This window comes from Trichosurus vulpecula, chromosome 1, assembly GCF_011100635.1.
Source record: "Trichosurus vulpecula isolate mTriVul1 chromosome 1, mTriVul1.pri, whole genome shotgun sequence".
In the NCBI taxonomy this organism is placed as follows: Eukaryota; Metazoa; Chordata; class Mammalia; order Diprotodontia; family Phalangeridae; genus Trichosurus; species Trichosurus vulpecula.
The window spans coordinates 51,797,854-51,919,749 of record NC_050573.1 but is presented as its reverse complement, the minus strand read 5'-3'; the positions used below and the strand labels follow the sequence as shown (position 1 = coordinate 51,919,749).

The window sequence follows — 121,896 nt, the reverse complement described above, 5'->3', positions numbered from 1 at the left end:
ATCTATATAAGGATCATATCAGCTGAGTATGCTTTTTGGCCTGCTCTTGAGGACTGGGCTTATGGGCCAGTCTACCATTACATTTATTTATTTATTTTTTTGGGTTCTGGTCTGACTTTATTAGAAGGAGCTTAAGAACTGGGTGAGGCTGTAATGGCAGAAGTAGGCTGGAGAAGGTTTAAATGGGGCTAACTAAGGTGGAGGGGGTTCCTTCAAAGCTAAGGCAGGGGAGGAGAGGAATAGGGGGAAAATGGGGAGGAGAGGCAGGATGGGGTCTGGACTCAAAGTGGGCCACAAAGCAGAAAAGCTAGCAGGAGAGGGCTCAGAAAGGAGCTTCCTGGGAAGTGCGAGCGGCCATTAGGGCCCCTTTCAGTTGCTCATAGGTGACAAACTTTGCTACATTCCAGCAGCCTCCAAGTGGAGGAAGGAAGGCATTAACTTTGTAGAAGGCTTGGGGTCCCTTCTTCCTAAGCATAGTGAGGGTGCAGTGGCCAGCACTGGCATACTGGCCCATGGCAGAGTTCATGTATCTCGTCTTGACCACATCCACGGGGGAAGCAATGATGGTGGTGCAGAATCCAGCCCCAAAGGCTGATGTGAAGTGGCATGGAAGGCCATCAGTCATGAGATGGGCCTTCAGGAGGGCTTCTTTGATGAGATCATAGGTCACCAGCTCAGCACAGTTGACAATAGCATTGCAGGCAACATTAGGTGAAGTTCCTTTCCATAAGCCCCGAAGGCCCTCCTCTTGGGCAATAGTCTTACAGGCATCCATTGTACCCTGGTATCTCCGGCTGCCACCTGCAGGAGCCTGGGCCTGGAAACATACCTTTACCACATCTGTGAGTTGGGCTACGCTCACTGCCAGTGCCCTTGCAGTGCAGCCTGCCAGGAGGCGGCTCCCAATGCCTGCATGCTCAGATCCCTTGGTGTAGAACTGCTTGACAGAGTCATAGAGGCCAACGCTGACAGAGGCAAAACTCATCTGGTGCTGCAACCCAGCCACTAGCCCATTGTACAGACTGTCAGGGCCCTCAGTCTTCATGATGGTCAGAATGGTGCCCATGATATCCTGATACTGGGCATTGGTAGAGGAAGCTCAGATGGCCACCTGGCTCTCTCCTTGAATCTGCAGCCGGATTTTGGCTGTGTCCAGGGGGAAGGTGATGAGGTCAGCGATGCAGGTGGTGGTGCCAGCCCCGAGGAACTTTACGGTGGCTGTTGGAGGCACATCTGTAGGCTTAAATGCAACCACTATGAATGCTGTCTTTCTGCTACTTCCCAGGAGGCAGACGAGAAATGGAAAGATAACCTCCACTGATTGAGCAAGACCAGATAGAAGAACTCTGCCAGAGTCCTGATCCAGAGGGTCTCACAATGATGGCACCTTGATCAAACTTCTCTGAAGGTGTCCTGCTGTTCAAAGTTGCTCACAGCAACCATGGCCCACTTCCCTTGATTTTCCATAGAAAGTTGTTGGGAAACTGAACACCTAATGATCATACTATGTGCCCAGGACTGTAGAGGAAAACACGAGGGGGGGGCAGGAAACATGAGGTCTGCAGCAGAGTATGGTGTCCGGCAGGCTGGAGGGGCTGCCTAGCTGTCTCTTGGAGGTCTCAGCCTTGGAGGAGGTTGAAGCGTGCACTGAGCTACGATTACATTTAAATAATAATTCTGAAATGATTGTTTGTGCCTAGAGGGTGATTGTATTTTAGGTCACTAGCCAATACAAAGAGAAAATTTTAATCCATATTTCGCTGATAGAAGAAATGATTTCCTAGTTACATTAAAGAGTTTTGTGTTTCTGCTGATAATTCTTGTTTTTCTCATTCAACTGAACTAGGCATTGCTTTATAACAAGTTTATGTTTGTGAGACAATATTTCAAATTTAAGGCCCTTGGATTTATAGATTGACTTTTTTCAATGACTAAAAAACTAAACTCTGTGTGTGTGTGTGTGTGTGTGTGTGTGTGTGTGTACGTGCATGTGGTTGTTGTTGATTTTAGTCAGTTGCACCTGACTCTCCATGACCCCATTTGGGGTTCTCTTGGCAGATACTAGAGTGGTTTGCCATTTCCTTCTGCAGCTCATTTTACAGAGAAGGAAACTGAGGTAAATGGGGTTAAGTGACTTGCCCAGGGTCACACAGTGTCTGAGGCTAGATTTGAACTCAGGTTTTCCTGATTCTAGGCCTGACACACTAGCCACTACATCACCTAGCTGCCACACACACACATGCACAGACACACACAGAGAGATATATGATACATATATGTAATATATATATACACACATATATGTACGTATATATCAAAGGGATTTAATTTGATAAATATATCAAAGGATTTTAGCATATATGTATTATATACACACACGTTTACATACGCTCGCACAGATAGGTAGATAGATAGATAGATAGATAGATAGATAGATAGATAGACAGACAGAAAGATAGGTAGATAGATTGTTGAATCTCATTGTGGTACTTAAGTTCTATAAAGTCTCCATGAAGACTGAATTAGCAAATATCGAACAAATATTCCAAGGGATATACAGGGTTAGGTTTCTTTGAGCCTCTGGTCACAGCAATTAGTTTAGCACTTTCTAGAGCAGCCTCGTATACAGATCAGTGGATTCCCTCTTCCTTTCTCTGGATGGACCATATTCTTAATTCACTAACATCGAACTCATGGCCAAGAGCCCTATCATTCAGGCCTGAATGAAGCTTACCTAATGCATGTGTTTTTTTTGTTTTCCCACAAGGTACGTCACAGCCTCCTGGTGCTTAGGGACTCTGGACAGCACTTCAACTCTATACTTGGTGCCTTTTTAAACAGTGAAATCACCAACAAAAAGCACTGAAACGTAAAAGTTGCTCTAAATAGATTGTGAAGAGCATAGAGCACGTAAACTGAAGCAAGGCAGATGTTACCTTGTTCTGCCTCATCTGGGAATTTGTGCATCAGTAACTCCAATTTTTCACTGCTCTGTAAGTGTCTGCAAATGACAATGGAATCACTACAAGTATTGAATGTGGGGTTATAGATAAATTTCAGCAAGAAGATGAGCTTCCAAATACAGAATCCAGGAATAATAAGTATTGAATATGAATATATATGTAAACATGTATATGCATATATATACACACATACACATATACATACACATATATTTGTTTTTAGAACTTATCAAATAAATTCCCTGAGTCACAGGAGCAAGGGATCATCAGGAAAAATAATCTTTAATCTGATTTTTATTAACACTGGACAATATGACATTGTCACTGTGCTTTCCATCGAAATTTATTTTATTGCATGCTAAAATGGCAGTGTGTGTTTGTCTTCTCAACAGAGAAAGAAAAGCTCTTGTCATTAACAGGAAGGATCAGGCCAGGAATGGGCCTGTGATTTCATTGGCATAGCGAACTCCCCCATGAGGGGGCTCTCTCTACCCAAGCATTTTGCGCCGCCCCCCTTTTCCAACTTACAGTCTTCAAGGCAAGTTAAAGAGTTATATAGAGTAGGGGTGTCAAACATGTGGGCCATGGTGGTGTGGCTCAAACTAGATTAAAATGTGATTAGGAAATATCTAACTAAATAAAAATACTATAAAACACAGATAACATTACATTTTAAAACTAAGGCAGTATGAGGCCTGCAGGGATCCTTACGTATTGATCAGTGGCCCCCATTTCTATCTGAGTTTGACACCCTCGGTCTAGAGCATTGAGAGGCTAAGTGATTTGCAAGGTATGGGAGCCACACAGCAAGTATTTGTTAAAGGTGGGTCTTGAGCCTGGGTCTTCCTGACTCTAGGTCTACCTCGCTATATGAATGATGGATAGGGTGATGAGACATTCTGTATGGAGGTTATATATTCAATTGTTTTTTTTTCTTGTTCAAAGTGCCTGTATTTCAGCCTCAAATAGTTAGCCCCTTTCCTGAAGCTGTGCATAACTGTAGATAATTGTGCAAGCTAATTCATTTTAGATGGACCACAAGAGATAAAGTTGGCTCACTAGAGCTTTGCTCCAGCTTATTTTCATTGTTAGGAGCTTTATTTAGCCATGATAAACCAGCACTTTAAAAATATTGCGCACAAAAATTCAATTACATGACTGTACTTGTTGCCTTGATCAGGGCTGAAATGTATGGATGAAACTGTTATGTAGAAAATATTGAATTCTGATTATCATACCACCAAGTTATCAAAATGTGATTTGTAGTCCACTATGTCATTGAGAAGATAATCCAGCAGGAATCCAATAGGAAAATTGCCCTCTCTAAGTGCATCCACGCAGTGAAACTAAAACCTTTTACTATTATGGTATTGCATTGGTCAGTTGGCATTACATTCTTAGTGGCCTAGAGGTAAAAATCAATTTATATTTATCTCAGTTCTTCTAAAACATAAATTGAGAAAACTCTGATCTATATTAAAATGAATGACACTGTACAATGATATATGATGTACATGCCTTTATTGTTGAGTTATGATGCAACTGTGCTCATGACCTACCCAAAATAATTGGCTTAGGCATATTATCCTGATTTTACAAAGTATATTAGAAAACAGGTAACTTAACTTTATTGAGATGTTGATTTGGATCTTGACTTATTTCTGCCTTAAACTTATTTTATTCCATTTGGGAAGCATAACATCAGAGAAATTACCTACCAGAACTTTTACGGACAGAATCCAAGGCAGAAAGAGGACATTTAAGTTGAGACACTAAGTTCCAGAGATGTGAGTTACTTTAATTACATGAGTTTTTCTCATTCATGTCCTCCCTGACAAATTTTCACAAAGATATGCTCACTTTCCTCCATAGATACTAAATGCATTAGTAGTATGTGACCCAGGTCTGTTTGTGGACTTCACTGTATTTATTATTTCTGAATTTATTTTTACTATATAAGTACTTCTGATGTTATTATTTCTTTTGCCTAAGTAAATGGTTATGTTTAAGATGGGAAAGTGTCATAATTGTGAGTGGCTATTTTGAGTACATGGAAACAAACAGGTGGTGGTTCAAGATGTAGAGAGGTAAGAGGAGTATCTGTCTGTCTGTCTGTCTATCTATCTATCGATCAATCAATCTATCTATCTATATCTCCCCACAATAGGGTTACCCCAAGGACCTTGACAGTTCAAATGTAATCATGGGGAGTAGTCCTTCTTTGGGAGCTAAGCCTTTTGCGAGCTGTGAAAATAGCTCAGAATGATCAAGTCAGCCCAGAGAGTGAGTAGGTGTCCAAAGACACTATGTGGGAGGTGTAGGATGTTACAACATATATGGTAGCTAGCCAAGTATCTATTATATATGTACCTTTAACAGGAGTAACATAAAAGCACCCATTTGGAAATCTTAGATGACGATCTATCAAATCCAATTAGCCCTTTAATTGCTTACATTTGTTGTTGGATTAAGCATATGACCAATGGGAAAGGCATTATAGATTTGGGATTTTACTGAATCTTCATACAATAATTAAACAAACATTTAACACCTTTGTGTATGGTAATTTTTTTAAAAAAAATTTAACTTCTGAAGATATTAGGGTTAAAGACTTTCTCAGGCCTAGAATTTACATTCTAGACCATCAAAGAGTAAGGCTTCCAGAAAGCTTGCTGGAAAAGTCCTCACCAGGTACCCCCAGACCACTAGACCTGGTGTCAAACATCAGGACCATCAACTATGAATCCTCCTGCCTACATTAAAAGATATTTCTTTCCCTATAGAAATTAGGATTAAAATAGAAGGGCAGATCGTCTGTGCAGATAACTTCTTCCCCAAGAGAGAGTCAAGAACAAAGTACCCACAGCCTTGGAAATTGTGCAAATCTTAACTCCTAGAGTGTTATAAAGGTTCACAATGCTACTGACGGTTGCTTTGGAATATATTTTACATGAAAAGTAGCCTGAGGGATATCAGGTGAGGGGTGGGGGAAGGAAAGAGCTGGAAGTCAGAGATTTCTAGAAGATTGTGTGAACTCCAACAAGCTCGAAAGATGGATATTTTATAAATGTCATATTGCTTAAAAGTGTAGAGTTGGCTGGTATTGGTGGTAGCTCTAGGGAAAAGTGGGCCTTAATTGCAAACACTGAAACTTATTGTGTAATGATTCATAGTACATACAGTTAATGAAGATAATGAAGCTATGCTACCCATTCCCAGGCCCATCCCTACCCCCACAAGTGATGGATCCACAATGCATAATGAGAGCGTACATTTTATACACATCCAATGAAGAAATTTGTTTTGCTTGGCTATCTATATTTGTTACAAGGATTTGCTTTTATTTTTAATAAGTTTTTATTGATGCATTTAATTTTATTTAAACATCATCATAGTTTTCTTCAGTATCTCTCTCCCTTCCTCTCCCAGACAACCATCCCATATAACAAATAGTATTTGTTAAGATGAAAAAAGAGGAAAAATTCAACATAACTGATCCATACATTGAAAAAGTCTGAAAATAACATGTAATCCACAATGCTTGTGAATCTCCTGCCTCTGCAGAAAGGCTGGATGGAATGTCTTCTCATATTTCTTTTTCTGAGGCATGCTTACTCTTTGTAATTTTATAGCATTCACTTTTTCTTGTTTCCAGCTGGGGTAGTAACAAGAAGGAGGGGCGGGGGGATAAGGAGTAGAGTTCTGCTCTCAATCTTTTTAAAAAAAAATTCAAAGAGAATAGAAGGAAGGCCAAAAGGAAGGGCAGACTAGCAAGATGGCTTTGAAAGGGTAGCTTTACATGTTGAATTTACTTGAAAAACATACTGCACATGGTAAAGATGAAGAGTTTAATGTAGAATTTCCTTTATTCTTAACAGACAGAAAGGCAATCAGGTGGCTCAGATTGTTGGGTCTGGAGTCAGAAAGACTTGAGCTGTGTGACCCTGGGCAAGTCACTTAACCACTGTCTGCCTTGGTTTCCTCAACTTGTAAAATGGGAATAGTAATAGCACCTACTTCACAGGGTTGCTGTGAATATCAAGTGGTATCTGTAAAGCACTGAGCATGTTCCTGGCACATAGTAGGTACTTAATGAATGCTTATTCTCAATGTCAAGATGTTTGGAGACACCCTTTCTCCCAGTGTTAAGGCCCAGCAAGCAGGCTGTGCCCTGAGCTTGGCATAACAACAATCCTTTGCATTCTGGATGATCTCACTTTCTGGCAAAGTATGTTGCTTTGACTAACACCAGGTGTTCACCACTCCCTGTTTCCTAGGGACCTAAGAGCCACCCAGCACACCTCTTGACATGCTCACAATACCCGTTTCTTGTAACAGCTAAGTGAACCAAACTAGGTACTGCACTCCCGTTCCCACAAAGCTAACTCTGGTTCTGTACCCCGCTGTTATTCAATCAACTTGGAGACCATTCCCGCAGGACCCAGGAACACCTGCATTGTCTATTCATGAGCCTGCTATGAGAATGGCTCAAGACCTAAGAATGATTGTCATGGTGTGGCCCATTTGTGGTTTATTATGTATATAAAGCACTGTCTTGGCCCAGCAAGTTAAGCCCTCCTCCTCAGGAAGACTTCTGCTTGCAAGCATTTCCTCACTCTGAAATTAATTAAGCTTCTGTTTATGCCCTGACTCTCCTACCTCTGGCTTGCTTTCTATGGCTCTGGCCACTCACAGGTTAGAGGCCAGTTCCGGTCCGGTTAACACTTCCCTCCAACTCTATAATGTACATGGAAATGCTCATTGTATTTGGTGTTAAATTCAGGATTAAAATAAAGGAAAACAATTTTTAAAAGAAAAAAAAAACCTTACTGTCTGAGCTGGAGCTTCTTTGAGGATAAATTCAATGTGACTGATTTGATTACCTCAGGGGGATCCAAGCTGCTTCACTGTTAATGTCTCACAGAAGGGCAGATGTTTGTAGGCCCGAGGTGGAATGCTGAGAAAGGAAAGCCTCAGGCCTGTTAGACAATGGGCCTGGCAATCATACTCCTTATGGAAGGTGAAGTTATAAATTGACCTTTAGAAGATAACTTTTTATACTTTTCTTTGGCATCAAATGGAACTGAGAAAATGTTTTAGCATATGTCAGGAGAAGTCAGTTGCAAACTTTATGACCTACCCCCGACTGAAACATAAAGATGTTACAGCTATATCTCACTTCCCTTTTTAGAATAAAACCTTCTGACTGAGGAGTGCCTTATGGTACATTTCACTGTCTTGTATATCCTTGAATCCACAACCATGGAGATACAGGGTTGGAATTTTCTTAGAAGGCTCAGACTCTTAATTTGTTGCGTGTACCAAATTTCAGTTCAAGAAGGCTAAGGTGGGGCATAGAGTCTATTATGGGGAACTGACAGGTGAGCCTTAGTCTGCCAGCTCAAGGAAGGGCTGTGGGAGGGATGTAAAATTTTTTCTCTCCCTCTGTCTCATCTCCTAACTTTTATTACTCTGTGATCTTAGAGTTCACCTCTCTTGCAATTCCATCCACTGGATATGAGGGTATTGTTCTTTTTTTTTAGTTTACAACATTCAGTTCCACAGGTTTTTGGGTTCCAAATTTTCTCTCCCTCACCTTTGTTCTTACATCTGGGAGAAAGGTGTCAAATGCCTTTATTTATTTTTTTTATTTTAAACAAGAAGTTTATTTAAACAACAAGCTGTTTGACTTGAAGGGAAAACTATCTAGGATCAATTTCTTTATAGTAACTTATCCCTACTGAGAGACAGAGATTGCCCTATATGTACCAGCTACATACAAAATGTTATAAAATCATCCTTGGTTTTATATTGATAAAAGACAAACATTGAAATTATCCAGTCAAATGGTATGCAAGGATTTTTTTTTTGGTGGGTTTTTGTTGTTGTTGTTAAATAGTGAGAGTAAAATAACTTACTGGAATATAGAGATGAAAGTTGAATGAGTATGCCATTAATGGAAAAAGGGATATTTTCACAGAACCAGTTTGTTTTTTTCCCCTTCTCATCTCCATTTGATGTTGATCAAAATATACTGTTGGCCATTTAGTTAAAAAAAAATAAGCATTATGCCTGTGCACACACACCAGTTACTTTATGTATAATAAAGGAATGGGGGAAGGGAATCAAAAAAGAGAGAACACTGTACTGCAGTAGTCAGGATGTGGATGATCCAAATCTTGGTTTTCTAATTGTGAATGTATTATTTTCCTTGGGAGCACAGTTCTGGAGTAGAATTGTAGATTCTCTTTTTAGTAAGCGCCTCCGATCTGCTGCTGGAATACATCAATTGTATCTTCATCCTCCATTTCTAACTGTGCAGGTGTGTCTGTTTTATTGATTGGTTTTCCATCAATCGGAATCTGATCTGCCTCATTGACAAAGCCTGTCGCTCACAATAGGCTTTCATTAGTTTACTAAGTGCTGTGTACCTCTTAATTTTAAATTGCACCACCGAACCATCTTGCTCTGCCACCTTCAAATTAACGTGGTTATGGCTTTCAGTCTTGACTCCTTCCTTTGGCTTTTCGTTGGCCTTGGTGAGTCTGGAGGTCTCCTCAGTGGCTGTTTCACAAAAGAGGCACCAGGATGGTCCACTCCAAGGGAACAGGGGAGAAGCAGTAGCAGCAGTGAATGATATTTGTATGTTTGATTAAATTGAGATTGTTAACCCCTTAACATTGCTTTCCTTAGTAAAGCAGATCAAAAGAAACTGTGCTGGCAGTGTTCTTATTGCTGGGCTTGTGTTGGTCTTTCACCCCCACAACAGCTGCTAGCCGAATTGTGGCAACACCATCAGATTCCTCCATCCTTCAGACATGACTGTCTCCCCCCATTCACTCACATATAAAGTTGGATCTCATTGGGGCTGCTGAATTGTCTGATTTTGCCTCAATTGTCTCTCTTGCTCAGTGCCAGTGCCTAGGAATGTAGACCCTGAGGTGACTGCCCGATGGGTCTTTGAAGCCCACCCCTCTATGACTTCACTTAAGCCTATCTGTTTCTCAGTCCATAAGCATTTATTAAACACTGACTGTGTGCCAGGCACTATTCTAAGCACTGGGATACAAAGAAAAGCAAAAGCACGGTCTCTGCCTTCAAGGAGCTCACATTCTGATGAGGAAGGGGACATGTAAATTACTAGGAAAGACCAACTAGGTACATGCAAGGCACACACAGAGAGGTGATCTTGGTGTGGGTGGGGGGCAAAGACTAGGAAAGACATCCTGAATAACGTAAGCCTTGCAGGAATCCAGAGCATCCAGGAACTGGTGGCGAGGGGAGCGTCCTTGACATAGCCCTCTCAGGTCTGGAACCCTATAAATCCACCACTATATTCACTGACAAAAGGAATAAATCCCTCAGCTGAATAGCTGTGAAAATAAACATCAGCAATGAACCAGACATAGGTCTTGTTTGTATCATGACAGTGAGCAAGTACAGAGACTGAGCACGAGGGACCTACAGGTGAGGAACACATGTGGAAGAGCAAAATGTGCTGCCAACATTGCAGGATTGCTGGGTCCCTTCATGCTGTCCGTGAGCCACATGGGGCCTGTTCTCTGCTGGACACACTGCTCCTCTGGCTGACCAAAGTCTGTGCCATCTCTGATTTCAGGCTAAGCTAAAATCTTTGACCAGGAGGTGGCCAGGTTCTTTCAGAAGGAGCCACAGCCCCTGCCTTTGGGCCAATGTAAAGATTCCCTGGCTCCCTTTCCTTGGAATCTCAGCTCTGAGGCCTGTCATCTCCTAAGCAGCAGGATCCCAGCTATAGACACCAAACTTTCTCCTTACTTCCTCCCCAAAATCTTAGGGGTTCTGGAAGCCATGTCCTGGTTCCCCTCTTGGGCTATATACAAATACTCCTGTTATGGCCATGTGTTTCTGCCATGAGACACCATTGTTGAGATGGGGTCCCTCTCTTCCTCTCCCCATTCTGCCTGTTCCTTCTCTTCCAATACTCTTCTCCTCTCCCTTCTCCTCCTTTCCTTTCCCTTACTTTTTCCCCCTCCCCTCCCCTTTCCTCCTCTCCTCTCACCTCCCCTTCCATCTGTTCCCATCCCTCTCTCTTCCCCTCCTCTCTCTTCTCCTCCTCTCCCATCTTCTCCTTTCCTTTCCTTTCCTCTCTTCCCTTTCCCTCTGCTCCCCTTCCCTTTCTTTCTCTCCTCTCCCCTCCCCTTCCTTCGGTTCCACTCTCCTGCCCCTTGCTCACTCCCTAATAGATGCTAGAATATTCTCTCTTGGGGAGCTGAATGTGTCCTCAGGGCACTCTTGGTAACTGCCTTTCTTTTCATCTCTTCAGACTGGACTCCTTCAGAGCTAACTCTTTCCATAGAGCTGACTGATTTTAGAGTCAGTCAAGCTTCCTTTAAGAATGTATTTTAAATTTATTTTTAATTAACAAGCACTTATTTTCTCTCTTCCCCACCCCCCTAATTTAAATGGTTAAAAGAAAAACAGAACCTGAGTGAAAAATATGCCTGGTCAAGCAAAATAAATTCCTGTGTGGTAGGAATATATATTGTCCAAATATGTATGTCTCACTCTGTACCCTGAGCATTTCACCTCTGTCAGGAGATGGGCAGGGTCAGGCTGGTCCCTTCTTCTCTTTCTCTGACCCTTAGTCAGAAGCTGAGGCAGGAGTGGGCCTGATACAGAATCACTGAATCAACCCCACTGAGGCAGAGGAGGTTATTGGCCAGGGGTGGATCTGTTGGTTAATGATTTGGAGTTGTAGAGTTCAGGTCCTGATGGAATACTTAAGCAACACTAAGGGAGCAGGAAAGGATTCCTACAACAAAGGGACTGGTCATTATGGCCTGCAAAGTGTGTCCCAGGGTAGATGACCAAAACAGCCACTACAGTGTTATGTTTTCTGTCTCTCTGTCTCTCTCTGTCTCTTTTTCTCTGTTTCTGTGTCTCTCTCCCCTTATCTATCTCCCTACCTATTTAGACAGAGCACTAACAAAACACTCACAAGCAATTAAAATAAAAAGAGATTTGTTTTCTCATTGTTCAAATCAATAACATTAATTCAGTTGAATATATTTCTAAATTATCTTCATGGAAAAGCAAAATAACTCCATGTACGTGTCTCCCTATGTTGCCACTCCATGTTGACTGCATTAAAAACACAACAAAAACAAAAACAAAAAACAAATCCGAAAAATCAAACCAACATTGAGTAGTCATTAATGACAAAATTACAAAGATATATACAATTATCCATTAATTGCTATACACAACACAAAGCAACTATGCAATGGATAGTAACTGCTTCTAATCAGTCATTCAAACATCATATAAATCAGAGTCGGAGCTGCTCAACTCTCAATGTTGCTCCATGATTTCAGCCGCCTTTTCCGAATCCACGCCAGGAAGCCAGCAACTGTGAAATTGAGATTAAAAGTCATTAGAAATCTCAAGTCTCTCCCACTGCTTGGGAAGGAAGGGAGGGTGTTTTCAGGTATAGTATCCTGTCCCAGGCAGTTTCTAGAATGCAGATGTGCCCCTTTTCACTGATTTAATGAACTTTTCCAATTTGCTCTAGAGTTTCTCATATGTCTTTTATGGGTGGTAGAGGCTGTTCTTCTCTTTATAAGACAGTCACCCTACGTTTGTAACAAGCATTCCTCCGAGGGGAATTTATTGCTCTTGTTATCCCACTAACTGGGAGTGTGTCATATCTCAAGGAGGATGGATGGGAGTGGAAAGAGATTTGAGTCAGGGAGAGGATTTAGAGGGTTATTGTAATGGTCAAGATAAGAGGTGGTGAGGGACTGAACTGCGGTGGTGGGTATGAAAGAGGGAAGGAAGGAAATAAGCACACACACACACACACACATATACATGCCAGGCACTGTGCTAAGCACTGTATAAATATTACCTCATTTGATCCATACAGCAACTCTGTGAAGTAGGTGCTATTATTAGCCTCATCTTGCAGATGAGGAAACTGGGGTACACAGAGGTTAAATGACTTGCCCAGAGCTACAATCTAGTAAATGTCTGAACTCTGATTTGAACTCACTTCTTGAGTCTAGGTACAACACTCTCTCCACAGTCTCTCATTGTATGAAATCAAGGGACAGACTGAAAGATGTTATGGAGACAGACATGTAAAATTGATTGGATATGATGGAATTTTTTCACCTGATTGATGAAGAAAAGTCTCAAGGTTGTATGTAAGAACCTGGGTTAATGAAAGGATTGTGGAGTCCCTGACAGTAATAGGAAAGTTTATCAGAAGGGTGGGCTTGAAGGCAAAAGATAGTACAATAATAGTACGTGCTTGCTCATCCTGAGTTCATTCTTTGGGGGATGTAATCACAGCCACGAAACGATCTGGGGGGCAGGTGGTAGAAAGCAAATGTTCCCAATGGCACCTACCTAGCTGCTGTGGTAGAGGTCCTGTAGTCCTTTGAATTTCCCTGAGGGGCAGACTTCTAGCTCAGAAGGGGAAGAGGTTGGGAAGTTGCACAGATGAGGGATGAGTGATACGGCAGGGTCAGGGGGGTAGTAATGTCGACAAGCCCAAATGATTGGCTGTAATGGGCAAGAGTCAGACGCCATGTATTTTTTCACTTTTTGATTTGTTGATCACATGCCCCTTAGGGCCGATCCACAGTCTTTGTCCTCACTTTGGAAACCATTGGTCTAGACAACTTTCTAAGACCATAGAACTACAAAGAAGATGCTGCTCTACATTGACAGAGAGAGCTCATTGAAGGGTTCCCTACGCCAGCTATCTCTCTGGAAAACTGCCCCAGGTTTGGGTAGAAGTGGTGTTACACTTATATCAATGATATCACAGATCCAGTATTTATGTTTATTCTTCAGCTTTATGTTTACTGGGATTTTCTTTTAGTGGCTAAATCACTTCTATATATTCCTTCTCATTTCCTGAGCTTCAAGTCTACATTGTGCCATGAATTCTCTCTCTCTCTCTCTCTCTATTTCTCTCACTCTCTCTCTCTCATTCTCTCTCTTCTTTCTCCTTTCTTTCTCCTCTCTCTCTCTCTATCTGTCTCTCTGTCTCTTTATCTGTCTGTCTCTCTATCTCTCTGTCTGTCTCTCTATTTTCTCCTTTCTTTCTCTTCTCTGTCTTTCTCTTTGTCTCTCTCTGTCTCTATCTATCTGTCTCTCCATTTCTCTGTCTCTCTGTCTCTGTCTGTCTGTCTCTCTTCCTCTCTCCCTCTGTTTTTTTCTGTCTCTGTTTCTGACATATTGATTATCTTGAAAACCAGACCAATTCAGTTGCAAGTTACTACATCTCCCTTTGTTTTGATGTGATATTTCACTGCTAGGTGGCATGGTGGATCGAGGGCTGGACATGAAGTCAAGAGGGTCTGAGTTCAAATGCTCCTTCAGACACTTATTAGCTGTGTGACCTTGGGCACTTAGTAATTTCTCCTCTGTCTGCCTCAATTTTCTCACCTATAGAATGGGTATCATAATAGTGCCAACTTCCCAGGGTTGTTGTGAGGATAAAATGAGATAATACTTGTAAAGTGCTTTGCACATCATAAGTGCTAAATAATTGTTTGTTTCCTCCCCCCTTTTTGGATTCACCACATGAATTTATTAATCTTATGTTGTGAGAGCTTTCCCCCACATATAGCATGGGGTGTCATTGTGTGGCTCAAAGAGAGGCAGAATAGACATCTCTAACCCCTTCTACCCTTATATTTCTCTTTCTTTAGTTTCCTCCAGGAAGGGAAGCAGGTGGCTGGGACCAGAAGTTAGATACTCTGCTCTCCTTAAAGGGAGGGAATACCAGGTTGTTGTTGTTCATCCTTCGTTTTCAAAGGCCAATGACATCAAGGGTGAAGTCCTGACTTGCGCGTGGATTGGATTTAAGTGAGGCAGAATTGGGCAAAATTGTCAGGCTCACTCTCTTTTCCACAGTCACTGAAATCCAGTGGTAAGACAAATGTCAAGATGACTGTCTATGGCTGGGGATGCAGTGGATGACCTTGGCATCTTTCATGTATGACCAAGCTCTAAGTGTTTGGTAGTACCTGCCTCAGCTGCCTTCATGGGCATTGGAACAGATTGTTCTCACCTGGCCATTCCACCAGGCAATGTCTTTACATGCTTAGGGTAGACATCCTCCTAACTCATCGACAGGTATGAGGCTGGTTTGGCCCATCTGCCAAGACAGTTAATTGGGGTGTGGCTGCTGTGCATGCCACAGCTTCTTGAAGCCACAGGTGAGAGTCGGGTGAATCAGGTGGACACCAAAGGTGGATGGGCAGCCCTGAAAAGGGCTCAGCAGCCCTCCCAGCAGAGGTACTAGTCCTCCCTGAACATCCTATACACCATAGATACCAGGTTAGAATTATGTCAGTCTGCTCCCTTAAATATTATGAGCGTAGGAGATGTGGTTTTCAGGTTTAAGCTAACTTCTGATGACTGTTTCATTAATTGAGGGGCATAAGACCCAAAGCTTTATATGCAAGGCTTAATTCTCTTCCCACCAAATATCAGTGGCACAGTAAACACACATAGCACGTGGCCAAGAAACCCATTTGTCTAAGTCAATAGCCCCTCCTCCCAAAAAAAGGAAATCAGATAAATCAATTTGCATGGGAAAATATCCGCGAAATAGTATTAAGTAAAGGAACCCTTCCATTGGGAGTAAGGTAACTCAGCTCAACCAGGGAAGAGAGGGAGTTCCTGATCCCACTGAAAGCTAAGTTCTCTGAATTCTCTAGCATAGCAAGCTGGGTATAGGGACATGATGGAGAATCCAGACTTCTTTTATGTTAGGGTTTCTTCCCAGAGTCTTTTCCTTCAGCAACTTGAGGTAAGATTGCCATTGTCTATCTTCTCTCTCAAAGATGGAAGCCAGAAGTGCCTGAAACCCAAAAAGACGTAGACTCAAAAGACCTGAAGAGCTCTCCTTTATCTCACTCTTGCCAGCTCTGCCCTGAACCTTACACAGGTACAGGGCATTGATCAATTGACCAATTGATGTGGGATAGAACCCATACCAGTAATCTTTGGGATTTGGTTTACACTTATACTTCTCTGTTTCCAATCATGTTTTGCACGTTCCAGTAGTGATCTAATTTTGGCTCGACATGGCTTCTACTTTTTTGGAAAAGTCTTGAATTCATTACATAACTTTGTGAACAGGTCATCTGAAGGGTAATTGCCAGTTTTACACAGTTTTAAATTTTGGCACATAAGCCATTGGTCCAATTCGATTTCTTTCTTACAAACCTGTAACTATAAGATGCCTTCAAATCTCTCCCCTTTCTTCCTTTCCAGTTCTTTCTAGGTACTCAGATGATTACAATTCAATCTCTATACACATTACACACGTTTAATTAAGTGAACGACTCAGTTCTGCCAAATCGCTCAGATTGGCCGTGTGTTTAGGTAAGTCACACTTATATTGCTAAAAGGTATTGCTCTCCCCGCTAAATATTTTTACAATGGAAGAAACTTTGTCTTGCCTTCCCTTATCCCTTCTCCTTAAACACAGACATCCTTTCCCCAAGGCTAAAAATGTTTCTTCTCCAAGATGAAGAGGAGAGAAGACAAAAAAGCTCACACTCTTAGGGCTGGAATTATCAAGCACAAGATAAAGTTGCAGTGAAAGCAGAGATTCTGGTATTTGGGGAGTCACCAAAAAACTTTCTTTTAAAAATTGACTTTAATTCTGTTAAGACTGAACACTTCCTTAACTGAGCAGACTCCATCACAAATACACATCAAAAGGAAAAGAATGAACATCCATTGCTGGCATCCAGCGAAAAATATTTTAAAGGCTCTATTTTTTTGTCCAGAACAAAGGATCTTTGTTTTGAAAACTGTTTCCCCTGGTAATCTCTAGTCTATCAGTTCCATTTATTTAAGAAAGTGCAAGTTTCATGGCTACAACGGATGTGCATATAAGATGTTGGCCTTATCTGGGACAGAGCTATTCTTATCCTGTGAAACAGATTCTGTTTCACAGATTGGAGACTCCTCACATCTTGTCAGTGAACACTGTGTTCTGAGAGGTAGCTGGTCTTAGTTCTCAGTGATCAGCTGATACCTAGTTCAAACCATACCCACTGGGAGAATCTGTTCTTAGACCTTGATGATTGGCAGAAATCTGGTCTGAGCCACAAAGGGAATAATTTTTGCAACTTTACTGCTGCACAAATAAAGGCAAATAAAGTCAACTAGCATTTATTTAGCATCTACTATGTACTGGGCAAATAAAGTCAACTACATTTATTAAGCACCTACTATGTGCTGTGCTTAGTTCTGGGGATACAAAGAAAAGGAAAAGACAATCTTTGCCCTCAAGGAGCTCACAGTCTAATGAAAGAGACAACATGCAGACGAGTATGTACAAACATGATATATATGTATATACAATACACATATGCATATATTTGTTTGTATATTGTATATATATATTATATATGTGTATATATATACATATGTAATAAATAGGAATGGAGTACTCTCAGAGGGAAAGCACTAAGATTAAGGAGGAATGGGAACAGTTTCTCAAAGAAGGTAGGATTTTAGGTGAGACTTGAAGGAAGCCAGGAGGCTGAATGAGGAGAGAGAATTCTATGCATGGGAGGCGGCAGTCAGTGAAAATGCCTGAAGTTGGGAGATGGAGCATTTTGTTCGAGAAACAGCAAGGAAGCCAATGTCACTGGATTGCAGAGTATAGGGTAGGGAGTAATGAGTTGGTTGGTTGTTGTTCTTCATTCTTTTTTTTCTTTTAAAAAAATTTATTGATATCTTTGGTTTTTGCATCCCGAACTTTTCCCACTATATCTTTCCCCTTGCTCCCTCCCACAGAACCATCCCTTATAATAATGAGTTTCTTTTAAAGAAAACAACCAACATATTGAAAAAATCGATGTTATATTCAGTATTCCATTTCTATGGTCCTCCAACTCAGCAAAGGAGCCAAGAAGGTGTTATCATAATAAGGGAGCATTGGTTACATTTTTTGTTATGGTTGTGGTTGCTCTTTCCATTTACAATGTTATAGTCACTGTGTACATAGTTTCTTCGTGCTGCTTACTTCACTTTGAATCAGTTCATATAAGTTTCTCCATGCTTCTTTTGTATTCATGGTGTTAATTGTTTCTTATAGCATAGTAATATTCCAGACATTCACTTACAAAAATTTGTTTAGTCATTCTCTGATGAGTGGACATCTACTCTATTTCCAGTTTTTTGCTACCACATACAAAAATGTTGCTACGAATTTAGGCATATATAGGGACTTTCTTTTTGTTCCTGATTATCTTACTGTCTATGTCTAGCAGCTATTTTAGTCACTTCAGACAATTCCAAAATGCTTTCCAGAATAATTGGACCAATCAACAGCTCTACAAATAATACATGGTTGTGCCTATTTTTCCACAGCCCATCCATCATTGACGCTTCCCATCTTCTGTCATTTTTCCAGTTTGCTGGGTATGAGGTAAAACTGCAAGGTTGTTTCAGTTTTACGTTTTCTGTTATTAGTAGTGACTTGAAACATCCTTTTTATATGTTAGTATTCACTTCTCCTCTTCCAATCTTATTTGAAATTCTTATTGATAATTCTGTTCATATTCTTTCATCACTTATCTGTAGTGGGGGTGGTTATCCTCCCCACCCCCCTCCACAACCTTAATCAAAATGACATTTTTCAAGAGCAGGCACAGGCCACAGTGTGGAATTTATCTGAATCAGGGATCTGGCAGATGAACAGTTTCGCCTCCATCCTTAAGGACCTTTACAGGAATAAGCCTACATCTTCCAGGGTATGAGGCTTAAGGTCGTTCACAGTGGATAAGCGACCATCATGGTGAAATATACATCCCAAGTGTGGGGGACCTTCCCACTGAGACACATATATGTACCCTATAGCTTCTGTGAGTGTCATGTATTTGTTGATGCCCTTCTTGGAAAGGAATACACCCTCTTCTTTCAAGGGGTTTCTTTTTTTTTTTGCAAACTTTATTTAATTTATTTAATATATTTAGTTTTCAGCATTGATTTTCACAAGAGTTGAATTATGAATTTTCTTCCCGTTTCTACCCTCCCCCCCACTCCAAGATGGCATATATTCTGGTTGCCCCATTTCCCAGTCAGCCTTCCCGTCTGTCCCCCCACTCCCCTCCCATCCCCCTTTCCCTTCTTCTCTTGTAGGACAAGATAAATTTCTATGCCCCACTGCCTGTGTATCTTATTTCCTAGTTGCATGCAAAAGTTGTTTTTTGTTTTTGAATGTCTGTTTTAAAACTTTGAGTTCCAAATTCTCTCCCCTCTTCCCTCCCCACCCACCCTCCCTAAGAAGGCAAGCAATTCAACATAGGCCACATGCGTGTCATTATGTAAAACACTTCCACAATACTCATGTTGTGAAAGATTAACTATGTTTTGCTCCTTCCTAACCTATCCCCCTTTATTGAATTTTCTCCCTTGACCCTGTCCCTTTTAGAAAGTGTTTGTTTTTGATTATTTCCTCCCCATCTGCCCTCCCTTCTATCATCCCCCCTTTTTTATCTTCTTCCTCCTTCTTTCCTGTGGGGTAGGATACCCAATTGAGTGTGTATGGTATTCCCTCCTCAGGTCAAATCCGATGAGAGCAAGATTTACTCATTCCTCCTCACCTGCCCCCTCTTCCCTTCCTAGAGAACTGCTTTTTCTTGCCACTTTTATGCGAGATAATTTACCCCATTCTATCTCTCCCTTTCTCCCTCTCTCAATATATTCCTCCCTTATCCCTTAATTTGATTTTATTTTTTTAGATATCATTCCTTCATATTCAGCTCACCCTGTGCCCTCTGTCCATATATATATGTGTGTGTGTATATATATATATATATACACCTACATATATACATACATAGACACACATATGTATACACACACACATACACACACACATATATATATATGCATATTCCTTTCAGCTACTATGATACTGAGGTCTCATGAATCATACACATCATCTTTCCATGTAGGGATGTAAACAAAACAGTTCAACTTTAGTAAGTCCCTTATGATTTCTCTTTCTTGTTTACCTATTCATGCTTCTCTTGATTGTTGTGTTTGAAAGTCAAATTTTCTATTCAGCTCTGGTCTTTTCACTGAGAAAGCTTGAAAGTCCTCTATTTTATTGAAAATCCATATTTTGCCTTGGAGCATGACACTCAGTTTTGCTGGGTAAGTGATTCTTGATTTTAATCCTAGCTCCATTGACCTCCAGCATATTGTATTCCAAGCCCTTCAATCTCTTAATGTTGAAGCTGCTAGATCTTGGATTATTCTGATTGTGTTCCCACAATACTCAAATTATTTTTTCTGGCTGCTTGCAGTATTTTCTCCTTGACCTGGGAGCTCTGGAATTTGGCCACAATATTCCTAGGAGTTTTCTTTTTGGGATCTTTCTGAGGAGGCAATCAGTGGATTCTTTCAATTTCTATTTTACCCTCTGGCTCTAGAATATCAGGGCAGTTCTCCTTGATAATTTCTTGAAAGATAATGCCTAGGCTCTTTTTTTATCATAGCTTTCAGGTAGTCCAATAATTTTTAAATTATCTCTCCTGGATCTATTTTCCAGGTCAGTGGTTTTTCCAATGAAATATTTCACATTGTCTTCCATTTTTTCATTCCTTTGGTTCTGTTTTATAATATCTTGATTTCTCATAAAGTCACTAGCTTCCACTTGCTCCAATCTAATTTTTAAGGTAGTATTTTCTTCAGTAGTCTGTTGGACCTCCTTTTCTATTTGGTTAATTCTGCCTTTCAGGGCATTCTTCTCCTCATTGGCTTTTTGGAGCTCTTTTGCCATTGGAGTTAGTCTATTTTTAAGGTGTTGTTTTCTTCAGTATTTTTTTGGTTCTCCTTTAGCAAGTCATTGACTTGTTTTTCATGGTTTTCTTGCATCCTTCTCATTTCTCTTCCCAATTTTTCCTCTACTTCTCTAACTTGCATTTACAAATCCTTTTTGAGTTCTTCCATGGCCTGAGACCAGTTCATGTTTTTCTTGGAGGCTTTTGATGTAGGCTCTTTGACTTTGTTGACTTCTTCTTGCTGTATGTTTTGGTCTTCTTTGTCACCAAAGAAAGATTCCAAAGTCTGAATCTGAATCCGAGTGGGTTTTCCTTGCATGGACATGTTCCCAGCCAACTCACTTGACCCTTGAGTTTTTTGTTGGGGTATGATTGCTTGTAGAGCAAAGAGTACTTTGTTCCAAGCTTGAGGGGATGCGCCGTTGATTTCAGAGCTCTTTCTATACAGCCAGGTTTGCCGCCCCAGCACTCCTCCTTCCACAAGAACTGCCAACCTGGACCTGATAGAAATCTTAAGCAGGTTCTGCACTCCTGCTCTTATCCGACACTTAATTCCTCCCACCAGCTGGGCCTGGGGCTGGAAGTAACTGCAGCTGTAGTTCTGTAGCTGCACCACCTCTGCTACCCCTGGGGCGGTGGCTGAACCGCAAACTCTTTTCACTCTGTCTCTCACAGCTTTTCCCACTATCCTTCTCTGTTGTCTTTGGTGTTTGTGGGTTGAGAAGTCTGGTAACTGCCACAGCTCCCTGACTCAGGGAGCCAGTGCTTGTTCCGCCAGACTCCTGTCTGGTTGGTCCTGCCACCGCCCATGCTGAGCTCTGCTCTCCTCTGCTCCCTGCATGATAGACCTCATTCAGCAACCATCCAGGCTGTCCTGGGCTGGATCCCTGCTTCCCTCTCCTATTTTGTGGGTTCTGCAGTTCTAGAATTTGTTCAGAGCCATTTTATAGGTTTTTGGAGGCACCTGGTGGGGAGCTCACATAAGTCTCTGTTTCCCAGCCACCATCTTGGCTCCACAACCCCCCTTGCAAGGGGTTTCTAGCAGGTATGTTACAAGATTTCATTGACATATGGAGATGATCTGTTGGCTTGGAGGCCTGGTCTGGCTCTTTGGATTCAGCAAACTCTTTGTCTTTATTGGAAGGAATTATATTGTCCAGCTAGGCAAGAACACTTTGAGGACTAAGATAATGATTCTCCTCTTCTGTCTCTTGCTGGTTCTCAGGAGCTAAATCACTCATCAGAGGAAATTGGCTGGGTCTTGAAGAATCGCCTTCTATTTGATGCTGCTTAAGGAGAAAGTCATGTTTCCTTTGGGACTTGGGAAAATAATTAAGTATTTTCAATTTCACTAAATGTGATTGACTGAGACCAAATGTTTTCATATCTGAGTGACTGTTTCTTGAAAGCCCTGAGCAAGTCTTGCCCTCTGATGAACTAGGAGAACCAGAAGAATGGCCAAAGTAGGAAACAGGTCTTTTGTCTTCTGAGAAATCTATCTCCTGAACATCATCACAGATTCCTAGAATGATTTGATATATGTTCTGGTTTCCTTTGGAGTCAAGAGGCTGTACAACATTGGCCTCGTTTCTGACATCTTGATTGACAAGATATAGATTCTTTACATTCTGATGGGTGACTTTCAGATCCAGGCAGGATGATGATATGAAGGAGACCCAGTCATCAATTATCCTCCTCCATGAAGGTGCTCAGATTCAATCTGGCCTGCTGGCACTAGTGACACAAATGTCCAGACTCCCCAAGAGTCCAACCAATGCTCAGGCTCCTTAAGAGTCCACCCAACATGGCAAATCTTTGGAATTGAAAAGGACTGACCCATTATATGATTGGGGGCTGGAAGTCACTCCCTCCACAAAGTAGGATTTGGAAGAAAGCCTCGAGAAACAAACAAGAAACCAAAAAAAGTACCTAAAGTTTTCCCAATTCCCTAGTACTGAGAGAACTGAGAGAATTGGGCATATGCTTCCAGATAGGGCATCATTCTTTATCCTCTATGCTTCGGAAGGTGTGCCCAGGTCCATGGCCTTGAACATAACCACTGGACCAAAACCCTGAGAGTGTCAGGCCCAAAAAGCACCTCCAACATGCTTGGAGAGCAACTCCAACTCCAACTGTAGGGTGAGAAGGGGATAGGAAGAGGGGGAGGTTATCATACCTTCCAGTCTTGGCTGGAGAACAACTTGAGATGAGCAGTTTTCCTAGTCCCAGGAAAACAAAATATTGAGGTTTAGGGGTTCTAGGACCCCAAAAGAGCAACATTTCGGTTCCTGCCTGAATGAAATTGATGCAATTCTTCTTTGAGCCAAAGAAACACAAAGTTTATTAAAGATTCACCGAATTGGGTAGACTCCCAAGGAACCCAGACACTGGCCAGACTACTAAGGAATCTGAGTATTTGCATTGCCAATGCCAGCAGGCCAGATTGAATCTAAGCATTGTTCTTCATTCTTGAAGAGGACCAAAATGACATCACTATGTTAGAGTCAAGTTAAAGTGTGTCCAACTAGGGCTGATCAGACCAATATAAGCTTGGAATACTCTACCACAGGTTGGGCACAAATAGTCCATGTGAACACTTGAGGTAGATTCTCTAAATTTGCACATCTCATGTTTCTTTTGCGCTACTTCAATTCTGCTTTGCTCATAGACCACAGCACCTTCTCTAATGAGGGCACGCCATGCAGGGTCATCTTGTGAAAGTGTCTCCCATGTAATGAAATCAATTCCTAAGTTCTTAAGAGAGACCTTGAGAGTGTCCTGTATCATTTTTTTCTGACCACCATGTGAGTGCTTGCCTTGTGCGAGTTCTCTGTAAAATAGTCTTTTAGGCAAGCATATATTTCAACAATGTGGCCCATGCAGAGTGTGATCTCTGTAGTAGAGTTTGAATGCTTGGCAGTTTAGTTCAAGAAAGGACCTTGAAAGGAATAATGAATAAAAAGACTGGAAAGGAAGGAAGGGGACAGGTTATAAAGGATTTTTTCACATTAAAATTGAATATTGTCAACATTTCTTCATCATGGTCTTTTTTAAAATTAAATTTTATTTTCAGTTCTAGATTTTCTCCTTTCCCCTCCCCATTACCCACTAATTTAGAAGGCAAGAAAAACAAAATCCATAGCAAATAGGTACAATCATTCAAAACAAATTCCTGTATCAGCCAAATCTTAAAAAGGGAAAAAAATAAAGAAAAGCATATATGCTTCAATCTGCACTGAGTCCATTATATCTCTATCTGGAGGTGGATAGCATATTTTATCATGAGTCCTTTGGAAGTGTGTTGGGTACACCATCAATCTTGTTAAGTCTTTCAAAGTTGATTATCTTCATAATATTGTTGTTGTATAAATTGTTCTCCTGGTTCTGCTCACTCACTTTGCATCAGTTCATACAAGTTTTCCCAGGTTTCTCTAAAGCCATCCCCTGAACCATTTCTTACAGCACAATACTATTCCGACACATCCATATACCAGAAATTGTTCAGCCCTTCTCCAGCAGATAGGGTGGGCATCCTCTCAGTTTTCAATTCTTTGCTATAGCAAAATGAACTACTATGACTATTTTTGTACATAGAGGTCCTTTTTCTGTTTCTTTGATTTCTTTGGAGTGTAGACCTAATAGTAGTATCACTGGTTTAAAGTGTATGCCTGACTCAATAACTATTGGGCACAGTTCCAGATTTCTTTCCAGAATGGGTGTATCAGGCCACAGTTCTACCACTAGTGCATTAAAATGCCTATTTGCCTATAGCCTCTCTACTATGTATCATTTTTCTTTTTTGTCAATAGCCAATCTGTTGAAAGTTTGGTGTTACCTGAGTTGTTTCTAAACGAAAATATTTTATTTGTTTTAATCAGCCAAGCTCTCCCATTCCAACCCTTCCCCCACACCAATTGAGAACACAAGAAAAATTAAGTCCATTAAAAACTAAGTCCATTCAATAAAAACAAATTTCCACATTGAACGTATCCAAACATTTTTCATTCTGCATTCTAAGTCTCCTACCTCTCTTTCAGGAGGTGTGCAGTATGTTTCGTATTCAGTCTTCTAGTAGGTCATCACATTGATCAGAGTTCAACACAATAATATTCCCTCACATTTATTTACCATCATCCATTCTTCAATTTACCAGTTTGTTTTTGTTGTTCAGTCATTTCAATCATGTTCAACTTTTCATGACCCCATTTGGGATTTTCTTGGCAAAGATACTAGAATAGTTTGCCATTTCCTTCTCCAGCTCATTTTACAGATGAGGAAGCTAAGGCAAAAAGGGTTGGGGCAGCTAGGTGGTGCAGTGAGTAGAGCACCAGCACTGAATTCAAGAGGACCTGAGTTCAAATCCGGCCTCAGACACTTGACATACTTATTAGTGTGACCTTGGGCAAGTCATTTAACCCCAATTGCCCGGCCTTCTCCTCTGCAAAAAAAAGGGTGAAGTGACTTGCCCAGGGTCACAGAGTTAGGAAGCATCTGGGGCCACATTTGAACTCAGGTCTTCCTGACTCCAGGCCCAGCACTGAGGCACCTAGCTGCCCTCAATTTACTGGTACCATTCTTTGTCATCTCCAGAAGATCTATTTGTACTTGCAGTTTATTTTGCTTAGGACTAATCCCTCCCTCATTCTACCCTCCCTCTAATTCATCTCTCACCTCTCTCTCTTTTCTCTCCCATTTCCTTGTTGAGTGAAATATATTTCTGTATACCCCGCAGTGTGTGTATATATTCTTTTTTCTGGACCAGTTCAGATGAGAGTGAGGTTCAAGTGTGAGCTGTCCCCTTTCCCCTCCCCATTGACTGTATAGTCATCTACTTGTGTACTCTGATAATATGAGATGATTGTTCCTAATCTTGCTTTCCTTTCTCTTCCCCCAACCCAATGCAGTCTTCTTCCTCTCTCTTTTCCTCTTTCCATTTCCATTTTCTCATTCCATTGACAAAACAGAACCACTCCCAGGCCCTCTGACTCCCTCTATGAACCTTGATGACAGGTCTCACAAGGGGACATGTGTCATCTCCCTGTATTTGAATATAAGTAGTTGATCCCTATTTAGTCACATTTTTTTCTTTATTCTTGTGTTTGAATTTCAAAGTTTCTCCACAACTCTGATCTTTTCATAAAAATACTTAGAAGTCCTTTACTATGTTAAAGCATTATAATTGGTTTTGCTGAGTAAGTTATTCTTGGCTATAAGCACATATCTGTTACCTTCTGGAATATCATGTTCCAGGTTCTTCTCAACTATATAATGTTGGCTGCTAAATCACATGTGACTCTCACTGTGGTTCTTTAGTATTTAAATTCTTTTCTTTTGGAAGCTTGTAGTGTTTTTTTTTTGACTTGGGAGCTGTGGATTTTAGCTATGATGTTCCTGGTAGTTATTTTTTAATTTTTATTTTCAAAAAATTGACTTGATGGATTCTTTTTTCCCTTGGTTCTAAGAGATGTGAGCAATTTTAAGATTTCTTGAAATATGAGGTCTAAGTTTTTTTGAATTTTTGTCATGGCATTCACATAGTCTAATGATTCTTAAATTTTCTCTCCCAGATGAGTTTTCCAGGTCAGTTGTTATTTTCCTATCAGATACCTTACATTTCCTTTTTTTCCAGCCTTTTGACTTTGTTTGAAAATTTCTTGTTTTCTCATGGAATTATTGGCTTCTATTTGTTCCTTTCTAATTTGGGGGAAGTTTAGTACTCAAGCAAGGTTTTGTACTGCTTGTGCCAAGCAGTTGATTCTATTTCCAATTCTTTTTTTCCATAGCTCTCATTCCTTTTTCAATTTCTTCATCACAATGTGTTTTTTTCTGAGGCTTTGCTTATAGATCTGAACTGTGCATGTTGCTGACTTGGGTTTGTGTCTGAGCAAGTGTACACTGCTGCTGGACTCTGACATTATTAGCTAGCTGAAAAGCTTTGTTAGTTCAGAGTGGCAGAATTCTAGGCTCCCTTTTGGTCTGAGACTCCTGCCTTGATTATTCCTCTGCAGATGGGGCTAGATGTTTGAAGTGACACCCTTCTTTAAGCTTGGGTCTAGGCCACCCTACTGCTCCTTCTGGCTTCTGAATTTGCTCTTTTTTTGGTATGCCACTCATGTCCTCCCTAACCAGAACATCACCCATACACAATTTGCCTTTCCACTCTCACCCTTGATTTGCAAGATTTGCAACCAGGTTCTGGAAAATGGATGACAAAGCTGCCAGTTCTCTTTTCCTGGTCACAGTGCCTTGATATATGGCTGGCAAAGCCCCAATATAATTCTGAAATTTCCTCTTGCTTTGATGCACAGCTTCTTTCTGAGTGCTAGAATGCCTTGCAGCATGCTCCCAGTCAGCTTCCATCACAAGTGTTTGCATACCTATCTGTCTTTTGTTCTTTGCTGAGCTGGACTGGGCAAATGATTCAAGCCATTTTCTGCATTTCCCCATCAGGATTTGGTCTGGTGAATTTTCTCTATCTGATTGGAGGAGTTTCTGGAGGAGGACCCACCATATTGCTTCCTATCATTCCACCATCTTTGCTTCACCTCTGGTAGGAAGAGCTTGAAAATCCAAACACAGAATTTTATATTGGATTCTGTCTAATTGCTTCTATCTTGGCTTAACAACATATTGCCAGTTTCCCCCTAGCCAATCTTACATTCAAGACCAGTCTATATCTGAACACAGAACAAATTGACATGTACTAAGAAAGCCAACAACAAATAGTGTGGGGAGAAAAATACAATCAATGCTGAAAACTAAAAATATTAAATAAATAATTTAAAAAAGGAAAATAATGAAAAAATGTAAAGGAAAGAGGCATAGATGTATAAGATCTCAAACTTTACTACAAAGTAATAATCATGAAAATTATTTGGTTAAAAAGAAAAAGAAGAAAAGATGATCTGTGGGTCAGATTTGAAAGTGAAAACCCAGAAGCAAATGAACATAGTGGGATGGTGTTCGATGAACCCCAAAACCTCAACTACTGGGGCAAAGACTCATGAAAAAACTGCTAGGGAAATAAGAAGAGTCTTGCAGAAATTAGATTAAGACTAAAATCTCATACCAGGAATCACAATAATGATATGACAAAAAAGTCACTAAATAAACAAATTAGAGAAAACTGTCAAACCCCCATTTTGAGGAAAAATGTCCAAGCCAGCCATGCCATTCTGCTCTAGGATGCACCCTTGATTCTCCAGATATCAGCAGCATTCAACCATGTAGCCCTCTCCCCCACTTCTGTTTTTCAGCTCCCTTTTATGAGTCTGGAGGCAGCGAGGTAGCACAATAGGTAGGACCCTGAGTCTGGAGTCAGGAAGACCTAAATTCAAATCCAGCCTCAGATGCTTACTGTCTGTGTGACTCCGGGTAAATCACTTAGCTTTTGTTTGCCTCAATTTCCTGAACTGTAAAACAGGGATAATAAATAACACTTACTTCTCAGGGGTTGTTTTGAGGATGAAATGAGAGAATATTTGTAAAGTGCTTAGCACAGTGCTTGACACATAGTAGGTGCTTAGAAAATGTTTGTTCCCTTCCCTCCCCTATTTTGTCCTCTCCTCTCCTCAAGGGCAAGGACTGCCTTTTCTCTGCTTGTACGTGTTTACACAGTGCTTGGTATATAGTAAGCACTTAATAAATGCTTCTCTTGTTATTGTAAATCTTAGAATCTATGAGAACATTCAGCTGCGCTCTGAGAGAATGGAGCCTGCTATAGAGTAGGAGCTCTGAGGTAGAGAGACAGGATATTTAATATTTCAATATCTTGAGCCATATACCACTTCATGCCCTAGAATCAAACTCAAATGTGACCTATTAAAGGGTTAATCAAAAGTGCTTTTGCATCACTGCTGTTGAGATTGATTTATACATGTAATGCTGGAGAGGTGTTTGGAAACATCACCATCTGGTGGGCAGGTGAGATAAGGCAGTCACTGAGTAATTTACCAGACTTGAATGGGTGGTTGTATAGAGTGCCACCTAATGGTCAACTGATATATTGCACCCAGCTAATTGAAATTCTTTGCAGAATAATTATGACATGCTTTCTGTAATCTTCAGGAAAGAAGCACTTGAGCCACACAACCAAAGGGTTCCGTGAGGGACCAGGGGCACAGAAGCATTCCCAAGTCATGGAATGAGAATTCTGTGATATCTGGTCATGTATGACATTAAATTTGGATCCCTTGAGGTTTTCCATTAGTCTCCTTTGCTTTTCCAGTTTAATACCCTAACAGTGCTCTAGACTTTCATCATCATGTCCCATCTAAGGCTCAGATAATTCCTCCCCAGAATGGTGTGTATAAGAGGGGTTATCAGAAGAGTTACTCCACTCATGCAGAGTATAGATGTGTCTTTTAGTCCTTTGTTGGAAATCTAGGCAATTGTTGTCATGAGTGCCTGTATAGGAGATGAGGACTCTGTTAAAGTCCCCTAGTATGTGGCCCAACTTACAGAGGCAGGGAAAGGTAGTAAGTCAACTACTGTACACGTTAAGAAAGAAAACTTTCATTAAGGAAGGCTCTTAGGCCGGCCGTCTCTTCATTTCCCAGCTGACTGCATTCTTCCAGACTTCTCTATCATGCCCACAAGCTGGGTACCTTCCCTTTGCCTCTCCCCCTTTCAATTTACTTTTGTGTGTTGTCCTACCTGCATTGGATTATAAGCTCCTTGAAGGCAGGAGCTTTCTTTTTCATATTTATTTCCCCAGCTCTTTGCACAATGCTTGGCACATAGTAGGCACTTAATTAATGTTTATTGGCCAACGCAGGGGACAATGACCCAGAGGCTGATAGACATCAATTACCATGACCATCAGAATATATAGGACTGGGTAGCTCCAGGGTATCTTGATCCACAAGTCAGGACTGAGAGTGGTCACACTACCTCGTCCCTTGTAGAGTCCAGGCTCCCACGGAAACAGGCAGAATCTTGTTTCCCCAATGTAGGTCCTTTATCAGGACTTCAATGGGGATTGGGGAAAGATGAGGGGCTGGAAAGAATGTATATTTCTCTATACACCAATTCTATTCCCAGGGGAGAGCAAGAAGGCCACACAGCTCAGACCTTGCATGCCCAGAATGCCACAGGAACAGGCTGGCCAGGGTGAGGGGAAATGCTTCCGGAAGATGTAAATTCTTCTTTGGCCCTCTGGGCTCATCTCATCGTTCCTATTTCTCTCTTCTTCCAAAGAAAAAGAAGCTCCCTTAGGCTATGGCTTCCTCAAGGAGAACTCAAGCATGATGTCAGCAGCAGTCAGTGTAGGAGCATCCATCAACCAGCAAGGACTGAGAGGGCATCCATGCTAACAGCTAGTAGTAGGTTTGGGACTTGAGTGATCCAGTATATAACTTTCTCAGATCTACGGTCCTGCTCCCAACACCCCATTCCCCAAAGCACCTCCTCCCAAAACTTCATTGGATATTTGGGAATAAAGGAAGATACCCACCTTCTGATGGGAAACTGGGGTAGGTCCGGACATGTGGCCACCTGCCCTGATTCTGCCCTGATTCTGCCCCTTTCTCCTTACCTGAGACAACCACCACCCGTGTGAACTTCAGAAATCATGTCCCATCCTTCCATATATGCTCACTCCCTCTAATAAGGGAAGATAGAGATCTACCAGCCATATTTCAGCCAAAAACTCTTGCCTAATTGGTGAACGGGACTGCAAAATGAGTATTGTGACCAATGATGCACTTCCTCCCTTTGGATCTCTGTATCTTTGTGAGGTATCGCCTACAGCTATGGCAGCCATCAAAACTAAGCAGGTAACTCCTGAACTGAACTGAACTGAAATCCACAACTTTGAATCCCTGTTACAAGGAATTAAGCTGAGAATTTCAAAAATAGTGAAGCATAATCAACCATATTGCTCTCAGCAAAAATAGTATAATTTTGGAGGGCTTTTGTATGATTAATATGTACAACACCATTTCATCTTTATCTCAACTCTTTTTAATTTTTATTTTTGTGTAAGATGTATAACATGAAGTTATAGTAGCATATGATTTAGAGATAAAAGCATCTATGTGATTTAGAGATAAATCAGCATGCACATATTATAGGTATGTGATCAAAAATGTTATAGTGATGGAACATGTGATTAGAAAAGTTTGGGGACAGGATAGACTTCAACAATCAGTTCAAGGACATTAGCTCAGAGAAAAGGCTGTTTGAGGGAAAGATCATTAATCCTATGTAGAAATTCCATCTTTCCCCCTCTTCCCTCAAGCCCAATACAGGTAGGGAGAGACAGATAGGGAGAAAAGGGGTGCTGGACCAGCTCTGGTTTTGTCCTATGGAGCTGAACGCTGAATCAGAATCTGGGAGATTTCTCATATTGACTTGATCTCTAGGTGGTCAGAAGACCAGCCATGCAGAATTCATCCTTGATTTGGACCATCTGAGGCTCCTGTGTCGAACCAGGCTATGTTGTTGGAACTGACCGGCGCTTTTTGGTTGAGGACAGCTTTCCTGGCACCCTAGGGCTGGAGAAGGCTGAGAGTGTCTGTAATATCACTGGACTCCTGCTCTTCTGCTGTTCTATCTCTGACTGTTCATCTCCGGTGCACTGCTCTTCTAAATCACTCCTCACATCATCTGGCATCTGAGAACCAGACAACAAAGTTGAGGCAGACACAGAGAGAGAAAGAAGGATAGACAGAGATAGGGAGCGGCAATAAGAGAGAGAGGGAGTGAAATATAGGAACCAGGAGAAATATAAGGGGATAGAAAGGATGAGAAGTAAGAGAGAGAAAGATGGATGGGGGAAAGGATAGATATTGATTAAGTGCCTACCATGTACCAGGCACTAAGCACTTTACAAATATCTCATAAAGAGAGGAAAATGTACAAAGACAGACAAGAAGAGGAGGGAACAAAAAAGAAAGAGGTAGATAGGAGAAAATGAGACAAGGAGGTATCAGGAAGACAAGGAGAAAGAAGAAACAGAGAGGTAGAAAAGAGAAGGCAAAGGGAGGAAAAAGAGATTGGATGAAAGAGTCAGGAGAGGTAGAGAAAGGAAAAAGTGGGAAGTGAGAGGGAAAGAGGAAAGGGCTTTGGGTGAGACCTTCCTCCCTTCCCCATCCCCACCCCCCAGCCAATCCAGGACTGCTTGGTGGCTACTAGCATTAGAATGCCAGGCCCAAATCCTCATTTTCCATCCCCTACTCCTACCTATGGCTTATTCTGGTTGCATAGACCCTTCTTTCTATAATTCCTATTCACTTGTCTTTCAGCTGCTGGAATGACCTCTGAGACAACAGGCCAGCAGGTTTGCCAGGTTACAGAAGAATCAGGGGCCAAAGCCAGAGACAGCCTTTGTACACACCTTGCCTACAATAAAAAGTCTGCAGAGCATGTGAAGGATCAGGAATGACCAGAAGACACTCAGAATCTGAAGAGTCATCAGGAAGGCATTGCTAAAGTAGTATCCAAAGAAGGGTTTATGGTTGGCCATGGAACTATAATAGGTATGGTAGAGGACTCTGTTGAAAAGAGAGAAGACTCAGGTGATGGTAGGGGCCAGGTGACCAGAAACATTGCTGGGCCTGGCCTCTAAATGTCTTGTGTCCCAGGTGAGACCTCTTCTTCCAGAAAGGGGGTAGGACTTAGTAGGAAGCCCTAAGTATGGGGGAACAGTACCTTGAAAAGACCCACAGGCTTCCTAGCCTGACCAGGAACCAATTCTCACTCCCCTTTAAAGGGCAGCTTTTGATAGCAGAAAATCCCAAAAAAGAAAGACTTGAAGTGCCAAGCCCCCCAGGCCCCCCAGGACACACAGTCACTGCCCACAACCTTTCACATCTGGAATCAGGCTTACTTGTATGGGAAGACAATAATCCGGCTAATGAGAAATACCACAGCAAAGATGAAAAATGTTATTTTGCTTGAATTCTTCCACTTTAAATAAATGAGCATCTTGCTTGCCTTGGAGGAGAGGAGAGTAGAAATCTTACAATGACATAAACTGAGAAGAGAGGGACCTTTGAGGGCATCTTGTCCATCCCATACTTTGACTTCTCAACCACTGGTTGGTCATGTAGCCTCTACATGATTACATCCAGCAAAGGAGATCTCATCCCTTCCCAGAGGCAGCCTATTATGCACTCAGACTGTTAAGAAGGTTTTCCTTAGAGTCAGCCCGAACTTGACTCTGCAACTTCACCATTCACCTGGACCCAGTTCCTCCTTCTGCTTTTGGGGCCAGACAGAGCAAATTTAAAGTGTAAACACTTGAAATCAACTCTCATGTCCTACTCTCCCACTGCTGAGTCTTCTCTGAGTCAAGCACCCCCAATGCCACCAATTGATCCATGCTTGGCATGAGCTTCACAGACACCCTCCTCAGGAAGTTCTCCAGCTCCTCGGTGCCCAAGATACCTCTCTGATGGCTCTCTTCCTTCCACAAGTGTTTCCTAAATGTGGGTACTAGAGCTGTACTGAACACTCCAGATGGAGTCGAACCCATATACAGCCCAAAGGGACTGTTACCTGCCTTGTCCTGGATTTTGGGCTTCTGAATGAAGTCCAAGATCTCACTAAATTATGCCACCCTGCAGACTTACAATAAGCTTGTTGTCCATTGAAAGCCCCAGAAGTTTCATAGAAAAGTATTGTCTAACCACAACTCCTCATTGTAGGGTTGTAAGTAGATTTTATTTTATTTTTTTAAATCTCAAGTACAGAACTTGATGTGGCTCATGTCCCTCACTGGGTCAGATCTTTGGGGGTTGTAGTAGATTGATCACTGGATGTGGAGTTGGGAAGACAACTTTGACTCCAGCCCCAGGCACTTACTAGTTGCATGACCCTGGGCAGGTCACTTAACTTCTCCCAGCCTCAGTTTCCTTATCTGTAAAATGGGGATAATAATAGCACCTCCCTTACATTATTCTTGAGAGAGTTAAATGAAATAACCTATGTAAAGTTCTTTGCTAATCTCAAGGCACTACCATCACCATCAGCCTGATTATAGCTTGTTTGTACATATTTATTTGTTTGTTGTCTCCACCTTTAGATTGTGAGCTCCTCAATGGCAGGGACCGTCCTTGCCTCTCTTTGTTTCCTGAGTGCTTGGCAGGGTGCCTGGCCCATAATAGGTACTTGATAAATGCTTATTATCTATCTGATTGGTATCCTGCATGTTGCTTCTCCCTTCATTGTTGGGCCACATTTACTAAGCTGGCAATGCTTCCTTTAACCAAGTTACAGGGTTAGGCCCATCCTGGCTGAGTTCCCCTTCATCCAGTCCCATTTACTCCCTATGTTTAAAGATACTTCCCCTCCCTCAACACACACACCCCATCACCTGCTGTAATATCAATTAAGTTGGGTGTCTCTGATTGAGTCTTATTAGGTGCTAAACCCCAGGCCCCAAACCCTATCTACTAGGTGCTAAGTCTATGTGAGTGTGAAGCCCTCAGGATCCTAAGGGGGCTGCTAAGACCAGAGCCAATAGTAGGAGCTTGAGTTCTGGTCACTCAGATGACATCTGATGATGGCTAAAGAGTATATAAAAAGAGAGAACAGAGCTATTTGCTGGGGGCTCTCACTCTTGGTGGAGCGCTGATGTGGAGACTCTGGGTAGCTATAATTAAGAGCCCCCCAACTTGTAACCCCGGATGTTCGGACATTGTTATCCCTGGTAACTATGCATTGAGATTTGAATCAGACAAGGTCTGTCTGTTGATGTTTGTAATTTGTTTGTATTTGCTCTGAGGTTCAGGGTGCTGGCTTTTTCCCCTGAACTAAGTGAATGACATTCGTATGTTCGATTAAATTGAGATTGTTAACCCCTTAATGTTGCTTTTCTTAGTAAAGCAGATCAAAAGAACCTGTATTGGCAGCTTTCTGTGTGCTGGTTGTTGGTGGGTCTTATACCCCTACAGCAGCTGCTAGCAGATTGTTGCAACACCTGCCAAATCCTGACTTCACATTGTCACAGAATTCAGGGCTAGAAGAAGTCTCAAGACAAAAGTGCAGGCCATAACTACAAGAAGCAAGCCTGATTACCAGACTGCTGTGAGCATAGGAACATCTGGGGTAAGATGATCCCTGCCCTTCTCTGACCCTGCAGCTCCTGTAAAAATGAGGCTCCCAGGGGCTCAGGCTAATCCAGGCTAATCCAACTTCCTGTGAACAGTGGGTTGACTCACTCACCTCCAATAAAATATCAGATGCATCATGGATCAGCATCACCAGGGTCCCAATGCGTATGTAGTTGCCACAATAAGAGAAGTAGATCAAGATGATGACAGAAAAGTGGTGGATGATTTGCTGTTTGAAGTCCTGGGAAGAGGAGGGCAGCCATGTGGCCAAGGCCTTTGGGATTTCCCATGGAATGGAGCTGGTCTTGCCTTTGCTCAGGGTTAGTAGCCCCTGATCCATGCAGAGCAACCCTACACTACGTCACCTTGAACATCCTCTGCAGGAAGGCCAGGGGCTTTCAAGGAGAGGCCAAGGTACTTTAGGTGAGACATATGGAGAAGTGAAATGAGATGAGGTGAGTAGGAGAGATTTGGGGGGTCAGGGGGAAGACAGACAACATGATGGGAGAACTGGACACCTGCTCACTTACAGACCTGAGGAGAAGACCTCCAGGGGGCATGCACTGGTTGTCAAATTGAACTGCCCTGAACTGGCCTCTGGGGTAAAACCTTCCTTGTCTATTCTTCATAACAGCATGTTGACCAGGCCTGCTCTTGCTGCTTCAATGGGACAAATCCCTTTTGATCATACCAGGGATTCCAGGGATAGTCCTACAGAGCCAGGTCTAAGTTCACAATTTTTCTAGGATGGCCTCCCTTTCTTTCCACTTGGGACTTTTCCCAAAGCCTAGGCTCCCACCACACTCACCTTTCTTCTTACATCAAAGGATAAGGTCATCACGAGGGAGAGGTAGAAACCAAACTCCAGAATGTACCACCAGTATATGGCAGGCTTCAGAGGCTGAGGGTCAAAGAAACCATCAGGTCAGATTGTGGTACCAAAAGAGCCAGGGGTCAAGAGGAGACAAACTGTTTGGAGAGAAATTTCCTAGGACCAAAGACTATGCCTTGTATCTTCTCTGCCCATGTATGTTTGGGCCTCTTGATCAAAGGACATCTGGGGCAAGTCCTCCCCAAGTCAGGTAATGTCTGACTTACCACATTATCTTTTCCTGATGGGGTTACTAGTAAACTGTATTGAATACTGAAAAGAGATTTTCACCTGTATTGTAGCCAAGCATTTAATAAAATTTCTCATGCTATTCCTGGAGTAAAAAATAGAGAAATACTGACTAGTTGATAGTATGGTTAAGTAATTCCAGACTTAGTTGAATGGGCCCAATGGGTGGTCATTGTCTCAATGTCAACTTGAAAGGAAGTCCCTAATGAAGTGCCCAAGAGATCAGTGCTCATCCCTGGACATTTTAGTATTTTTATCAATGACTTGTAGAGGGAGAGGAGAGAGAGGGAAGTAAGTTTATCAAATTTGTACATGACACTAAGTTAGGAGATGGGACTATCCAAAAGGCTCTTGACCAGCTAGAGAGAATAGTGAGCTAAATATAACATAGATGGGGGGGGGGGGGTGGAGCCAAGATGGCAGCTGGAAAGCAGGGACTTGCGTGAGCTCCCATCCAGGTCCTTCCAAACACCTGTAAAAAATGTCCCCTGAACAAATTCCAGAACTGCAGAACCCACGAAATAGCAGAGGGAAACAGGGCTCCAGCCTAGGACAGCCTGGATGGTCACGGGGTAAGGTCTATTGCACGGACCGGGGGGCAGAGCAGAGCCCAGCATGGGCCACGCAGACCAACCAGACCAGGAGCCAGGTGGAACAGGCCCTAGTGCCCTGAATCAGTGAGCTGTGGCAGTTACCAGACTTCTCAACCCACAAACACCAAAGACAACAGAGAAGGTTAGTGGGAAAAACTGCAGGGACAGAGTGAAAGGAGTTAATGGTTTCAGCCACCAACCTGGGGGCAGCAGAGGTGGTGCAGCTACAGAACTACAGCTGCAGTTGTTTCTGGCCCCAGGCCCACCTGGAGGGAGGAATTAAGTGGCGGATCAGAGCATGAGTGCAGAGCCTGCTTAGATCTAGTGCAGTCGAGGTTGGTGGTTCTTGGGGAAGGACTAGCACTGGTGTGGCAGAGCTTGCTGTGTAGCCCTGAAAACAGTAGCATAGCCCCTCAAGCTTGGGACAAAATACTCTATACTGTACAAGCAGTCATACCCCGACAAAAACTCAAGGGTCAAGTGAGTTGGCTGGGAACATGGGCAGGCAGCGAAAACGGACTCAGATTCAGACTCAGACTTTGGAATCTTTCTTTGGTGACAAAGAAAACCAAAACATACAGCCAGAAGAAGTCAACAAAGTCAAAGAACCTACATCAAAAGCCTCCAAGAAAAACATGAACTGGTCTCAGGCCATGGAAGAGCTCAAAAAGGATTTGGAAAAGCAAGTTAGAGAAGCAGAGGAAAAATTGGGAAGAGAAATGGGAATGATGTGAGAAAACCATGAAAAACAAGTCAAGGACTGGCTACAGGACACCCAAAAAAGAAGAGCTCAAAAAAAGAGCTCCAAAAAGCCAATGAGGAGAAGAATGCCTCGAAAGGCAGAATTAGCCAAATGGAAAGGGAGGTCCAAAAGACCACTGAAGAAAATAATACCTTAAAAATTAGATTGGAGCAAGTGGAAGCTAGAGACTTTATGATTAATCAAGATATTACCAAACAGAACCAAAGGAATAACAAAATGGAAGACAATGTGAAATATCTCATTGGAAAAGCCACTGACCTGGAAAATAGATCCAGGAGAGAGAATTTAAAAATTATTGGACTACCTGAAAGCCATGATCAAAAAAAGAGCCTAGATATTATCTTTCAAGAAATTATCAAGGAGAACTGCCCTGATATTCTAGAGCCAGAGGTTAAAATAGAAATTGAAAGAATCCACGGATCACCTCCTGACAAAGATCCCAAAAGAAAACTCCTGGGAATATTGTGGCCAAATTCCAGAGCTCCCAGACTATGGAGAAAATACTGCAAGCAGCCAGGAAGAAACAATTTGAATATTGTGGAAACACAATCAGGATAACACAAGATCTCGCAGCTTCTACATTAAGGGATCGAAGGGCTTGGAATATGATATTCCAGAGGTCAATGGAGCTAGGATTAAAACCAAGAATCACCTACCCAGCAAAACTGAGTATCTTGCTCCAAGGCAAAATATGGACTTTCAATAAAATAGAGGACTTTCAAGCTTTCTCAGTGAAAAGACCAGAGCTGAATAAAAAATTTGACTTTCAAACACAAGAATCAAGAGAAGCATGAAAAGGTAAACAACAAAGAGAAATCATAGGGGACTTACTAAAATTGAACTGTTTTGTTTACATTCTTGCATGGAAAGATGATGTGTATAATTCATGAGACCTCAGTATTAGGGTAGCTGAAGGGAATATACATATATAGAGAGACAGAGGGCACAGGGTGAGTCGAATATAAAGGGATGATATCTAAAAAAATAAAATTAAATTAAGGGACGAGACAGGAATATATTGAGAGAGGGAGAAAGGGAGAGATAGAATGGGTAAATTATCTCACATAAAAGTGGCAAGAAAAAAGCAGTTCTGTTGGAAGGGAAGAGGGGGCAGGTGAGGGGGAATGAGTGAATCTTGCTCTCATCGGAATTGACCTGAGGAGGGAATACTATACATACTCAATTGGGTATCCTACCCCACAGGAAAGAAGGAGGAAGGAGATTTAAAAAAAGGGGGGACTATAGGAGGGAGGACAGATAGGGGGAGGAAGTAATCAAAAACAAACACTTTCGAAAAGGGACAGGGTCAAGGGAGAAAACTGAATAAAGGAGGACAGGATAGGAAGGAGCAAAATATAGTTAGTCTTTCACAACATGAGTATTGTGATAGGGTTTTACATAATGATACTCATGTGGCCTGTGTGGAATTGCTTGCCTTCTTAGGGAGGGTGAGTGGGGAGGGAAGAGGGGAGAGAATTTGGAACTCAAAGTTTTAAAAACAGATGTTCAAAAAAAAAGTTTTTGCATGCAATTAGGAAATAAGATATACAGGCAATGGGGCATAGAAATCTGTCTTGCCCCTCAAGAAAGTAAAGGAAAAGGGGTTTGGGGGTAGGGAGTCATGTGACAGAAGGGAGGGCTGCCTGGGGAATGGGGCAACCAGAATATATGCTACCTTGGGAGGGTAGAAATGGGGAGAAAATTTGTAATTCAAACTCTTGTGAAAATCAATGCTGAAAACTAAAAATAATAAATCAACAAAATCCCTTAAAAATAAATATAACATAGATAAATGTAATAAATGTACACTTGGGTTAAAAATTCAGCTTCCTAGATACAAGATAGGGAAGCAGTTGACTAGAGAGCAATTAGTATGAATAACATTTGGTTTTTTTAATGACCTGCAAACTAGCTCCATAGGAGATAGCAGCATGATCTGAAAGCAAACAAACAAACCAACAACAAAAAAGCCCCACAAAGCAAAACAAAATTTAAAAAAATCTCTAATTCAATATTAGGCTGTGTTGTGAGATGAATAGTGTTTTGGATTAGGCAGGAAATATTCCAAAGTGACCATTCTGCATCTGGGGTGATGGATCACCCAGAGCCTGAGGGCTCAAACTTATAACTCATTTAATAAAAATGTGTTCAAATATCTTCCTCCCTTTGCTTATATGTCCCCTTCTCCAAGAAATTCCCAAGATAGCTAAAAAGAAACTAAGGAACATAAAAGCTGATAAAAACCACTCAGAAGGAAGTTTAAAAAAAATTTGCAAGGAGGTTCCCTGGAGTCTTGGGAGCTCTTTGCTTAAAAATTGCTTTTAAATTCTTCTTGCCCAAAGGGGCCACAGCTAGGACTGAGTTCAATCATCTTGGGGGCAAAGTTATCCTCAACCACCTGGCTCTCTGCTTCCTTGCTCACAACAGTCCCTGCTGGGGATGTGGAGTTTAATCCAGGCCTCCTAGTCAGACCTCACTTGAAGCATTATTTTTAGTTCCGGGCATTGTAGGTATTGTGTTGGTAAACTGGAGCAGGCCCAGAAGAGGACAATCAGAATGGCAGAAATCCTTGAAATCATGTCCTGCCATCATCTAACCTGAAAAAAATCATGGAAATATGTACCTTGGAGAGGGGTAGAAGTAGATGGGAGAAGAAAGCCGGTTTCAAGTGTTTGCAAATGTGGAAGAACTTCAGCTTGGCTTCCCAAGGCAAACCAGAGCAAAAGGTAGATTGCCAAAGAGTTAAATTAAGTCTAATGTAGGGAAATACATGCTAATGTTTAGAGCTGTCCCAAAGGAGAACGGGCTGTGCTCAAGGCCTTCCAATAGAGACTTTATGAGCTCTGGTTAGGTTTGCTGTAGAGGGGATTCCTGTTCAGATACAGCCTCTGAAGGTCCCTTCCAACAGTTGGATGCTGGGATTTGGAGTGAACATAGGCTTCAGCAACTAGGATCCACTTTAAAGGGCATCTCTGATACCCACCCTTGTCCTGGAGCTGCTCACCTGTTTAGGGAATTCATTCCAGCATAGCTCAGGCTTCCAGAACCATGGCTCCTGGAAGAAACAAGGGTCAAGTCCCTGGAAACTGCCCTCATCAAGGCCAGCCTCCACAGGCAGTGGCTCTGCCCCATAGCTTGAGTTGGGTATTTCCCCAGGAAATTCCAAACACTCAATAGGAAATATTTTAGCCCCACTTTGTAGAAACATCCATCATTTCCCTGGCTTCCCCTTTCTCTTTCCTTCTCAGGGAAGCAAGTCAGAGACAAAGAAAGGTCAAGGAGAGGTTTGGCCCCAGATTCCTGCTCTGGTCCTTTCCTCTGAATCATCAGCATCTGACCCTTCTCTGTGTTGGCTATGGTATAGCCTGAACTGGGGGTGGGGCTAGGGTGGTTTCTCAAACTGGGCACCAACCCAATAGGACATGACCAAATTGTACTCCCAAATGGGTCACCTACCACTCTAGGCCCATACAAACTAAGCACCTGTCTGCCTATCCCTACATTCTTCCTTTACCCCAGCCTAGATGTATTCTCCCCACAAACCCTGCTTCAATGACCTGATGCCATCATATGCCATTATCACATTTTACTCAAAGTTTCTGATTCATCCTTTCTGTTTCTCAGATGGGCCCATCTAGCTGCAGAACCCCTGGAATGGATATAGTCATGCATTCCTCCCACTGGTAGAGACATTGAGGGAAGGCGTGGAATGAACATGAGGAAAAAGTCAACGAATGAGAGAGCTAAGGAGGGTCAAGGAGAGATAAAGATGATGGAGCTAAAAGAGGAATGCTAAAAAGGCAGAGTGGGGCAAAGAGGAGAGAGATGAAAAGGATGAGGGGATAGAGGGAAGTAGAATGGGAAGGACAGGAGGAGGAGGAGAGGGATGAAAATGAGGATGGAAAGGAATGAAAAGAATGAAGATGGAAAGGACGAGAAGGCCCAAGGGGATGGATGGTGTAAGAAGCGTATGAGGATATAAGGGAATGAAGAGAAGGGAAATGGGTAGGAAAGATGAGAAAGGTAAGAAGAAATGGGACAAACAGTTTAGGAACAGAGAGGAAGAATGAGGACAGACATGAAGAAGGTAAGAGGGTAGAGGGGGAAGGAAGAAGAAGAAGGAAGGGATAGAAAGGGTCAGAGGGTAATGTAACAAGCATAGATGGGATGAAAAGGACAAATGGGGATGGACGGGACATATGGTGAAGATGGGATAGGGCATACTCACATTGTAGATAGTGAGTAAGCCTCCAAAGAAAGAAGAAAAGTAAACTACACCTCTCCAACTGGAAATTAAAAAAACAAATTTAATGAGGAGAGGATGGGGTTAGTGGACAAGGTTACTGCCAGGGTGGGTGGACTGGCAGACACATGAAATGGGCCTCTGCTTCCTTGGCCAGGCCTGGTCTCATAATCCCCTTATCCCAGAATGGACTGTTTGGAGCCGCTCCTTCATCGGGTTCCCTCAGCTCACCAAGCTTCGGAGAATTTCACGCTCAGTAATGGTCTCTCCTGGTTTCTCCGGCGTCGAAACCAGCGTTGAACTTGCCTCAAGGAGAGGCTGCATTGGGTGGCTAGGTGACTCAGCTGAGCCTGGGGACAGCAGGAGGGTAAGGGGTTTGGAGGTCAAGCAGAGAAAGGGAAGACCACAGCCCCAAAGACTATGTGGAAAATGTCCTCTCCCTCAAGTTTGCCCAATCCCCTCTCCCACTCCCCTCAACACCTAGGAACTTCCCACTGCCTGCTCTGCCCCAAGAATTGGAAAGAGTTACAGGGAATGGCAAGGAGAGGGTAGGGTTGCCTCCTCCCTTTCCCACAGAGCCAATGGTATATGTTCCACTATCAAAACATTCATCAAGTCACACCTTGGTCCCTTCCATGGTTTTGTTGCCTGTCGGGAGGAGGGGGAGGAAAAGGCCCATGTTGAAGGAATCTCTGACAATACAGAACATGAGAGGGACCTCAGAATTGAATTCAATTCAGCATCATTTTAAAACACCTATTATGAGCTACGTACTGTATGTACAAAGATAAAAATGAAACATTCCCTGTCCATAAAAGGAAGCAGCCAGGTACTATAGTGGCTGGAATTTTTGGACTTGAAGTCAGGAAGACCTGGGTTCGAATCCTGCCTTGGACTCTTACTAGCTGTGTGACCTTGCTCTTTGCCTCTCAGTTGCCTCATCTGTAAATAAAAGCATCTACCTCACAAGGGTGTTAAAATATCTGATGAGGTAACACACGTGAAGTGCCTTGCTCACTTCTGAGAGCACTAAAAACAGGGAAACACAGAAAGGGGTCTTAGGAGGTGGTGCTTGAACTGTGGATCAATAGGCTGGAGGTAAGGAGGGAAAGCATTCCAGGCATAGGTTACAGCTTGAGCAGAGAGGTTGGAGAGGGAAAGTTGTTCCCCACAAACAAACAGCAAGTCAGCAAGTATAGCTGGAACACAGAAGGCATGACAGGGATTAAATGTGCCATCTGCCTGGAAAATAAGCTTAAGATAGGATGTAAAGGGCTTTAAACAGATGAGTTTGTATTTTAGCCTAGTGGTAATAGGTAGCCACTGAAGCTTCTTCAGTAGGAGAGTAACAATATAGACCTGAATTTTAGAAATGATCTATTTAGCAGCTGTGGGGAGGATGGCATAGAGAAGAAAGATACTGGATGCAAAGGGACCAAGGAGAAGGTTATTGTAATAGTAGGGACGAGAGGGCTAGACTTAGGGTGGTTGTTGGGTGAGTGGAAAGAAGAGGATGTGGGAGAGTGAGAGGGGAGAATTGAAGATGATTCCTAGGTTGCAAACCTTTACCCACAGAACATAGAAAGTGAAATCTGGGAATGACTTAAGAATACATTAGGTTCATTCTCCTCATTTAACAGATGCTTAGAGGTGGGAAATGGCTTGACCAAAGTCACACAGCAAGGCATTAGCAGAGCTGAGGTGAGAACCCAGTTTTTGTGATCTCCTAATCCATGCCGATGCTAGAGCTTGGCAGATCTTGGTGTTCATCACAAGAATTGCTCTTCTGAGGATAGATGGTACCATGGGGAGCCTGTTTGTGAGTCAGTCCCAGGCACACAGCCCACTCTATCTCCCCTGCTTCCTATTCAGAAACTAGTGAATAGCAAGTATTTCCCTGCTGAAGGAGACTGGGGCTTAAACCACTGGGCTCTTTAATATTATCCTAATTAGGCCCCTACTCACCTCTTCTGGATTCTGACTCTGGGTGCGGAAAAAGGACTCCAGGATGGGGTTGTGAGAAGGCTTGATCCTGCGGCCATCACGCACACCCAGGAGCCTGCTCAGGGGCAACCCAACAGTCCTAGGAGAGAAGACAGGAAGAGGTGAAAACCTAGGAGTCCCTTCTATCACTGAAAATCTGAACCTTTGGGAGTTCTCTATGGAGCAAGTGCCATCCCATGGAGCATGCTCAAAAATGTCATTCCTGGTTCTAAGTGGAGAAGCATTGGACGGCCTGCTTTCAGTCCTTGCTGGGTACCATTGTGATATGATGGGATTTCCTTATTGACTATACAGCCAGAAGAGCTGATGACTCATTGTAAGAAAGGAAGACAAAGATGATGACTACTCTCACAGCTTCTTTACTTCTCTAATCTACTGCAGTTTACATGTGCCCAAGTAAGTGAACTGACATATTAACAACTGTTAACTAAACTAGTCTACAAGAGGACAAATGACTTAAAAATATTCTTACAAAGAAGAAACTACAAATTGAAGATAGCATTAATAATGTGTGCTCCATCAGCTATATAATGAGGTAAAAACAATGGTGCTCTAATTAGACCTGAAAAGGAGTTGAAAGTTTGAAATAATCAACTATTTAAAATATTGACTTTTAGCCAATGCTGTTAATAAGAAACCTTGCCCTAAGTCAAGTCAACAAGCATTTATTAGGTGCTTACTATATACAAAGTATTGATCAAAGAACTGGGGAAGTAAAAAGACAATTCCTGTCATCAAGAAACTTACATTCTAATTAGGGAAGACATCAGATAGAATGGAGCTGAAGTGGAGAGGGGAAGGGAAGATACCTGTTTTAGGGGCATCATGACAAAATCTTGAGAATTAAAGATACCTGGTCTGGGACCTTCCTCAAAATGGAGGTTCCTGGAGGAACTTACCAATGGGACAAGTATTTATGGTGTCTTGAGATGTTAGTTAATGATAGTGGAAAGCAATAATTTTAAAAAGATACTTAAAAGCTAAATTTTTGTTGACAAAAATGAAGAATTTCACCCATTCCTGAAATCCTGAAAACTAAAACCTGAAAAGTGCCTGTTCATATCATTTGATCATCTATCAATTGGGGAATGACTTCTTTTCTTATAAATTTGACTCAGTTCTCTAAGGCCTTTATTAGAGACTTTGCTTTAAAAAACTTGCCCCAGTTTTCTGCTTTCCTTCTAATCTTGGTTACATTTGTTTTCTTTGTACAAAAACCTTTTAATTTAATATAATCAAAATAGTCCATTTTATATCTCATAATGCTATCTCTTGTTTGCTCATAAGTTCTTTCATTATCCGTAGATCAGACAGGTAAAATATTCCATAATCCCCTAATTGGCTTATGGTATCACCCTTTATGTCTAAATCATAATACCCATTTTAACCTTATTTTGGTACCTGGTATGAGATGTTGGCCTAAACCTAGTTTCTGCCAAATGGCTTTCTAGTTTCCCAAGCAGTTTTTGTCAAATAGTGAGTTCTTGTCCCAAAAGCTTGGATTTTGGGGTTGATGAAAACACTGGATTACTATGGTCATTAACTACTGTATATTGTGTATTTACTACTGTATATCGTGTATACTGTATTGTAATATGTACCACTGAACTACAAGTCTATCTCTTAGCCAGTACCAGATTGATTTGACGATTACCATTTTATAATACAGTTTGAGATCTAGTGTGGCTAGGCTACCTTTTCTCACATTTTTTCCTCATTAATTCTCATAATATTCTTGACCTCTTCTTCTTCCAGATGAATTTTGTTATTATTTTTTCTAGTTCTATAAAACAAGTTTTTGATAGTTTGCTTGGTATGGCACTGAATAAAATAATTTAAGTAGATTTGTCATTTTAGTTATATTGGCTTGGCTTACCTACGAGCAATTGATACTTTTCAAATTGTTCAGATCTGACTTTATACGAGAAGTATTTTGTTGGAGGTGAAGCCAAGGCAGGGATTCACCTGACTTCTTGCAAATTCCCCTCCAAACAACTTTAAAGTAATGCCACAAAACAAATTCTGGAGCGGCAAAGCCAACGAAAGGATAGGGTGAAACAATATTTCAGCTCAAGATGACTTAGCAGGTTGGCAAGAAAGGTCTATCTTAACGTGGTGAGAGGGGAACACAGTCCAAAGGATGATGTAAGGCACCAAGCCCTGGAACAAACCAGCAATGACAGGGCCTCTGCACAGGGTAGCCAATAGCCATGCTTCAGCAAGCCAGCAGCAGACCTTGGGGGCAACTAAATCTGTGGCAGTGACTTCCAGAGTTCTCAGCCCACAGACAGTAAGGGGGATTGGACAACTGGTGAGGAGATTATAAGGGACCCTTTGCTGGCACTGGGTGCAGGACTCTGTTATATTGCCCACAGCCCGTTCTGGATTGCAGTCCCAGGGCAAGAAGAAACACTAGCACACCAGAGCATGTGGCTGCAAGAGAGTGGGGACCCTGACCATAGTGACTGCCAGACAGAAAACAGCATTTGTGGTCACTCACAGACCAAAGAACAGGGCAGGACAGCAGTGACCACACCTCTCCTTAGATCATACCACCTTAGACAAAGAAAACAACAGGAAAAACCCTGAAGCTTTGGATAGTGCCTTCTCCACCCAGGGAGCAAAGCACAATTTTAACATGAAGTTTAAAAGTGGAGAAATAGGCTGGAAAAACAAGCAACAAAAAAAAGAACCCGACCATAGAAGTCACCTGACCTACGGTGACAGGGAATATCAAAACACAAACTCAGATGAGGACAACAATATTAAAATGGTGACATCCATAGGATTGAAGAAAAATGTGAATTTGTCTCAGGTCCAAAAAGAATTTATGGAAGAGATCAGAATTTTAAAATAAGATTGTTGAAGAAGAGAGGTAGAGGAAAAATTGGGAAAAGAAATGAGTGATGTAAGAAGAAAACAACTCCTTAAAAAGTAGAATTGGCTAAATGGAAAAGAAGATACAAACTCACTGAATAAAATGATTCTTTAAAAATTAGAATTGGACAAGTGGAAACTAATGATTCTATGAGACATCAAGAAATAATAAAACAAAATAAAAAGAATGAAAAAGTAGAAGAAAATGTGAAATATTTCATTGGAACAACAATTGATCTGGAAAATAGATCAAGGAGAGATAATTTAAGAATTGTTGGACTACATGAAAGCTATAGTCCAAAAAAAAGCTTAGACATCATATTTCAAGAAATTATCAAGGAAAACTGCCTTGATATCCTAGAAACAGAGGGCAAAATAACAATCAAAATAATCCACTGATCACCTCCTGAAAGAGATCCCAAAATGAAAACTCCCAGGAATATTATAGCCAAATCCCAGAGCTTCCAGGTCAAGGAAAAAATACTAAAAACAGTCAGAAAGAAGCAATCCAAATATCGTGGAGCACAGTGAGGATAACACAACATTTAGTAGCTTCTACATTAAAGGACTGGAGGACTTGGAATATGATATTTTGGAGGGTAAGAGAGCTAGGATTACAGCCAAGAATCACCTGCCCAGCAAAACAGATAATACTTCAGGGGGGAAAATGACATTTAATGAAGTAGAGGACTTTGAAGTATTCCTGATGAAAAGATCAGAGTTGAATAGAAAAACTGACTTTCAAATATAAGAAGATTCAATAGAAGCATAAGAAGGTAACATGAAAGAGTAATCATAAAGATCTAAAGAAAGTTGAATTGTTTATATTCTTATACAGTAATATGATACATGTAACTTCTAAGAACTTTGTTATTATTAGGGCAATTAAAAGGTCTTTACATAGACAGAGGGCATGAATATAAGTTGATTACATTGAAATGATCTCCAAAAAAATGAAGGAGTGAGAAAGAGGGATACACTAGGAGAAGGGGGAAAGGAGAGGCAGAATGGGGAATGTTTTCTCACATAAAAGAGGTGTGCAAGGAGAATTTTTACGGTGAAGGAAAAAATAGGGAGGGGTAGGCAATACTTGAACCTTACTCTTATTGGAATTGGTTCAAAGAGAGAAGAATATATGTCTGTATGTGTATATACAGATACACACACTCAGTTGTGTAGAGAAATGTAGCTTACCCAATAGGGAAATGGGAGGGGAAGAAGGTAAAAGATTAAGAGAGGCAGTGGTTAGAAACAAAATTAATTGAGTATGAGCATCAATCTTCTCCAAGGCTGAGACCTCTGCTACCCTGTGGAGAGAAAGCTAAGCAGCCCCTCTGGATGTTGGACTCTGCTGTAGGCCTCGTGCCTCCCACCACCTCTTTGTGTTTTCCTCTACAGTCCCGGGTACATAGTATGATCATTAGGTGTTCAGTTTCTCAACAACTTTCTATGGAAAATCAAGGGAAGTGGGCCATGGTTGCTGTGAGCAACTTTGAAGAGCGAGACACCTTTAGAGAAGCTTGATCAAGGTGCCATCATCTTGAGACCCTCCAGATCAGGACTTTGGCTCTTGTCTTGCTCAATCAGTGGAGACTATTTTTCCATTTCTCCTCTGCCTCCTGGGAAGTAGCAGAAAGCCAGCACTCATCATGGTTGGATTTAAGCCTACAGATATGCCTCCAACAGACACTGTAAAATTCTTTGGGGCTAACACCGCTGCCTGCATCTCTGACCTCATCATCTTCCCCCTGGACATAGCCAAAGTCCAGCTGCAGATTCTAGGAGAGAGCCAGGGGGCCATCCGAGGTTCCTTTACCAATGCCCAGTATCAGGGTGTCATGGGCACTATCCTGACCATCGTGAAGACTGAGGGCCCTAACAGTCTGTACAATGGGCTGGTGGCTGGGTTGCAGTACCAGATGAGTTCTGCCTCTGTCAGCATTGGCCTCTATAACTGTCAAGCAGTTCTACACCAAGGGATCTGAGCATGCAGGCATTGGGAGCCACCTCCTGGCAGGCTGCACCACAGGGGCACTGGCAGTGGCACTGGCTCAACCCACAGATGTGGTGAAGGTACGTTTCCAAGCCCAGGCTCATGAAGGTTGCAGCCAGAGATACCAGGGTACAGTGGATGCCTGTAAGACTATTGCTCGAGAGGAAGGCCTTTTGGGCTCATGGAAAGGAACTTCACCCAATGTTGCTCACAATGCTATCATCGACTGTACTGAGCTGATGACCTATGATCTCATCAAAGATGCCCTCCTGAAGGCCTATCCCATGACTGATGACCTTCCATGCCACTTCACATCAGCCTTTGGGGCTGGTTTCTGCACCACCATCATTGCTTTCCCTGTGGATGTGGTCTAGATGAGATACATGAACTCTGCCATGGGCCAGCATGCCAGTGCTGGCCTCTGTGCCCTCACCATGCTTCGGAAGGAAGGACCCCAAGCCTTCTACAAAGGGTTCATACCTTCCTTCCTCTGCTTGGGGGTTCCTGGAATGTAGTGATGTTTGTCACCTACAAGCAACTGAAATGGGCCCTAATGGTCACTTGGACTTCCCAGAAAGCTCCATTCCGAGCCCTCTTCTGCTAGCTTTCTGTCTTATACCCTGTCCCGCTTTGAGTCCAGACCCCATCATGACTGTCCTCGTTTTTTCCCTATTCCTCTCCTCCCCTGCCTTAGCATTGAAGGAACCCTCTCAACTCCCCCCTCTACCTTAGAGTTAGCCCAATTTAAACCTTCTCCAGCCCACTTCTGCCATTGCAGCCTCACCCAGTTCTCAAGTGCCTTACTCCTAATAAAACTGGACCAGAATCCCGCCTCCCCAAAAAAGAAACAAAATTAATTTTTGAAGAGGGGCAAGCTAAAAAGTTAGAAGAAAATAAAATGAAGGGAAATACACAGTTAGTAACTATAACTATGAATGTGAATGGCATGAGCTCACTCATGAAATGAAAGGACATAGCAGGATGGGTTAGAAATCAGAATCCGACAAAACGTTGTTTACAAGAGACACACTTGAAACAGAAAGATATACACAGAGTTAAAATAAAGGTCTGGAACACAATTGAATATGCTTTAGCTGAACTAAAAAATGCAAGGATAGCAATCATAATCTCAGGCAAAGCAAAAGCAAAAATAAACCTTATTAAAAGGGGTAACCATGGAAACTATATTTTGCTAAGAAGTACCATAGACAATGAAATAATATTACAAATTTTTACAGCTAATTTCTATGATAAAGGCCTCGTTTCTCAAACATATGCTGAGTATAGCACTGAGTCAAATTTACAAAAATAAGAGCCATTCCCCAATTAATAAATGGTCAAAGGATGTAAACAGGCAGTTTTAATGAAAAGAAATCAAAGCTATCTATAGCCATATGAAAAAATACTCTAAATCACTAATGATTAGAAAAAGGTGAATTAAAACAACTCATACCTCTCAGAAATGACAAATGCTGGAGGATAAGAGAAAAATAGGTACACTATTGAACTGTAGGTGTATTAATGAATTGTTGGTAGAGTAGTGAACTGGTCCAAATATTCTGGAGAACAATTTGGAACTAGGTCCAAAGGTCCATAAAACTGTACATGCTCTTTGACACAGTACTACTTGGTCTGTATCCCAAAGAGATTAAAGAAAAGGGAAAGGGACCTCTATGTACAAAAGGTATTCATAGTAGTTTTTTTTGTGGTGGCAAAGAATTGAAAATCAAGGGGCTGCTCATCGATTGGTGAATGGCTGAACAAGTTGTGACATATGATTATGAGGGAGTGCTATTGTCCTGTGGGAAACCACAAGGGAGTGGTTTCAGAAAAACATGGCAAGACTTATATGAACTGACGCAAAGTGAAGTGAGAAGAACCGGGGGATCATTGTGCTGAGTAACAGCAATGTTATGATGATGATCAACTGTAAAAGACTTAGCTACTCTGATAAATACAGTGATCCAAGATACTTCCAAAGGATTTAAGATGAAAAAATGCTATCCACTTCCAGAGAGAGAGAAATGATGAACTCTGAGTGAAAATTGAAGTATAATTTTCTCATTTTCTTTAGTTTTCTTGCTTTTATTTAAATATAGCTTATGGAAATATATTTTATATGATTTTCACATGCATAATTTATATCATATTGCTTGCCTTCTCAGTGGGGAGGGGAAGGGTAGGAGTGAAAGAGAGAATTTGGAATTCAAAACTTAAAAAGAAAACAATGTCAAAAACAAATAATATTTTTAAAATGAAGAATGGGGAGGAACTCACAGTTGACTTACCTCTCAAAGATATATCTGACAGTTGTTATGACAAATGTCAATGGAACAACTACCAGCAAGTCCTTGGGGTGAGGGTATACGGCCCCATCTGAATCTTCCAAGTCAGCCCATGAGTATGGACGAGGGAACCAATATTTGGCATTCCAAAACCAGTCATATAGGCTGACCAGCATCCTGTAAACAAGAGACAGAGAGTTTTATTGAAAATGTCTGGAAAGAGGATTCTGGGAAGATGACAGAGTAGGTCAGAAAATTCCAAGCTCTCCAGATTTCCTTTGCAAACAAGACAAAATAGCACCTTAGGGCAAACACGGAGCAGTAAAAATAAATAATAGTTACGGCAGAACAGTTGCCTTCCCAGGACAATAAGAGAAGAATGGGAGAAAAATCTCAGAACCAAGTTTTGGTTCCTGTGAAGTGTAAACATCTCCAGACTAATTATGCTGAAACAGCCAGAGGTGAACCCTGGGGCTAGCTGGGTTGGGAGATAGCCTCAGTCCCAGCTACAGGAATTTTCACCTTCTGGACAGTGTGGGGAGTTGGACATTTGAGTGGGGGAAGATTGAGGGAACCTCTTCTGATAAGGGATGCCAGACTCAGCTGTGCTGCCAAGACTAGATGTGGCCCTGGGTGAGAAGGAACCAGCATATGACCAGTGAATGCAGAAGCAGTGGAGCAGGGATGCTGCTGACTTTACTTACAGGAGGCTAGAGTTCTTGTTTTCGGTTCTAGGCCAGAGGGGAGAACTGAAGGAGGACCTGAGACCAGAGGCACCATCATCACTACCCCAGAGCTACAGGTTGATTACATGTTGCTATAAATATTTTTTTAAATGAGCAGGCAAAGGAGAAGGAACCCAACCAAAGAAAGTTATTATGGGAATAGAGAAGACTGGGGTTCATCTTCAGAGGAGGACACTGAAGCAAAAGAAGCCTTTCCTACCCCAAAGAGTAACATCAAATGGTTGCCTACCCCAAAAGAATTCATAGAAGAACTTTAAAAAGACTTTGAAAATCAAATGAAACAGATTGAGGAAAAAAAGAACAATCCAAGAAAAAAAAAAGATTATGAAAAGAAAGTTAACCAATTAGAAAAGGAGATCCATAATTTTTTTTCCTTTTAATTTATTTAATATATTTAGTTTTCAGCATTGATTTTCACAAGAGTTTGAATTACAAATTTTCTCCCCATTTCTACCCTGCCACTCACTCCAAGATGGTGTATATTCTTGTTGCCCTTTTCCCCAGTCAGCCCTCCGTTCTGTCACCCCACTCCCCTCCCATCCCCTTTTTCCTTCCTTTCTTGTAGGGCTAGATAAATTTCTACACCCCATTGCCTGTGTATATTATTTTCTAGTTGCATGCAAAAACTTTTTTTTTGTTTTTGAACATCTGTTTTTAAAACTTTGAGTTCCAAATTCTCTCCCCTCTTCCCTTCCCACCTACCTTCCCTAGGAAGTCAAGCAATTCAACATAGGCCACATGTGTATCATTATGTATAACCCTTCCACAGTACTCATGTTGTGAAAGACTAACTATATTTTGCCCCTTCCCAACCCATCCCCCTTTATTGAATTTTATCCCTTGACCCTGTCCCCTTTCCAAAGTGTTTGTTTTTGATTACCTCCACCCCCATCTGTCCTCCCCTCCATCATCCCCTCCTTTTTTTATCTTCTTCCCTCTTCTTTCCTGTGGGGTAAGATACCCAATTGAGTATGTATGGTATTCCCTCCTCAGGTCAAATCTGATGAGAGGAAGATTCACTCATTCCCCTCACCTGCCCTCTCCCCTCCTCCCACAGAACTGCTTCCTCTTGCCACCTTTATGCGAGATAATCCACCCCATTCTATCTCTCCCTATCTCCCTCTCTCAATATATTGCTCTCTCATCCCTTAATTTGATTTTATTTCTTTTAGGTATCTTCCCTTCATCTTCAACTCACCCTGTGTCCGTATATGACTTTCTAACTATAAGAACAGAGAATGTCACAGCGCCAAGGTACTTTGAAGTCAACTTACAGATAGGGAAACTGAGGCCCAGAAAGGGAAAGAGATTTGCTCAGGATGATATAGTATGTTGATGGCAGAAGTGGATCTAGAACCCAAGGTGCCTGACTCTTGTCCAGGTCTCTTTTTATTTCACTTGCCTTTGTTGCCTCAAAGCAGGGAGGAAGTGGTTGGGTGATCCGCACCTAATAAAGGCTGCTGCTTAATTCTACCTTTTCACAAAAGACCCTTGTGTGGGACTGCCACTGTGAAGTCAAGTCAGCATCTAACTTCCCAAAAGAAATCCTTATTTTTCTTACCTAAGGTGAGTGACCTCCCCTAACCATCCCTTTCTCAACCTTGGGCCGGAAGCATAGCCTCAAAAAGAATATGAACTCCTTAAAGGAAGAGATTGTTTTATTTTGGCAACTTAAAGGAAAAAAACTATTTTATTTTTTTAACCTTTCCAACTCCATCAATTTGCATTTCACACAATAGGATCTTAATAAATGTTTGTTGAATGAAAGTCCATAAATGCAAACTTTTCTCAATATAACCGAGACACCAACCTTCACTAAAGCATGCTCAGAGTAACAATTCCTGGTTCCAGGATACTATATGGAAGTTAGGGGGCCTGTTTCTACTTATTTGTGATTCAGTACTGAGAGACTTGAACTTTGAGATGACAAAGAGTCCTCTTATCAGCTGAAAAGCAGAGTCCTTTGGCATTCTGTAGAGTGGCTACCTCCCAACCCTATTTTCCTTTTCTGGTGATGACTCATGAAGGAATATATTTGATTTGCATGCTGAGTCAAGTATGAGAGGAGTGGCTAACCCCATTCCATATCCCAACCTCTAAATTCACATGGAAGTTAAAGTACATGTCCTGCTTGGGCAAGCATGAGCTTGGATTTGGAATGCTTCTTTTGTGTTCGTTCTTTCTTGACACCTTAGGTGAATCAGTAACCTTAGATAGGTGTGTCGAGTCTTGGAGGTAACTTTGTGAGGCAGAGAAATCAATAGACCTCAGGTCCTGTTGGGTTGGAGCTAGCTGGTGGCAGTTTGTATATTGGAGATGATGACCTCTAACAAGAAGACTGTGAAAACCTAGTCATTTTGGCAGCAGACATAGACCTGGAATTGTTTGGGCAGTGCCAAGATGAGGTGAAATGTAAAACATCTCATTAGCAGTCCTGCAAACTGCTTTATGTTAGGATTAAGTTTGAGTAGCAGTCTCCCAGAACATTGTAATAGTACTCATAATTTGCTTTTAAATCCTGTTTCAACTTTGTTTTCTATGTGCTCTTGTGAGCAGACCTTATTTAGCATTTCTTTTGTATGTAGGAGTAAATTATCACAATAAATGACTCATATTGTCCAGTGAGTACCTTGTTATATCCTCCCTTTCTGGGAGGTCCTAGAAACGAGCCAAGGAGTGAAATTATCCATATCCATAAAGTTGTAGCCTTTATTCAAAAAAAAAAGTGTCAGGGTGGTGGGCTTAATGAGCCAATGAGTGTGAGAACAGGGAGCCTAGTCTTTTTTCATTAGAGGGCAGGATTCCTTAAGAGTGAATGTCTGGATACTGAATGTGGAGTGGCACAAGTCCCGACCCCTGTGGGCCCACCAGCTGTTCTTCAAGGTTAGACCAAATGAGTGCTGTTAGTAACAACCTTGACTTAAAAAACAATAATTGACATTTCTATAGCTCTTGAAGGTTTGCAAAATATATACTATCTTGTTGATTACCAGCACCACCTGGACCACCATCTCCCTCAGACCCTAAATGAGGCAGCCCAGGACTCTGAACACAAAACTTTGGGAATAACAGCCACCAGCCTAGCCCTCATACCCATCATCAAAGGGAGAAATCATTTTGGAAAAATGGCCTACTTCCTCATCACCACAACTGGCAACTGTTGACCAACTACCACCAAAAGGCAAATGGTCACAAAAGTGCCAGCATCTGGCAATGCCTGCGGGTGCCAGCATCCTCAACTGTTTTTGTTTCTTACCCAGTGCTCATGGCTATTGTCTGGAGAAATAATTCCTGTAGAAAAGGAGCCAATTATCCTCACCAAGTGCCAACCAACAGCTATGCATCAGGCAAGCATGCCAGCCTTCCTGAAGTTGTGAGAGAGAGATAGGAGGTAACATATGCCAGATATGTCAAACCAATGGGCAAAGTCCAAACAGGACATTCCTGCCAAAGTCAAGGAAAAATTCCTGGTCCTGAAGCCCCTCACCAACAAGAAGAAGGTGCGTCAGATAACTGGGTGCTTTGGATACTGACTCCCCATTGTTGTCGTTGTTCAGTCATTTTAGTCATATCTGACTCTTTGTGGACCCCATTTAGGGTTTTCTTGGCAAACCGCCCCCCAACTTGGGGCTTTTCTATGACTCTCCCCCTGTCAAAATGCTATATTCTATTTTACACATTTTGAGTGGGACACAAGGCAACAAGATGCCCCAGAAGCCACGTAGAGGTCAGTCCAGCAAGCCCTACCCCTGATACCACTGAGTTACAAGTCACCATGAAAGACCTAGAAAAGGACATCTGGCTCCAGCTAGAATACCCTGATTTTAGTTCCAGTGACAATGACTTGGCTTTCATATCAGAACTCACTCAGAAATGGGCAAAACCTCAAGCCTTCCATGCCCAGTATCAGCCACAATCAACAGGGACTGTAGAATATTGGAATAGGAGCCTCAAGCAAACCTGAATACTCAGGAACTAAATAAGGCCTGAACGGTTGGGTTGACAGGTCCCCAAGAACAGTATTCACCGTCAACACACCAATTACAAAAAAAAAGACAATCCACCCTTATTCATCGTCTTCCAAACTCACCGTAAGGTAATGGAGGAGAGGAAGAACACATATAGCCAACACTGAAACTTGCGGTCAGGACACATGGTCCTGGTTGTTTAAGTCTACTTTCTTTCCTACAAAAACCATGAGAAATATTGGGGAAGGAGGGAGGCAGTTTAAGATTGTTCCCCCCGCCCAATACTGGGCATTCCAATACCCACCTAGATGCCCTAACCTTCTGGTTACTATCTTTACAGGATGGGCATCCGATCAATCAATAAACATTTATTAAGTACCTACCATGTGCCAGGCACCATACTAAGTACTAGGTGTACAAAAAGAGGCATGATATTTTCTTTCCCCAGTATCCAGTTAGTTTTCACCTAACCATCCAATCTGTGATCAGGGGAACCTATAGGGAGCATGAGACTGATTGGACATCAGATCCTAGACTTATTCCTCCACCCTCAGAGGCAGGTGGAGCAATTTGGCAAATACAGAGTAAAGTAAAAAAGGCAGGAGGTGATAGCTGAGTTACTGTTGTCCAGGAGATAAACAACAGCCTTTGGAAAATGAAAGGAGAGGAGATGGTGGGAAAGGAAGAAACTGAATCTGCCCATCAGGGACAGAGAAGAAATGTTGGGAATGAGAGCCATGAGCCATGTCTGTGTCTCTCTGCTTCTGTCTCCCAACAGGTAACCCAGACTATTAACCTGACTGAGATGCCATCATCTGCCTCCTACCCTTTCTCCTGCTGGTCATCTTGATATACTATATTTGTGACCTGTCTCACTGGCTCAGCAACAGTAATCACACCCTCACTTTACCATGAGGACTAAGTTGAGAATTATGATAATCATGGGGTGGGTGGGGGGTAACCCTGGCCTACCTGGAGTCTTACCCAAGTTGTTCATGAATGTTGGGGTGTGCTGCCTGGCTCCAAGAATATCCAATGCACAGATCCAAGGTTTTCCATTGAACTCTACCCAGGGTACCTTATCACTGTGTGTATCTCCAGCCCACTCCCCAAGAGGAAAAGTTAACTTTTATATTAGGACTCCAGAGTGGGGAGTCAAGCCAATGGGATGTCAGCCTCAGTACCTAATGGCTGTCAGATGAACCAATTCCTCTGGGGTAGAGAGATAAATTTTATATATGATTAGTAGATACTTTAACATCAGTGAATGGTACTTTTGTAAAATATGCTGTACAAAGAGCATTCTGAAATATTAAACAATGTCACAGACCAATGCGGACCCTTCCCTTCACTTATCCTTCCTCTTCAGCTTTGGGGAAAACAGGGTCAGAACTTACCCTTTGTCCTTGGGACTATGTAACCAAGTTCTCTTAATCCTGTGAGTATTCAGTCTCTGACTGAGAAGGGAGAGTTTTCCCTAGCAGCATGGGCATGCCCAACCCTGACACTATCTTAGAAAGTGCCTAACTGGATGATGGTATAGCCCAGGGGTGGGGAACTTGTGGCCTGGAAGCCTCACGTGGCCCTCTAGGTCCTCAAGTGCAGTCCTCCGACTGAATCCAAATTTCACTGAACAAACAAATCCGCTGCATAAATCCTCTTAATAAAAGGATTTTTTTCAGTGAAGCTTGGACTCAGTCAAAGGGTTACATTTGAGGATGTAGAGGGCCACACATGGCATCAAGGCTGCAGGTTCCCCATCCCTGGATAGCCTTCTGCAACTTAGTCCCTAACAAGGATTGTATCTCTAGTACAGTAGTCAGGCCATTTACCATATACAAGGGCACCCTGAATCCTGAACACATGAACCTACACAGATTCTGTGGGGACAGCCTTCCAGGGTGTGCTCAAGACACTGGGGGTTCCACAGATTTGTCAGGGTCTTCCTACCTTGATATATGGGGTAGAATGCATGATCCTTAACTTATTAGCCACCATAGCCCTTATAGCCAATGAAACATATATGGTTATAGATGCCCAGGAAAGAAACCCTAGCTGCCTGGCACTGGTGGTTTTAGCTTGCCACATTGCCCTAGATTGCCTTCTGGCTATAAATGGAGGCATCTATGCCTTAGCCTGCACCTTCCTGTTATTTTTAGATGCTTGGTACAGGCCTGTAATAGACCACTTTTCTCTCCAGGGTTGAGCCGATGGAGTCATGGTATTTGTCCCCCTTTTCCCAGACTAGGGTTTTGGAGAGGGTAGCTCAGAGGCCTTCTACAATCAGCCTCTCTAATCCGCATCTTAATTGTCAGAATATTCATGTTGGTCCAATGTGTCCTGAGATGTATCCAACAAGCATTACCTTAATTATTCAATGTTGACTACTCCTTAGGCCTATCTCTTGTTACACAATTCAGACATGAAGGTGTGAGCCATACCCAGTTCTAATTAGAGTTGGCTGACGAAACTTCCTAGCAAGCTTGCTGATATAGCACAGTTATAATTCTGCCTCCCTCATCCCAAGTAGGTCTTCCTGGTTAATTTTTAGAAATCCTCCCTTTTGCTACTGGTCCATGTTCCCTGACCCCATTACCCTACTGGTGACATGACAGCCACCACAGCAGACTCTTTGCTTGAAAACCTTGTGTAAACCCTCAACCTTGGCCGCTCTGCACCTTCAGCTAGAGGGTATATCCCACTGCTCATCAAGGCCCCACTCAGCATGCTGTGCCATGGGATGGTAAGGGTGAGGGAGGCCACATTCAATTCTAACCCTCACTGAATTGCTGTTCTTCTGTCCATTCCCTCCTGTGATACACCAGGCTTTGAGGATGCAAAAACCATTCTAGCACATCCTGGTGTTGCATGCTGTTCACCTTCTGTCCCAAATTTGCACAACAAATAACAAAACAAATAACTGGAACACTGCAAAACAATATGACAAAGCTTGGCTACAGAAAAGAGCTAGGAAAAGACACCTCCTTTCCCCTTCTTTGCAGAGGTGGGGGACCATGGGTATGGAATACTGCATAAACTTAAGGATTTCTTTTTTGCTATGTTAGTTTTGCCATTTTTTTCTTTCTGCTATTCTTTGCTGTTATAGAAGGTTCTGAAGGAAGGGTTGTGGTGAGGGATGCAGTAGAAAACATAAATGACCAAAAAACAAAGTATGTCAATAAAATTACATTAAAATTTTTAAAAAATGAAAACATGGTTAGTGAGCATCTAGACATTGGAGGAGTGATCACAAAAAACCAGCCGAGCCTTAGGAACAAGTCAGGCCATCAGTGGAGATAGAAAGCTAGTTCTCAAAGAACTGCAAACTATTAACAGCTATATAAAAGATTGCTCCAAATCACTTAACAATAAGACAAATGCAAATCAAAGCCAATCTGAAGTTTCACTCCCACCCAGAAGATTGGCCAAGATGTCATTAGTTGCTGGTGGAGGGGTTATGGAAAAAATAAGCACATTAACAGATGGCTGATAGAATTGTTGGGGTCTAACCATTCTGAAAGGCAATTTGGAATTATGCTTAATTAAGAAATTGATCATGACTTCTGTACCCTTTTAACCCAGAAAAGCCGAAAATAGAAAGGAAGGTCCTATGGATACCAAAAAATTAATAGAAATGCATATAAACCTTATGTACTTATTGCCAGTCACTACAAAATTCCTTTGTTTTTGTTTTGGAGTGGGGAAGACAGGGCAATTCGGGTTAAGTGACTTGCCTAAGGTCACACAGCTAGTTAGTGTACCAAGTGTCTGAGGCCGGATTTTACTCCAGGGCCGGTACTCTACTCACTGCGCCACCTAGCAGCCCCCACTACAAAATTCTAACTGCTCTTAGCAGAAGTAAGATCATTAGTTCTTGTCTTTCTTTGACCAGGAGATGTCCTCTAAAAGGCATTCAAGAGCCTCCAAAAGCTGACATCAGCCTATTTTCCCAATCCCATTTTTCAAAAATCTCTTTCCAAATACTCTATAATTTTGGCCAGATAAGATCCTTTCAGTTTCCACACCCTTGCACATACTCTCTCCTACGCTCATAAATCCCTCCCTACCATTTCTATTTATTGGCATCCTCAAGCAGCAGGCTGTCCCATTATTTTATCACCTCCACCTTGAGAAATATTCTGTCAGCTTCTTATGCATCAGGATTCTATTATTGTTGGCATAAGATATGCCTGATTACCTCATGAAGATGAGGGACCCAAGTGTTATTTTTTTGTCTGCCCTAACAGATACTTTGCTAAATACCTTTATTTACTGCTTCCCACAGTGTATAAAGAAGCATGGGAGGAGCCATGGGGAAATCTGTGTTCCTTTTCCCCTGGAACACATGGGCTTAGAAGGGTCTTCTAGCCTGAGAAGCAGGAGTATTCCAGTTTAAAGGACCTGGCTCTGCCACTTATCACCTATATTGTCTTGAGAAAGCCCTTCAGTTAATCAACCCAAAGCATTTTTAAAGTACCAACTATGTGGCCAGGCATTGTGGTAGACAAATATAAGAATGATACTGTTCCTTCCATGAAGGAACTCGCATTCTAACAGCAGTCTAAACAACATGTGTGTGTGTGTGTGTGTGTGTGTGTATACATGGTTATAGAAGATCCATGCAAGATAAATACAGAATTACCTGAATGGGGGAAGGCACGAAAAGTTATGGATTGTAAGGAAAGCCGCCATGTAAAATGTGGCACCTGAAGTCAGCTTTGACAGAAACTAGGGATGCTAAGATAAGGAGCTAATGAAGGAGTGGATTCCAGGCATGAGAGATAGCCCACGCAAAGTCAAGGAGGTGGGAGATGTTGGGCCATGAGTGAAAAACCACAAGAAATCCAGTTTGGTTGGATTGTAGAGTGTGTGAAGGGGAGTAGTATGTATAATGAGGGCAGAAAGGTAGATTGGAATCAGACTGTGAAGGGCTTTAAATGCCAGACTGAGATGTCTGTCTTTGAACTACATGGCAACAGAGAGTCACTGGAATTTATTGAGTAGGGAAGTGACACAGTCAGACTTGTGTTTTAGGCAAATAATTTAGCAGCTATGTGAAAGATGGATTGCAGAAGAGAGATTTGAATCTAGGGGAGAAATTATTGTCTTAGTCCAGCCAAGAGATGATGAAAGATTGAACGAGGGTGGTAGCAGTGTTAGTAAAGGAGACAGATGTGAGATGTAGAGCTAAAATCATCACATTTGGCAACTGATTAGATATATGGGGGAGGAAGAATGAAAAATTTAGGATGGCTTTGAGGTTTCAGAACTGGGTGACTGGAAGGAGAGCACTGCCTTTGCCAGAAAGGGACAGAAGTCATAGAGTTCAGAAAATGGATAGGTTTGTGTGGGGGAAAGTTAGGGGAGATGATAAGATCTGTTTTGAACATAATAATTTTGAGATACCTAACAGGACAAACAATTCAAAATGTCCATTGAGCAGTTGGTAATGCAATAGGTATCTCTGCTTTCTCTCCTCTTATTTTCAATTTAACCCTTTATAGTCTGGCTTCTTTCCTCATCATTCCACTAAAACTGCTCTCTCCAAAGTTACAAGTGATGTCTTAGTTGCCAGATCCAATCGCCTCTCAGTCCTCATTCTCCTTGACCTCTTTACAGTTTCTGATGCTGTTGATCATTCCCTTCTCTTTGATGCTGTGTTTTCTCTAAGTTTGTGGGATACCACTCTCTCCCGGTTCTCTTTCTGCCTCTCTGTCTCCTCCTTGGTCTCCTTTGCTGGATCCTCCTCCAGATACAGCCTTTAACTATAGGTGTCCCTCAGGGTAATGTCCTGGGCCCTCTTCTTTTCTCCCTCTATACTACTCCACTTTGTCATTTCATCAGTTCCCATGAATTTAATTACTACCTATACCAATGATTTTCAGATTTACCTATCCTTCTCTAATCTCTACTGATCTCCAATCTTATATTTCCAACTGCTTTTCAGATATCTCAAACTGGATGTACAGTGGACATCTTAAACTCAGTATTTCCAAAACAGAACTCATTTTCTTCCCTGTAGAAGGCATCATCATCCTTCCAATCCCCCAGGCCAGGTGTGGGGAACCTGCTGCCTTGAGGCCACATGTGGTCCCCTAGGTCCTCAAGTGCAGCCCTTTGACTGAATCCAAACTTCACGGAACAAATCTAGAGGGCCACATGTGGCCTTGAGGCCTCAGGTTCCCCACCAATGCCCCAGGCTAATAACCTAGGTGTCATCTTCTATGACTCACAATCTCTCACCCCCCACATACAATGTGTTGCCAAGGCCTGTTGATTCACCTTTGTAACATCTCTCTAATACACTCCCTTCTCTCCTCTGACACTGCCTCTACTCTGGTGTAGGCTCTCAATCACCTTACACTTAGACTATTGCTGTACCCTGCTGGTGGGTCAGTCTGCTTCAAGTCTTTTTCCACTCCAATCCAATTCCTCCTTTCAGCCACCAAAGTGATTTTTCCTAAAGCTTAAGTCTGAGCATATAACTTTCCACCCTCCCTCCCTTAAACCCAGTAAACTTCAGTGCCTCCTGGCGTAATTAACCTCTATTTGCCATTCACATCCCTCCATCACCTAGTCCTCTCTTACCTTTCCAGTCCTCTAACATCTTATTCCCCACAACATACTCTTTGATCCAGTGACACTGGCCTCCTCCTCGCTCCACAAACAAGATGCCCCATGTCTTAGTTGCAGATATTTTCTCTGACTGTGGCCCATGCCCAGAATGCTCTTCTTCCTCATCTCCACCTACTGGTTTTCTTGAGTTCCTTCCCATCCTAACTAAATCTCTTTTATTGGAAGCCTTCCCAAGCACTCTTAATGTGCATATCCTCTCTCTTTTAATTATTCCTCTGTATCCTATATACAGTTTGTACATATTTGTTTGTTTGCTGTTTCCCTATTAGATTTCCCCATTAGCTCCTTGAGGGCAAGGATTGTCCTTGGCTTCTTTTTATATCCTCAGTACTTAGCACAGTGCCTGGCACACAGTAGGCACTTAAATATTTACTGACAGAGTCATCATTTCCTAAGCACAATAATATTCTATAACATTCTCATATCATAACTTGTTCAACTATTGTGCATTTGATGGGCCCCCTCAAATTCCAATGATTTGCCCCCACAAAAAGAGCTGTTTTAAATATTTTATATAGGTCCTTTCCCTCTTTCTTTGATCTATTTGGGGAAGAGACAATAGTAGCAGTATAACTAGATTGAAGGATATATATGCATACATATATACATATACATATATATGTGTATATACATACATATATACATACACATGTGTATATATATACATATATATGTGTGTATATATATACATATATATGTGTGTGTATAAATATATATGTATATATATATATTATACATATGTATGTGTGTGTGTGTGTGTGTGTGTGTATATATATATATATATATATATATATATATATATATATATATATATATATATATATATACATACATACATATGCACAAAATAGCTTTTGGGGTATAGTTACTAATTTCTTTCCAGAATGCTTGGACTAGTTCAAAGCTTAAAGAACATGTTTTCCCACATCCCCTCTAATATTTGTCATTGAAAAGAAAATCTATGAGAACGGATAAGGTCATGAAGAGAGAGTATAAGAGGAGAAAGAAAGAGCGTAAGACATAGTCTTATAGACTCAATAGTTATTGGAATGCCTTAGATAGACATACAGCAAAGAAGACTGAGAAGTGATCACTTAGGCAGGAGGAAAACCAAGGGAGAACAATGTTCTGAACACCTAGAGAACAGCCAGGAAAGGAGAATGATCAAGTGTCAAATGCTGCAGAGAGGTCAAGAAAGATGAGGATTTAGAAAAGGCCATTAGATTTGGCAAAGAAGAGACCACTGTTAATTTTGGAAAGAGTAGTTCTATTGTTTGAAGAAGTTGGAAGCTAGATTTTAAAGGGTTGAGAAGTGAAAAGAATATAAGGGAAGATAATGAGTTTAGATAGCTTTTTCAAAAGAGTGAGGCTGAGAAAGAGAAAGGAGAAATAAAAGATGAGAGCTTGAGGCAATGGTAGAACCAAATGAGGGGTTTTTGCCTTAAGCAGACTCAGTAATCATTTATTAAGCATCTAGCACTGGGGAAACAAAACTAAGCTAGCTCCTGCCTTCAAGGAGCTCACATTCTGATGTATGAGATGATGTGCAAACAACTACGTTGAAACAAGATGTATAAAAGATAAATTGGAAGTAATCAACAGATGGTGAAGACCTGAGTGGGTTTATAGGCAGCAGAGAAGGAACCAATAGAGATTGAAGATTAGAGAGGGGTGGAAATGATAGTGGGGGTAACCTTCTGGAGAAGATAAGAGGAGTTGGGATCAAGGGTATATGTATAAGAGCTGGCCTTGGCAGGTAGATGCAGTGGGAAACCTTGGCATTTTTAAGCTAAAGTCTTTCCCAAGTCCAGTGAGATCTTAGTTGAGTTTAGGTAGCATAAATTTGGAGTGGACCTAGTGAGAATACTTGCATAGCTTCTTCCTGCTCCCTTCAGCAATAGAGGACTAGGAGCAGAGGGGACAGAAGGTAATTCAGGGTTGCAGCTCAACAAGGCATGAGCAGAGATAGGACAAGGAGCTTAGGAAGAAAGGACAGTATAGTATTGAACTGTTTAACTATGGGGGCATGATTGTGAAGGTAAGAAAGTGAGACCAAAGCAGGGGTGATGGCTTGGAGAAGTACTGAGGACTGAAGGAATTGGAGGTGAGTACAAAGAAAGTTTTAAGGAAGGGTGAGGCATTGGGAGAGATGGAATGATAGGAGGCTGCAATGTAATAAGGGAATTTCAAGATGACTTATCATGGAAGTATGGCACTTAGGGATAATGGCAAGATCAAGGGTGTAACCATTCTTGTGTTTGTGTGTGTGTGTGTGTGTGTGTGTGTGTGTGTGTGTGGAGGCAGGCTGGGCCATGGAAGAGTAGGTCATGGGATTTGAGTGACTGTGAAGCTAGGGGATTTGGAGAACATTAACACCTATGTTGAAATTTATTTGTGTAAAGGCAGGAATCGGATTGGAGCGGTAGATTGTGAGCCAGGGACCGATGTCTTTCAGAAAGGAGTCAGCGAATGACCGAAGGGATGGTACATAACACCACTAGGAAATAGACTGGATAATTTTGGATAGAATAAACCTCAAAGGAGAGGTTGCTGCCTGATGGTATCAGAAAGAGAATCTGAAAATGGTAATAGGTGATAAAGAGTATTCTAATCCCACTTTTTGGACAAATGTGTTAGGACTTATGGGAAAAGCGGCAGTGCTGGAAAGGTGGCCATAGAGACAAGTTCAGCCAACATGCTGATGATTCAGCGGTCTACAGGATTCAATAGATCTTTTGGACTTGAGTGGGAGGAGAATGGGTGACAATGAAACAGTGGATCTCTGATATTACTGTGGGTGCTCCTTACTGTCAGCATTTTTAGGTAAAGGTACAGGCACAAGGGCCCCAAGAGCCAGCCTATAGAATTAAGCCCTAAACTTTTCCCATCTCCAGCAGCTGCCCTATCTAGAACTGTGAGGATTAGGCAAGGACACTTAAACACAATTCTTCCAACTAGGAGGGTTTAGAATTTGAAGTAGAAATGACAGAGACCTTAGAAGAAGGGGACCATGCCTTCCTTAAGTTTATAGTAGTTAAGCAGAAGAATGCAGACCATAGTCTGAAGTGTTATGAAGAGCTTATTTAAAAGAGTCCAGAGAGAAGTTGCATCCAGTCTTTGGCCAGAGACTCTAAAAGAGAAGAAGACTAAAGACATGGTGGAAGGCTCTCAAGAAAGATTTGCTGATGAAAAACAGACAATGCAGTAGCAAGGGAAGAGCTCTGGATTTGGAATCAAGGGCCCTTGGCTCAAAACTAAAGCCTCCCACCAATTGGTCATACGACCTATAACTTTTCCTCTCTGGTCCTGAATTTTCTCACCTATACTATAATTGAACCATCTATGACATCTATGCAAGGTCTAAATCATATGACCTTGGGAACCATAGCAGCAGAGTAGCAGAAAAGTAACAGTAAGCTCTTCTTTCCCCCAGCCCCATAACTCCTCTAATCATCTGGAAAATGTGACAGACTGAATTCTATTTGGGAAATAAAAAAACAAAAAAAATCACAATGAGGCTTTTTTATAGTCCAAGTTGAAAGAAGGAAAAAGAGAGATCTGTGGAAACTGGGGACTGGCTCTCTTTATTCCTTGAGTTGGGGTATGGAGCATTCCATTGTAGGGAGACATTGCTTCAGGGCAAGAAGTCCCATGATCAGCATAGAGAACTTGTGTAGGGTGCAGGAACAGAAGCCTGGGAGCATCTTCAGGCAGTCATGTTCAGGAGATCTGTACCTAGGAGGAGCAGGTCATGGTAAGGAATGGTCAAGGCTCTAGACTGTATATTGAAGAAGAAAAAAGTCTGGAAGCAAGCAACAGCTGTATGGCTCTGACTTCAGGAGCAGAGGAAGGTCTCAGATCCCGCTTGCAGGTCTTGAAACCTGCAGGAGAATGACTGGGCAGGAATCTCAGATCAAAAGGAAGCTTACACCTCTGTCACTGAATCATCAGAGCTTTCCAGATGCCTGATAAGGGCTGAGTATAGTAGCTGGTTGTTAGAACTCCAAATGAAGCAAGGCATGTTGCTCAGACCCAAAACCGAAACCAGGTTGGGAGTTTGCATAGCTCAGATCAAGAGCGGCAGCACTTTGCCCTGGATCAGACCACTGGATCAGAACACTTTTGGATCACTGAAAACTTACAGATGCCCAAACTGAGATGCTCCTGAGATCCTAGAGTAAACATCCTAGACATTTCCTCCAGAGATGCACAGAGTCCAGCTTTAACATAAAGCCTGAAGTCAGGAACTAGGCTAGAAGAATGAACAAACAAAGGCTTCTATGGTGACATAGAAGGGAATGACTCCAAAACTTGTACATGTAGGTTGGGCTGAATTACATCTGAGCTCCCTTCCGCTCTGAGATTTGTGATTGTGGAACAGAAAGTATTCTGAATTTGGACTCATAGGTGGAAGGCAAGGAGAAAGGAGCAAGCATTTACTAAGCATCTACTCTGTGCCAGGAACTGTGCTAAATGCTTTATAACTATTCTCTCATTTGATCAGATCAAAGGATCTGATTTCTAATCTGGTTCTGCCACTGATGACCTTCATCCTATTGGACAAGTAAGTCACTTCCCCTCTCTGGTACTCCCTTTCTTCATCTGTGAAATGAGGAGTTTGGAGCAGATGATGTCTAAGGTCCCTTTCAGCAACATTTGAAGCTTATAGCCTCACTACCACCAACCATTTCTGCCTTTTTCTCTCTCGCTCTGCCATTTCTTCCTTGGATGGTAAATCAGCTTTACAGTTTAGGACTTCGATGACATTTGAAGCTAAGGAAAAGTGGATGGAATCTAGACTGGTTTAGAAAACTAATTCTCAAGACAGCTCCAATAGGGGATTCCTGAACTTGAAGTCAAAGGGCAGAACCTTTGCATGATCAACATGTCAGACTTTTGGATCAGAGACTTTCGATCTGTAGGATATCTACTACTATACTTCTAAAGAGTGACCATTTACTCTCTTCAAAGTGGTAATGAGAGTCATTGGGGTGTGGTGAAGTAATAAATCTAGCCTCTGAGTTCAGAAGACCTGGTTCAAGGACCACCTCTGACACCTACCAATTGGGTGACCCTGAACAAGTAAGTCACTTAATCTCTCAGTGCTCTAAGACAACTCTGTAAGACTATGAATTGCAGAGGTGTTGAACTACATTGGTAAAAGGCATTTCCTCACCCCAAGAGTTCCATAGATCAATAAAAGCATAGGACCAATCTCTAACCCTGTCCTTTAAGGTGGTAACTCTTCTTAATTAAGCTTTTTTTTTTTAAACCAGACTTGCTATTGTCTTCTAGACGATTTAGCTTTGCTAACTTTCGCTAGGCATTTGAGTCCACAACAAAAGCTCCTTTGAGCTTTTATTCTTAAGAGAATTTGAGATCAGTGAGTGTCCATTATTCCGTTAGAACCCCGGGATAGTCACCTCCCTTCCTTTGGCAAACTCACACCCGCACAACTGATGATTCCCTCCTGGGCTATACAAGGCTAACCTGCTCCGGTTTCTGCTCCTGTTTGGGGAAGGTGTGAAGTGGGGGCCCTGAAAGGTCTCTCCTTTGGGTAATATAGATTCCCCCCACCACACGACATCTTCTGGGTCTCACTTACCTGATGTTCTAGCACCGGGGTTTGCCGAAGCCAGGCCAGACTCTGCGGGATAAGTTTGGGAATCCAGGCTGCCGGGAAGAAGGCGGGACTGGTAATCAGGCAGGCACCGCCCCTCTCTTCCCAGCCAGAGGATGCTGCAGGAGCGGGAGCTGGAGCGGGGACGAGGACGGGGACCGGGACAAAGAGACTAAGAAATCAGAGGTGGAAAGGGAGAGGTTACAGGAAATAGTCAAATAAGTTTCCACGAGTGGTTGGGCCGCGGCAGAAGGAGTAGGAGGCACAGAAGGAAAGTCACCTGCAGGGTCCCTAGGCAAGTTTCTCAAGGCAATGAGGTTGGTGTAATGGTTAAAGGCTCTGATTGCGGTGAAACCTAGATTGGGAGGGAGGAGCGGGACAACTAAGGAAATTTCGAGAAGTAACACGAAAGGTGGGGAAACAGAGCGCTCTTCGAAGGCTCCTCAATAATCCTTAGGAGAGGCACGCCTTGCAGAGGTCAGAGAGGACGTGGTAGGAGGCTACACGAACAGCTGCCCCAGTAGGGAAGAGATGAAGTCTGGCCACGGTGTGCCGAGGATCCTAAGAAGCCTAGAGTTCGGACTGAATGAAACCTTAGTCACGCCCACCCATTCCTGCTGAGCCGGTTGTTACCCGCCTCCGACTACACAACAGGGCGAGACCCGGGTGGTTGCAATAGCACCCCCGGGCCTCCCCGCCCACCCTCTTTAGGCTGCCAAGGATCCTCCCGCCCACTCTCTTTAGCCTCCCCCGAGCTATTCCCGTAACCCCACCCCAAATCTACTTCTCCTGTCTTCACTCCATACACACTCCAAACCCAGTTTCACTACTGACCCTTATTCTTGCATGTACCGAGGCACCAGTTCCACCCAGACATAAATTCACCCCCTCTCTCTAGACATCCATTCTCCAGTCTCCATCCCGCCCCCCGCCGCCCCAGTACATGATACCCTTAAAATAGACCGACAGGCACACTGCCCTCCCACCTGCCCACAGTTGCCTGAAACGAAAACTTAGGACAGACACCCTCCCCCATTCGTTACAGCTGTAGCCCACTCCCAGTCTTCCATCCCTCACTAGGTTCAGGGCCCTCCACAAAACACTGCTGCCGCCAGATGGGAGGCCCTGAGACACACTACTCACCTCCCCAGTCACAATCTCTCCTGCTCCCCATTCAAACTCAGGGGCATGCACAGTTAGGCACACAGTCAAAGCTGAGTCACCTGACTCAGCCAAGATCCTTTCTTTTATGTAAGGTAACTGGATCTCCACCTGTAAAATAGACCCCACCTATAAAATTGGAGGAATGCCCTAAGAGGCAGGGAGCCTCCTCTCCACATACATTATGAGGAGTATTGATGAGGTACCCTCAACATGAAAGACCCACCTCTGAGGGACTGTTGCAGTTCAGGAAGTTACTGAAACACAGACATCCATGACCACCCACCTTGGCCCTCCTTTCCCCTCAGTGGGAGTTCTAGAAAGAACTCCAAATGGAGATCCTGTCTCATTTCCCTGTAAGATCTTTTACTGTAAGATCACCTCCTGAAAGAGATCCCAAAAGGCAAACTCCTAGAAATATTATAGCCAAATTCCAGAGTCCCCAGGTCAAGGAGAAAATATGCAAGCAGCCAGAAAGAAACAATTTAAGTATTATGGAAATACAATCAGGGTAACACCAGATTTAGCAGGTTCTATATATATATATTCTATATTAGCAGGTTCTATATTCTGGAGGTCTAAGGAGCTAGGATTAAAACCAAGAATCACCTACCCAGAAAAACTGAATATAATCCTTCAGGGAAAAAGATGAACCTTCAATAAAATAGAGACTTTCAATCATTCTTGATGAAAAGACCAGAGATGAATAGAAAATTTGACCTTCAAATACAAGAACCAAGAGAAGCATGAAAGGGTAAACAGGAAAGAGAAATCATAAGGGACTTATTAAAGTTGAACTGTTTACATTCCTACATGGAAAGATGATAATTGTATCTCATGAGACCTTTCTCATTATTAAGGAGTGAGAGAGAAGAATGAACTGGGAGAAGGAGAAAAGGAGAGGTAGAATGTGGTAAATTATCTCACATAAAAGGGGCAGAAGAATGCTTTTACAAGGGAGGTGAAGATGGGGGAGGTATGATGGAATGAGTGAACCTTACACTTATCAGATCTGGCTTAAGAAAAGAATAACATACACACTCAATTGGGTATGAAAATATATCTTACCCTACAGGAAAGTATGGGGGAAGGGGACAAGAGAGGGGGGATGATAGAAGGGAGGGCAAATGAGAGGAGAGGGTAATCAGAAGGGACAGGGTCAAAGGAGAGAATAGAATAAATGGGGGTGGGATAGGCTGGAGGGAAATACAGTCTGACTGTTAAGGAAGTATTTTGCTTGTTTACACATGTATAACCTATATTGAATTGCTTGCCTTCTCAATGAGGGTGGGTGGGGAAGGAGGAAGGGAGAGAATGTGGAACTCAAAGTTTTAAAAATGAATGTTAAAAATTGTTTTTATATGCAACTGGGAAACAAGATATACAGGTAATGGGGTATAGAAATCTATCTCGCCCTACTGGAAAATAGAAGGGAAAGGGATAAGAGAAGGGTCACAGTAACAGAAGGGAGGGCAGATTGGGGGAAGGGATAATCAGAATACATGCCATCTAAGGTGGGGGAAGGGGAGGGATGGAGAGAAAATTTGCAGGCTTCAACCTCCTTTGAGGCTGAGATTTTCTAGGCACCCAGACGAGAGACAGCTAGGCAGCCCCGCCAGCCCACGGGATGCTGGATCCTGCTGCAGACCTCGTGTCTCCCGCCGGCTCCTCGTGTTTTCCTCTACGGTCCCGAGCACATAGTATGATCATTAGGTGTTCAGTTTCCCAACAACTGTCTATGGAAAATCAAGGGAAGTGGGCCATGGTTGCCATGAGCAACTTTGAACAGCGGGACACCTTTAGAGAAGCTTGATCAAGGTGCCATCACCGTGAGACCCTCCAGATCAGGACTCCGGCAGAGTTCCTCTATCTCGTCTTGCTCAATCAGTGGAGGTTATCTTTCCATTTCTCCTCTGCCTCCTGGGAAGCAGCAGAAAGCCAGCATTCATCATGGTTGGATTTAAACCTACAGATGTGCCTCCAACAGCCACTGGAAAGTTCCTCAGGGCTGGCATCGCTGCCTGCATCGCTGACCTCATCACCTTCCCCCTGGACATAGCCAAAGTCCGGCTGCAGATTCAAGGAGAGAGCCAGGGGGCCATCTGAGCTTCCTCTACCAATGCCCAGTATCGGGGTGTCATGGGCACAATTCTGACCATGGTGAAGACTGAGGGCCCTGGCAGTCTGTACAATGGGCTGGTGGCTGGGTTGCAGCGCCAGATGAGTTTTACCTCTGTCTGCACTGGCCTCTATGACTCTGTCAAGCAGTTCTACACCAAGGGATCTGAGCATACAGGCATTGGGAGCCGCCTCCTGGCATGCTGCACCACAGGGGCACTGGCAGTGGGCATAGCCCAACCCACAGATGTGGTGAAGGTACATTTCCAGGCCCAGGCTCATGCAGGTGGAAGCCGGAGATACCAGGGTACAGTGGATGCCTATAAGACTATTTGCCGGAGAGGAGGGCCTTCGGGGCTTATGGAAAGGAACTTCACCTAATGTTGCCCGCAATGCTATCCTCAACTGTGCTGAGCTGGTGACCTATGATCTCATCAAAGATGCCCTCCTGAAGGCCCATCTCATGACTGATGACCTTCCATGCCACTTCACATCAGCCTTTGGGGCTGGCTTCTGCACCACCATCATTGCTTCCCCCGTGGATGTGGTCAAGACAAGATACATGAACTCTGCCGCGGGCCAGTATGCCAGTGCTAGCCACTGCACCCTCACCATGCTTCGGAAGGAGGGACCCCAAGCCTTCTACAAAGGGTTCATGCTGTCCTTCCTCTGCTTGGGCTCCTGGAATGTAGTGATGTTTGTCACCTAGGAGCAACTGAAACGGGCCCTGATGGTCGCTCGCACTTCCCAGCAAGTTCCTTTCTGAGACCTCTCCTGCTAGCTTTTCTGCTTTGTGGCCCACTTTGAGTCCAGACCCCATCCTGCCTCTCCTCCCCATTTTTCCCTTATTCCTCTCCTCCCCTGCCTTAGCATTGAAGGGACCCCCTCCACCTTAGTTAGCCCCATTTAAACCTTCTCCAGCCTATTTCTGCCATTACAACCTCACCCAGTTCTTAAGCTCCTTCTAATAAAGTCAGACCAGAACCCAAAAAAAAAATTCTTTTTCTATGCAACTGGGAAACAAGATATACAGGTAATGGGGTATAGAAATCTATCTCGCCCTACTGGAAAATAGAAGGGAAAGGAATAAGACAAGAGTCACAGTGACAGAAGGGAGGGCAGATTGGGGGAAGGGATAATCAGAATACATGCCATCCAAGGTGGGGGAAGGGGAGGGATGGAGAGAAAACTTGAAACTCAAAATCTTGTGGAAGTTAATATTGAAAAGTAAAAATAAATTAATAAAAAGGTTAAAAAAAGAAATAAAAAAGCAGTTAAATAAGTGCAGGAATTTTCAGTGCTCATTCCTGGCCTACGTCAATATAACAAAAAAAAAAAGACAGTACTGCCTAAGTTAATTGACAGCTTTAGTGCTATATCAATTAAGCTACTAAAGAGGATACTTCACAGAGCTAGACAAAATAATAAAATTCACTTTTAGAAACAAAAGACCTCAAGTATAAAGAGAAATAATGAGAAAAGTGGGAATGAGTGGGGGAAATAGCACTTTTAAATGTCAAATTATTCTACAAGTCAGCAATTATCAGAAATTATTTGGTACTGAATAAAAAAAATAGAAAAACATATCAGTGAAATAGTTAAGGAAGAATCGGGAACAAATTAACTAAATAATTCATTGCTAGATAGGACTAAGAACATGAATTTCTTATGAAAAAAATCTTTTGTATTTAGCAACAAGTTCTGGGAAAATTGGAAAATATTGTGGCAGAAATTAAGTGTAGATTATCACTTATATCATACACCCCAATAAACACGAATACTCAACATGAATACATGACCTGAATATTAGAGGTCATACTATTAAAAAACTAAGAGAGAAATCTTTGACTAGGGTGAAAATTCTTAATCAAACAAGCGAGAAAGATGACCACAAAAGATAAATTAGATAATTTCAAGTACATACAATAGCAAAGGTTGTGAATAGACAAAATCAATGTCACTAGAATAAGAAGGACAACTTGGTGGAAAAAACTATAAGTCAAATATCTTTATGAAGGGTCTAATCTCCAAGATATATAGATAACTAATAGAAATATAAGAAACCAAAGCCATTCCAAAATAGATAAGTAGTCAAAGGATATGAACAAGCAGTTTTCAAAAGAAAAATGGCAAACTATTAACAAATATATACAGGTTGCTCCAAATTACTGATAAGAAAAAAATCAAATTCAAATTTAAACAACTCAAACCCAGTAAATTGACAAAAACGAAGAGATATGGGGTTGTGGAAAGATAGGCACACTGAATTGAGGCAATAATGTTGGAAAACAATTTGGAATTATGCTAAGAAAATGACTAAAATGTTTATGCTCTTTGATTCAGAAATTCCACTACCTAAGTGTATACCATCAGATGGCCAAAGATAAAAAGAAATCTCTGATATTCATTCAGTCAGTCATTCACTCATTCATTCTTTCTTTTAAAAAAATTTAATATTTTAGTTTCCCCCAATTAAATATAGAAACAATTTTAAGAATTCATTTTAAAAATTGAGTTCCAAATGTCCTCCCTACCTCCTCACCCCCCTCATTGAGAAGACAAGCAGTTCAATATGTTATACATGCATGATCATGCAGAACATATTTCCATATTAATCATATTGTAAAAGAAAACATAGACTAAAATGAAACTCAAGAAAATAAAGTAAAAGAAAGTCTTATAAATTTGGCTCAGTTCTCTACATGTTTGAGAAATGAGACCCTTATCAGAGAAATTTGTTGTAAAATTTTTCTCCCAGTTTTCTGCTTCCTTTATACTTGGCTGCATTTGTTTCATTTCTACAAAACCATTTTAATTTGATATACTCAAAATTTACTATCTTATAGCTTGTAATGCTCTCTATCTCTTGTTTGATCATACATTCTTCCCTTCTCCATAGGTCTGACAGGTAAAATATTCCATGGTCTCCTAATTTGCTTATGCTATCATCCATTATGTCTAAATCATGTGCTCATTTTGACCAAATCTTGGTAAATTGTCTGAGATATTGTCTATACCTAGTTTCTGCCAAACTTCTTTCCAGTTTTCCCAGCAATTTTTGTTAAATAATGAGTTCTTATTCCCAAATCTTGGATTTTTATGTTTATCAAACAAAAGATTACTATGGTCATTTACTACTATGTATTATGTACCTCATCTATTCCAGTGATCAACAAATCTATTTTTAACATGTACTAGGTTGTTTTGATGATTACTGCTTTGTAATACCGTTTGAGATCTAGTACTGCTAAGCCACCTTCCTCCACATTTTTCCTATTGATTCCCTTGATATTTTTGTTCTCTTTGATATCTTTTGTTCTTTCTATTATTTCTTTTTAGCTTTATAAGATAATGTTTTTGGCAATTTGATTGGTATGGCATGGAATAAGTAAATTAGGTAGAATTTAGGTAGAATTGTCAATTTTATTATATTGGATCAGCCTATTCATTAGCAATTAATATTTCTCCAGTTGTTTAGATCTGACTTTATTTGTGTGAAAGTCTTTTATAATTGTGTTCACTATAGTTCCTGGGTTTGTCTAGGCAGGCGGACTCCCAAGTATTTTATATCATCTAGAGTTACTTTAAATGGAATTTTTCTTTCTATCTGTTGCTGCTGGGCTATGTTGGTAATATATAAAATGCTACGGATTTATGTGGGTTTATTTTATATCCTGCAACTTTTCTGAAATTGTTAATTAGTTTCAATTACTTTTAAAGTTGATTCTCTAGGATTCCACATACCATCATATCAACTGAAAAGAGTGATAATTTTATTTTCTCATTGCCTATTCTAATTCATTCATTTTCTTTTTCTTCTCTTATTGCTACAGATGGAATTTCTAGAACAATATTGAATAATAGTGGTAATAATGTGCATCTTTGCTTCAACTCTGATCTTATTGGAGAGGCTTCTAGCTTATTCTCATTACAGATAATGCTTGGTGATAGTTTTAGATAGATACTAGGAATTATCTTAAGGAAAGTTCCGTTTATTCATGTGCTTTCTGTGTTGTTTTTTAAATGGGAATGAGTGTTGTCAAAAAGGTTTTTCTGCATCTGTTGAGATAATCATATTAGTTTTCTTGATTTTGTTATTGATATGGTCAATTATGCTGATAGCTTTCCTAATATTGAACCAGCACTGCATTCATGGTATAAATCCCACATCATCACAGTGTATAATCATTGTGATATATTGCGTTTATCTCCTCGCTAGCATTTTATTTAAAAAATTTTCATCAATTTTAATTAAGGAAATTGGTCTATAGTTTTCTTTTTCTGTTTTTATTCTTCCTGGTTTAGGTATCAGCACCATATTTGTGTGGTAAAGGGAATTTGGTAGGATTCCTTTGCCTATTTTTCCAAGTAGTTTATATTATATTGGAATTGATTCTTTTTTTTAAATATTTGGTAGCATTTAATTGTGAATTCATTTGATCCTAGGAATTTTTTCTTAGGAATCTCATTGATGGCTTGTTCAATTTCAATATCTAAGATAGGATTATTCAAGTATTCTGTTTCTTCTTCTGTTAATCTAGGCAATTTATACTTTTGTAAATATTGACCCATTTCACTTAGATTCTCAGATTTATTAGCATATAACTAGGCAAAATATCTCCTAATAATTGCTTGAATTTCTTCATTGTTGGTACATTCACCTTTTTTGTTTTTTGTATTGGTAATTTGATTTTCTTTCTTTTTTTAAAAAAATAAATTAACCCATGGTTTAACCTATTTTGTTTTCTTCCCCATAAAACTATCTCCTAGCTTCATTTATTAGTTCAATGGTTTTCTTACTTTAAATTGTATTAATCTTTTCTTTGATTTCAAGATTTCTAATTTGGTGTTTAATTGGGGATTTAAAATTTGTTTTTTTTTCTAGTTTTTTTTAAATCATATTCCCAATTTATTGTTCTGCTCTTTTTCTATTTTATTGATGTGTTTAGAGATATAAAATTTCCCCTAAGAACTGCTTTGGCTGCATACCATAAATGTTGCTGTGTTGTCCCATTGTTGTCATTCTCTTTAATGAAATTATTGTTTCTATGATTTTTTCTTTGACTCACTCATTCTTTAGGGTTAAATAATTTAGTTTCTGATTAATTTTTGATCTATGCTTCCATGGTCCTTCCTTGAATATAATTTCTACTGCATTATGGTCTGGAAAGGATGCAGTTAATATTTCTTCTTTTCTGCATCTGGTTCTAAGGTTTTTATGCCCTAATATATGTGTTGCGCGATAGATGCTGGAGAGAGTGATAGAAAGACATGGGCCAGGCAGGAGAGTATAGGGCAACTCCTTTTGTTAAGCAGAACCAGTCAGTTTATATACTGTATGAAATCAGATAAGTGGACCAAGCATTGCATTACTTTGTTACTTTACTGGAACATCCTGCCATGTGGCTCACATAGCCCATGCAGCTCTGATACATTGATAATGACTATATTGAAATATTCCTGATCATTCCCACGCAGATACCCATACTGAAACATTTCTGTTCTTTCCCATGTGGATCACAGCTGCGAGGGTGGTTCCTTGCCACGTCCCCTTATCTTGGTATGGTCTTGCCTAGCAGAGACCTTGCCTCAGATGGCCTTGCCTTGCACAGACCTGGGAGGCTTCAACAAGATATAGCTGGATCTCCACATGCCATTCTGCACGTTCTCAGGGACAGGCTCAGGTTCAAAGGAAAACCTGGCATGTACCTTTCTCACCATGGACTATCTCACATCTGGCCCTCTACATATCCCCATTTTTTATTTTGTAATTTTAAGTGGCTTAAACATCATGTTCATCATCCTAAGGACGCAAGGTAGACAAAAAATTATTATGACCAAACAAAGAATATAAAGTAGTGTATGGAAAATAGTCAAAAAATACATTATTAAATGGGTTAAACTTTTGAAAATATCAATAATTGTTTTTGCTACCTGCTCTGGATTAATACCAGGAAGAGGGGTGTTTCACTATTTTAGCATTGCAATCAATCCTCCCTTTTTCTTTTGAAGACACCTCACCATTATAGATACATGTGAATTCTTCCCCTTAACCATCACCCATTTAAGTGAATATATGAAGTATTGATCGACGCATTGACAAATCTAAGTGTGCAGTCCTCTTTTTGAATATAGATACATAGACTCAAAAAGAAATAAAAATGCAATTGTCTTTTTAAGATTCAAAATGTCTTTTCTTATGCAGCTGTCTGGAAGAGAACATTGTCAATGAAATCTTCTGGTCCTTAGTATCTGTTCCAGCCATCTCCAGCATAGCATCTTCTTCTTCTTGTCTTCTTATAGGAACCAGCTTTCTGTCCATACTCCTACAAAAGTGATCTTAGCACAATTTTAACTTACCATTTCTTTTTTTTAATGTTCCTTTTTCCACTAATAATTTGTTCTTTTTTTATTTTTAGTTTACAACACTCAGTTCTACATAATTTTGAGTTCCAGACTTTCTTCCCTTCATCCCCGCTCCCTCCCCAAGATGGCATGGGATCCGATATATCTTTTACATATAACTTTGCATTGAACTAATTTACACACAGTCAAGTTGTGGAGAAGAATTATGATCAATGGAATGAATCATGAGAAAGAAAAAACAGAACCAAAAAAAAATGAAAAACAAAAACAAAAGAGAGAACAAAAAGGGGAAGAAAAGGCAAGCATAAAGTGTGCCTCAATCTGCATTCGTACTTCATAGTTCTTTCTCTGGATGCAGATTATTCTCCATCATGAGTCTTTTGGAGTTGCATTTGCACCTTGTGTTGCTGAGAAGAGCAAAGTCTATCAGGGTTAGTTCTCACAGAATCTATATATCTGTGGTTGTGTTTAATGTTCTCCTGGCTCTGTTCCACTCACTAAGCATTACATCGTGTAGGTTTTTCCAGATTGTTATGAAGTCCATATCATCCCCATTTCTTATAGCACAATAGTATTCCATTACCTTCATATACCACAGCTTGTTCAGCCATTTCCTAATTGATGGACATCCCCTTGATTTCCAATTCTTAGCTACTACAAAAAGAGCTGCTATAAATATTTTCGTACATATGGGTCCTTTTCCCACTTGTGTGATCTCTTTGGGATACAACCCTAGAAGTGGTATTGCTGGGTCAAAGGGTATGAACATTTTTATAGCCCTTTGGGTATAGTTCCAAATTGCTCTCCAGAATGGCTGGATCAGTTCACAACTCTACCAGCAATGTAACAGTGCTCTAATTTTCCCACATCTCCTCCAGTATTTATCTTTTTCCTGTTTTGCCATTTTAGCCACTCTGACAGGAGAGATGTGGTATCTAAGAGTTGTTTTGATTTGCATTTCTCTAATCGGTAGTGATTTCAGGCATTTTTTCATATGTCTATAGAGATCTTTAATTTCTCCCTCTGAAAACTGCCTGTTCATATCCCTTGACCATTTCTCAACTGGGGAATGACTTGTATTCCTATATATTTGGCTCAGTTCCCTGTATATTTTAGAAATGAGGCCTTTGTCTGAGACACTGCTTGTAAGGATTTTCTCCCAATTTTCTGCTTCCCTCCTAATCTTTGTTTCATTGACTTTTTTATACAAAAACATTTTGATTCAACATAATCAAAATTGTCCATTTTGCATTTTGTAATGCTCTCTATCTCTTGTTGTGTCATGAATTCTTTTCTTTTACATAAATTTAACTTACCATTTCTAATCTTTATAACCCTAATCATTTTTACAAACTCAAAATTTGAACCATGGCCAATTGTCATATTTAAGAAATTCACATCAGAAGCCAGTGTCTTACACTTTACAGTTATCCATTATTAATTTCCTCATCAGGAGGATGAGAAATCACTTAAGGAACTAATAACAGGCTTCGGTACATACATAAATGCATTAAATTGTCAATTTTTAGCACAATGCATATAGAATTTTAACCTTTTACTCATGCCATGTTTCTTTGATGGCATTTACAAAATAAACCACAAACCATTCTTCTTGTTAGCATTATTAATTGTAACAAAACTTTAGACAAGCATGATAGTGATCAAATAACAAAATAATATTTTCACATTGCTTAAGGAATATTTACGAAGTGAGCCCTAAGTGGTTCATATGCATTTATACTCTTGTTTATAAAGCTTTACTAAGTTGGTGAAAAAATCCTTAAGTAACATTAATTTCAGAGTATTATAACAAACAATGTTTCTAGTTATTGCAGAATTCTTAGATATCACAAGGTTTCTTAGTCAAAAAGGTGTTGTAACAGAATCTCACATTGGTAGCAGTAAGAGAGTGATCACAGGAAAAGTACTATTGCTCTTAGAATCCTGTGAAACAAAGGGAATATCTTAAGGTGAGTATTAAGCAGGTTGTGTGAATTTCTGCACATGTTCTAGTTCTATAGTAACTACTTGTTCTGATCACAGAAATTTGCTATAGAAGGAAAAAGCAGGGACAGATGTGACATAGCCGATATGACAAGATAAAACATCCTTGCTTTGTTTAAACTCAGATATAGTTACAGTTCTTCAGTCATGCAGTATCTTTCTCCTTATAGCCTGACTGAGGAATAGTCAGGTGGGAAACATTCCTTCCCAAAGGAACACAATGGGGAAACTAAGTCAGGAGGATCCCATCCTAGATTGAGGCTAAGATTGTCCTCCCAGCTTTTTTCCAGATGCAGACCTCCACCTGTTAACCATACAGGATCACATTTCCTCTGAGTAGGTTGTGGCATTTCTCTCAGACAGTGAGTTAATGCAGATAACTATACCCAAACTCAAACACTTAAACTCAAAACAAAATTAGTTATGGTCCCAAGTGCCTTTTACCGTAAACAGCAAGTCTCACTAATCACAGCTTAGAGCCAGATACAGTTGCTTCTGCATCCATGGAGCTGCAATAAGCAATAAAGATTTAGCGGGATTCATATACATAAGGGTTTTCATTAAACATTTTCCATTCTCAACTTTAAACTTGTCCTGGTGTAAAAGCCAATCATTAGAATCCTTTCTATCTATTGTACATAAACTTGTAATTTCTCAGCAAGCCAAGTTCATCGTTTATAACGTATGTAACTCAAACAAGTCCTTTTCCTGGGACTGATTACCTTGCCTGTGCAGATAGTTTCCAGGGACCTTAGCAATTTTACAAAATAAGGAGAAGTAACATGGTCCCCAAGAAGGGGTTAATAGAAAAACATTGGGCTTGTCTGCTATCTTTTGCTCTTTCCCTGAGCACACTTATTCGAGGTTGATCCAAACACACAATAAAGTTAGGAGAGAAAGTTAAGTAAAATTTAAAAATTAGCAGTAGGTTTGTACATAATTGTCATCAATATCGAATTGCTGCAATAGATTAGCTTACAAATAGAAATTCAGTAGGCCTTCTAAAAGTCATCCAAAGGACTTTACAAAACATTTTTTCATAAAAATATTTCCCTTTCTCGGAAACAGCTTACAATTTATCCTGATATTATTATTAATTCCTAAGCATTAAACAATTCTTAAATTTGATCACCAAATCTTTTCCACATAATTGAAGAGAAAAAAAGAAAACTAAACATACTTTTGTAAATGTTATCTCTAAGCAAAAACATCAATAGCTTAATTAACAATCTCACAAATTTCCCAAATTATAGCACAACAATTAAAGGCAAAATTTGGTAATTTATGATTTCTTAAATTACAATTCTTTTTTTTTCTTTTTAAAAAACATTTATTTATTTATTTAATATTTTTAGTTTTCAGCATTAATTTTCACAAGAGTTTGATACAAATTTTCTTCCCATTTCTACCTTCCTCCCCACCCCCACTCCAAGATGGCATATATTCCGATTGCCCCATTTCCCAGTCAGCCCTCCCTTCTGTCACCCCACTCACCCCCATCCCCTTTTCCCTTATTTTCTTGTAGGGAAAGATAGATGTTTATGCCCCATTGCCTGAATATCTTATTTCCTAGTTGCATGCAAAAACTTTTTTTTTGAACATCTTCTTTTAAAATTTTGAATTCCAAATTCTCTCCGCTCTTCCCTTCCCACACACTCTCCCTAAGAAGGGAAGCAATTCAACATAGGCCACATGTGTATCAGTATGCAAAACCCTTCCACAATACTCATGTTGTGAAAGACTAAGTATATTCTGCTCCTTCCTATCCTATCCCCCTTCATCCAATTTTCTCCCTTGACGCTGTCCCTTTTCAAAAATGTTTGTTTTTTATTACCTCCTTCCCCTATCTGCCCTCCTTTCTATCACCCCCCCCCCTTTTTTATCTCCTTCCTCCTTCTTTCCTGTGGGGTAAGATACCCAATTGAGTGTGTATGTTATTACCTCCTCAGGTCAAATCCAATGAGAACAAGATTCACTCATTCCCCCTCACCTGCCCCCTCTTCCCTCCCAACAGAACTGCTTTTTCTTTCCACTTTTATGTGAGATAATTTACCCCATTCTATCTCTCCCTATCTCCCTCTTTCAATATATTCCTTTCTCATCCCTTAATTGGATTTTATTTTTTTAGATATCATCCCTTCATATTCAACTCACCCCGTGCCCTTTTTCTATATGTATGTGTATATATGTATATGTATACGTATATGTATGTATATGTATGTGTGTATATGCATTTCAGCTACCCTAATACTGAGGTCTCGTGAATTATGCACATTTTGCCATGTAGGGATGTAAACAAAACAGTTCACTTGTTTCAAACTCAAAGAGGAATGAGGGTCACTAAATTGCACATAAGGATCTCTGTAGTTGTATATTAAAAAAGTACTTATTAAATCTATAGATTTATTTAATATCTTTATGTTAATAAATATTTTCCAATTTTATTTATAGGGTCATTACTTAAAGTTCTTAATTCTAAAAATTGGGAAACCATAATTACAATGCATTGGGAAACCATGATTACAATGCATTGTAGAGTATGTTCTAGATTTTTTAAAGCCCTTTTCCCAGTTTTTTATTTATACTAGTCACATGGTGATTTTTATTAACCACACATGAAATAGAACATCTTTGCATATACTTCTGACACAGAGCTTGAATTCTTAACCCCCAAAGGAGTCTACAGATAGTTTGGAGGGGGCTATAGAAATTATATACATCTTTTGTCATTTAAACTGATTTTCTTCACATTCATAAGTGTATTAATATTTTGAAAAAGGTTTCATATACTTCACCAGATTATCTATGGTTAACAGAATCTGCTAAAGAATTTTTAGCTACTGAAACTTTTATCACAGCCCTGGCTCAGTCCGAGACAGGACGACAGGGTGAAAAAATCTTAATGGTTCTAATTTTTTACTCAAGGAAATTTTACTTCTGTGTTCACTCCTTAAAAACCTTTTTGAAAGTGAGAACTTTGAATTTGCCAGTCAAAGGTGAGTGGGACTCTGGAAAAGATCCAGTGGCACCTTGTCCCTTCTCCTCATACAGGGGAGCTCAAAGTGTCTTTTTTCCAGATGTATGTGTTTTCTGAATTTGCCTTTATGCCAAACAGCATAATAAATTCCAACTTATCTTACATCAAATTAGGAGTAACACATTTCACTTAAATTTAAGGGAAACATTTCCTGCTTTCTTTCTTATCTCACTTCACACTCCAAATTGTCCAGGTTCGGAATGGAGGGAGAAAGAAAGAGCATTTGTCCAACAACTTCCCAAAAGTTTCCAAACCTTTTACTGTCATAACCTCTATTCACATTGTTTCTGCAAAATGGATTATGCCTTCCTTAAACTTTCTACACAGCTTCCTCTTTCCTACATGCTTAAACTTTCTTGCCTTTCCTTTCTGGTGGACTTTGATTAAAGCCCCTTTAAAACAGCACATACCTATTTTCTTTCTTGTTCTGACCTGATCCTTCTCTTATCCTCTTCAACTAGCCTTTTCCATCATATAACTTAAACAACAAAACATTTTTCTCTCTGCTTCTCTCTTCCCCTGCCCTCCCGTTCCTCTGAAGAGACTGGAGTCAGGGAGGGAGAGAAAAATGGAGATAGTGGACATTACAAGGTGTCAGATTACACACTCTCTTCACACAGAGACACATAACACCAAATAGTTAAAGACAAAAAATGACAGGATGCACAAAGAGGATTCCTATAAACCCACTGCACAAATTTAGACATTGCTGGCATTTTAATTTTCCCTTTCTACTTTGGTAACTCCCAATTAGCTAGTCTACCCCCTAGTGGGTTATTGTCATCCATCCCTGGGCTGAGGCTCTCAAGATCTTTCCCCATCCCCAATATCATGCTTAATTGCTCTTTGCACCATTAAGAATGTTTCCTTCTGCAGTAAGACATATTTTTTAAATGTTCTATATGGAAAATGCTGACATTGGGAAGTGTTCTTGTCCATCATCCCTTAATATTTTACTCATTTGCTTTCTGAAAACCTCCAGAATGAGGACAAGAATTGAAGGAAGGAAGGAGAACTGTGTGTGTGTGGGGGGGTGCCCTTCTTGTCTAAATCTTTCCCTCATTGCTTATTTCAATAATTGTAAAAATTGGTCTCGGTCTTTACACTGAACGTGCCCCATCTGGAAGATAAAGGTATCTTCCTTGGAAGACAAAAATCCCTGTATAAGCCTGGTGATACTTAGAAAAGAAAATTGAAAGGAAAAAGATTATTGTTGCCTTTACCTTGATTGAAAAGATTATCTCCTTTCCCTTAGTCGACTGTCCGACCTGAGCTCCTTTGAATGTGCAAGGCCTCTCCTCGGGGAGAATTCCTCTTGCAGAGACTCTGTTGTCCCATCTGCTTCGGGTCCCTGTGTTCCTGATCTGGGCCCACGTTCGGGCGCCACCTGTTGCATGATAGGCGCTGGAGAGAGTGAAAGAAAGACACAGGCCAGGCAGGAGAGTATAGGACAACTCCATTTATTAAACAGAACCAGTCAGTTTATATACTGTATGAAATCAGATAAGTGGACCAAGCATTGCATTACTTTGTTACTCTACTGGAACATCCTGCCATGTGGCTCACATAGCCCATGCAGCTCTGATACATTGATAACGACTATATTGAAACATTCCTGATCATTCCCATGCAGATACCCATACTGAAACATTTCTGTTCTTTCCCATGCGGATCACACCTGCGAGGGCAGTTCCTTGCCATTTTCCCTTATCTTGGTATGGTCTTGCCTAGCAGAGACCTTGCCTCAGATGGCCTTGCCTTGCCTTGCACAGACCTGGGAGGCTTCAACAAGATATAGCTGGATCTCCACATGCCATTCTGCATGTTCTCAGGGACAGGCTTGGGATCAAAGGAAAACCTGGCATGTACCTTTCTCACCATGGACTATCTCACAGCTGGCCCTCTACATATATGGACAATTTTTGTGAAGGCTCTATGTCTGGCTGAGGAAAAGGTATACTTTTCTCCAACAGTCTATAATACATCACTTTTCTAAGATTCTATTCATCTCCCTAACTTCTTCTGTTGTTTATTTTGGTTTTTAGAGGGGAAAGTCAAGGTCCCTTACTAGTATAGTTTTACATTCTATTTTCTCCTATAACTCTTTTTTCTTTTAAGAATTTGGATGCTATGCCATTTGGTGTATATATATTTAGTTCTGGTATTACTTCAGCATATATGGTACCTTTTCAGTAAAATGTAGTTTCCCTACTTGTCTCTTTTAATTAGGTCAATTTTTACTTTTGCTTTGATTGAGATCATAATTGCTACCCTTATTTTTTTAAACCTCAGCAAAAGCATAATAGATTCTGCTCTAACCCCTTATTTTTACTTTTGGTGTGTCTTTCTGTTTCAAATGTCTTTCTTGTAAACAACATATTGTTGGATTCTGTTTTTAACCCATTCTGCTATTTGCTTCTGTTTTATGGGTGAATTAATCCCACTGACAGTTATTTTTTTTATTAACTATGCATTTCTCTCTATCCTATTTTTCTCTTCTCTTCTCTTCTCTCTCTCTCTCTCTCTCTCTCTCTCTCTCTCTCTCCCTCTCTCTCCCTCTCTCTCTCTCTCCTTTTTTATCCTGTTCTGAGGAAGGATTTGAAATGACATCATCCTGACTCCAGGTTCAGGGTTCCATCAATTGTGTGGCCTTGTGTGCCCAAGTTAGTGTAATGCCTGGTCTGACGTATCTACTTCTCCTATCACTGGCCAATCAGCTTCTATACCTGAGCTAGTAGAATATATGGATTGACCATCAGGATCATCATAGACTGATTTCTCTACATCATGCTAACAGTAAATTGGCTTTCAGTCTGATTGTGCTATGTGGTTTGTTGTTGTACCCTGTAGTCTCTATGTTCTAGGCATGTTCTAGGCAAGAAAGGAGTTCACAAAGTGTTTCGTCTTCTTGTCCTACGTGTGGTCTCTTTCATTGGAAACATTTCTTTTAGCACCCACATTTGGGTCAGATGGTCTTCGTACAACTAGTAGTCTCTTTTGCTCATCATTCACTCAGGTGAGTGCCCACCATTTCTCATCACCTGTTCGTTGGAAAATTCTCCTACCCCCCCTACAGGAAATAGGAGGTTGTGGTGAATAGTCTTTTGAGGGGCTACTTCATTCTCTAATGCTATTTTGTAAACAAACAAGTTGTCTAGTCTCTTAACAACTTTGTTAGCTTTCCATCAGTTAACTAGTTTGTGAATTCCTTAATCAAGGTTTTCAGTAGAGCCCTGCTTCTTTGTTGAAGGTCTTAATGATATACTCTAACATCATATCACTGTTTGTCCCAGATCTTCTGAGGTAAAACTGTGGCTTCTCTGAAATTTTTTTATTCAACAGAGAGATGGGCTGATTGTGAATATTTCTATCACTTGCTTCATCTAAAACTTTGAGATGTAGGTCAGTAGATAGGCATACCTCATACCTATGTCTTTCCATTCTTTTTACATACAACCACTGTTGGTGAATCATAAGGATTCTATAATAGATTCTATTATGATGTTATTAATGAACTTTTCTTGGAGATAGTTTCTTTTATCTTCCATCATAGGTAAAGGAATCCGCCTAGATCTTTTTCTGAATGGTTGTAAGCTGGATTTTGTGGGTTGAGCCCTGAGCACATCTCATGCCCCATTCATGCAATAACAACATGACTCTCCTCTTGCTGAGCTTCTATTTACATGAATCCTACTGCCCTTCTGACAGTAGAGCTTCAACAAAGTCAAATACCTCAGAATCCAGTCTGGAAGTCAAAAAGTCATTACTCCTATGATATTCATTGGCTCTTGTCATTGTCCATTTTAAGCTTTGGCACAATCTACATAAATGGTCAAAGGGTACAGATACTGAGTCCCAGCTGGTTGCTTGTGGTATCCTGTTATAATTTCAAAAAAGACTGGAATTAATTCCAGTCAATCAGTGCTGACACTCCAGTATGTGTTGGGAGTTTCTGGATGTAACAGAGCCACAACGTCCATTGTCTTTTTGACACTACCTTTCTTTAGTGAATCTCAAGTTCACTTTGATGTATCCTAGGTACAGATAATTCTTATCACTCATTCCAACTAATCTAAGTCCTGCCATGGGTTTTATAGGAATTTTCTCAGTATGTGTTGTGAGGGTGTTTGCAAATGGGAGTGATGAGAGAGCTGCTATCCAAGGCAGCATTGTAGTCTACATTCTTAATCTTTGTCATCATCTTTGAACAACATCCTATGGAAGCAGGTGTAATAGTCCCATAAAGAATTGAGGATGAGGTCACTATGACTATTTTTGAAACCCAGGATGACCTTCCTCCATGGTCCCACTTCAAATTGCCAAAGATAGAAAAAAGACATTATTTTTGCATGGCCAACTCTGACTTTCTTGTTCTAGTCAATCATAAACATTTATTAAGTGCCTAATATGTGCCAGGAACTATGCTAAGTGGTAAGGATACAAAGAAAGGTTAAAAAATAGTCTCTGCCCTCAAGGATCTCACAATCTAATTGTATATACAACATATATACAACATATACAACAACAACATTGGATCCACAATAATAAAAGACAGTAGGACTATTACTCCCCTTGTTACTGCATATACATGTTCTCGAGTTAGGCCTTCATGACCCACATTCCCTCAGTCCTCTGTCTCAAAGAACGTTTTTTTCCTTCTCTATTCTCTCTCATCTGCTCATCTTTGGCTCTGCACCTGTGGCTCTGGGTTTGTGCTTCAGTTCACTCGCATTGTCTCATAGCCCACACTCAAACAGAGGGCCCCAGGCCAGTTTCGGCTGAGGCCTTCCAAATAGCCTGATGTCCCATGTGCATAAGTACATCTCTTACCTCAGGTAATGTTGGCAGTGACCTCTGTTTCAGAAAGGATAAACTCAAACAGATAAAGGTCATGTATTGTTTGCTAAATTCTGAGTAGGTCTGCTTCCTCAGGATCCTCTCTGCAAGTGGTATTTAAAAATATATGAAATCAGGTGTTGGTAGTCTAAAATATAAATATGAAATCAGCAGATCTTTCTTCTTTAGGTTGAAGGATGTTAGTGATAAAGTTAAAATATGTCTCTTCCACTATTTCACCCTCATCAGTTTGCATTGTCACTATTTTCAGACAATATTACATCACTCTGTCTTGCCATAAGCCTATGTACTCCAAAAGAAATTATTCCAAGACTCTCTGTCAATGTTTCTCTGTCACTTTTTCTAACTCAGTTTTCTAAATCTAAACACCAGTTTAATGTCTCTGATCCTTCCCAAACCAAGCCTCCCACTATTTCCTTTCCAGAGAACATGCTAATGTTGAGTCTATAGTATATTTGTACTATTGGGATTATGGCATCAGCCCAGACTTAATGGAGATATTCAGTTTCTTTGTGTGTGTACATGTGAAGTTCTTCTTTGAGTAGTATGGTTTCTACCTTTTAAAATAACTCCTTCCTCAGAGGGTGGACTACTATAAAGTTCCAAGGTACACCTTTCCACTGATATACTCAGGTATATCCCTATTTTCAAAATTCTCAGGTGGACCTAGAAAAAACTTCCTGAGTTATCTTACTTGCCTTAATATTAATGACCTTAATTGTACTCTCTTCTAAACCTTTCACATTTCTAACATTGTCCTTAAAATGTCTTCTTTTTCATCTGAAAATTTGTCCTTAATTATTACAAAATGGAATCCAAGAAGTTTAAAAGGCAATATACCAGAGGGCTTAAGTGTAGTAGAATTGGGTGGTCATTCAGAGCATGCAAGGAATATGGTAATATAAATATCTGAAAAGTATCTTTTATAATAATACTTGTTCAAAACAAAAAGTTTCATTCATTTCAAACTAAAAATTGAGCTTCGTAGAATGTTTTCCTGAACAGAAAATATTGAACAGTTTAACATTTGTGAAATCTCTCTAATTCTGTGAAAGCTTGTCTCTTGGTTAGTTACATTAGAAGACTGGCCTTTGACTGAATTCCTTCCTTTTCACACATTGGAAAGTATTACAGAGGTCCACCATTTAAAACAAACAATATGTTACAAATTAATTCTGGTATAATGTATTCCAACAAAGCCTAGAGAAAGCTGCTGAGGTGGCCTCAAGTCAAACTTAATAGTCCTCTTCTCTGCTGACCACTTCCTTACATGTCCCGCGGAAGAGAATGGTGTGCTCAAACTGTGCTCTATAGGAGCCTTTGATGTCACGTAAGTGGGGGTAGGGATCCCCAAGGCCCAAGTCACACAGGTTCTTCAGAGTCATTGGGTATTTACTTTCTCCTAGGCCATCTAGCCACCTGTGGAAGAAGGCGCAGAGTGCCAAAGTTTTCATTGATGACATTTAACAAGTGTTTTGCTCTTGGAAGTCTTCTTGGCACCTGTCCAACATCAAAAGTTTTTACATAATGTGAACATTCCACATCATCATGCACCACACCTTTTCCTGTACCCAAGGTTTCTATGGCCTATACTTCACCTTTCTCCATTCTTGTTGCTTCTCCTCCTTTCACAATGGGCACCATTTTCCAAGCATGTATTCTATATGGCCCAATTGAATGTCCATTAAGATTTCGAATGGGTTTTACTTGATATGTTTTTCCATCAACTTCAACCTCATAAGATGCCATTACTTCTTGGATTGCCTCACCAATGTCATGAAGATGAACATCATTTCCAACACACTTTATTCCCATGTTGGTGGCATCTTTTACAGCCCTCAATAACGGGTCATACTTGGGATTGAAAGTGACAGTAAAAACACAGTCGATAATCCTACCGCTGATGTGTGTTCCAAAATCTATCCTGCAGATGTCACATTGCAGGACTGTGGGGTCTCCAGCATTGGAAGTGTAGTGGGCTGCACAGATATTTGAGGGAGCAGCCCATAGGGAAGGCAAGGCTAGCATTTAGGCCATTCTCTTTTATTAGCTTACAGGAGCAATCTTCCAGTTTTTCAGATTTCTATCATCATCATCCCATGCTTGATCCAGCTCATCACATACTTCCTCATTTGCCTATGTGCCCCTGTGGCTTTCTAAAAATCATTCCAGATCTCCTCACTGGCCTGGTCTAATGCTTTCTTTTCTTCACTTGTGGTTCTGCAAGCTGCTCTTTGTCTGTCTTGTGTTGAGAGCTACTCAGCATTTTTGGCCCTTTGGAAATACACCACCGTGATACAGGGCACAAATGGGAGCTGAGGCCAGGTCTGTCTGTTCCTTGGGTCCTTTCTTCTCTTTCTTTCCTCCATCTCCACCACCATTTCTATCTTCGTTGTCACCCTTTTTTTCATTGTCCTCCAGGGCCTGTTTTTCCACCTGTTTTGCTACCTCATCTACTTAAGTCCCCATTCTCCCTCTCTTTCTTGTTGTTTTGCCTTCCAAGCCACCCTTGCCCTTCTAGTTCTTGGGCATCTCCTCCGCTGAGGCAGTCAGGCCACTGTCCTTGCCGTCAGGCTCCAGCTCACCTTCAGGTGCCTCTCCGAGGCCATGCCTAGGCCTGTTCCACACCCTCCACATTGCTAAGGACAGAAGGAGAGGGTGAGGTAGACAGGCCTGCTTCCCATGCAGCCTGCTGCTTTCATCTGCCCCTGCCGAGCCACTCTAGCTGGTGCGATGGAGCAAGGGGCATGCTGGGACGGTTAGAAGACCGAGCACAGAGGGGGTGGGGTGGCCAGGACCTGCTGGCCTGTGGCTGGTGGGGGAGGGGGAAAATGTCCTCTTTCTTAAGGTCTGGGTGTACTAATGTTAGGAGACTTCTATTCTTCTTCATTGTAAATGCATAGCAATAGGCAGTTCCTACAATCCTTGTCTTTTTTTTTAAAAAACATTGTACCATGTGTGACAACATCAATGCTCAAATTTTAATGCAAGCAATAAATTTTTAACTTTACATTAATCAATGCTCCAAGGAATAAATATGCCATGCATAAAAAATGCTCAAAGTAATATGTATAAAAACAAAATCATAAAAACCATAGTGGGAAACAATGGGAGGAGTTTTGTTTCCACAGAATTGAAAGTATCCTCCCTGCCCCCTTACCCACCCCCCACCTCCCAGCTTTAGCAGGGACTGCTTTTAATCAGAGCTGTGATCTAGGGTGTTTCTTATCAGGTAAAAGGTTAGAGGCTTTCAGCCTCTAAAAAGCTGTGGGAGAAAGAAAACTGAGGTTGGGGGAAGGGAATTTGGCTCCTTTTAGTATGCAAATTGATAGTCATTTAACTGAACTTCAAGTTTTAAGGTAAAAAGAAGAAGCTGGAACACAAGCTTGGTGAGTATAAAATTTTTTTTCATTTATTTGAAATATTTGAGGTAGTTTGAGTAAAAATTGGGAAAAGAGAGAGATTGAAGCTGGAGTGAGAATACAGAGGGTAAAATGGAAAGATAAAGGATTTGAGTGGGGGTGGAACAGCGGCTAATCCAGGTGGCTCTCAGGTCCTTTCTTTCTTATCCACTCCCTCCCCCACCCTACTTTAGAAGACTTAGGTATGTTAATAGAGGTTGAAACTAAAGAACTTGTAGCCTGATTGGAAAATAAGGCTTATTAATTAGTGATGAAAGGTTTTATTGAATCTGGGTACTGACTAGGGTAAAGATATTGATTTGTATAATTATTAAGCTTTGCCTGTGTAAGGTATGATTGAATTTTGTTTCCACAGAGATTATATAAAAATAGGATTTGAAGCCATACTAGTGACTTGTGGTAGGGAATAAAACTCCCTTCTAAGGCAGTTGAGGAAGCTGGCCACCTGAAAATCAGCATATCTAAAGGGCAAGCTCCTTTGTTCTAAGAAAGGCACTAACTGTATTTCAAAAGGCTGCCAGGCTAGATATAATTCACAAAGGGATGAAATCTTTATTATTGATAATCTCCTCATGTTTTGTCAGTTCTTCTCAGCAATGGAAAGGGATCCCCCTTCCATGCTATCTGAGGTAGACAGATGGAGGAGAAAATAAAAATATTTTAGCTTGATATAAAGAATAAGTGTATGAAGATGAGAGGGGAGGGGAAGCTGCAAATCCATGTGCTCTTAAGAACCACTCCCTCCTCATCTTTAGAAGACTCAAGGACTTTAAAGAATCCAAAGCTTTTTGCTTTAGTTCTAATCTAATCTAATTCAAACCTTTTTGTAAAACCTCTGAAGGATAGGAAGGGTGAATTGAAATGTGGAAGTGAAAAGATGTAATGAAGGTGTGGGTTTTGGTGAAAAGCTGACCAATGAGGGTCACGGCATGAACTTCAAATCTGAATGAGTTATAAAAGCAAGTTACAGGATCAATAATTTCTATGTGTGATGATCTGGAAATGAAATTGATGAAGTTTATTGTTTCTGTATTTCTCAAATTCTCTTAGACTGTGAAATTTGAGAAGACCATTGTGTGGTAGAAATGGTATTATACCAATTTTAATCTGATTTTGTTATATATGAATTGAGTTTTTAAAAATGGTGTGATAAAAATTTGATAATTTGAAAGTGTTATATCTGGTTATAGACAAGTAGTAATAACATTGCTGATATTTACTATGATAGCAGATTTTCCATTTGAAATCTTGTCTATTATGAGTGTATATATATGTGTGTATGTGGGTACACACACACACACACACACACACACACACATATATACACACATACATATATATATATAAATATATATATATATATATATATTTATATATATATATAGTGGTTTAAAGTTATAGCTTCAACATATTAATGATGAGATAAGTGATTCTCTGTGCAAGGAGATTTAGAAATGCATTCACCGAATTTGAAAATGAATAGTTTCAAATTTTACATACATTATAATGTTTAGGGCATTATTACATTATTACATTACATTTCTATGGTCTGAATGTTGTTAGAATTGTATTGTCTGAGAAAAATGATGAATGGATTAAGAAGCTCTCTGATCAAGATCCAGTGACCTAGGTCCCCCCTGACCTCATTTTAATATAGTTCCCCTCCCAGTATGTAGGGCCATCAATTGGCATCCCTTGGGAATACCTACTCTTTGAAGGGCATATGTTTTATAGCTGTCATTTAGGAAGATTATTAGCTGTTATTTATGGTCACTGTTTTAGTATTAATTGATCAGTATCTGGAAAGAAAAGGGGGATGGACAGCAGCTACAGAGAAGCCCCTTAGGTAATAACCCTGGACATGGAGTTCCTGAACAAGGAATGTGATTAGCTGAGAATTTGCAAATGATCTCTAGTAACTGGCTTAGGACAGATTTTAAAATTAGAATTTGAGATGTGGGTCCTGGCAAGGTTTTGATTGATGAGACTTGCTATCTGATGTAAAAGAGCCTACCCTCTGGGGGAGATGTCATTAATTACTTAAGAAGAAAGAATTGGTGGATGTGATGCTTTATGTGGAAGGCTGAGATGTTTTCTTTTCCTTTTGTGGCAGTGTCTGTAATCAAAACAAGTGGTTAGTGATAAAAGGAAAGGAATCTGTCAGAATCTGTTACTATTGTGAGTGAAGTTGTGGTACCTAAACACCTAGAAGGTTTTATGGGGAGAATTGGAAAATTTGATTAATGCAAATATGTGAAATCTTGCTGTTTTCAACCAAATAATTGGGTAAATTAGTACTCTGGTATAGTCATGTGAAAAATAACATTCTTTCTAAATATTGATGGGAATAATCACATAAAAGGAAAAAGAAATAAAGATACAAATGCAATGTTGATTCATTATCCCATAGAGTAAGGCTGGGATTAAAGTTATTGTGTATCTATACGGAGTAAGGCCCTTACATGTTTCAAAGTGATGTAAAAGCATTTGGGTATTAATACAAATGATGTAATTAATTACTGGAACTAAGTCAGAGATATCTTCAGTTTGTGGAAAAGAATTTCAGTGTAAATTTCTTAGAGGGAGATAACTTGTAGAATACTTTTGCATTAATGTAAGATGTTAAATGTATCATTCCATGATATAAAACAGGGCTGTCCAAAATGTGGCCCACAAGCCTGTAGCGCAATTTATGCGGCCTGCCTACAAGCATAGAAATTTATATAAATGCTTTAGGCAGACTTTAAGCCTGGCTCAATGAAGCTTGCTGTTTGACTTAACTTCTGCCTGGAGTTGACAGGAAGCTGGGGAAATATGGCCCCCTTACCATAAATCCCTTATTTTTTAGTGGCAAATTTCTATAATCAGAAGGTTTTCTAAGTACAGTAAAAAAAATCTAATAAAATAATTGATTGTGGAACATCTTAGGCTACCATACGACTGGAACTAGTGTTCCTGTATAAGTTAGGGTAGTTTATAAGAGCCATGTATAGGGTCTTGTATAAGTTAGGGTCTTTTAATTCTTGGTAATGGTATGGAGACAATTAGGTCAAGGGCTTGTGAGAATATTATTTGATTAATATCAAGCTTTTTTAAAGATTTGTAACAATTAGTAACATTAAAAGAAGAATGACTTGTGGTTTATTTTGTAAATGCTATCAAAGAAACATTGCATGACTAAAAGTTTATGATGATATATGTACTGTGTTAAAAATTTACTATTTAATGTATTTATGCATGTACTGAAGCCTGTTGTTAATTCTTTAGTGAAATCTCATCCTCCTCATGAGGAAATTAATAATGGGCTAATGTAAAATATAAGAAACTGGGTCTTGATGTGAATTTCTTAAACATGACAATTGGTCAAAGTTCCAATTTTGAAAATATAAAATGATTAGGGTATAAGGATTAGAAATGGTAGCTTTAAATTCTGCTAAGGTGGGGGCAGAGCGAAGATGGTGGCTGGAAAGCAGTGAGCTCCCTGCTGAGTCCCTCCAAAAATCTATAAAAAATGGCTCTGAACCAATACTAGAACTGCAAAACCCATAAAACAGCAGAGGGAAGCAGGGCTCCAGCCCAGGACAGCCTGGATGGCCTCTGGGTGAGGTCTACCCCACACGGAGCTGGGAGCTGGGAGCGGACCAGAGCAGAGCCCAGCATGAGCTGCTCGGACCAACCAGACCAGGAGCCGGGCGGAGCGGGCCCTAGCGCCCTGAATCAGGGAGCTGCGGCAGTTACCAGACTTCTCAACTCACAAACACCAAAGACAGTGGAGAAGGTTAGTGGGAAAAGTTGCGGGAGTGGAAGGAGTTCATGGTTTGGCCACCACCTCCAGGGCAGCGGAGGTGGGGCAGCTACAGCTGCTGTTGCTTCTGGCCCAAGGCCCACCTGGTGGGAGGAATTAAGTGGCAGATCAGAGCAGGAGTGCACAGCCTGCTGAAGATCTAAGCCCAGTCTGGCTTGGTGGTTCTTGGGGAAGGAGGAGTGCTGGTGTGGCAGAGCTGGTGCATCCCCCCTAAATGTGGAACATAGAACTCTTTAGTCTACAAGCAGTCAAACCCTGCTGAAAAACTCAAGGGTCAAGTTAGTTGGTTGGGAATATGGCCGGGCAGGAAAACACACCCAGATTCAGTCTCAGACTTTGGATTCTTTCTCTGGTGACAAAGAAGACCAAAACATACAGACTAAAGAAGTCAAAAAAGTGCAAGAGCCTACACCAAAAGCCTCCAAGAAAAATATGAACTGGTCCCAGGCTATGGAAGAGCTCAAAATGGATTTCAAAAAGCAAATTAGGGAAGTAGAGGAAAAATTGGGAAGAGAAATGAGAAGGATGAGAGAAAACCATGAAAAACAAGTCAATGACTTGCTAAAGGAGACCAAAAAAAATACTGAAAAATACACTGAAGAAAACAACACCTTAAAAATTAGACTAACTCAAATGGCAAAAGAGCTCCAAAAAGCCAATGAGGAGAAGAACGCCTTGAAAGGCAGAATTAGCCAAATGGAAAAGGAGGTCCAAAAGACCACTGAAGAAAATCCTACCTTAAAAATTAAATTGGAGCAAGTGGAAGCTAGTGACTTTATGAGAAATCAAGAGATTATAAAACAGGACCAAAGGAATGACAAAATGGAAGACAATGTGAAATATCTCATTGGAAAAACCACTGACCTGGAAAATAGATCCAGGAGAGATAATTTAAAAATTATTGGACTACCTGAAAGCCATGATCAAAAAAAGAGCCTAGATGTCATCTTTCAAGAAATTATCAAGTAGAACTGCCCTGATATTCTAGAGCCACAGGGCAAAATAGAAATTGAAAGAATCCACCGATCGCCTCCTCAAATAGATCCCAAAAAGAAATCTCCTAGGAATATTCTTGCCAAATTCCAGAGCTCCCAGATCAAGGAGGAAATACTACAAGCAGCCAGAAAGAAACAATTTGAGTATTGTGGAAACCCAATCAGAATAACCCAAGATCTGGCAGTTTCTACATTAAGAGATCGAAGGGCTTGGAATACGATATTCCGGAGGTCAATGGAGCTAGGATTAAAACCTAGAATCACCTACCCAGCAAAACTGAGTATCATGCTCTAAGGCAAAATATGGACTTTCAATAAAATAGAGGACTTTCAAGCTTTGTCAGTGAAAGGACCAGAGCTGAATAGCAAATTTGACTTTCAAACACAAGAATCAAGAGAAGCATGTAAAGGTAAACAAGAAAGAGAAATCATAAGGGACTTACTAAAGTTGAACTGTTTTGTTTCCATTCCTACACGGAAAGATGATGTGTATGATTCATGAAACCTCAATATCATAGCAGCTGAAAGGAATATGCATATATATATATATATATATGTGTTTATGTATATATGTATATATATAGATAGGTGAATGTGCATGTATGTATATATGTATGTGTACGTATATATATATATAGAGAGAGAGAGAGAGAGAGAGAGCACGGACACAGGGTGAGTTGAAGATTAAGGGAAGATATCTAAAAGAAATAAAATCAAATTAAGGGATGAGAGAGGAATATATTGAGAGGGGGAGATAGGGAGAGATAGATTGGGGTGGATTATCTCGAATGAAGGTGGCAAGAGGAAGCAGTTCTGTGGGAGGAGGGGAGACGGCAGGTGAGGGGGTATATTAGGAAGGCAGAATTTATGATTTCAAAGAGAATCTCATATGTGTCTAAAAGGTCCGGAACCGCAGGATATAAGGAATTCTCTAGGCAGAAGGCAGGAGAACTAAAGCATGTATTTACACTCCACAATAACAAGCCCACAAACCAGCGTCCCCATTTTGATATTTTCATCAAAAGCTTCCAGGCCCAATAAGTCCACCTTACAAGGGTAATCAGAAGGCCACAGAGAAGTGAGATGGTATAAGGCAAAATCGTATACATGCTTCCCCTCTACGGTAAGAAGATTACCCACTAGCCTCTAGTCAGCTCTGCTACCGGCAGCTCAGCTTCGGCTGTAGGTGTCTCTGGCTCCAACCGGAAAAGGAAAGGAGGATCTTCAAGCCGTCCTCTCCCCTCTTATAGAGTTTTTGACATCATCAAGCGCCACCTGAATGACCAGGGCCAATTGGTTCTTGACTTGGCCCCTCCCCCAGCGTAGACCACATTAACACACCTCCCCTCAGCCAGTGCCACGACTCATCACACAGGAAGCTCTGGTCCTGCCCCGGAAGAGCAAGCCCCAGCATTCAGGGAAGCTCAACGAGGCGAGCTGAGTCATTCAAAGAAAACAAAGTCCATTCTGGCTACAGGGGGGAATGAGTGAATCTTGCTCTCATCAAATTTGGCCTGAGGAGGGAATACCATACATACTCAATTGGGTATCTTACCCCACAGAAAATAAGATGGAAGAAGATAAAAAAAAAAGAGAGGGGGATGATGGAGGGGAGGGTAGATGGGGGTGGAGGTAATCAAAAACAAACACTTTGGAAAGGGGTCAAGGGAGAAAATTCAATAAAGGGGGAAGGGTTGGGAAGGAGCAAAATATAGTTAGTCTTTCACAACATGAGTATTGTGGAAGGGTTATACATAATGACACACATGTGGCCTATGTTGAATTGCTTTACTTCTTAGGGAGGGTGAGTGGGAAGGGAAAAGGGGAGAGAATTTGGAACTCAAAGTTTTAAAAACAGGTGTTCAAAAACAAAAAAAAAAAGTTTTTGCATGCAACTAGAAAATAAGATACACAGGCAATGGGGCATAGAAATTTATCTTGCCCTACAAGAAAGGAAGGGAAAAGTGGATGGGAGGGGAGTGGGGTGACAGAAGGGAGGGCTGAATGGGGAACAGGGCACCCAGAATATATGTCATCTTCGAGTGGCGGGGGAGGGTAGAAATGGAGAGAAAATTTGTAATTCAAACTCTTGTGAAAATCAATGCTGAAAACTAAATATGTTAAATAAATAAATTTTTTTAAAAAAGAGTTGGCATTGGCTAAATTAGCATTTCCTTGTTCCTTGTACCTGGGGTAGTATATTTCTGCATTTAGAGTGTGAGAGTAAAAAGGTCAGTGGTGGGTGGGGGTTGTTTGCGTTAGGGTATACAACTGGATTCTGCCCTCTGGGCACCGCCTCTCCCCACCCATTGTGTATAGGTTGGGAGATTGCCCTTTCCTGCGGGATCATAATAAAATTTCTTTCTACTTTCCACTTGAGAAGCCTCTGAGTTTAATTTTGGGTGAAGTTGCTGTCCCACACAATACTCAAAATGAACAGGACTTCCTTGAAATATTGCCTGTCATGGGTACCCAAATGATATCTATGCCGAAAAGGCTAAACAAAATTAGAAAAATTTTAAGAAGGAAATTGAGAGAATTATATTAATAAACAGAACCACCAAACACCACCACCACCAAAAACAACCAACATCAACAAACCTTGTTGTAACCAAGCACCCAACAACAAAGAAATGGCTTCTGGCACACTTTAAAAAAAATTCCTGTGAAAATATTTCCTGCTTGGAAAGGGAGTACCAGCCAGTCCAAGAATCATCATTTAAAAATGCCTGGCATTCAGAAATGGGAGCCAGGGGCAGTTAGGTGGCACAGTGTGTAGAGCACTGGCCCTGGAGTCAGGAGGACCTGAGTTCAAATTCGGTCTCAGACACTTGACACACTTACTAGCTGTGTGACCTTGGGCAAGTCACTTAACCCCAATTGCCCTGCCTTCCCCCCTCCATAAACAAAACAAAACAAAACAAACAGAAATGGGAGCCAAAGGCAAAGAACATTCAAATTTAAAATGTGAAGCTACCAAAACAATATAGAGCAGTTAATGTTAAAGCCAGTAGGTCAGGGCTATTCAAACTGAAATCATTAAGGAAACACTGGCCTTCAGAAAACGTCTGGAAAAGCCAGAGGCAGAGTACAGTGTAGCTTCAGAATTACCACTAAAATTCCAGTTAAAATGACATATTTAACTGATTGAATGAAATTGAGTGAGGAAAAGTGACAGAGAAACAGATTGACAGAGAGTCTCGGGATAGTGTCTGTTGTACATAACCTTATGACATAGCCTTCTCTGTGTGTGTATAATTCTTGTAAGAGAAATGACCAGGAAGGAATTCAAAATTATTGTATTAAACAAATTTTTCCATATAATATATGAACTATAATATATAGAACAGGGTGGCCTACATGTAATAAGGATTTGTAGGCAGAGGAAGGGGAAGAAAATAAAGATATATTAAGCACCTGCTCTATGCCAAACACTGTACTAAGTGCTTTACAAATATCTGGAATGCTACACCCAACATCTCAGAGAGCCTGGAGTCCTACCTTTGTGGGTGTTTAGAGGATGGCTATGACTGGGCAATCTCTCCCTCACTGTCCTGTATTCAAGAGGGATATTGGGCTTGGAATTATATCTATCTATTACATATTAGAAACATGAATTTTAGGGGTGCAATTCTTTTGGGAGGTTCAGGATAAAAATGATTTTCTCTAATAGTTCAGGGAGGAAATACTTTTGCTCAAGAACTGGAAGGTAACAGCTTAATCAAAGCTTGTCAGGTTCCCCTCCATATTATACACATTACAAAAAAGGCAATCATGAATACTGAACATGTTCTAAAAACAAGCAAGATACTACTCTGGAAAGCCATAAAAATGGGTGAGGCAATAGAATACATAAGAATTGGGAGGCTCTGCAGCAAGGGAGCCAGATAAAATCTTGACTCAACTGAGTGGAGAACTGCCTCCCCAAAGAGTTGATTCTTATCAGTCTCTGGGGGTTAAGTCACTGGGAACCAAAGGACATGATGAGGTGCCAGGTTTTCCCATATGACTGTGGCTCTAAGGAGCCCCATTGTCCTTTCAAACGTCCTTTCCTTGCCTACTCTTTAAAATTTTCTCCACTTTATTTTATTTTTCACTATACAAAGACTTTTACTCCCTCCCACTCTCACAATTCAAAAGAAAAACAAAAATGCATAGTCATGCAAAGCAACTCTCCACATTATCCATGTCAAAAATATATGTTTTATTCTGTATCTCAAGCCCAGTATCTTTCTGTTGAAAGGTAGGTAGCACAGTTTATCATCAGTCTTCTGGAATCATGGTTAGTCATTGTTCAACTCCTCTTACCTTGCATGTATCTTTTCTTACTTCCCTTATGTACTTACTTGTATCTATCCTGGAGAAAGAAAAGAATTTCCTACCAGGCTATGTGGATAGAGGGGCTTCAGGATTTAAGGCACATTTTGAGGGAAAAGAGATGGGGACTCTTCTATTACAGTGGAGTGAAGTAGTGGTATTGCTGGAACAAAGGGTATGCACAGTTGTATAGCTCTTTGGGCGTAGCTACAAATTGCTCTCCAAAACTGTTGGATTGGTTTACAATTCCACCAACGATGCATTAGTGCCCTAATTCTCCCCTATCTTCTCCAACATTTATTTTTTTCCTTTTCCATCATATTAAGCAATCTGGCAGGTATGAGGTGGTACATCAGAGATGTTTTAATTTGCATTTCTCTAATCAATAGTTATTTAGAACATTTTTTCATATGCCTACAGATAGCTTTGACTTCTTCATCTGAGCACTGATTGTTCACATCCTTTGACCATTTATTAATTGGGGAATGATTTATATTTTTATAAATTTTACTCATATATATTTGAGAAATGAGGATTTCATTTGAAACACTTGCTGTAAAAATTGTTTCCTATCTTTCTGCTTTCCTTCTACTCTTGGTTGCATTGGTTTTGCTTGTGTGAAACCTTTTTAATTTCAGAAGCAATAACAGCTTCAGGAAATCCCAAGGCAGAAATGGTGAGGGGATCTGGCAACTGGTCAGAAAGAGACTACAGGGGATCCCTGTGCTAGCACTGGATGTAGGACCAGATGCTGTTCAGTTGCCCCATTGCCTATACCAGTTTCTGGAGAGCAGTATTAATTGCAATCCCAAGGGATCAGGGGCCCTTTCTAGTTAAGAACCAGAGTGCAGACCAGGAAAGCAAAGACCATACATCACACCACTTGGAAGAACTGATAACTTCCAAATCCCCAGAACTAGCTCTGAAAGTATCATTGTGAAAAAACCTGAAGCTTGGGACAGTACCCCTCTACCCACCATGACAGGAATTGAGCCCAACATTAACATAAAGTTCCAAATCAAGAAATAGGGAAGAAAAACAGGAAAGTAGAAGGGGAAGGGCTTAAGAAAGGGGGCGGGGGCGTGTAAAAAAAAAACCTTTTTAATTTAATGTAATCAAAATTATTCATTTTGTATTTTATAATATTCTCTATCTCTCATTTGGTCATCAATTTTTCCCTTCTCCATAGAGCTGACAGGTAAAATATTCCTTTCTATCTTAATTTGCCTGTGGTATCACCCTTTACGTCTAAATAATGTACTAATTTTGACTTTATCTTGGTAAAGGGTGTGAGATATTGGTCTATGCTTAGTTTCTGCCATTATGCTTTCAAGTTTTCCCAGAAGATTTTCTCAAATAGTGTAACCAGAATGGACTTTGTTTTCTTTGAATGACTCAGCTTACCTCGTTGAGCTTCCCTGGACACTGGGGCTTGCTCTTCCGGGGCAGGAGGCCCAGCGGCCATGCCAGGGATCAGGGAGCTTCCTGTGTGATGAGTCATGGGGCTGGCTGAGGGGAGGTGTGTTAACCTGGTCTACGCTACGGGGAGGGGCCAAGTCAAGAACCTGGTCATTCAGGTGGCGCTTGATGACGTCAAAAACTCTATAAGAGGGGAGAGGACAGCTTGAAGATCCTCTCTTCCTTTTCCGGTTGGAGCCAGAGATACCTACAGCTGAAGCTGAGCTGCCGGTAGCAGAGCTGACTGGAGGCTAGTGGGTAATCTTCTTACCGTAGAGGGGAAGCATGTATACGATTTTGCCTTATACCATCTCGCTTCTCTGTGGCCTCCTGGTTACCTTTGTAAGGCGGACTTCTCCTGCCTTCTGCCTAGAGAATTCCTTATATCCTGTGGTTCCGGACCTTTTAGGCACATATGAGATTCTCTTTGAAATCATAAATTCTGCCTTCCTAATATAAATAGTGACTTCTTATCCCAGAAGCTGGAGTCTTTGGGTTTATCAAACAGTAGATTACTATAGGCATTCACTACTGTGTCTTGTGTACCTAATCTATTCCACTGATCCACCACTCTATTTCTGGTGATTACTGCTTTATAATATAGTTTTAAATCTAGTATGGCTAGGCCACTTTCATTTGCGTTTTTCCCAATTAATTCCCTTCATATTCTTGACCTTTTGTTCTTTCAGATGAATTGTATTATATTTTCTGGTTCTGTAAAGTAATTTTTGGTAGTTTGATTATTGTGGCACTGAATAAGTAAATTAATTTAGGTAGAATTGTCATTTTTATTATATTAGCTCAGCCTACCCTTGAGCAATCAATTGATATTTTTCCAATTGTTTAGATCTGACTTTATTTGCAAGAAAAATGTTTTACAATTGAGTTCATATGGTTCCTGGGTTTGTTTTGGCAAGTAGACTCCTGAATATTTCACATTGTCTACAGTTATTTTAAATAGAATTTCTCTTTCTATCTCTTTATGAGCTTTGCTGGTGATATATAGAAAAGTTGATGATTTATGAATTTATTTTGTATCCTGTTACTTTGCTAAAGTTGTTAATTAATTCGAGTAGTTTTTGTAGTTGATTCTATAGGTTTCTGTGACTATGCCATTATATCATTTGTAAAGAATGATAGTTTTGTTCCCTCATTGCGTACTCTAATTCCTTCAATTTTTTTTCTCTTATTGTTAATGCTAACATTTCTAGTGCAATATCACAGAAGTGGTGATGATGGGCATTCTCATTTCACTCCTGATCTTATTGGGAAGACTTCTAGCTTATCCCCATTACAGATAATGCTTTTAGATAGATACTACTTATCATTTTAAGGAAAACTTCATTTATTGTTATCCTCTCTAGTGTTTTTGATAGTAATGGATGCTGAATTTTGCTAAAAGCTTTTTATACATCTATTGAGATAATAATATGATTTCTGTTGGTTTTGTATTGATATGGTCAATTATGTTAATAGTTTTCCTAATATTGAACCAGCCCTGCATTCCCGGTATAAATCCCACCTAGTTGTAGTGTATTATCCTTGTGACAAATTTCTTTAATCTCTTTGCAAATATTTTATTTAAAATTTTTGCATCAATATTCATTAGGAAAATTGATCTATAATTTTCCTTCTCTGCTTTGGCTCTTCTTGGTTTGGTATTAGCACTATATTTGTATCATGAAAGGAATTTATTAGAACTTTTTTGCCCATTTTTCCAAATAGTTCATATATTATTGGAATTAGTTGTTCTTTAAAAGTTTGGTAGAATTTACTTGTAAAACCGTCTGTTCCTAGAGATTTTTTCTTAGGGAGTTCATTGATGACTTGTTCAACTTCTTTTTCCAAAATGGGGTTATTTAAATATTTTATTTCTTCTCCTGTTAATGTGGGCAATTTATATTTTGTACATATTAATCCATTTCACTTAGATTGTCAGATTACTTCACATACAGTTGGACAAAATAGCTCCTATTATTGCTTTAATTTCCTCTTCATTGGTGCTGAATTCACTCTTCATTTTTGTTACTGGTAATTTGGTTTTATTCTTTCTTTTTTTAAATCAAATTAACCAAAGGTTTATCTATTTTATTTTATTGGCTTTCCCCCCATAAACCAGCTCTTAGATTTATTTATTGCTTCAATAGTTTTCTTACTTTCAATTTTATTAACCTCTCCTTTGATTTTCAGAATTCCTATTGGTATTTAATTAGGGATTTTTAATTTATTCTTTTTTTAAACTTTTTAAATTGTATGCCCAATTCATTGATCTGCTCTTTCTCTATTTTATGCATGTAAGCATTTAGAGATATAAAATTTCCCCTAAATATTTCTTTGCCTGCATCCCATAATTTTTGGTATGTTGTCTCATTATTACCATTCTCTTTAATAAAATTATTGATTGTTTCCATGATTTGTTGCTTGACCCACTCATTATTTAGGATTAGATTATTTAGTTTCCAATTAATTTTTAATCTATCTTTCCATGGTCATTTATTACATGTAATTTTTATTACATCATGATCTGAAAAGGATGCATTTAATATTTCTGCTTTTCTGAATTTGGTTGTGACATTTTCATGCCCTAATGCATGGTCAGTTTTTGTGTAGCTGCCATCTACCATTGAGAAAAACATATATTCCTTCTATCCCCATTCAGTTTTCTCCAGCGGTCTAACATATCTAACTTTTCTAAAATTCTATTCCCTCCTTAACTTCTTTCTTGTTATTTTGTGGTTAGATTTATTTACTTTTGAGAAGGGTGGGGTTGAAGTCCCCCATTAGCATAGTTTTTCAATTTTTAAAATGTTTTTATGTTCATATTTTATTATTTAATATTTTAGTTTTCAACATTGATTTCCACAAAATATTGAGTTACAAATTTTCTCCTGATTTCTACCTGCCACTCCCACTCCAAGGTGGCTTATATTCTGATTGTCCCATTCCCCAGTCAGCCCTCTCTTCTGTCACCCCACTCTCCCCCATCCCCTTTCCCCTTACTTTCTTGTAGGGCAGGTTAGATTTCTATGCCCCATTCTCTATATATCTTATTTCCCAGTTGAATGCAAAAATAAGGGTTTTTTTGAGCATCTGCTTTTAAAACTTTGAGTTCCAAATTCTCTCCCCCCTTCCCTTCCCACCCACCCTCCCTAAGAAGGCAAGCAATTCAACATAGGCCACACATGTATCATTATGCAAAACACTTCCATGATATTCATGTTGTGAAAGACTAGCTGTTATTCCTTCCTCAAGTCAAATCCGATGAGAGCAAGATTCACTCATTCCCCCTCACCTGCCCCCTCTTCCCTTCCTACAGAACTGTTTTTTCTTGCCACTTTTATGTGAGATAATTTACCCCCTTTTATTTCTCCCTTTCTCCCTCTCTCAATATATTCCTTTCTCACCCCTTAATTTTATTTTATTTTATTTTTTTAGATATCATCCCTTCATATTCAACTCACTCTGTGCCCTCTCTCTCTCTCTCTCTCTCTCTCTCTCTCTCTCTCTCTCCCTCTGTATATATATATATATATATATATATATATATATATATATATATGTGTGTGTGTGTGTGTATATATATATATATAATAGCCTTCAACTACCATAATATTGACAAAAGTCTCATGAATTACACACATCATCTTTCCATGTAGAAATGTAAACAAAACAGTTCCTCTTTAGTAAGTCCCTTATGATTTCTCTTTGTTTACTTTCTCATGTTTCTCTTGATTCTTGTATTTGAATGTCAAATTTTCGATTCAGCTCTGGTCTTTTCATTGAGAAAGCTTGAAAGTCCTCTATTTTGTTGAAAATCCATATTTTGCCTTGGAGCATGATACTCAGTTGTTCTGGGTAGGTGATTATTGGTTGTAATCCTAGCTCCATTGACCTCCGGAATATCGTATTCCAAGCCCTTGGATCCCTTACTCTAGAAGCCACTAGATCTTGTGCTATCCTGATTGTGTTTCCACAGTACTCAAAGTGTTTCTTTCTGACTGCTTGAAGTATTTTGTCCTTGATCTGGGAGCTCTGAAATTTGGTGACAATATTCCTAGGAGTTTTCTTTTTGGGATCTTTTTCAGGAGGCGATAGGTAGAGTCTTTCAATTTCTATTTTACCCTCTGACTCTAGAATATCAGCACAGTTTTCCTTGATAATTTCTTGAAAGATGATGTCTAGGCTCTTTTTTTGGTCATGGCTTTCAGGTAGTCCGATAAATTTTAAATTATCTTTCCTGGATCTATTCTCCAGGTCAGTGGTTTTTCCAATGAGATATTTCACATTGTCTTCCATCTTTTCATTCCTTTGGTTCTGTTTTATAATATCTTGATTTCTCATGAAGTCACTAGCTTCCAGTTGCTCCATTCTAATTTTTAAGGTGGTATTTTCTTCAGTGGTTTTTCTGGACCTCCTTTTCCATTTGGCTAACTCTGTCTTTCAAGGCATTCTTCTCCTTATTGGCTTTTTGGAGCTCTCTTGACATTTGGGTTAGTCTATTTTTTAAGGTGTTATTTTCTTCAGTATTTTTGGGTCTCCTTTAGCAGGTCATTGACTTGTTTTCCATGATTCTCTTCCATCACTCTCATTTCTCTTCCCAATTTTTCCTCTACTTCTCTTATTTGCTTTTCTGAATCCTTTTTGAGCTCTTCCCTGGCCTGAGACCAGTTCATGTTTTTCTTGGAAGCTTTTGATGTAGGCCCTTGATGTAGGCTCTTTGACTTTGTTGACTTCTTCTGGCTGTGTGTTTTGATCTCCTTTGTCACCAAAAAAAGATTATATAGTCTGAGTCTGAGTCTGAGTCTGAGTGCTTTGACGCTGCCTGGTCATGTTCCCAGCCAATTACTTGACCTTTGAGCTTTTTGTCATGGTATGGCTGCTTGTACAGTAGAGAGTACTTTGTCCCAAGCTTTAGGGGCTGTGCTGCTTTTTTTCAGAGCTACTTCTACTCCACCATCACCACAAGCTCTGCCACAACAGCACTCCTCCTCCCCCAAGAACCACCAACCAGGGCCACCACCCAGATCCAAGCAGGGCACAGCAAGACCACCTGCCTCTGTGCCAGCAAAACACTCCTTGGACTCCTGCTGCAGTCCACTGCTTGATTCCTCCCACCATGTGAGGCAGGGGCTCCGGAAGCAGCTGATGCTGGAGCTCTGGAAGCAGCCACAGGAGCTTCCTGCTGCTGCTGCCATGGCCATGCCACCTCCGTTACCCCCCAGGGCTGGGGCCAGACTGCTCTCACCCTGATCCAGCAGTTTTCCAACTAACCTGCTCAGTGGTCTTTGGAGTTTGTGGATTGAGAAGTCTGGTAACTGCCACAGCTCAATGATTCATGGCCCTAAGGCCTGCTCCACCCAACTCCAGGTCTGGTTGGTCCTGGTGGCTGCGCTCTGGTCCCAGCTTTCCTGGGCTGAAGACCTGCTTCCATCTACTATTTTGTGGGTTCTGGAGCTCTAGAATTTGTTGAGAGCCATTTTTTACAGGTGTTTGGAGGGATTTGGGGGAGAGCTTAAGTCCCTGCTTTCCAGCTGCAATCTTGGCTCCACACCCACACCCACATTCATATAGCTTTACTGTGTATTTCTTCCCATAACTCACTTAACCTCTCCTCTAAGAATCTGGAGGCTTTACCACTTGGTGCATATATATTTACTATTGATATTATTTCATTGTCTATGGTTTCTTTTTAGCAAGGTGTGATTTCCTTCCTTGTTTCTTTTAATTAGATCTATTTTTGCTTTTGCTTTGTCTGGGATCAGGATTGCTACCTTTGCTTTTTCATTTAACTTCAACTGAAGCATAGTATATTCTGCTCTAGCCTATTATCTTTACTCTATGCTTCAAATGACTTTCTCGTGAACAGCATATTGTAGGACACTAGATTTTTATCCACTCTGCCATTCACTTTCATTTTATGGGAGGGTTCATCCTTTTCACTTTCACAGTTATGATAACTAACTGGGTATTTCCTTCCATCCTATCCCCACTCCTTTTATATTTTTCTCTCTTTTTTCAACCTGCCCCTCCTCACCAGTGTTTTGCTTTTGATCACTGCCTCCCCCAGTCTGCCCTTTCTTCTATCAGCTCCTCCTTTTTTCCCCTTTCTCCTCCTATTTCTACCTTCCCTTCTGCCCACCCTTGTATCAGCATCCACCCCTCCCTTTTCTTTCCCTTTTTATCTCATACTTCCCTATAGGATAAGATAGATTTCTCTACCCAGCTGAGTATGCATGTTATTACCTCTTTGAGCCAAATCTGATGAGAGTAAGGTTCAAACAATGTTCACTCCCTCCCTTCTTTCTCTCTACTGTAATATATCTTTCTTGCCTCTTCATGTGCTATAGTTTATCCCATTCTGCCTTCCCCTTTCCTCTTCTCCCAGTACAATCTTTTTTCCACTCTTTAATTAATTGTTTTTATCATGACATCACAGTTAACTTATAACCCACACTTTCTGTCTAAGTACATTCCTTCTGAATGCCCAATTAAACATACAGTTCTCAAGAGTTCCAAGTATAATCTTCCCATACAGTGATGTAAACAGTTTAACGTTATTGAATACCATTTTTTTTCCTTCCAGTTTACCTTTTTATGCTTCTGTTGAGTCTTATATTTGAAGAACAAATTTTCTGTTTAGCTCTGGTCTTTTCATCAGGAAAGTTTGAAAATCTCCTATCTCATTGAATGTCTATCTTTTCCCCTGAAAGATTATGCTCAGTTTTGCTAGGTAGTTGATGATTCTTAGTTATAATCCAAGCTCTTTTGCCTTCCAGAATATCATATCCCAGGCCCTCTGATCCTTTAATATGGAAGCTGCTAAGTCCTGTGTAATCCTGACTGTGGCTCCTTCATATTTCAATTTTTTCTCCTGGCTATTACCAGTATTTTCTCCTTGACCTGATACTTCTGTAATTTGCTACAGTATTCCTTGGAATTTTCATTTTGGGATCTCTTTCAGGAGCTGATTTGTGGATTCTTTCAATAACTGTTTTTCCCTCTGGTTCTAGGATCTCAAGGCAGTTTTTCTTTATACTTTCTTGAAAGATGCTATTTAGGCTCTTTTTTAAAATCATGGCTTTCAAGTAGTCCAATGATTTTTAAATTATCTCTCCCAGATCTTTTTTTCAAGGTCAATTGTTTTTCCAATGAAGTATTTTATATTTTCTTCTACTTTTTCATTCTTTTTTATTTTGTTTGACTGATTCTTGATTTCTCATAGAATCATTAGCTTCCACTTTCCCAATTCTACTTTTCAAGGTATTATATTCTTCAGTTAGCTTTTGAACCTCCTTTTCCATTTTGTCAATTCTACTTTTTGATGAGTTGTTTTCCTCAATGGATTTTTTTTCCATTTGGTGAATTGTATTTTTTAAGCAATTTTTTTCTTCAGTTAATTTTTGCCCTTCCTTTTCCAAACTGTTGACTCTCTCTTGCATACCTCTAATTTCTTTTCCCAATTTTTCTTTTGCTTCTTTTGTATGACTCTTAAAATCCTTTTTGAGCTCTTCCATGAGGATTTTTGGGCTTGAGACTAATTCATATTCCCCTTTGAGGATTCACATGTAAGCATTTTGATCTTGTTGTCTTCTTCTGAGTTTATGTTTTGATCTTTCCTGTTGCCATAGTAGTTCTCTATGGGCAGAGCTTTTTTTCTTGTCTTTTGCTCATTTTTAAAAGTTGAGCTCTGATCCTAGAGTATAGGGGTACTATCCCAAGCTTCTTGGGCTGGGACCCAGGGGCCTAGTCACTGGCCTTCTGCACTGGGGCCTCTGGGGCTAGCACATTGCCCACTGAGTTAGGGTGGCCTGGCCTATACTCCCCAGTTGTGTCCTGGGTTCTAGAATGACAATTTGCCTGCTACACTGTGTCTGGAGGTCTTACAGGTGGTCTTTGTAACCAGAATGGATTTTGTTTTCTTTGAATGACTCAGCTTACCTCATTGAGCTTCCCTGGACACTGGGGCTTGCTCTTCCGGGGCAGGGAGCCCAGCCACCATGCCAGGAATCAGAGAACTTCCTGTGTGATGAGTCATGGGGCTGGCTGAGGGGAGGTGTGTTAACCTGGTCTACACTACGGGAAGGGGCCAAGTCAAGAACCAAACGGCCCTGGTCGTTCAGGTGGCGCTTGATGATGTCAAAAACTCTATAAGAGGGGAGAGGACAGCTTGAAGATCCTCTCTTCCTTTTCCAGTTGAAGCCAGAGATGCCTACAGCCAAAGCTGAGCTGCCGGTAGCAGAGCTGACTGGAGTGCTGAGCAAGGACTGGAGGCCAGTGGGTAATCTTCTTACTGTAGAGGGGAAGCATGTATATGATTTTGCCTTATACTATCTCACTTCTCTGTGGCCTCCTGGTTCCCCTTGCGAGGCGGACTTATTGGGCCTGGAAGCTTTTGATCAAAATATCAAAATGGGGATGCTGGTTTGTGGGCTTGTTACTGTGGAGTGTAAATACATGCTTTAGTTCTCCTGCCTTCTGCCTAGAGAATTCCTTATATCCTGCAGTTCTGGACCTTTTAGGCACATATGAGATTCTCTTTGAAATCATAAATTCTGCCTTCCTAATATATTTGGCGACAAGGTGGATGGGATCGCTAGATATAAGATCTCTATTCAGAAGCAGAAGAACTTCAGAGGAAGAGATGAATATCCCAAGGTGGGAGGATCCATTTTATTCCTCCTTAGCAATGGAATTGGCTAAAAAAGCCGGACCCTGTGGAAACTGGGAACCAAGGCTACAGAGAAGAGATCCTAAGGATTTGGAAAGGTGTTTACAAGAGTTTGGGATTCAGTCAGGGGCATCACTATCTAGGCAAAGCTGGATAGTGTTATCAGCCTACCAGCTAGTATATGAAAGATTAAGATTAAGTGGAAGAGTTGGGGGCAATCCTACCCCACAGCAAGAAGGGGAATCTCAGATAGCAGGAGAACAAATTGCTGCTCAAGAACCCACTGACTCAGATGAGAACTTTTCTATTAATGTGGCTAGGAGCAACAGGAGGCCAAATAAGCCAAGAGTGCATCCCAACTCAGGCCAGACCAAGACTGACTGCCTGCTTTGTCCTTGCCATGGTGGCAGGGGAAGCAAGTGGGGGGGAAATGAGACAGTGTTAGGGGCTGAGACAGAAAACGCTACTAGGGTTCAGGACATCCCTTGCACAGAGAATGGGAGATGGTTAAATACTCAGACAAGCGTTCGTCCCATAGAGAGGAGGAGGACAGAAACCAGAGGTGGCAATTTAGTTACGAGGGAATTTCAGGAAGATTTCTCACCACAAGAGGTCACAGATATTTTGAGTAGATTCAGCCAAAGAGTAGGAGAACCATTAATATCTTGGATGGTAAGGCTCGGTGATCAAGGGGCCGGTGGAATATTAGTAGATAAGAGGAACTGTATGAAATTCCTAGGTATCAGCCACGATCCTCTAGTTCAGCAAGCTTTTAGGGAACATTATCAGCGAGGAGATGATGCTAGCAGGACTACTCTGTTGGCATTAGCTGCTGCGGGATGCAATAAGAGATATACTAATGATTCTATGTGGCCCACTGAGCACAGACCCTGGTATTCACTTAAAGATTGTATCATGAGACTAAAGGAGGAGGAAATGAAGACTGCTATTATGACAGGAACTGCAGACAAATATTACAATGATCCCATAGGAATCCCTCATAGGAATTTAATAATTAGGACAGCTCCCCCTGCTTATAAACAACTAATTTTGAATTTGTTACTTGGGGAAGTAGGGAGCCATCTTACAGAGGTGATAAATAAGATTTTGCAGTTACATGACTTAGGAGACTGGGGAAGGGATAGATCTCCTCGAGAGAGAAGGGTGAATAGCCAGCAAACTTGGCACCAAAATGGAGTGACAAGAAAAGAAATGTTCACTGCTCTATTGAGAGCAGGGGTAGGTTTTGAAATGATAGATGGCCTTCCAACCAATGAACTGTACAGGATGTATCGAGATAAAGGACTCGATAACAGGAGAGATAGGGAAATAAGAACTGCTCCTGCAAATGCTACAGACGTTGAACTTTCATACCCAAGTGAATCACATGCTAGGGAATACTAGGAAACAGGACAGGCCCCAGCCCAAATTTGGCAGATAGATTATATTGGCCCACTACCCCAGGATAAAGGATGTAAATATGTATGTACGTGTGTTGACACCTATTCAGGTGTCCTAGTGGCTTGTCCTTATAAGAATGCAACTCAGAAAAACACCTGTAAAACCCTAGATATTGTAAGTTTATACTATGGAACCCCAATGCAGATTCAAAGTGACAATGGGTCACATTTCAAGGGCAAAGAAGTGAAAAGATATTGTGTGTTGAACAATATAGAATGGATATATCATATTCCATATTACCCACAAGCATCTGGGCTGATTGAAAGAATGAATGGATTGTTGAAAGAACAGCTGAGAAAATTAAGCTCTAATAATTCATATCGACATTGGAAGGATAATTTGTCTATTGCCTTATGTAATTTGAATAATAGGCCCTTAGGGGGGAGTGCACCTCTAGCCAGAATGATGACCTCAAACTTGCAGATTAGAGAACAGCAAACACGTGAGATCCAAAATATTGAATTTTAGACTGTGAAGGAAGATGTCCCCCTACCATGTCCAGGAACACCTGGTTCGGCAGGATATGATTTACATTGTATAGAGAATTTTAGGTTGAATAGGAAAGAGATAAGAAAAACCCCTACTGGAGTATGTATGAGAATCCCCAAGAATCATTTTGGATGGATATTATCTAAACCAGGATTAGCAGCTCAAGGAGTACATGTATTGGCTGGAGTGATAGATTTGAATTATCAAAAAGAAATTGTTGTGACACTCCAGAATTTGGGTGAAAACCCTGTACAATTTGGTAGGAATGATAGGATAGTTCAAGTGATTATTATCCCCTGTGAAAAAAACACCCTTTGTGAAAACTGACCCTCCTCCCAAAATAACTACTAGAGGGGCAAAAGGGGCTTGCTCCATTGATAGAATAAAGTTGGGAGCTAAGGTATGGGTAAAACAGAAGCCAGATGATATTCCAAAGGCTGCAGAAGTCATAGCCCATGGGAAGAACAACACTGTAACAGTTGCCTATTCAGGGGAAGATAAGTACCAAATCATACCCCTGAACCATATATTTTACTGTGAATAGGGCTATAATATTAGATTCACGGACCCCACAGGTATGGCTGATGCTGGTAATTGACACAAGCCACTCAGAGGGAAGGTGACTTTGTGTGATTAACAGATGAAAGCTTGTACATCTGGGGAAATGCTGGGAGGACAATCCTAGTCTATCTAGGATGGGATCCTCCTGGTTTCCCTTGCACATCTGGGGAAAGACTGGGAGGACAATCCTGGTCTCCATCTAGGGTGGGATCCTCTTGGCTTAGTTTCCTCATTGTGTTCCGTTTACAAAGAAACATTTCCCATCTGAGTTTAGCTCTGATATTGGATCTCTGCATAACTGAAATTTCAACTAAACTGGAGATGATTTTATTTGAAGGATAATAGCCCATATTTGCCTACTCTTTTTGTTCTCTGTTTTAGTTAACCTTGTCGCTAATTCTGTCTCCTGCAGGCTTAAGCACCCTGCAGTTTCCGGTGACTGCCTAAGCATGTAGCATTCTTGGAATTCCTGCCAGCTCGCTAAAGAACTGAACTCTGGAGTGGGACTCTTTGGGGCAGGGACACCTCTACATCCAATTTCAGCAAGAAGAAGCTATGGAAAATGAGACCTTCACCCCTTACCCCAAGATTTTGAGCCCCAATTGTTTGAGGGGGGGAATGATGATAGTGTTCTGTGTACTTATTTTGTGTTATCCTTGCTATATTGTTTTATTGTTATGATATTATTGATCCTATGTGATGGATACAAAGATCTAGGGGTGGACATTTGAATTATTAATAATTATTTTGGGGTGATTGATTGAAGAGATAATCTGGCTGGGATCTAGTGGTGGATCACATTTGAATTGTAAACCAATTTTTGAGAATGTCACTGAATGATATGTTCTGCTTTATTGTGAATGATATGTTTTAGTTTCCTGCATAATTCGATCACAATGTTCTAAGATATATAATTTAATTTAAATTATGATTGGATTGTGCATCCTAGAACATTGTGAGGGGTGGAGTGTAATCAGAATGGACTTGGTTTCTTTGAATGACTCAGCTTACCTCGTTGAGCTTCCCTGGACACTGGGGCTTGCTCTTCCAGGGAAGGAAGCCCAGCCACCATGCCAGGAATCAGAGAACTTCCTGTGTGATGAGTCATGGGGCTGGCTGAGGGGAGGTGTGTTAACCCGGTCTACGCTATGGGGAGGGGCCAAGTCAAGAACCAAACGGCCCTGGTCGTTCAGGTGGCGCTTGATGATGTCAAAAACTCTATAAGAGGGGAGAGGACAGCTTGAAGATCCTCTCTTCCTTTTCCAGTTGAAGCCAGAGACGCCTACAGCCGAAGCTGAGCTGCCGGTAGCAGAGCTGACTGGAGTGCTGAGCAAGGACTGGAGGCCAGTGGGTAATCTTCTTACTGTAGAGGGGAAGCATGTATATGATTTTGCCTTATACTATCTCACTTCTCTGTGGCCTCCTGGTTCCCCTTGCGAGGCGGACTTATTGGGCCTGGAAGCTTTTGATCAAAATATCAAAATGGGGATGCTGGTTTGTGGGCTTGTTACTGTGGAGTGTAAATACATGCTTTAGTTCTCCTGCCTTCTGCCTAGAGAATTCCTTATATCCTGCGGTTCCGGACCTTTTAGGCACATATGAGATTCTCTTTGAAATCATAAATTCTGCCTTCCTAATATAGCCTTCCACTGGCTTACTTGGACACCACCTATGCTGGGCTGTACTCCCCTTTTACCCAAATGAAACTAGTCTTTCTTGCTGTCCTTCTAAGTTATCTGGGGTGGGAAAATTGTTTCACTCTATCTTTTTGTAGATTCTGTCTCTCCAGAATTCTTTTAGAGGCTTGATTTAACATTGTTTCCAAGGAAAACTGGGGGGAGCTCAGGCAACTTCCTGGCTTCCTCCACCATCTTGGCTCCACCTCTATTTAAATTTTTACACAGCATCATCAAACAATTTCTCCATTAATAAGAAAGTCAGCAAAATCTACTCCTTTGAGGTCCATGTGGTTCAAATGTATCACCTAATGTAGATCCCAGGAGCTGTTATTTATTAACAACCAGGACATTTTCCTTTCTTCCTCAATGAGTTCAGTGTTTGCCTCAGCCTTTATCTCTAACAAAACTCTTACTAGGGAACTTAAGCATACATAGGTATGCTCCATCAGACACCCTAAACTTGTAATTCCTTAATTTTCATGACCTGTTTCTCCATTTTGCCTTGGTTGTATGTAGAATGGTCATTCCTTTGATTTCAGTATCATTCCCAAATTTTTCACTCCTATATTGATGAATTTTAACATTCCATTATCTGATCATAAATGTTTATCATACCATCTTTCCCTCTGCCTCATGATCTCTAATTCTTCACCTTCACTATGAACTTTGATCCCTCCATACACTCAGTTCTTTCCCCAACCATTACCCTGATCCTAATTTGGATACCCTGCTCCTCATTCCCTATATTGTCCCCTTGGTGAGTTGGGTAGAAGGTGGATGCAAAAGGTAAAAAGCAGCCCTGGGAAGGGCTCAGAAGCCCTCACAGGAGAGGTATTAGTCTTCCTTGAACATCCTACACCCCTTTGGTATCCATCTGCCACCCAACTTCAAGAAGCTGTAAGCATGCACAGTAGCCACACCCATTGGAACAAATTGTTCACATTTGCCTGTTACTCCAGTTAAATCTTCTCATGCTTGGAACAGATATCCCTCTAACTCACCAATGGGTTTGAGGCCCCTTGTTTACCCTCAACCCAGTTTAGCCTGTCTGCCAAAACAGATGTGAACAATTTGTTCCAATGGACCATGAAGGTGGTGGAAGCAGGGGCTGTGGCACACTTAGAGCTTGTTTAGACATCAAAGCATCCCTGAGCCATCACCAGTCATCTTTACTTTTGTCTTGCCACTGGACTCCAATGACTCTAGAAGAGAAAGTGAGACTGATGACTTCACACAACTCTGCCTCACTTAAATCCAATTTATACTCATCCAAAGACATCACCCATACCATTTTATCATTTCTACCTACCTCAAAGTCCTGTGGTGATGAACAAGTGATGAAGTAGCAGGCCTGAATACACTTGGAGCTATAATCACAATCCAGTAGAAAGGAGAAGAATAGGGTCATCTTCTTACCAGACTAAAGTAGCAGTGGGATTCAGCAGCCCCCCAGGTGTCTGGGTGTGTTGAGGTTTAGAGGTGCTCAGGTCCCCAAAATACCGACATGCCAGGTCCTGCTCCAATGAATTTGACTCAAGCCTTCTTTCAGCCAAAGAGAAAAATAAAGTTCATTAAAGATTTGCCATATTGCATAGAATCCCAAGAAATCTCACCATTTTGTGATGCTTGTATTGACAAGCAGGCCAGAACAATCTGACTCAGGCTGAGTCTAATCTAGATTGAATCTGAGGCCCTTCATGGAGGCAAGATGGATCTTACATACAGAAAGACTGTGGGAGGGATCTAGGGGTGGTTCTGGGGGGATGGGAGGAGGGGTTTAGGGAGAGCCTTGAGGAGAAGTCTAAGGAGACAGACTCCAGGAACCAAGAAGATGAGATTTCGATGGCATCAAGGTTAGGAAGTAGCCAGACAATGGAGGGCTAGGCTAGGTTAAGAGTAACAGAGATTTGTGTCTGTTGATAATGAAAGGCTTATGGCCTCAGGCAAATGCCTCATCAAGTGGGAAGATTCAAGAAGAGTTCAAGGGGGCTCCGAGAGCCTATACTCCATCAAGTAGACTTTTTAAAGGGCTGCTCTGTTCACCTCCTGGCATGGGGAAGGGGCTAGAAAAGGTACCCTAAAATTTAACCTAGCCCTAGCCTGCTTGCTGTGGCAGACAGGGATACTACCCTGTGGTCAAATCACAAATAATGTGCAAAAATTTGTGAAGCTGATTCCACTCACCATTAGCATATGGAAAATGCACATGCTTATGGTAACAAAAAAAAAATACACCTGAAAGACCAACAGCTCTTGCGAGAGAACTCAGCAGGTATCACATCCAAATAGTAACCCTGAATGAAACAAGACTGGCAAGATTCTTGCCAGAGTCCTCCTTAGTAGGCCAATCCTTCACCTGGAAGGTGGTCATTTACTTGAGAGTGGGTGCAGCTTCAGAAAGGGCTAAGGAACAGTCAATATGATGTTTCCTCCCCAACAACTCCAGGAGAAATTCCAGGAGCAGAACAGAGGTCTGCACACAATGTTCATCAATCTGAGCAAGGTTTTTGGTGGTATTAATTATGAGGGATTGCAGAAGATCATGGAAAAATTTGGTTGTCTGGAGAAGTTCATCAGTATTATGCATCAGTTTCAGGATGGCATGTTTGCCTGAGTTCTGGATAACAGACAGTGCCCTCATGCTTTCCCAGTAACCAGCGGAGTGAAGCAGAACTGTGTACTTGCCCCCATGCTTTTTAGGATATTCTCAGTGGTGTTGTTTGAGGCCTTCAATGAAGAGAAAAACAGCATAAAGGTCAGCTACTGCACATGGTAAATTATCTAACTTGAAATGGTTATGAGAGAAATGATTATTCCTCTTTCATATTAACAGTCAATTATTAAAATTGGGGAGACCCCAGTTTTTCCCCCCTGTCTTATTTTCTTGTCCCATCTCTCAAGAACAGGGTTGATGGAAGATAGGATTAGCATTCTCCTCATTCTGGGTCTTGCTACTCCACCCAATTAGATCAGATTTCTAATCTTGGGTGGGGGACAAATTCTTTGACCAGATTACCCAAAGTTTGGGGTAACTTAGAAGTAAGTGACATAATCAAAGTTCAGTTCCAACCTCTCATTGTAATATCCATTCTCTCATTAATTGTTAATCAGAATTGATTGCCACCTCAGAAACACCTCTCTTCCAATGGCATATAGGCCAAGAGCCCACTGCCATGATTGTTTTGGGACTAAGAGAGAGAGAAAGCCGAATCACAATTCTTTTATTCAAATGCTGGCATTATTAATCAAATGATTAAATTACCCAGAAATTATGCTTCTAGAACCTTTTTAATTGATACATTTACAAGCCAAGCCTAAAGTGAAGGAAGAGTTGATAAATGACATTTTGTTCACAGATGATTGTGCATCCAATGCAGTCTTTGAGGCTGAAATGCCATGGAGTAGGGATGGATTCTCTGCCTCTCGTGCTAATTTTGGCTTAATAATTAACACCAAGAAAACACAGGTTCTCCACCAGCCAGGACCACATCATCCATATATGGAAACATCGGTTACAGCAAATAGAGAAATTTTGAATGCTGTGGATAAGTTCACTTACCTTGGCAGTATACTTTCCAGGGATGAACACAAAGGTGATGAGGTTGATGCAAGCATTACCAGAGGTAGGTCAGTATTTGGGAGGCTCAGAAGAAAAGTGTAGTAGAAAAGAGGTATTAGACTGTCTACAAAATTGAAGATCTAGAGAGCCATTGTACTGACCTCATTGTTGTAAGCCAGTGAAATCTGGACAGTGTACCAATGTTATGCCAGGAAACTGAATTGCCTCCATTTTAGTTGTCTTAGGGAGATTCTGAAGATCACCTGGAAATATAAGGTATGGACACTGAGGTCCTTTCTCAAGCTGAACTGCCAAGCATTCACGCTCTACTGCAGAGGGCGCAACTCTCACAAACCGACTACATTGTTTGCATGCCAAATATAAATTTACCTGAAAGACTGTTTTATGCAGAACTTTCTGAAGAACTTTGGAGTCTATTGTGAGACATGGGAGACATTGGCACAGGATCACACAGCATGGCGTACCTGCATCAAAGAAGGTACTGTACTCTACGAGCAAAGCAGAATTGCAGTAGTTAAAAAGAAGCATGAGATATGCAAATTTAGAGACATTTCCACTCCAAATGTTCATATGGACCATTTGTTCTTGACCTGTGGTAGAGCCTTCCAAGTTCATGTTGGTCTGATCAGTCCCAGTCAGATACATTGTACCTTGATCCCAACATAGTGATATCATTTTGGTCCTCTTCAAGCATGAAGGACAACAACCAACCAACCAGCTTTCTTGGTGAATCAGCCCAACTCTTCCTTCACCTCTACAATTAAATGCTTTGCCCTTTTGTTGTATCACCAATTATGCCTTGTCAAACCCCACCTTGAATTACTCTGACCATCCACCTCTTTGGTTCCTATTCGCATGCTGCTGAATGGTCATGGGGGAAATGACAAAACCATGCTAATTGAATCCACTACAAATTTATGTTATGTAATCTCAACTGAGTCCTTACTGCAATTAGCAATCCATGTATAGCTCTCGAAGCAGTTTGCTATTCCATTCTTCACCATGACTGTTTCATTATTCTCATTTCTTCTTAAGGCTCTATGGTACTCACTCTTCACACTCTCTCAACTGAGGCCTTTCACTGAAAAATATTTACTATCCCTTTTCTGCCCTTGTCCTCATTTTCCATTATTCAGACATTTTCTCCTATTCCTTCACCCCTATCCCACATGGAGAGATTGAACCTTATCTTTGCCAAGAAAAGTCCCTCAATGTGCACCCTTAATCTCATCCTTTCCTATCTTCTCTAATAGATTGCCCCCTTTATCAACTCCACTCTCTCTCTCATCTTTAATCTCTTCCTATCTACTTGTTTTTTCCCTGACCCCTACAAACTTGCTTATGTCTCCCCTAAATTTAAAAAACTCCCTCACTTGATTCAACCATCCCTGCTAACAATTATCCTACATTTCTCCCCTTCTGCTGAACTAAACTTCTTGAGAAAGCTATCTAGTGCCTCCAAGTCTAATCTTTCTTCTCACTCACTTACCAAAACTCTTTAATCTGGCATCTTCCTTCATCATTCAACTGAAATTTCTCCCTTCAGTCACTAGCAATTTCTTAATGATAAATCTAATGACCTTTTCTTAGTACTCATTCTTTATGACCTCTATGCAGCCTTTGACACTTTAATAACTCTCTCCTTTTAGGCACTCTCTCCTCTCTAGATTTTTATGACATTAGCCCCTCCTAGTTCTCCTCCTACCTTTCTGACCATTCCTTCTCACCATCCTTTATTTGGTCTTCATCCAGGAAATTCTTACTTACCATGGCTGTCCTTCAAAACTCTGTCCTGGATCTTTTCTTCTTCCTCTCTATTCTACTTAGTGATCTCATCAGTTCCCATGGGTCTAATTATCTCCTTTATGTAAATGATTCCTAGATCTATTTATCCAACCCTAATCTTTCCTATGCTCTAGTCCCAAATCTGCAATTACCTTTTGGACATGTCAAATCAAAAGTCTTATAGACATCTCAAACTCAACATATCTAAAGCAGGACTTAATCTCTTTCCCCAAAGCTTCTCTTCTTCCCAACTTTCTTATTACTGTCAATGGTACCACTATTCTTCCAAATACTTAGGCATACACCCTTACTGTGGTGCTGAATTCCTCTCACTTACCCCAGATATCCAATGTATTATTGTCTTGTTATTTATATCATCATAACATTTCTCCTCTATGTCCCTTTCTCTCCACACATATAGGCATCACCTTGGTATGGGCTTTTGTTGTATCATACCTGGACCATTACAATAACCTCCTGATTGATCTCCCCGCCTCAAGTCTCTCCCCACTCTAATCCATTCTACACTCAGTTGTCAAAATGATTTTCATTAAGTGCAGGTGTAACTTTCTCACTCCCCCTCCAGATGCTCCAGTGTCTCCTTCTTACCTCTGTCACCATAGAATTTAATAAAGATTAGCTGAGGCACAGAATTCTGAACTTTATCAGTCTATTAGCAGGCCATGAATCTGCTAACAAAATGGATCAAATAGCTGTCTTAATTAGGCCAATGACCCAGAAGAGCAGGTGTAGCTCTTTTTTATAAGAATATAACAAAGTAGATGTGGGTGGGTGTGGAGTCCCAATAGGTGAAAGCCGTAACAAGGCCTCAGTGACCAGAATGAGACCTTGTGTGTCTGGACATCTACCCAACAGCATTGTCCTTGATGCCAAGGTTTCTGGAAATCAAGCTCAGTACTAAGCAGTAAATCAAAACATTAGCTAAATCATGATGACATATGTAATGGTGCTTTGTAACAACTCCTCCTCCCTTTGTTTGATTTCTATAATTACCATGGGTATTTTGGGGGGTATTTGAAGGGATCCAATCTTTCATCTGGTCACTGCCCCAGAATGCCTGTGTGTGTATAAGTATTCACATGATTATTAAACTTCTTATATAATAATTTTGGAGCTTCTGGCCTCTTTCTTCGATATCAAACTCACCCCACCATTTTGGGGAGGTTACTGAGTTCCCTAGCCAGGGGAATTCTGGACCTTACAGTGGGTGAGGAAAATAATACAATTGGTTGTATTGTTGGGTTGGCAGCAGCATGGGGGTAAGGACAGCATGACTGGAAACCTTAAGAAGAAAGTGCTAATACTTACCACCCTTCTCTATCATAGAGGAATGCTTGATTTATGGGACATATCTGGAGACTACTGATAGTGGACCAGAGGGAGCAGACTCCATGACTCCTAGGAGGGAGATAAGATCCTTCTTAGCTGTACAAGGACAGGCAAGGATGGGCCTTCAATGATAGGGTTGCACAAGTGAAGGTAATTACAAGACAAAAGCTTGTCCTTTAGGCACGTTTCTCTGGAATGTGAAAGGTGGATGAATTTTACAAGGGGAAGAAAACCATGAAAGAAAATATTAAATCTTGACTTGAAACTTCAGAGAATTTAAGTTTTTACATGCCTTGTGTTGTTTCTATTGTGATACCTGAGCAGCCAGCTATTGCTAAAAAAAAAACCCTGCCCCAGCCCCTAACTAAAAACCCCAGTTTGCATAAGAAAAACAGACTTAGTTCCTCCCATTTAGCGTTCAGCGGGTGTCTCTTAATGTAGAAGCTGCCAGATCTGGGGTTATTCTGATTGTGTTTCCACAATACTCAAATTGTTTCTTTCTGGCTGCTTGCAATATTTTCTCCTTGATCTGGGAGCTCTGGAATTTGGCCACAATACTCCAGGGAGAATTCTTTTTGGGATCTATTTGAGGAGGTGATTGGTGGATTCTTTCAATTTCTATTTTGCCCTTGGCTCTAGGATATCAGGGCAGTTCTCTTTGATAATTTCTTGAAAGATGATATCTAGGCTCTTTTTTTGATCATGGCTTTCAGGTAGTCCAATAATTTTTAAATTCTCTCTCCTGGATCTATTTTCCAGGTCAGTGGTTTTTCCAATGAGATATTTTACATGTCTTCCATTTTTTCATTCCTTTGGTTCTGTTTTATAATATCTTGATTTCTCATAAAGTCACTAGCTTCCACTTGCTCCAATCTAATTTTTAAGGTAGTATTTTCTTCAGTGGTCTTTTGGACCTCCTTTTCCATTTGGCTAATTCTGCCTTTCAAGGCATTCTTCTCTTCATTGGCTTTTTCGAGCTCTTTTGCTGTTTGAGTTAGTCTATTTTTTAAGGTGTTGTTTTCTTCAGTGTATTTTTCAGTATTTTTTTTTGGATCTCCTTTAGCAAGTCATTGACTTGTTTTTCATGGTTTTCTCTCATCCTTCT

The 121,896-nt window shown here is 40.8% G+C and overlaps 6 pseudogenes; 2 read left to right on the top strand and 4 right to left on the bottom strand.

The window, feature by feature from the left end:
- Positions 1 to 322: 322 nt before the first annotated feature.
- Positions 323 to 10,513, bottom strand: LOC118857079 (annotated as a pseudogene).
- An 8,108-nt stretch (positions 10,514 to 18,621) lies between these two features.
- On the bottom strand, positions 18,622 to 30,346 carry LOC118856989 (annotated as a pseudogene).
- An 818-nt stretch (positions 30,347 to 31,164) lies between these two features.
- On the bottom strand, positions 31,165 to 53,042 carry LOC118856909 (annotated as a pseudogene).
- On the top strand, positions 48,080 to 49,027 carry LOC118853754 (annotated as a pseudogene).
- Positions 53,043 to 70,789: 17,747 nt separating the features above from the next.
- On the top strand, positions 70,790 to 71,723 carry LOC118833702 (annotated as a pseudogene).
- Positions 71,724 to 88,456: 16,733 nt separating this feature from the next.
- LOC118856826 lies at positions 88,457 to 89,858 on the bottom strand (annotated as a pseudogene).
- Between the last annotated feature and the right edge of the window lie 32,038 nt (positions 89,859 to 121,896).